Raw genomic sequence first — 144,179 nt, forward strand, 5'->3', positions numbered from 1 at the left:
ACACCCACTCAGGCCCAACATTCAGACACACACACACACACAAACTCACACACACTCTCACGCTGACAAACATGCTTCTTCACCTATCAGTATGGGGACCGGTCATTGACAGAGTTCCTTCCCAGGCCCCTTACCTTAACCTTAACCTCCACAACTAACTGCATAACCTCAACCCCTTGCTTAAAACTTTTTGTTCTCATAACCCTAAAACCAAGTCCTAACCCACAAGCAGCCCATTTAAACTCATGGCGTCCAGAAGTGTGGTTCCCACAAAGCTGTTAAACCCTCACGAGTATGGTACAACAAAACCACTCACCACACACACACTTGAATGAATGTGTTTATGTGCATTTCCAACGGACACACACACACACACACACACAACCACACATGTACGTACATATGCACATGATCGCTAACATGCATGTCCATACGTTCACACATGCACACAGACACGCACGTTGGCACATGCACACACTCTTTCAAAATAATGTCACCGCCTCGCCTGGCCTCCCTGTATGTGGGTCAGGCACAGGCAAAGCTATATTGATTTTTTGGCTGTGTGTCTGATTGTGTGCCCCCATTTTAACAAAGCTGACTACTAATAACAGCGAGGCAGCAAATCTAAACACACACATACACACACACACATGCACACACAAGCACACAGACATGCACACACTAATACGCAGACGAGTGGCTCCAGAGTTTGCGGGCCGCTTCTCGTCAGTGCCCATGAATTGGCAGACAATGGACTTGTTTGATAAAGAGAAGGCCTGACATTCGGATTGGGCCATTTGTGAGTGACGGAGCAAGAGAGAGGGGACGGGGATGGGGGTGGGAGGGTGGGAGTTGTCGTCAGGAACATGCTTCCTCTCTTTAAAGAATGTAGCGTCACCCATATGTCCGTCTGCCCCGGTGCATACTTGATGGAGTGGAAGGGCAGGGATGCGAGAGTGCTCTCTCTCCCTTTTTTCCCTTTCTCTCTCTCTCTCTCTCTCTCTTTCTGTTTCCAGTCTATTTTTCTGACAAGCCTTTCTTCCCACTCTGGCATAGAGGGAAAAGCTTAATGCCATTTTGTCTATTGCATTAAAACCATGCAGTGGCCATTTAGGACACAATGTGGGCAGGACGGCAGAACGAGAGGCAGAGACGGGGAGAGAGATGGCTTTAAAACCTGACATCCACAGCTGAGGTCAGAGGAGGGCACAGCTCAGTCACTGGGGGAAACATTCCGAACATTTTAGAAGCTGACACGTCACTCATCCTGAATGGCCAGTACCCATCTTCCATTCCAGTAAAACACGCTCTGTTTAAGAGCTTTAGAACAAGCCCTTATTAATCCCCTTAATTGCAGGTTTTGCAGCTCATATTTACCACAGCTGACCTTTTGACCCTCGCCACGGGCTAATGTCTAATGCCGAAAATTGACTCATTTATGAAATGGCAGGATTTGGGGGTAAAGACCACTTAGAGCTAATGGCTGGCTCATCTGAATATGAGCGGCGTACTGGAGAGGAGGGCAAGCACAGGGCAGCAGTGCTACCAGTGTTGGTGAGGTGTATTTGCAAGAATTGCAGGAAGCCCGATATTTCTCACCGCTCACATCAATCTGAGCACCTCAGACGTTCACTGCCTCCATTATCTTGCCATTTGTTATCCTTGTATGCTGTAGGCTTTTTCTCAATTACAGCCATTTATGGTTTCAGGAGTAATTACATCAAACTCGAGTCAGTTACCTGTGAGGTGTGTGCTACTGTAAATTAATTTGGAGGCTTTTCTGCCATGCTTCCTTTTCATTTTGCAGTAATGGGCTGAGCTTGTTCTTATGCAAGACAACCAGAGGGCTGAAAGGATTCTGAAGCAGGAAACTGACCTCGCGAGAAAGGGAGGCAGGATTTTCAAGAGTTCAGAGCAATTCCATTAAAGCTGAGAAACAGAACATGATATGTGCCAAAAGATGGAGGGCGTCTCACGTCAGGCATATTCACATACAAATTAATTAATAACTTATCTAATTTAACTAATAATTCAACATATTGTTTAAGTGATAATCATGTTTTATGCTGTTGGATATTTCATGTCATTCATTATTCTTCTGGTTCATTAAATTGCATTCATTGGAATTATGTTATTAGATAATAATAATCATGGGTGAAGGGGAGTTTAATTTTAAGTCAGGTGCCTTTTTTTCCAATAAACAGAGATTTATATTTGAAGTCTATTATTTATATCAGACTTGTTTGAGTTGTACACTTGGGATTTCCATCAAACATATTGAAAATAGATGTAAGGAATCACTCACGTGTAACATTACCAATATCATGTGCAGTATTTTATATTATTTACTCCTATTTTGATTACTACTAAAGGCCACTTTAGCTTGGTATTAGTTAAATGCGTTATTTTATTCTCATTTACATTGTTAATTTCTCTTGGCTCTGGTTCTGCATTTACTCTTTATACAATTTACATCTTCACTTACACCTACACTTTATACTTTTATTTTTATTTTCACTGAAATTGTGCAGCAAGCTGGCACAATAATTCCCTTCATTATAAATGAAGTCTTATCTAATAATTGACCTGACTTATCTTTTTTCTGGGAAGCCAAAACTTATAAAATAGCAATAAGCGAATTGTAAACAATCAAATTTAATTTTATATACATTTTTCATTTGATTGAATCCCAAACAAAATGTGTATGATTCCAGCATCTCCCCTGTCAACTTGCTGTAATTTGAGCACTGGATGTTTCGCTATCTCTCTTACCTTCAGCATATTTAGCCAGCCTTTCATTTGCACTCGTCGTTTAGGCTAACAGCTTATTTAGCCTGTTTATAGATGGCCGCTCAGAGCTAAATTAATAGAAGAGGCTTTGGGGACCAGAGAGGAAAGTCATAAGCAAGACTGTAATGCTCATTTGCAACGGAGGGGCTAATTACCAATTTGCCACTCTCCAATCTTGTTTGATAATACGTTCACGACTCAACTTCTTTCGTGTTTTGGTGCCTGCGAGCGATGTATGACTTTTATTCAACAGAGGATGCTTTGCTTCTGTCTTCTTTATAACTTCATGTGCTGGAGATATTGAGCTCTTAGACTTGCCCCACGCAGACTCACATCTAACACTCGCTCATGTGAAAATGGAGCCGCGATCGCCCTCGGCTTCGACGACATCCACTTTGGCTGCAATTTTTTTGTCCTGTGGAGAAGAAGAGAGGTAGATGTGACTAAAAAAAACAAAACACAAAGGGGGAAGTGCTCAACTGAGCGTCAGACATCACTCTGAAGTAACACTGCAATGCAAAGGAGCTGCATAGTTTTCATTATAAGTGGTGTTGGATTATGGGTATTCATATTTTTGTTCAGTGTTTGTGCTCTGAGACACTTGGATAACCTGCCTTTTGTATTCACCTAGTGTTTCTTAATCTTTAAAAGCTTGTTAATGACTAATAAAAGTGGAATATTGTGCAATACAATGTATTTTATATATATTTATACAATTTGTATCGAAGAAAATACTTGGATATAGGTGTAAATAGATGGATTTGCAGCTGGAATGTGGACTAAGACATAAGCAATTAAATAATAAGCACTGGCAAACAACCATTGACTCCTGCCTTTTGTGTACTTTGCATCTCTGGTTAAACAACTTCCACAGAGCAACGATAAATGCTCGTCATCTCACAGCAAACAAACAAAGTCTGTGGATTAGCAAGATTAACAATATAAAGGGTTCAAGTTCATCCAAGAATGAGTTTTGGGTGTCAGCTTAGAAAAACTTGTTCTTGTGGCACTTGGCTCGTGTCATAACACTAAACAGCCACATTGTGTGTCATGAATTTTGAAAAAAAAAACATGTCAGCAGGATTTACAGATAATAACCTGGCTTGCTTGAGAAAAGCTTGCGTAACAAAAGATGAATCCGAGTTAACTTTTAACACCAACCACGCAGGGCATCCAACAAAATAAATAAATGACTACAGAACTGTTATTAAATTACTTTTCCTTTGCAGTTCTTTGTTCATTGTAGCCTCTTGAACCAATAACTAACATGTGATTTAAGGACGACATGGAGCTTGAACTGCACTTTTTTGTTTTTTGAAATGTTTTACATTTTGCTAACACGCTTTTCATGTTGTTCCAAAAAGGACAGGGTGATATTTCTCAGAATATGCAGTGGGACGCAAATCTATAGTATAAGACGCTATCTAATGCTCTCATCAGGGCATAGTCAGGGGTGTAGCACAATACTTCAAACGCTAATCTTGTCTTTCAACTCTGGCTCTGAGTTTCATAATGTTAAAGGTCAAATGACATTGTAGCTATGATGTTTATACAACGCAATTAGCCTCCTACCTAGATTCCTGGTTGACGACCTTCAATCTTAACAACTACTTATATCAGTTTAAACCCATTTTTAAACTGTTTTAGTTGAGCTCATCTTTTTTTTTAAATAAATTCACCACAGCCACAGACATCAGGAGTGACGTGGCTAGGTTAGCGTTTAGCATAGCTGATCAGATTAAACCATTTGTCATCTTTTGCAAGGGTTGGGTAGAGCCTTAAAGTGTCTGCACTTTCTTAAAGTTCAGCATCGCAGTTCATTTATTCAGTCAATTTTATTTTTGGGTATAACAAAATCCTTAGAAATAAGAAACTGCAAATAAACAGGTTTTGTTTCAGGCTATTCATGGGGCCTCTTCCCTTGAGGCCTTGGAGAGTCAGTCGCACCTTTTCGCCGACTACGCTGCCCCTGTCTACTGTGGTAATGTTTATTGAAAATTACATTATTTTTTATGAAACTAATTTCAATAGAAAAAAAGTCCAATGGGTTCAAGAATGGGACAAACAGTAAGAAATAGTGCTCCGCCATTGAACTTTTACATCTAGCAGTGTCCTTGCTTCGCCTGGGCATTAATATGTCAGTGCACACACACAGTAGTAAACTTTGTGTTGAATCATTAACTGTAGGAAATAGATCATTAAAAGTTAAAAAGAGATCCAGGTTAAACTCACAGAGTGAACATTATACCCTTTAAAAAACTTGAAAGGCAGGAGGCAGAGGACACAGTCTATGAATAGTCCAATGAGCTAGCTAATGCCCTAAGGGTCAGTGATGCATGTCCATTGAAGACAAGCTGAGTGCAGTTGGTCACTGAAGGCATTTACATTTCAAACGCTCTCACAGATATTCAGACAGATGCGTGGCTTAGCTTAGTGACCTGGGAGCTCAGGGTCGACTCATTTCAGGTGAGCAGCTGCTGTTGCAGCAGGGGTTTGACAAACTAGTTCCTGTTATTTTATTCAAACAGGCTCACAACCTTATGAGCCACCAACAGAGGAACTGTTCGAGCTCACAAAGCTGTTCCATGAGGACTCAAGTTTGTTTTTCCTTTATTCTACATGAGCTGAAACTTTGAATCTTATTGAACAAACCAAAAGTAGAATTTACTGGAGTTTTAGCTGTTAACACTGTAGCTGAGACTCCACCCCTGCTGCAATGAACCAGAGTTTTACAGACAAGTAAACAAAAAAAAAGCTTATCAATAATTGACGTGAAGACATGTTCTTTGCTATTGGCAATGTCAAATGTTTTGTAGCCAGAGAATGAGTGACATGAAGTGCAAGGGCGAGATGTTTTAACACAAAGATAATTTTAACGTAGCAAATCACAACGTTAGCAGCTCGGTTGACAGTTTGGACCTTGAGAAGTCCAAGAGGAGTGGAGTTAGTTTACCAGTGGCTGTGCACTGACAAAAACACATAATTATTTTGGCAAGCAATAGCAGGTTAATGATTACTTTAAAATATATTCAGAAATGGTCAGATTGAAACAAGAGAGAGTGATAGAATAGTTCTGGATCTATGTGGTTCTATGACACAAGCTTGATTTTATAGAAATGTAAAATGAGAAGTTATTAACAACTTCCAATGTTAAATCCATATTGAGGCTTTATTGCTTCTGTTTTATTTTGGCGGTCCCAATAAGATAATAAGTATCTTTAGATATCATATGAACCAGATCTGCTTATTATCAATATCCTCAACAATATCACCCAGTTTTACATATTTCTCTTCATTAATGTGATTCATCAACATATGTCTTCAGCCAGATACATCTCAGATTGTATTTCCTGTCATATGCGTCTCTGGCACGGGGGCCACCACCGCCTGTGGCCTCTTGATCTTTAAAAAAGAGCTTAAGACCTCCGCCTTGCAATGACATCACCGCATCTTCGAACGAATGACAAAGAAAAGGAAACAATGTATCTGCGGCGCAAAAGTTTCATCCCGGCGCTCGTCTCATTCCCTCAAGTGTTTTTGTGCGTGAACTCACAGTGTGCTCATCAACGGGGAAGATTCACCGCCTGTCAAAAGTCGCATTATCCATCTTTGTCCGAGCGACATAAGTAGCATGCGAGATACCCATGTTGGTCAGCAAGACGTTTCTGAGACACTCCCCCCTTTTGCTCTCAATTTCTCTGAGATCATGCCCTAATGATGACCCTAGGCCAACTTTTAATCACTATTTGCATTGCCCTTTAAACAATTATTCCACTCCTCTGCACAATTTTAACTCCAGAAGCATGAGATGGATCCCTGCGATTGTTAACCGCCTTATAGACTCGGGCTTTCAGGGCCACGTCAGACATGAATCCGTTCAAAGGAAATGTTGAAAAATTTAGTGTAATTGTCGCCTATGACTTTTCCCTCTATGTACTGTATCACTTATACTGTATAATTTAAGGCGAGCTCACTTGCAAAGCATTTGTTCTCAAGTATCATTGAAGCGAAGTTGAGGATTCACAGAAAAAGACAAAATATGACAGGAATAACTAGATTTTCAGAACTATAGTCTCTGTAAATGACACTCTAACGAAAATACTCCTGTTTCTGAAAACAGACGAAACTCATTCAAAATTATCGCCAATAGTTTTAATGATGCGTAAATTGCTGATTGTGATTTCGGAAAGCAGCAAAAAAAAAAAAAAAAAGCGCAGACAAAGAATATTTGTTTAAATCTGACGACTTTTCACTGTCGGAACAGTTTGAACTTTGCCCTTTTCAAATTGAAATTAAAAAACACAAAGCATGAACTCTGCAATGGGATATTTCAGAGTTCAGATCTAAGAAAGAGCTTTCTCGTGCTGCCGCGCTACGTTCCTGTTTGAGTAATCTATATGTGAATAATAAAGCAGCCTTCAAGGTTTATGTATTTTCCCTTCACAGGCAGCGTTATTTATAACCTAATCTTTCTTGTTGCCTTAAATACAGAATGAAATATTTTGACGTGTTGATAACGGAGGGAGGGAGGTCCAGGCCAAATAAACATTTGTTTTAATTAATCATAATTTTGAATTAAAGATAGCTTTACAGCACACGGGGCCTCTAGCTGTAGCTCTGACATCATCTCAAGTCAAAAGGTGCACTGTTGCTCCCGTAAGTCACATCTGTATCTATTTAGGGAAAATCTTTACAGAGATGAATTATTTTTGAGCAGTGAAGGATGAATATGTTTTCTGTGACCTTGTGAGCAAAGTACAAAAAGGGGAGCAATTGATCGCAACCCTCTGAAGATGCTACCGCACTGTTTGGGAATAAACAGCGAAAAAAAAAGAAGAAAAACAGAAGTCAAGCCAGATGAACAGCTGTATTGAGATAAACCGTCACCCCATATGCTGAGGGAAAACAATCTCTGCACATTACGGAGACTGAAGACGGAAAAAAAATACACTTAATCAACTAACATTGATATTACTTCTGGCAATTAGGAGCATGCTGGTAATGATATGAGTTTTCAGCTGTAAATAATTATGCTGCCTGCGGGCCATACTTTAATTCTCGGCTGTATCTATAAACAATAATCAAACCAACAGCAGAAGGCTAAAAGTTAGAGATTTGTGGTTTGCAGAGCAGCGGTTGAGGAGCAGCTTATTGGAGCCCTGTGGTGATGCCAGTAGTCAGGGTCACCTTCAGGTGCTCTCTCATCTGTGCACGAGTGTGTTTATGCACAGCCATATTGATCAGGCTGTGCGTGTGAACACATGCACAGCCATGCATGCACACACACACACACATTGCAGGTGCAAAGAAGTCAGAAATTAGCTTATATCTTAAAGCTCATGCATTGACATGGGGTTACATGTATGTAGATTAAATGTAGGCCCTTAAACACACAGTTTGTTGTTTACATATACTTAACATCAGACGAGGATAATGAGACGCTTTGGCCAATGGCGCATTGTAAACATGGACATCAAAGGTAATTTGTATTTCAATATATGTCCGGATATTATACATTGTGTACTTATGCATTGACATTGAAATACACACATGTATATATATATATATACATAGCGTTATCTGTTTTGATATTAGTTTAAAAATGTAAGCATGTAATCTTTTTCTAACTACTCTAGTGGACATGTAATGGTTTTAGGCTACTGGTTTTCGTTATTGGCAGATTGCTATTGACGGATACATTAACATAAGGTGACTTAATGCTCATTTATGTACAAAAACAGATACGTCTTTTTCAACGATTTTACCATTACTGCCCACATCACGTCCGTGCGTCCTTTACGTTGGCGTGGATGTTAAGTAATGCATCCACTAGAGGGCAGCGCAAAGTTAGCTGCGTTGTAAGCGGTGGGGGGGTCCCACTTACCAACTTGTAAAGTCTCTAATGAAAAAGTTCCAACAGTGTTGAAATGTTTTCTTTGTCTCCTGTGGTCGTCTTGTTTGAGCTTTTGGCAACACTGCCCCCACGATTTCCAGTGGTACTGCTCCATTTTACTCGTGCTTAACCGTAAGCTTTCTGAAGACCTGCACGAATACGGATAGAGTATGGACAGAAGGCTCAGTATAGTCGAGCATAAATGAGCCTTTAAGGTGCTTAACATGCATGTTTGCCGCGCTGCTGCTGCTGGAAAACAAAGAGCCAAGAAAGGGGATAAAAAGGAATGAGACAAGACAGCTAACTTTTACTCACTGTCAAACAGGAAGTGGCAGCCTGCTGATGTGTAGGAACTAAGATGAAGTGCATAATTAAGGATACATATGAAAGCCGGCACTGGGCCTGAGATTAATTAGGTGCGTGTCAATACCCTCATCAATATCCGATTAACTAATGACACATGGCCCAATGAGGGCTATTGATCTGCTGCAAGTCTGCTGTGTTAATAGGTTGAAGCCATCACTCAATGGGGAAGCTGACAGAACACTGAGAGAATAGTTTCACAGCAGCCACTGAACGCAAAGGCCCTCGAATGCGGCACAATCTGAAATGTCCCCTCAGTCATAAGCAGTCAAATCACATCCGTGTAATGTGCTCTCATGGGATTCCGCTGATTGCTGTGACCACAACTGAACTTATTGGGCTTTGCTAGGATTCCCATCCTTTTAGTGATAATTAAAAATGACCCCAAGGATTCCCCTCCCCTAAAAGAAGAAAAAAAAGAGGACTCAATCTAGATTAATGGTGGTGGAATGGCCAACATCATAAGTTAGCCCCTTTATGATGATGATTGTAATGATAATAATGAACGCTCGGATGAGGGATGAACAATCCCCTGTCCTGGAGTTGAATCCCTATACAGGTTAATTAGGTAAGATAACATCATTAGCCACTCTCATGCCTGCACAGAGAATTAATTGGATAAGATGGAGATTTAGGTCTAAATTTAATCGCATAAATGATCAACGACAGCTTAGACAAGAAATAGGAGGTCCACATCGGTGGGCATCTTATTTGGATCAAATTTAACCAGCCTAATGAGCAAAAAGGACCCAGTGGTTTCCAACGTAGGTGCGGCAGAAATCCTGTTTGCATGAGCTGCATTGATTAAAATGAGCAATAACGATGTATTATTGTGCATAGTTAACTTCTGATTGTTTGCACTATTGCGGGATAATCATGGAGAGATTGCAACATGGGTGAACAGAGGAGAGTCCACTAGCAGCCAAGATATACTTTAGATAAAACACAACATTCACCGCTGCGTATTGACAAAACAAATGAGGACTATCCATTGTGGATACATATGAGCAATCTCTCTTCCTCAGTTGAAAAGGCCACCAATGGCCTGATGGCTTCGCAGTCATAAGTAAAGCACAGTGTGACTGTTGGTTCCGAGGGAATCATTAGCTGTAGTTCATGATCTGTTCTGAGGGGGACATTAGTGCTAATATGCCTTATTCCAAACGTGAGCAAACGTGTCCGTAGGGCGCTGTGTACCTATTCCTCACAGCAGCCGTAAAGGCTCTCTGGGTTGTCTTTGGCTTAGAAACACGTTCGTCTGGAGTCCCCTCTAAATAATGCATGGGGGGAACTTTGTAGGAATTGTCATATGCTACATAATGGATGTTTACAAAGCACTAGGAGCTCCTTGCTTTTTGTTTGAGGGAGTTTTATTGTTATTGGCAGTGAAAAGGGACAAAGCAGCCGGTTTTACCACTTATATCTCTGTTCTAGACTGTATGCCACGCTCAATATTAATAATGAAACATCATTTAAAACACAAACAGGAAGGCCATATGGTAAATAATGTCCCACAATTGAAACCTTCCCTTGACACAACTCAAGTTTACACCAAAATGTGAGATTAAAACACAGCCTGACACCCATGGGACTCTTTGGCCTTGGAATGATTCAGATGTTTTGGTGTTAAATAACACACAGTTCCTACTCCAATTCACGTGCAGTTTAACGTAATTAATAATGCACAGCACATGCAACAATTAGTGTAAACTATCTCTAGTGAGATTTAATTGGATACATCCAATAGAATTGAATCCACACTCCTTGTGAACCTATTGTTTCAGTGAGTGAAAGTGAACATGAGTAGGTTACCTGAGAATATGTGTGTGTGTGTGTGTTTTCAGGGCCTGCGTCATCATCGCCTTGACGACTGCGGTGTAGCTAACCACGGAGAGGAAGAATTCGGGCTGCACAAGGTAACATACCTCTTAATCCTAAACAATAACAATACCTTTATTCCCATAATGTGGCAGTTATTTGCATTAGATTTGCTGAATAATCCAGTGAGATCAAATAACATATTTTAGTTGAAAAAGTACTAACAAAGGTATTACCCGATTGAAATTTAACCGAGACGGAGCAGTTTTTTACGAAACACATGTAGCCGAAACTTGCATGAATTCACTCAAATATACGGGACAACAATATGCTGCTGTGGACTCTCGATACACTGCAGATGTATGCGCTGCTGCGAGCGGAGTTTAAAGTGCAAAGAGTAGATTTAGGGTAAATGTGCATGTAATATGTCTCCATCGCCCAGCGACGAAGAAAAACTGCCCTTTTTCTACCCCGACTGTCAGCTGTGCTAACTCTCTGTCTTGAGGGAGACAGGGTTGTTGTCAAACACTAAGAAGGCCTCTGTCCACAAGCAAATAAAATATTCTTTGCTGCACGGTGCCCGGTCCCTCGGTGACTATTGAATTACATCCCTTATCTGTGTTCAGGGGGGAAAAAGAATGTCAAACGAAGATTTCAGGTCGCATGCCATTGAAAAGGGAAGGTGCCCCTTTCTAGTTCAACACAGGCCGCACTGTCATAGTGGATTAGGAGTTGATTGAGGTTAGGTGAGTGGATGACAGAGGAGATGGTCATTCTCAGGGCAGGAGAGGGAGTTAGGGTAAAAACGGGTTGTACTTCGGATGTTGTACCATATCATGGCAGATGTCATACTTCCTTTAAGTATTATTGTGTGATATAAGCGGTATGGGCCAATGTGTGGTTCATTGCTGTGTGTTTGTACCTTTAGTCATTATATTTTGGGATAATAATACACAACCTCCTTATTCATCATTCAAATTATTCAAAAATATAAAATATATTTCAACAATCAAAAAATATTAGTAGGATTTTGGGTATGGGAGAAGGCCAGAAGAAAGGCATTATATATTAATTACATATCAGCAGCGTTACCGTTAGTTGCTGTTTAACTCCAATTTGGTAAGTCTAGACATTTTACTACAGTGGCGGATCTAGGATTTTTCTAAACCCGGGGCCAGCATCCCCTTGGCCCCACCCCTGGATTTACCCCTGTGTTGTTGTGATTAAACAAGGAAACAGTGCTGTGTCGCATGGATTTAAAACCTCTGTATATGGATAATTTGCTGTTAGGTGTTGGCAGTGCGTGTTCGAATGAATGTATTGTTTAGTTAGCACATGAGATAATTTGATATAGCAGTGAAGTCAAACATAGCTTTTTGGACATTTGCTAACTCCGGCGAGTGCTTTACACTGGTAGGACTTCAGGGGTTTTCATGCACATACTGTAATATATTCACATATGGCTTTCGACAGAGAGCTTGAACCCAAAGTGGAAAAGTAAATCAGTAATTTATGTGGTTAACAATAGGGCTGGCACTCTCATTGGTTAGGGAGCCAGCCTTTGGCAGGAGGCTTGCAGTTTTAACAACTAATGGATGTATTTTTCTCACAACATCACAATTTTTACAGCCTGTATAAAACATTTATACAGACACGCACACGCACACACACACCCATATCAGTAATTCACACAAGCAGCTCTTAAATTAAAAACAGCAATGTTGGGGTGTCTTTAAATCAATAAAATACAAATGTAGAGGAAATGCAGCAGAGCAAGTCTCTATCTGAACATATTGTCCTTCCGTTGTGTAGTTGCTGATAAGTGCCATTGGACACAAATAGACACAGCTGGAGCCCTAGCCCAAGAGTTTTATTCCCCTCACTTACACAATCAAGTTGTTTTTTTTGTTTGTTTTTTCGTGGGCCACGATAAGGTGCATGGATATCCTGTGGTCTTTGCCTAGTTAATGTGCACGGACTGCACACTGGCTCTACTTTCACTGAGTTATTACACCGGGTGTAATTTGAAACAATTACAAAAACATTGGCCCACTTGTTACAACACTCATTTTCCCTCACATAGACAAACCACAGATTCAATAGCTTTACATGTTTTTCAATCACACCCAGTGGAGCAGTGTTCAGTGTGAAAAAGTATAGCATTTCATCCTAGCTCGCATGGTATGGGATAATCTTTCACATTTTGCCTGGGGTTTGTTTTGCTATTTCAGCAGAAACTTGTGCAAGCCATGTGAATTACCATAGGAAAAGATGATAAAAACCCAAACGCTATTGTATCAGATATAAATGAATAAGCTATTTGAATAATCAGGGCAAATAATTTGTCAGTGATAATAAACAGTGTTTATTGTCCTTTATTCTCCGAGATGCATTGCAGAGATAACACTTTTAAACACACAAGCAGGGGAGAGATAGTGTAACACTGCTCGGAATGAGGGAATGAGGCTCAGGATCTCTTCTGCAAATTTAAGCTTGAATAACTCCAACAAAATTTCAATTTGTAGGCATATTTAAAACTGCACTTAAAATGTATATATATATCGCCTTCATGGGCAGTTCAGATTTTTGAAAGGTTTTACATTGTTCTTGTTTTCACAGATTTCTCCTCATATTTTCCTGCACTATGCTCTTCAGTCCTTCAGAGATCGCGGTTGCCCGGCGATGATCTTTTGCAGTTTATGGACATGGACACCTTTGGCACCGTGAGTACAATTTCACTCCTGGCCCCTCTAAGCAGCGTAGAGTCGAACACAAAGAGTCCAGGCCATGCAGGCTACACCTCCATCTCTCTCCCTCTGAAGGTGCTGGTGCAGTCTGACCATTGACATTTAGCATTCCTCAGCGCTGCCTCTGGGTTCTCAATGGGGGATTGAGGGGTGCAGAGGCCAGAGCTTGGTTCTCAAGGGTAAAAACAAAAAGGCTCTTGAAAATCCCAAAGAGTTCCCATGATCCCAGGAAAGACCTTGATCCGACCTGTGTTGGATTTCCATTCCTCGCATTAGGGCACACAGAAAGTACATATTTGGCGGATTTATTTTGTCTTGTGCACTGGATGTTTGGAGGGTGGATTGCAATGGTTTACTTGACAGGCCCTAAAATATTTGGCTTGGTGGTTTGGCAATAATGTCAATTTGTTAAAGTTTGGCAGTTTAGGCCAGGAAGTTGTTTTTTTCTTCATAATTATTCAGCATTTGTGGTCTTCACAGACATTTCTGAGTCGGTGCAGGAGCCTGTAGTGACATTTTATAGTGGAAAGTTTTCAAAGTCATTTTTCAAGGTTTTTTCCCCAGTAACATACATAATCTGTTAGCATCAAAGGAGCACACATGCATATATAATTGAGTAATTCACTTAAAGGGGGCCAGCGTAGATTAATTAAGCTTGAATACTAATTATGTTTTCTGTCTACACCAACTGACGCCGTTGTTGTTTAATAAGAAACCGTTTGGTGGGTCAGAATTACTCTGCATATATAAGGCTGCTCCACAAATTCGCATGGTTTCACATTTTAGTTTTTTTTTATGCCTTTGAAACAAAGCACTACCTTATCTTTAATTTTCTACATAAAAATTCTTTGTAGACGTTCATGAGACATTTTATCGAGACGGCCATTCTTAATTATGTTTCAAGATAAAAATGACACTTAAAAAATATTTTAAAAAACATATCTACTTTTACTTCTTTGTTGATTTGAAGACATTCAGTCCCTTTCTTTATCATGTCTGACATTATATCATTGCACCCCATGAAGATACACTGTATATTTACACATACAACATATTTATATTAAGAAATTATTTAATTCCACTATATGTACAATCGTTCACATTGCCATGATTAGGATCACAACCACGGAGTAACAGAATAACCTTTGGTGATTCTTTAAGTAAGACACAAGGCATATGCAGTTGTCTCTGTGTAAAGCTCTTAAGACCCTTGTCATTTCCAGAAGCACTCTTGCCCTTGAATCCTTTTGCCTTCGCTCGCACCGGGTGCTTTCCGGGAAATGGTAGCTCCAAGTAGCTCTGTGAAGACGCGTCTGTCTGCACTCCCCTGGCAAGCAGCGCGCACAGGGACAGAGGACGACAGCTCAAAGCCGGGCCCTTGTTTACAGCAGCGCGGGGAAGAAAACAGGCAGACGTAAATGAGGGTTGACGGTTTCATGAAGCACAATTGGTTGATGGCAGATTCAATGTGACTGGGCTGAACTGGGCGATGATCCGTACAGTATGCAAAATTCACTTTCTAGCTTGTCTGTGCCCACCAGCCCCTAGCAGCGAGCGGTCTTCCCCAAGCCCTTCTAGCGATGCCTGTGAATGCAGCAAGAAGTGAACAAGGGTCTGTTGTGTTCAATTCTTTTTGACAACACTCAAAAAAAAATGTCATGGATTTTTTTTTTTGTCACCAGCTATAAATGATTTTTTTTTTTTTTTCTCATGTTCGCTGCAAAGTAGGCATATTGTTTGCTACACAGTGGAATGAAGAAAAGCAGTGAGGAGGTTTACACTGAGAGATGACAGGAGAATAAACAGAGGCTATTGCATTGTGTTACTTTTATATGATTGTTATAGTGAACCCAAATTTCTAAGCATGTGACTTCGATGCAGCACCATGTGTTTAATGGATGCACGTGCAGTGGGACAGGCAGGGCGTAAGGAATCTAATCCTGCACCGAGTCCATTTACATTTCTGCTATATCATACTTCTTAGGTATTAAATTGCAATTTCTACATCAGAAGATCCACTTTATTTCAGAAAACCTCTATGATACCTTTTCCCCCCGGGATTGAATTGTTGTTTATCGTTTCAGAAATGCAACATCTGCTGTTCCATCCAGTTATGGCACATTAAACAACAGTCCTTTTATTACAAAGAGCATGCTGTCAATGTCAGTGGGGCCCAGGGAGCGAGATGAGAACCAGGCATTTTTCTTAGCTTTCTCCAGACAGAGACGCTTACATGGGGCCGTGTGTGGATTAGATTTTTTGTGACAATGACCTAAAGCATTAGGCCTGGGGAGTATGTACTGTACTCCTTCTGTGTACTTTCGCTGGTGTGTTTACTAAGTGTATTTTTTTTCCACGGAACTTAAGGGCGATAATACATTCACAGTAATCAGAGGATTTATTGACATTTACAGGACATGGAGCTAATTCACTTTGCATAACGCCAGAAATCGCCACTGTTAGACAAGAGAAAAACTACGGGGGGGGGGGAAATAAATAAAAAGAAAAATACTTTAGAATATTTCTAAGACAATAAATAACTCAAGTAGTAGTCTTAAAATGTTATGACAGTTGTATTATAGGAATATATGTCAGTGTCTGTATTATGTGTGTGCATTAAAGGCAGTTATATATAAAGAAGATGATATTCTGGATTATTCGACACAGCAATGTGGGTGATAAACAAAATAAATTTGTTTAGCCTCAGATAAAACTTAATGGAATTTCTTCATTGGTCTTTTGAAAAAGTCTTTAGCCCTAAAGGCAAACCGCAAATAAAGTAGTGTTATTTTCCATCGTTCTAATTTGATGATTAATTACATTAGCAAACAAACTATCAACCCCCGACAATAACTTTCATGGTGTCTGTTGTTAAATGACTGAGGAACAATTTTCAAGTGTCAAGTAAAAAAATAGGATTTACTGTCGAGGGACATTATTCCAAATAGGGTTTCAGAAATGACTTTAAGGATCTAATAACAATCAAAAATTCAATACCATATAATGGATGTAAATATCATGGAGCTAATTTAAATGACTGCTTTAGTTTACAACACAATTTTGTGTTAAGTGTCCTGCTACAACACAAAACTAATGGTGATTGTTTGCAATTATTTTTATTGAGCGAAATGACCTGATTAATTTTCCTGTAATTGTGTCAGGGAGATTCCCAATTTGCGCAACTGTACGCACCCAAACAATATATAACCTGCAGAAAGGTGTGTCAAGTGTGTGACAAAAATGAATATAGAAGAAAAAACACAGCACACAGCCACAGTCACCAGTGATGCAGCACTTGCCAGTCTCAAACGCCGCCCTATGTGAAATTCAGAAAAAAAACTGATTGGTACCCAGTCGAAAAGAAAATGGTTTTTAAATAAGTTACAATTAGATAAGCATTAATCTCAGTGGTATAAATGAATGTCTTGCTGTAGGGCTTGTTGAATGTAAAAACAGATTTACAAAAACTCCTCTTACCAGATTGGTCTGGAAGTAGTCCCCCTCCATTTTAATTGCTCTGTCATTTAGAGTCGAAATAAGCCCCCCCACCCTCTCTGTCCCTTGATTTTGTCTTTGAAATTAAATATTGTATACAAATACATGCTGTTCATGGGCATGAGCACAGTTCATCATTGAAATCTGCATAAAATAATGCTTAAAAAGCTCCATACGCTTTGAGCAATGGAGCCCTTTTATATGGTGCATTCTTATGTAAACATATCCTTAACGAAAACAACTACTTATGCCTTTTTCCTCAGCTTTCTTATTGTTGTGCTTGTCCGCAGAAATGAGAGAAATGTGGGAATGAGCAGTTTGTTCCACATGCAGTTGATTTCAAAGAAACCCACACTTGCTTTCATATATCATTTTTGTATTTTCTTTCTGGTGCAGACCACCTACAACACTATACAGCATTATATACAGTGGTAGGGTGGTATATATGTACAATTGAGCCTATTTTTCTCTCTCCTTCTCGACTTTGGTTTGAGGTCACGTGAATGAAAATAATGAGAACTGTGTCTGGATTTCCATATTTATTTACATGTACAACTCTATGCCGACTCATGCCGCCTGTGCAATAATGCATAATGTTCCAGGAGAGAGTGTTGGTGCCCATTCAGTTCAGAAACAAGAAGGAAGTATTTTAATGTGACCTTCATTACACATTCGTGTCAACTTTTCTTATCTATTTATGATTACATTTTTTTCCACTCCTGTTGTTCAATTAGTGCTTGACCCCTTTAGCGGCGATGTAAATTAAATGACATTTCAGTGTCATCCCATATTTAAAATACTGTGTTAGTTGCGGATCATAAATGATGATCTTCACTCTGCAGCTAATTTATTCATTTAACAATTTCCCTCCAGAAGTTAAAGCAGAAGGCTCTGAAGCAACCTAAGCAGAAGAAATCCAAGTCGGCTGAATTTCTGATGGGTGAGTCCTGCTTGATGAGTTATTGCTCATAATTTGTGTAAGGATTAATTAACTAATTACAGACAAATGGCTTTGGGCTAAATTTTGCTCTTGCTTGTCAGGGCGCAATTTGTAATTATTTTAATCATTTCTTCTTCTTCTCTTTTTTCTCCTCCTCCTGCAAGATTCTGATTTAATTTTAACCTAAATGTGTTTTAGTGTAATTTTGAGTGGGATGAACTTGAACATTTTAAGACAGAAATCACCAACAGAAAAATATTGCGGCTATTAAAAATGCATTTTTGAATAAGTCACTTTGACTTAACTATTGTATTGGCCTCTTATGTCCCTATTTGTGTTTTTTTAAATATGTTTCTACTTATGTGATCAGGGGAAGAAGAGAGGGATGTAGTAGTAGGCATAGAAAACCCAGCTTTTAATGGAGGAGGAAGTGCCAAGTCTTCTGTTCCTCTGGTTTGGTTGGGAAGAGAAATTCGAGGTGACAGGCCGGATAGCACCCTTGCAGCTCACCCAAAAAAAATGGAGCTGCAAGCCCCTGCCAAAGAAAGAGGTGAAGCTTCATTCTTCATTAGCCTCAAATTTGTTGACAGTAGATGTGTTCCTGATCTAACCTTTCTCTCTAACTCTCTCCATCTCTCTCTCTCTCTCTCTCTCTCTCTCTCTCCATTCGAGAGGGCTCTTGGTCCCTGCATTCCAAGGCTAGCGTGTCCTAACAAGCAACCCTCGTATAAGTTCTTCCTCTGCCGGAGAACGCAACAGTAGTGGGTGTTCTATCTCTATCTAGAAGTACCCTCGACACAATCAGCCTTAACTCCCACTCTCGGCTACATGCCTTGTGGTGGGCTACAGTCATAGGAGAGTGCATTTACATATGCTACTACGCTACCACGCCGATCCACTGTCTGTGGTGTACTCAGAACGCCCCCGAAACACGGCTTAAGGCCAATCAGGCATACGAATATGCCGCCTTATAATTCAGTATGTCAGGGAGAACTCTTGAGGAATGGGATGGTAAATTAGGATGTGTTCAAGGCTGCAAGCGTGCCAGTTTTCTCAGGGATGAGTCACGTTAGATTCTTGATTTAATGTGCTATATTCTGTTTTTGCTGTACATGGCAAGTAATTATTAGCAATTATTTGCATTATGTTTCATGCACAAAAGGTATGATCATACTTGGTGTATTGAATCAGCAGATGAACACAAATTAAAACAATGAACCAGCATGAATGAATAATGTTAAATCTAAACAAGGGAGCAGTTTTTCACCGTTATATTATCATTTATTTTGGTGTTGAGAACAATGATAACATGGTAACTGTCCTGTACATAATGAGGGTCAGATTGCAAATATAAGAGAGAGAGGACTTCTGTTATATCTGGCTGTTTGGTTTAACGAGTCTGAAGATTAACTTTCTTAACTATAACTGAGAATAATAGAAGAATTAGACAAAGAAATAATGTATGTGGAGCTGTCATTTATTGGAATCTCCACATAAATAGACAAAATGACCTAAAATCCCGGCAAACAACTATAAGCAAAAAGTGCTCAGGTGGCCAAAAAAAAATCTGTATTATTGTTGCTTGAAGATCCACTAAGCAAAGATTAAATGGTTGGTAGGAGCTTGTGTTAATCTGGTGAGACCCGAGGGTCCAGGACTGCAATCACCACATAGTGCCCAGAACTTCCAAGAGTTGCAAACTCAAGCAAAGAGGAGATGGATCAAATGGCCCAAGATATAATAACAGTCATTGTCAACAATGGCAGTTGAACAGTCAAGGTAGGAGGAGGGACATCATCCATCCAGTGAACCTGCATCTAGTTAGATAGATGGTTGAAATCCATCGACATGTTTGGTCTACCAGAGAAGTTTAAAGCCAGTGTGTATCAGGATTATTTGTCCAAACCCAGAGAGGAGGGGCACGATCAGGAGCTGAAGACCATCGCTGAGGCCATCAGCGCAGGAGTTAAATAACAAAACCTGCAAAAAAGAACATCTACAGACATCTTGACCTCAGCCAGGGATTAGCAGCTGTTGATGGACCCCAAACAGCAGCTGATGTTCACCAACCATATTGTAGCTACCACCCTGTGACAAGATGTTGTCATTATGTCCTGTTGGAACTTAAAGGCTCCACTGGAAAAAGTGGACAACACTGATTGACAAATGTCAGCCGGCCAGAGATGCAGTTAGGTGTCTCCCATTGGAGGTCAGATGAAGGGCATCGGCATCAGACAGGGACATCGAGGTTAAAAGGAAAAGGAGAGCCTTCTACTGTCTCACCAATGCAGCATATAAGACAATAAAAATATCTATTCTATATCTATATCTTTATATATATCTATTACTTATTTGCTCTTAACTGTGCTAATGTCCAGTTGCAGCAGCACATGTATGATCCACTGGGCATTATTTCTCTCTCACTATTTGTCTCAAATATTTTAACTTAATTTATTATTGGTTATTGCACCGAGTATAATATTTGCATAAACAAACAATAAATCCAAAGTAACCAAATTCGGCGCACAAAACAATCAACTCTTTTATTGGGTCGTGCGAATGTGCACTATAGTTCAGCGCCTTTATTGGAAGATCACAAAGATTGTTCCTCGCGTGTGACACTCCGGTTTGGCCTTTACCAAAGTCATCTCTCATTCTCTGCTAACTGTAACTCTGGCTGGCAAGAAGTGCCCAGTTATTGATATTACACATGTAGGAAGAGACAATGGATATTTTCATTAGAGAGATGAACTGGGGGACAGCCAGACTATTGAGGTAAATCACAGATATGATTCAAAAGGCGATCCAGGAAAGCGCGTACCATTATGCAAATTTGTGTTTGAAGAAAGGGTTTCATAACCTCTGAGCTATTTGCTTGGAAATTGTTCAAACTCCCTGTTAACGATGTAGAAGGGATTTAGCACGTGAATTTCAGTCAATTTATGATGCCACTGAGGAGTCATAAGGCTGCTCCTTGTTTAATAAGTATTTCAGTGGGACTGTTCAACTACGAGCTAGGACAGAGTGTAAAAAAAAAAATAACTCATTTCGTATGAGCACAAAGAAATCTGAGTGAGCTTTCTTTGGGCTGCGGCCTAGTGGGCCAGTGGTGCTCCAATGCAAACACACAGAGATTTCTGATGTGTCCAAGTACCAAATACCCTCAGCCTTCTGTAAAAGCAATCCTTGTGCGGAATATGTAACATGATTTAATACACCACGCATATTTTTGCCCCACAACCTGAGAAATACAAGTAAAGCAATTTAGATTTCGGTGAAATATTCAGGGTCTGTAATGAGAATGATTTGGGGTTAAGAAAGCTGCTTGGTGGCCCCGCAGCCATTTGGATTCCCATAAACTCTGTGGAGCAGCTTGATACCCATAGGTCAGTGATTGCTAATAAGAAGTCAATGAGACATGGGCTCGGGTTATTTTCCTTTGGATCTGCACCTCCAAACTTCCCCAGTCCTCTAGGCCACTGACCTTGGAGTATTTAGAAGGTATTGTCTTTGAAATTCCAGGTACTTTTGAGCTTGTAGACTTTCTCATTAGTTCCTTTTGAACATGGCAAACATATGGCGGTCGTATTTAAGAGATTGCCTGCCGTGACCTTTTGCAGCATGCTAATTAGGCCCCAGAGCACCGCAGGCCATGGAGAGGTGCACTGAGAAACCCGGCAGTCTCTCTCCCAGTCCCCTCTCCCTCCCTGCCTGTGTGCTCCTGTCTTATCTGGTAGCAGCCGCTGCCCCTGCCCTTCGACAGTGTGGGTTTCAAAATTAACATTTCACTTCATGTGCTTCTAATAACCACTAACCTGAACCTGTACAACTCCCCTCTTCCCTTCATCACAACACCGACCCCCCCTCCCCATCAACTCCCAACCTCTTTTCTCTCATTCTCTCCCCTCTTACACTTTACACAGGAGATGAACATGCCCAAAATTACTTTGACCCGTCGTCGGCAGCGCAGACGGACCCAAGACATTGCAGGATGGCTGGGGCCAGCACTGAAGATGAGCTGGAATTAAGTATGCCATTCTCAGTGATAATAGTTCTCCTCGGTTCATTAAAGTGAGGTGAGAGAGATCACTGGCAGCAGACTGCCGTTTGAGACGACAGGCCGGTCTATGTAAATACACCAAATGATGGCATCGCTAGATTGGATACCCAACTTGGTGTCATTGGGGAAGGTCACGTATCTTTGGTCAGTTTCCATTTCAGCGTGGCGCTTTCTCTCCCCCCCCCCTGTCAAGTGACACACGTAGAGCCATATCAATAGTTTGCAGCCCCCCTCCTAAAGTAGGCCTATTAAAAGCGAGCTCTTGGGAGCCAAGTAATATGCATGTTATAATGAAACATGGCTATTAATGGAGAAGCCATTTCACCTGTATCTTTTGGATATCATTGCCGTGTAATATCAAAGGATTCGCCAAACCAAATCTCATCACATGATGACAGGCTGGCTAACAGGCATGTTAATGCTCCTATTTCATTACTCCTCTGCATACACTTGATTTTCACCCCTCTGCAGCCACGGCTAATATCTCTAGATGTGGTCTAGATTGACTTGTATGATAAGCAGCATGTCATTTCGACACACACACAAATGCATGTGATTTTCTGGCACCATTGAGAGTATAGTCATTTTATAATTGTTTTAACTTGTACCATTATTAAATGCAGATGGAAACAGACTGTATCAGACGATGGCCGCACTGTTGGATGAGGACGACACCTTCATAGACATACCTGGTATGTATTCCCTTATTACTGTATCTTGATAAAGCAGCTGGTGTGTTGGCTGAAAATATACACTTTAAACAAGTAAATTTACTCCATTTTACATTATGTTAATTTAGCATTCTTGTAGTTATTCTAACAATATACAGTATAATCTTCTTTTAATAATTTGACTATACTTGATATGTCCTTAAATGTCTTTAGAGAAGTGTATTCATATGTTACAAATATATAATTGATTTGAACTAATATTTTTTTGCAATTCCAGTCACAGGAATAACTTTTGTTTCTCAGGTACATTTGATTTGTAAGAGGCTACTGTCTCCAGTCAAAAACAGATACATTAAAGTGTAAATATATTGAAAGATATAAGCAATCAAATAAAAACAGCAAACTTGTTATAGCATAAAAACAGTTATCACATCAACATAAATAACTATATACAGAGAATAAACAAGACATATTTATGGTATGCAGATGGTGGTGTATTGATAACAATTATAAAACTATCAAACTATCACCAAAATTGCTAAATCCAAAGCAGTTGCCACACTAGTGCCATTGAGTTTTTTAGGTACATTATCTGGAAGAAAAGCTCAGACAGTGAAATCATAAACCACCCAGACAAAAACAAGATGCTACATCTTCCTCGTAACACTGGGAGCAGCGCGAACGTGGAACAAAGACTGGGACTAGAAACGAACCCTCGCAGAAGTCGCTGCTTTCTAAGCACTGCCATTGTTTCGCAGTAGGCGTGTCTTTTCTCATTAGCTCAGTTTCATTTAAAATATGTTGCCAGCCAAGCAACATTGAGGTGGTTTAAGCTTCGCATTGTTCTGGGTGAAGACAGTCGCACCAGATCCTGTTGACATAACGTACATTTCCCTTGTAATTCCAGTGCACAAGTGATGGGTTTAGGCCCGCTTCGACGCAATGGAATTTAGCAGACTCGTATTATTTGCCATTGTCTCGGATTTAGCTGTACCACCGAGATTAGCAGCCCCATCCATTGTCCTGGAATGTTCATGAAATCCCACAGAAAAAGTAAAGAGGATCTTGGATTAGCGGTTCCTCCATGCAATAGGCTGAGCGACAGGGAAGGAAAGAGAGAGAGCTCTTACTTCTGTACTGTTGGATTCCAACTGCGGCGACTGCCAGTTAGCACTCCACCGAGCTACAACAGAACACAAGACAATCACCTTACGCTGTTGTATGGATGCCTCCCACTGGTGTAGGCTGCGAGTCTTTGCAAGTGTAGAACCAGCTCAGTGCATGTCAGTATTGATTCTGACATCTTGTGACTGCTTCTCAGGCTTTTGTCTTTGCTTTTACAGCCTGTCACAAAGCACCTTACACGTTTCACAAGAAAAGAGCATGAATAAGACAAAGTATTAATGAAATGGACAGTGGCCAGTGCTGTAGACGTGTTCTCAGAAAGAAAATCCTGGAGAAATCCCTTGTCTGTCTGTCTAAGATCTTCAGTTCCTCCTTTTTATCTCAATAAATTCTATTGCTTTGGCTTGGAGATGAAAGACCACAGAACTGGCATTCTGTTCATTCTAGTTCTCTGTAAGGCATTAGGCGCTGATATCATCTTCGCTGTGAAAAGCATTAGGCAGTGATAACAGATTTGGCTGTTACACATTTTGGACTGCACACGATGAATACGCAGATCCTCAAAGAATAGGCTACCTAAATACTTTCTACCGACAAGGCAGTGCGTAGTAACTGTTGAGACACGCAGCGAGCGCGTTAGCTCCAGCAGACGATGCTTCTCTGCCTTCAGTGAATGAATTCTAGGTTACTAAAGTAGAAACTAGTTCACACACCACGCAGAAGAAAACTTTCTTGTAGGCTGGTGTGTGGAGCTGGTGTTTGTGTACAAAATCCGAGGGGGAGGCTGATTAGTTTAAATAAAACATTTGTTCAAATAAAACGGAAAATAGTGGTCTAAATATATATATTTTTTTATATAACGTAAAAACAGCCTTAAGCCACAACCACTTCAAAGAAAGTTATAATATGGTCTTTTTGGCTGTCAGTCAATTTTCTATAATGAGTTGAGGATGATATCTTAATTATCTTTTTTATTTGTTTTTAGTAATGTTTCTTTATATAGTTTGGATCCAAAGTTTCTTTGTTTGTCTATAACTGACTAACTGTGTAACTACTATGTGTTTTTCTATATTCAACCCTGTCCCAAAAAAATTAACCTTTTGTTTAATTTATACGAGTATGTCCGATCTTACACTATCCACTTGGTGTCAACACCCAGAGCAAATGGTTACGTTTAGGGACATATAATGGGACGGTGTAATACAGAAAAAAGTTCACAGTTTATTTTAACATTTAACAAGGTTATGCTTGTGATAGGTTGTGCCTTTCCCAAGCATAACCTGCAGAAACCGGACCACAGATAGGACTCTGGATCCAAACTCCTTTAATAACTATAGTGGTTTCTTCATTCAAATACACTCCCTCTTAATATAATCTTTCCAGTAATAACAACTAAACATATCTTGTGTTTGAGTTATGTTGTACAGAAGCAAATATTTAGGAAATATTACATCTTCCTGTAATTCCTTGCATATCAGCGTTTCATCCTTAGTTGCTCATCCTTATTTTCTGCCATATCTTGTATCCAATGGTGTAATGTGTGTGTGGAGAGTTGGGGGCCATCAAAGGCCTCAAGTCTGTGTCTGTGTCCATTTGTGGATGTGGTAAATATACACATCCTTGTGCATGCGTCTTCCTAATGTTTATGTGTGCAGATTCGTGTGTGTGTGTCTCCGTCTCTCTCTGGTTGTGTGTTTGTGCTGCTTGCCCACTGATGCGTATCTCTCCAGGTACACTGCAAGCCTCCGGGGATGAGGAGGTGTTGGAGGTGAAGTCAGGTGATCCGGTGCTTCAGCGGCGACTGATGCTCCACAGTGGTGGTCGTGCCTCGGGGTCCGGGCCCTCCCAGCCCCACGCCACTGCCAGGACCCAGTTTGAGACTGGTGCTGGGCTGGAAGTGGAAGCTGGACCCGAAGCAGGGAGGATGGTAATGGGAAGCGAGAGCACTGTAAAAAGTAAGGCTATCTTTTATTTGTTTTTTTCATTTTCTTTCTTATGCGGAGAGGAATTGTGTTAGTATAGTATTACACTATTATACTACTATACTACAGTAGAGTAAAATGTATTTTCTTTGGGCAAACATGATATATGAAAATCAATCATTCCAGGACATTGCATACATTTTTTCTGTCTCTGTACAGTATTTTCTTCCGATAAAGGTAATTTGTGAATTGACTAAATGCTTGCAGTCATTGTTATTGTGTTTTATATTTAATATGTGACCATATCCACTGCTTCTTGCAGTGAGAATAGCTGAGGAGGTGATCCCCCACTACACCCAGCAGCTGAGGGAGCGTGTGCAGCCTGACATGATCACGCTTGGCAGCCTTTCACTGCAGCAGGTCAGGGCCACAAAGAGGAATATCTGTGTCATCATCCCATACTCACCAACACATCAGCCATGTCCATTATGCTGTGTATCACTGGCTCGGGCTAATGGACATGGAGCGTGTGCATGTGTGCACGTACATTTATCTGTTTCTTTTCGTCTGGTTATAGAAGCCTGTGTGTAGTGTACATGCACGTGTCACTTCATAATTTTCCTTCTCTTTTGTTCTATATTTGTCTATTTGCTCTACTTTTCTTTACCTTTATAAATGTCCCGCATTTCATTTTCAATTCACATCTCAGCTGAATAAACTGAAGCTGAATGAAATTATTTATTTTTGTGGAACATATATTTCAGAGGTTATATAACTCATTGATTCTCGGTTTAAAATCCATGCATGGATTTCAACTTCTTAATCTACGCTGTGATCTCCTCACATAATTAATTTGTTTGTGCAGACACTATTTTTTCCTGTCTTTGAACTTTGTTTTGCATCATTATGCATATTTGTTCCTGAATTACCTTATGGTCTTTTCAGGAAAAAATAGAGCGTGACTACTTTATTTTCCCAGCTGGGGAGACGGGATTTTGTGAACTAGCGTTTCGATATAAAGCTTCTTTCAAATCAAGTGTTTGTATTTCACGATACACAAGAAAAATGGGGTTTCCATTGTGCTGGCAAATCTAGATTGCAATGAAACCCAGACATTAACGCATATGTAAACAGAATATGGAACTTCTATCCACTGTATTTTTACTTCTAATCTCACTTGAAAGGAGAGTAGGAGTATCAAATTATATGAATAGAAAGTAAATGTAATTTGTGCAATAGAGAAAAAGGTTCAACAATGTCTTACCATCAGTTGGAAGCCACAGCAACAGTTGACTCATCCTCCCATACTGGATAATCAGTGGCATGGTGTACTGTATCAGTATTGGGATCAGCGTTATCTTATTCTGCCACAATATGTGTGCGCTCTCCTACTGTTTCCACACCCACCTCCCATTGAAAACACATTATCCACCAGAGATTTCACATCTATTTTAAAATAATAGTGTTTTTCTTCGCTCTCTATTCTGCCGCACAAAGCCTCTACAGAGCGAGACGCTGTCACTTAGCAGTGTCGATGCGTCTGAATGGGCGAGAGTGAATGTGCTGACTGAATGGAAAAAAAAAAAGTACTCATCAAACGCTCCATGTCTTTAGGGTCTGGCTCGGTTTAGATCGCCTGCAGATTGCAGTTGCTCCCTGCGCTTAATTCTGCCATTATGGTGCACTGCACTGTTTCGTAAAGCGGCAGCCAAAGGAAGTGTGCATGTGTGTTTACATGTGTTTCCAGCAAGTGGCTCAGAAGGGACCAGTGAAGAGTGGAGAGTGGGCAACGAGAAGGAAGAAACTAATAGCCTTCCTCACTGGGAATATGAAGGTAAACATCCATAAACTATATGAAGACGTATTGTTTTTAAAGTTATCGGTATAACATTAACATTTCATGAGCAAAAGTCATTAATCCCAATTCTTAATCGCCGCATTTGTCCGTAACGACAAATCTGGGATGCTTACAAACTTCGCTTGTAAATATGTGTTCACAGCCAGCCACAGGAATGAATAACCAACATTATAATTTAGAGTGATGCCATTTAAATTGAAACTGTCAATTAGCCGCTAATGTGAATCATAGTTAACGCATTAACTCTATCTGTTAATACATCCCCTTTAATATTTCAAAGGAGCCCCATTCACAAAGAGACGAAGCGGGAGGAGCAGCGCCACAACCCGGGCTGAACACGCTGCTCCGGTGGTACGTTCCGCCCATTTCATATTTCTCTCCATATGTACAATTTATGTCACATGACTGTAATCATTACTTGTGTGAAAGCCATTTGTATTCCCGCTGACACTCAGGAAGGAATGTAATTCATACACTATATCCTCTGCATGGTTTCTCCTGTCGGCGGGAATTGCATTGTGGGTAGTCTGGCTCCGGGGCACGGAAATCTGTCCATGTCATTGGGCTTGGAGGCGCATCAATTCTTGGTCCATCCACTTTAGAGATCACACATCACATCTCGCGAGCGCAAAGCCCCCACGGGCGACTCGCTTAGCATGTTTAAGTTTTTAGTAATTATGGACTACCATGCCGGCTGACATGATAAAATCAAGAAACTACTGTACACATCAGTATCTCCTCTTGTGTTTGGTTGCTTTATGGGTGGGTGGTTGTCAGACACCAGCCCTGTCAGATGAATGTGGTTCGGAGTTTGGCGAGATGACCTCCTCTCGACAGCCTTGAACCCTGCAAATTCCTTCTGATATCAATGGTGGGTGGCTATTAGACATGGGAGACTTTCTATGCATCACCTAGGGCTACATTTGCCTGAAATTGAATGAGAAATTATTTCACTTTTTCTCTCCACCAGCCTTGCGAAAGAGAAAGAGAAAGAGAGAGAGAGAGAGAGAGAGGAGAAATAAATAAAGACGAGACACGCGGAGCTGACTTGTAGTTTTGTAACAAATGTGTAATTCATTTGTTTCCACTGTTTCTGATTTAATGGAGGTCGAGTAATTGCATTAGGAAGCACACTGTGCCTTGTTGTGAACTGATGAAAGCACATGTAATATTTTTGATAGGCCAACACAGAGGAGGGAGAAAAAGGGAAAGAAAGAGCCGGCGCCTGCCTTTGATGCCGAGCACTTATTTGCTGAATTATCCTTCCTCTTACAAGCATCTTATCCCCAGTCACAGGCAGGCCGGGGCCCCTGTGATATTGCTTTATTTTGAGGAATTAAGAGAGGTGGCGAGGAGACAGAGCGAAGCAACCGCTTATTACATTACCGCTGATAAGATTGAAAGGCCGAGAAAGAGAGAGAGAGGTGGGGGTGGTGGTGTGAGGATGAGGGGGGTTGTTGTGGTGTTTATTAGATTGAGTTGATACAGATTGGAACAACAGAGGGGTCCACAATGCAGGTGGCTGTTAAAAGGGTTTCCTGTGTGTGTGCGTGTGTGTGTGTGTGTTTGTGTGTGTGCAGCGGCAGAATCACCGAAAGCCCGTCGCTCCGAGTGCTGGGGGAAGGCCAAGAGGAGGCGATGGCCAAATTTGAGCAGATGACGGAGCTCCCGGGATCCTCCTCCTCCTCGGCGTCACGGCCCATGTGGCAGGTAAGGTGGGACTGTGGACTGAGGAGCACACAAATAGGAAGTGACACGTTCCCTAATCTCCACACGGGAGGATTCGCGGGCGGAGACAGTCGGTTCTTAAGTGTTTACGAATCTTCCGAAGAAGGGTTGTTTGTACAAAAACAGCCCAATGATGAAATTATGTGAAATGCCGTGATGAATGGGACATGTTAGAAAATGAGAAATTATCTTCCCCACTATCTAGGATTTCTATTCCTTCATTCCTTTCATGACAGGAGCGGGTTCGACACAAAGGCACACACTCTCACGAGGAAGCACCGTTCAACACTGAGCAAAAAGGCTTGCTTATACCTATTCAATCCCATTATTTTTATACAGCATATAAAGATCTTTTTTGGTGTGTGCGTTTGTAGTTTTCTGCATCTAAGTAGGAGGAAAAAAGGGAGTTTTTTGGAGAGGAAAAAGGGGAAAAACTTGGAGAGACTGAGGAGAGAAAAGGGAATCAAGTGGGAAAGAGGGAAGCTGCAGCTTTAGCGGTAGCGTCTCCAGCTGTGGGAGGAGTGTGTTGTTGTGCTGCATCTGGGGATGAGGCTGCCATGCCACCGTGCTGGCTTAAAGATGTAATGAATCTTCAGTCGGGGGCTTTCCTTCCAGGGTGACAACTGGCTTTGAGGAAGGTTGTAAATGCAGGGGAGATTGTGGTATAATTCCTCAGACTGGCATTTGTGCCCCCCAGTCACCATTCGATTATCTCCCAAATTGCTGTGTTTCACTGAGATAAAGATTTTTTATGGCTTGCTGACTTGAAACAACCGGCGCAGGCAGAATAAGGGGCAAAGGAGGGAGAGGGAACGAGAGAAAGGGAGAGAGAGAGAGAGAAACCAATGGCCAAACCTGCCACGCATAGTAATTTCCTTTGGTAAATGACAAAATCTTTGTTTATATGACATTTCCCTAAAATTACTGCAGCGAGATGAATCTGAAATATAAAATGTCACATTTGGCATGCAAAACTATGAAAATATATTTCTGTGCAAAATTCATGAAGGCATTTAATTTAGAATGTGTTTAATAACTAAGGCAGCCTGCATCAGTAATCCTGCCTGGAGGTCCCAAAAAGATTGTCATATTTATTCTCTGCTTTCTTCACCCCCCCCCCCCTCCTTCATTCCGAAGCCAAAAAATTTTAAGGGTAAATGTTCATTGTTAATTAAGATTTACTAATTAAAATGAAAATAATTAACGAGAAAGCTTAATCTCTGAATATTAGCCCATACTTAGAAAGAAAGGAAGTTTTTGTATGTGGCATTTCCTGTCTCTATTAAGAGCACATTCTGTGTGATCAGTCAATGTGTGGAAAGCCCATGAAAAGACGTTTCAGCGAGAGGACGGCCGCTTGCCAGCAAAAACCACGGAGGATCCCTCGCTCGAGCCTTTGATCTCATCTGTAGGAGTGCTGTAATGTTATGGCACTTTAGGCGCAACTCAGGCTCGGGGCAAACAAATCACCTCTGATATGGAAAATTGGCTCGCTTCACCTTTTACCGTTGCCTTTGACGTCCTGCCTGTCTCTCACGATGCCTATATGCAAGCGCGCTGGCAAGATAATAACAATACCTCTTGAAATCACACAGTGAGTGCAAATTGTGATGTTATTTTTTATTTCTTTCGCTTCATTCTTCTCCTCCCCCTCCTCTTTTTTCCCCTCCCGTCTGCATGCACACATCTCTTTCCAGCGAGAGGGTTTCACGGCCTGCGTCACCTCCTTCCAAATGTGAGATGTGTGGGCTAAACTGCTTTGCCACCAGTTTCACTAATTTCACTTTTGCCTAAAATGTTGTGGTGGTTTTTGGCATGCGAGGATGCTCACAGTTGAGAGATTGAGGGCATTCCTGCAGGGCTTAGCACACACCTTCCCCCCCCCCTCACTGACTGCTGAAAGTACCGGGCACCGCAAGCTGCTGCTGGGCAAATGTGTATGTGTGAGGTGTGTCTACAACACGGGTAAGAAAACTCTAAGGATGCAAAACTCAACTGTACAACAAACATTAGACGTCGGTTCCTTTTGGTTCAGTTGAGACTTACGTCAACACACATCAACGCATCAGGACACATGTCATTGAAGCCTGACAGCCCAACTTAAATATTTATTATACACTATTAAACGTTATTAAACTTTTTATGGTTACTTTTGCATTTTCAGCACTTAAATCATTTGGTCTGACACAGATAAATACATTGGTTGGCTTGTTTGCCTGTAAGTCAGCAGCATTATGCAAAAACTACTACAGATTTCCATGAAACGTGGTGAAAGGATGAGAACATGTGCCAAGAAAGATCATAAAGTTTTGACGCCAATCTGCACAAAGTGGCAGATTTATTAATCTTTCATAAATAAGCGGCTTCCTTAACATCCCCTAGAGAACAATTTATGGAAAGTGATGACATTTATTTGGGGGACTGATATTTCCAACTGTATATCCAAATACAAAACTGGATCAAGTGAACCTATTTGTGGTTACATAAGGGGACTTTCAGGCCTTGGTTGTGGTATGTGCTCCACTGAGCACCATTCTAGCTGCTGTGGTTTAGATGTATATGAATTTAGGGAGACAGGGTTGAATTTGAAGGTCAGTGAGTTGCGTGCTTGAGCCAGACACTTAGCCCCTAAACGGCTGAATGGAGATCAGTGGATGGAGGCCCTGGAGCTGCACCGGTCATGTCTTATAAACAGTACATGACTGTGCAGCTGGACCAAGGAAACATACCTGAGGTTAAAGAAGATGACTACCAAAAAGTGACGGATTATGTCATCACATTTTTCTGGGTAAAAATGTATTATTTAGAGGTTGTGAGATGATGGAAGAGCCAAGTTACTCTTTATAAACTGTAGACTGAGCAACACAGGACAGACCTGACAAAACCTTACTCCCAATGTGCAATTCTTTTGTTTTTTGTTTTTCAATGTATGGCCAAGATACAATGTTTGAAAAGTGGGGGGAAATGATAAAGTAACTAGTGGTGTAAGTGTGTGTGTGTGTATGTGTGTGTGTGTGTGTGTAGTGGGAGTTGGGATTGTAGATGACATGACAGTTTTAAATACATCATCCTTACATTTGTTTGTCTTAGAGGCAGGTGAGCTTTACAGGTGTGTGATACAGTAGTTGGAACGATCTACTCACAGCTTCCGCTCAATTCATCTGATTTGCACTTGCACCATTTTCACCGTGTATTGACGTTATGGTCTTACTCTCGCTTAGAGGGTACCAAAAATAGTTAATAAGATATTACGATCAAATCTTATGTTTCAGATGAACCAGAGAACAACTCCCCAGCCTGTGGAGGTGTGTGTGTGCTGCCTAAGAGCCGCCAGAGACAAACTACCCAGGGGCCTCTACGCCGTCAGCGTGTCCCTGTACAGTCGTCTCGGGGGTTCAGCTCTGGCTTGGCACAGGGAGAAGGAGGAGCAACAGTGGGCTGTGACCACCGAGCCGGTCGAGCATCGGGGCCGCTTCCACGACACCGACCTGCACATCAACCAGAGCCTGTTCACGGTGAGGAGGGAGATAGTTGATTGGTTAACGATGTGGCCCTCACAGGGTTGTTGGTTCAAACCCCAGATCCGGGAGTAAGTGTGTTTCCACAAGTTTGGTTATTTTGTGATTCTGAACTGCCCGTAGGTATAAGTGTGAGTTTGAATGGTTGTTGGTGTCTATGTGTCTGTGCTGTGATAGAGTGGGGACCTGGGATTGGCTCCGGCCCACACACAACCTTAAAGCTAGGGTAGGTAATCCTAGAAAAGCTAGTGACAGACAGGTACGCCAGCCAATCATTTATTTTGGTCCGCATGTTGAATTGGTTGGAGTTTATTACAGTACAGTGAGAGCCGCCTGTGTTTTTCTTTTTCTCTTACATGACTTAATTTGTTGGTGGCTATCGGGAAGTGAAGAAGATTTCAACAAATAAGATCAAAAGTGTTTCAAGGAACATACCACCTTTAAAAGACAACAATATGTAGCTAATGGGTAAAGGTGGGACTGTAAGAGTCTCAAGTATTTTTCCACAATCATTTTTATTAGATACTTAACATTTTGAGATTGATGAAGGAGTAACAGCGTCAGTGTGACAAAGCGTAGGTAATTCAAGATTATTCACATAATTTAAAAATCTAATAATTCTGCGCTCACGTCCTCTATTAAGATTTTTGACAGACGATATGGTTTTAGTCAACAAGGGAAGAACAGAATCAGGTTGTGATTTGTGACTGAATAAAAAAACCCTTTATATGTTGCTTGGAGAAAGCTGCTTTGACTAGTGGGCTTTTTTTCTCTTTCAACCCCCGAAAAAAATTTGAATAAATATAAACATGTCATCTGAAAGCAATTTTACCATTTAGGGACGCCGAATTAAAACACACTGACTTACAATGACATGCTTGAAGCCTTTCATATCAAATTCAATGGAAAGTTTTTGAAAAATCGGAATAAAAAAAATTAAAAAAAAACAGTCCCTTCGGATAAAAGCGAACAATAAAACATACTGTGCTGATATGACAAAACCACAGTATTTCCAAACACCTCTTCCTCTTTCTGTTTCCCATGGTTTCATCAGTTGCGGCAGAGACGGAGCAGATTCTAGATTGAAAGGGTTATGAGAAGTTATATTGCCGTAAAAGACGGCATATGAAAATATGCCACACGCAGCCTCTAGGTTTTTGTGTCTTTTCTTTCTTTTTTTTTTCTCACCGGAAATCTCCATATGAATAAAAAACAACTTTTCAAACGTGACATTTAATCCATGCATGTAAATCAAACCCGGGATCAATTATTCATTTATATAAGAAAGTAGTGTTTTATTGGAATGAAAATGAAGTACAAATGCAGTGAAAAATTTAGTGTCGCCTCTACGTGTCTTTGAGCATCTGTAACTTAGCTGAGCTGGATTGTGACTGGAGGTATGGAGTTGTGGGGGGGGACAAAAAGAGAATACGTTATAGAAGAATTGTATGAAAGTAAAAGTAAAGTAAAAGTCCCAACCTTTTTTTCGAGGGCAAAAATAAATAAATAAATTACTTCAAGAAGCGACGTAATTGAAATATGAGCACATTTCCCCACCTCGTTCCTAAACCTCCTCATATGAAGGAAAAACATATTCTATGGAATCTCCAGAAGAAAGACAACCACATACAAATTCTGGATGGTTGAAATTGACCAGTGGATTAGAAATCTTTGTCTGGGTTCATTCATTCATGTGTGCCGCACGGTACAAAAGACCCATGAAACAGAAGCCACTTAATCCACTGTCCCTCCTGATCCCATAGAGTTTTGTTCAGGCTCAGCCAGGGCTGCCTCACTGTTCGGATGGCAACTCTAAAAGGCCTTAGCAGGAGCATTTGAGCACATATGGACAACTGTCAATGCGCTGGTGGGCGTATTCACCGAGCCAGAGCATCCAGATAATATTGTCTCCGGCTCCCATCAGACATAAAGGCTGGGGTAAAACCCTGGCATGAACTGAATGCGGACCTGGGATCTGATTCAGGGGTAAAAACAAAAAAAAAGAGGGTTTAAGTGCGGCGTGGTAAAAGCCTCATGTCACTCTTACTTTGCTCCTTCCCTTCCGCAGACGCTCAGGCGCACTCTACAGAACAAACCTGTTGTTGCCGTCCTCATTGACAGCAGTGGAGAGACGCTGATCAGATTTGTCTGAGACTATCGGGATTGGCCCGGATGCTTTCTCTCCCCCTTGCCCACACTGTGGCGTGTGATTTCAGGAGTGCTCGCAGTGCCTTTGAGGAGTAAATGAGGAATTATTGATGGTAGGAGGAAGCCAGGAGCTTATTTTCCTTTCCTCCCTCTCTTTCACTCTCTGTCGCTCTTTTTTTTATCTTTTTTTTCCCATTCACCCTTTGTTTGTCTGGGTTTTGGGATTTAGACAGAAAGAGTGCGGTTCAGTCGGAGATGTCTCGGATATGCCGGCAATGGGGTGGGGGTGGCAGCGAGGGGTGGGAGTCGGCTCAAGAATAGTTTTTCCCACCAAATGCAAAGATATGATTCCAAATGTAGATGTTATGGAAGGAACTAGAAGAAGGAGCAAGGGAGGGAGGGTACAAATTACGATCCAGGAGGAAGTGCGTTTGTCTCTTGTCTCTTGTATTTTCACATTCGACAAAGCATTTCGCCATCTTTCACAATGATTGCCATATTTTTCCTCCCTCCTTTTTTTCGGACAAATTCACTTTTAACCAAAAAATTGAAAACCCAGTCTGTTTTGCATTAAACGGGACATTTTCTAATGATTTAAGACTTTTCCTCCAGCAGCGAGAAAACCTTCTGATTCCCATGATCCAGTCCAACAAACCCTGCACCGTGCACATGCCAGCGTCTACATGCAGGCACTTCATACATATGCGCCCGTACACGCACACAAATCACTATTTATGCAGGTCATATTTCTCACAGTAAATGAATAATATGAAATATCCTCAATATCCATAATCCGTGATATTATGCCATAAATTTGTGTCCTGAGTCATATGCGACTACCCATCATTTCTCAGGTGCACACCAGCAGCAGATTAGCGTGGGGGCGGGTGGTGGGACACACATGATTTATGTGTTAAAACAAATCCTCTGCTTTCTTTTTTTTCCATTACAACTAATAAAGGGATAAAATATTTCCACCCGGTGATGAATGGAGTGGCAACCGCCTCACTGTCAGTTCATTTTTAAGCGAAGCCTCCGCTCTCTGGGTAAATAACAGTGTTTGCCATCCGGTGCTATAACCACTAACACTTTTTTGCTGCGTGCGAGATACTTTTAATATCATCAGTTTGATTGATGGCGTCCTTGCTCCATCACAAATCCAGTAAACGGTAAAACCCCGGCAGACTGCAACGGCACTCTCAGGTTCTCCTGCGCCCTGTGTTTGCCCGGGTGACAGTATTTATCACGCACAACATCTCCTTTTGAGGCAATTGGTTTTGTGGGACGGCTGACAATGGCGGTTATGAAAGCTCTTAAAAGGAAAACTGGAAAGAAGTTGAAAGAGGATTCAAGACTAGGATGTAATTAAGTGGCTCCCTGGGGGCTACCGTCCTGTTAGTTTACTGTTTGGCATTGGTTTCTTTGCATTGCGAGCAAGTCTTCACATGTTAACCTGCCTCAATGTCTCTGCGTATATGTGCGCATACGCTGAATGACTTCTCGCCCTTTTCTATGTTTGTGCAGATTTTACCTGCAGCCCGTGAGGTCGTCCCCTCCATGGTTCTGATATTCCAACTGATCGCTCTGCCGGGAGCCAGCAGCCACGTCAGCTCCGTGGTGGCGTGGGGGGCATTTCCTGTTTGCGGCCCGGGCCTCGGCCTGGTGCAGGGCAGGTGAGCTGTTGCACCTCGGGGGTATTTCAGTTCACTCAAGCACTATGATTTTTGACCATGAAATTCCATACGATTATCATTAATTATCGGATTAAATGCTTGAAAAAAAAAAGTCGCACAACTTGTCGGGCTAAATGTTTAAGTCATGCATCAGGTTGTGAAGTGACAACTGCTGGTTGTGTGTCATCGAACCAGGTTCAAGACGCCTCTTCTCAGGGGGGAGCCCAACGCACAACTGGACCAGTTTAAAAAAATTGAAGGCCTCCTCTCCTCTGATCTCGACCACTGGCTGTGCAACATGTACTTTCAGGTGTGTGTGTGTGTGTGTGTGTGTTTGTGTGTGTGTGTGTGTGTGTGCGTGTGTGTGTGTGTGTGCATGTTTCTTTTGAAGATTATAATCTGTTGTGTCTGCATTTTATGTATATGATTGTGTGCAGGTATACGTTACAGTTCTGACTAGCATATGTATGTATGTGTGTGTAGGTTTGTGTGTGTGTGTGTGTGTGTGTGTGTGTGTGTGTGTGTGTGTGTGTGTTTTCTACCCCAACTCTGACCCTAACTCCGTTTATTCAGGAGGCAGGGTGGTGGGTCTGGGGGGGCTTTTGGATTCCCTCTGATACAAAGCCTTCACGGAGAAATTGGAAATTGGTCCCAGAGAGCAAACGGCAAACAAAGAGCAAACAAGAACCACATCTTTTTTTGCGCCATGCAATCCTGGATGCATTTGACCGGATGCAATGATTAGATTAGTAAACATCTTAATCACATTAAAAGCCAGAACAAAGCTCTGTGTCTTGGGGTTTGTCTCTTTATTTGTCCCCCTGACTGTGACATGTTGTTTGTATTATCATCACTGTTGTGTACAGTTGCTTTGATTTCTGACGGATGTAAACAGCCGTACTCTTGAAACATTTTTCCCGAGCGAAGGGCATGTACGACATTCGTACTCGTCACAATTAGGGTCTTAATTGAATTCCTTTATGACATTATGACACACTACGACAGCCACTAATAGTTGGCAATGGCTGCAGGTTGATCACTAACACCTGCAGTGTAATTACGCACACATGCTGTTTCTCCCGCAAACGGCCGTGATGCAATGGAATATTATGAACATAACTACTGATGGCATTAACATGAAGAGGTTATATTAATCTTCACTGAACCCATATGTTGCCCTGTAACACGCAGAGACGCACAAACATACCCCCACCTCCTTGTTTGTTGTGTTCCAGGTCAAGAGGCTCCCGTCCAGGGGGCCGGAGCACGGCACCACTGCACCGCTCCCCCCTGCCAACCCCCCAGTGGTGCCACAACCCGACCCACTCCAGAGCCAGCTTCCACTGCAGCCCCAGCCCTCGTCCCAGCCCCAGCTTTGTACCCAGTCCCTTCATCCTCAGTCCCTCTTATACCCCCACCAGCAGCAGCCGCACGCGGGCCCCAGCAGCGGAGCAGGAGAGCCCGCTGCGGTGTATTCTCACCGGGGGTCTCCTCTCCACCTGTCAGCTGATTCCGCGTGCTCCTCCTCCTCCCTGCCAGGTAGGGAGCCTCCGCGTGAACCCCCAACTATGACACAGTGGGGAGAAAATGTCACCCGAATGTCACCAGCGTGGGGATGAGGAGAATGGCAGGTGTCACTTGGAGAGCGGCACTGAGCCGAGGTGCTGCAGGGTAGGGTTGGTTCGAGACAGTAGGTCAAGCTCGACAGGCGGAGGCTACATAAAACAAAGGTTGTTTTATCGATTAGACGATATGTAAAAATCCACAAGATACACTGAAGCATTAGTGCTGGATTAGGAAAATGTTTGAACAGCGAGCACAAACCCTGATAGATGCAGCTGATGGACCTGTGACCTGTTCAGATGAGGCTTCTTAGTAATACCAACAACCCGCTTCAGACAAACCCGCTGCAGTACAAAGACATGCAAACGCATTATGGAAGCTAATAAACTGGCAAACTATTGAATTTAAATGTCCTCATTATACTTTTAACAGACAGAGAGACAGCTCTGCTCCAAACAGTCTACTGTCCTCGAACTATTAAAAATAAAAGAATATATGAATAGGCAGTGGGTTCTCGAATTGACGGGTAATTTATTTAAGTGTGTCTTGCATCTTAAAATAATATATTTGAGAATTATTAGACCTCTTACATACTCATACAGGACAATACAGTTTACCAAATCTACTGAATAAGCAAAATCAAGTAAACATATTTTTTACTGCAAATTTTTATTATTTATCTGTTACGTTTAGTTTTAGGGGCATATTAAGAACATATTTTTTAGGAAACAACCAGCTAAAGCTAAATTTTGAGCTTAGCACAATGCTCAACTTTCCTCATTTTTACTCATGCGACCACTCATCCCTCCAAAATAGTCCCCACAAGTTTATTCAGGTATTATTATGAACATATTCACAAATCTCTGTTTATTTTTCCCAGGGCCCTAATACTCACTAATATCAAGCAGGTCAGTTTCAGTTTGGTTCTTCTAGTTGACTACGATCCCCTCTCTGCAGTTCAGTGAGTGATGCGCTGTAATCCATCATGTTATCATGATTACTGTCTTGAAGTTGTAATCTGTCCAATTATCCAGTGAGAACATTCAAGTTTCAAATGTAATCTGATTACCTTAATTTCTTATGCTGGAACAGATGATGAAATTACCTTAAATAGCAAAAACGGCAACTGCAGCAACGACAGAAATAAAAATAGTTAGGGGCTTTCCTGAATATATGTATGAAGTTGAAGCTCCAGAGGCTTTGACGTGGTGAACAGAGAGATGACAACATTATACTCAGGTTGCAGCATTGTAGCACTTGCAGGAACTCTAATTTTTTTGTTTAGATTTAGTTTCAGGTCATTTGCCAAACATGTTGTAATGTGTCAGTTTCTTTGGGCCGATCTGGCCTTAAACATTTCAGGGGTCATCTTCACAAGCTTTAAAATTATCCTGACATGTGACTTCTTCTTGCCAGCATTGTTCAATTTTGGGCTGTCACATAATGTTGTATAACTATCTATTATTTCATGAGCTGTTGGGATTTTAATTATATTAATATTAATATATAATCTATTATATTAATAATGAGAATAATAACTTTATTTGTATAGCTAAATTTGTATTTCAAAACAGCCATTACAAAGTGCTTCACAAAGAGGACAAAAACAAGAATACAGCAAAGGCAACAAGTTAAAAATTGCATCTAGATTAAAAGACAGTAAATTATAAGCTACAAAATCTAAAATCAATGACAATAATGTCACGGCTTTTTAAAATAATGGCAAAGGAAGACGGTATGAGGAGGAACCTTTTTGTGGTAATGCACAGAAACAAAAATGCTAAACTGATCATGGCAGAAGTTAACGTTTCGAAGCATTCGGCTCTAGAATGGTCTTTCTGTTTGGAGCTTGCGTGTTTCTCCTGTGTTTTTGAACTTTTCCTCAGAGTGCTCTGGTTTCATCTGCCGGTCCAAAGACGCGGAGGTCGGGTTGGTTTGAAACTCACATTTTCCAGGTGTGAATCTGATTAGACTATAATGTGCTAGTATTCTTATAGTCTTCTAATCTTGTGATGGACTTTTATCAGTGCTGGGTTAAGCGTGAGCGTGAACAGTCCATCAGTTGTGCAGAGGAATGATCCTGGTGCAGTTGTCCCTCTTATCTGGTGGTCCGCAGAAGGTCACACCACAATTGTAACCACATCTGGACGAGGCTAATGACTTCTGTTAATAGTAATTGTATCCACTTCCTTCTTTTGAAAACACACTTTTCTTGTTTCCCACCTAGTTCCAAGACGTCCAGCATCCTGGCCAGAAATCAGACCCAGTCTCATTTGGTATTGATCTACTACAAAGACCACTGGCTAGCTTCTTTGTTATTAATACATCTCCCCCTCTTTTTCCTTTTCCTTTCCTTTCTTTTTTTTTACCCCTGCATGCACAGCTCATCTTTATTTAACAGTCCTCAAAAGTTTCTGGGGTGCTCTGCTTTAAACATCACACAGGCTTTTTAATTACAAATGAGTTGTGACAGGTCTGCTGGGTAGCACCCTGGCCCATTTTAAACATGATGCCGGCTGACAGCTTGGCAGTGTTCTCCCAGCACTGAAACATGTGGAAGAAATTGGTCTTTTACATTTCACAGCTTGTCGCTTCCTCCGCCGGCTGACCTGTGACCCCCCACAGAGATCCTAACGCCCACAAGGGAAGTGTCCCCAACAAACCGACCGCCTTTCCAGAGAGGGAGAGAGAGAGCGAGGGAGGGAGCCGCTCACGATGGGAGATTTATGTTCTGCCACACAAGGCAAAAAAAAGGGCACCTCTTTAACACACACGGCCGCATACCCCGGCTCACACGCAGCCTCGGTCGTCATGGACACACATCATCGCTGCCAGGTGAGGAGGTTGCTTGGGAAGTGAACCCAATCCCTAAGTGAAATACTGGATCAAAAGGTGTCCCGCGCAACACCTCATCCACGCCGTTCCCCATAAGCCGACCTGACGTCTGCGTCCCATTTGCATACAGATCCGTTCGTGTTGCATTACTTCTGGAGTGAATTATGGCGTTCAGATGACGAGATGCCGAGGAGGTTGACGGGAAGCGATTGGACAGACAACTTCAACCCAGCCAAAAAATGGAAATCCAATTCAGCGAGGAAAAGAGGAGCAAATTATCCCCTGTTCCTCTGTCAAGTCTGAGGGTTTCAGGCATTTCCTTCCCATTTCATGGCCCTCTGTTTCTAATGTGCGCCGCGCCGCGATCGCTTTCTCCGTGCATGTGACGGCAGGGTTTTTTTCGTCACTACCCATTCGTCTCAGAACTCGGGACATGTAGACAGAGACCTCTTGTCAGTGCGCCCAGCAGATTTTGACAGTAACACTGGAAGTTTGTATTCCTGAGGCCTGAAGTTAATTAATCCCCATTGAAAAATCGCAGTGAATGGTGAGGTGTCTATTACAGAGCGAAACCTGACATCCCAATCCCGGATAATAAGTGGCAGCTTTTCATTTGGTTTGATGGCTGTTTTTTTTTGGTTTCATATTAACTTGCCATTGGACGATAATAATTCAGAATTACCTGAGTTGACTCGTCCGAGCATACTGGAGTGTATCTGGCTTCTTAACACTGAAATGAGCTAGAGGCCCACTGGGTTAAGTGACCTTTTACATTAACTGCATGATCCAGTTACATTGGGTTTGTATGAACCCAAATGACTAATTAGATTAGCATCTCGTTTCATGATCGCCTTTAGTGGATCCCTATGAGCACGCAGAGGATTTTGCCATGCTCGTATCGCTGCCTCATTTGTCTGCCTGTTTTTTTTTTTGGTTTCTTAAAAAATACTTGGTAACATCCATCCCTTTGGGCACAGATGGGTGATTTTGAGGATTCCTCCTCTAACGTCTGCTTTGGAACACTGCCCTGCACTTTCAGGATGTCAGCCCCTCTAGGCTGGTCCCAGTCATCAGGGTTTCAAACCACAGCGTGACATCATAGCCTCTCAATCAGTCGCACTCTGCATCCCGCCAATTAATTCAACAATGTCCGGATTCCGAGCCAATGGATTCAACCTTTGAAGCCGGTTTGCAGGGAAGCACATGTGATCCCTCGCAGTGGTTTGCAGTAAACAAGGCGGAAGGACAAATACATAACATGCAGGACTAGTACATGCAAAAGTGAGTCCAAAATGCAAGTGAGGCCAGGATTGTTGTTTTATGTCCGATTGTTGTTTTTTATCCAATGCACCAACCACACCAAAGCAATTTCCTGTCAGAATCAGAATCAGAATCAGAAAGGATTTATTGCCAAGTAGGTTTACACCTACCTGGAATTTTCTTTGGTAAAAAGTGCATACATTTGACATAAAGCATAAAAACAAGATAAGTACTTCACATAAGAAAGAAATAACTGTATATAAAACAAATATATATACAAGACATAAAAGTTAAATAAAGAGTAAAATGCAAAACAGATATATACAAGATATAAAAAGTTAGATAAAAAGTAAAATGCAAAGCAGGAGAGAAATGGGGATGTGCACTATGCAATATACTGTTATGTTATGTGTGTTAATGTAACACAGAATTGAGACGTGGGTGAGGAATAAGAGTCCAAGTCAGGTGGGGGTCCCGGGCTGTATGTGTAAATATACTTGGCAATTACAAGAATTCGGATTCTGATTCTGATTTTAAAGCGCGACAGACTTTTCCAGTGAGTGAAAATACAGCTGTCAAATATACATATCAGTTTGGGTTGCGTGTCTGTTAATGTCATTGAAATGCAAAGTCTCATAAGAAAAAAAAAAACGCTCTTGTGTTTAGCCAAACCAAGTCCTCGCTGGATCATAACAACCTTAACACAAGATCCAAACACCAGATTTGGACTCAGGGGATAATCCGTGAGTCACTGACCTCTGATTCCTCTGTAACTTTGGACCAGTCATCGAGCAATTAGGGGCCTAGGTGAGCGAGAACCGCCATCGCCGGCCTGGTTGCATCCATCCAGCAACACGGTGATGGGATCTCGACAGTGTTACAGCCCTCGGGCTTCTCTCCTTCCTCGGCCTGTGCCTGTGTGTGAAGCGGGAGGAAAAAAGAGGTGTGTTGGGCTGTTGAGTTATGCATTTGTGAGGTACACGCTACGCTCACTTTCTACCCTGGAAAATGTTTGTGCATGTATGCAATATTAATATTTCTGTTTGTACGCCTTTCTGTGTGTGTGGGTGCATGTGTACGCACTGGATGAGTTTGTGTGTGCCGGTTTTAACACAGCTCAGAGCGCAGGGGGATAACAAGGAGTTTGTTGTTGGCCTTGAGTGCCCGGAGAGGCTGGAGTTGTGGCAGCTCCAGCGCTCTTAGTTCATGGACGTAGCCCTTAGCTGTCGAAGCTGTCGATGCTCTGCCTCCGCGCTCATTCTGGTTCCACAGCGTTCTGCCCATTAGCAAGTGGGGCCTTGTGTAATGAATGTGTGTGTGAGTGTTTGTGTGTGTGTGTGTGTGTGTGTGTGTGTGTGTGTGTGTGTGTGCCGGTACAGTCTAAGAAAGCTTTCTAATCCATGGTGGTCCGAGTCTGTGAGTTGTTGTTGCTAATAGAAGCTGAGGTGTGTGTGTGTGTGTGTGTGTGTGTGTGTGTGTGTGTGTGTGTGTGTGTGTGTGTGTGTGTGTGTGTGTGTGTGTGTGTGTGTGTGTGTGTGCGTGTGCGTGTGCGTGTGCGTGCGTGTGTGTGTGTGTGTGTTGTGTGTGTGCAGCTGGCAAAGGGCTGTTTTGCTCTGACTGTCTGCAAAGAAGCACACGTCAACTTTGTAATGTAATATTCGCTCAAGTGCACTTTAACTCTACGAATTTAAGCAATAAACTAATAAAACAGTGCTCTTCAACTTGAATGAAAAAAGTGATTTTGTATTATTTTAAAAGTTCGGTGCTTAGAGTCCGATACATTTTATTTCAGGAGGAACTGAAAGGATCCTGTTTTGTTAAGCACTTTAAATTATTTATTAAACAGAAGCTATGTTTACAGTCCACTTGATACACAATAATTATTGGAATCTTAACAATGACATGCAAATTATTTCTGCCCTGAAATTACTATGAGAAAAAGAAGGAATAATAAAAAAAATTGTATATTGTAAATAGAAAAAAACACAATATTGTACATGTTTATGAGCAATGTGGTAGTAATTAAAAACTATATCAGTGTCAGAATAAAATCTGATTTAGTGAGCAGGCTTCTGTCATTCAAGAAGATTTCAGCTGTCAAAGAGATTTCTGCGTTGAGGATGTTGAAATTATTATTGCTAATAAATTAAATCCCAGAGCAAGGGGATGAATTATATCATCGCAGAGGTTTCCATATGTATTATATAGATGTGACTTGTTCCACAGGGGGAAACAAAGTTTCTCACAGTGAGATTTTCACATGTATCAAGCTAAGGTTTACTTAATTACAACCTCCAGGCGACGCAGGAACCCCTTTTTTAAATTCTGCGTATGTTAATATGCTAAATAATGCAGATCTCTGACTCGTCAAGCATGAGACACACATCTGGCCGCCTACCATTAAAATTACAGCAAAATAAGAAAAAAGTGAGACAGATAGAGGGGGGTGGGGGAAGAAAAATAGGGTGAGGATTAAACAAAAAAACACTTCAAAAGTAATTTTCCAAAGCAGAGAAGAATGGGTAAATGTATGACAACCAGATTTAATTTCTTTTGTATTTTATTCATTTCAAATTGCGTACATTAAAGGGATGAGGCTGGGAAGGTTCACCTCTGAGTGTACAGTGGGGGATCCATACGTTTACACTACTACCCCTTTTGGACAAAGTAAAACCAGATTTTTATTAAAATCCTTAATATTTTTTGCAAGTTTCCGGATTCATCGTCAATATCTGTTTCATAGAAGAACAGACACATGCAAGAATATTTGCTGTCTTAGTACACAACATGATTTGAAGATTTTATTCTGCTATTTTAAACCTTTATTTTTAGTTTTTTTATATTTTGCTAAATTAAGTGTAAGTATATTATTCAAACTAATTATGTTATGTTCATATTTTTCAAAATTTATTTCCATCAATGCATTTATGGTTATTTATAGGTATTTATGGTTATTGTGGTTTTATCCTTTATTTTATCGACTGCACACGAGCTCAGATGTTTGAATACAAATATTACTCAACCCCTCCTGATCCTCTTCATAATTACCAGATGTGGATTGTGAATGAAAACAAACACAAACCTTTCTGTCTTCGTGCACACTCGCTGTTTATCACTTCTCGTTTGTTTTGTAATTTTTGGGGGGGCGCAGGGAAGAATTCCTCATCCGGAGCCATTTCTGGGACCACAGGAGAGAAGGGGGATCCGTGCGGCAGGGCGAGAGCAGAGGGCGGAATCCACTACAAGGTAACACTGTGATTTAAGGGGAAGTGCTCCCGCCCCTCGAAAGATCGCTTTCACCCTTTTCCCTCTTCCCCTCTGGAGCCCCCCCACCGCCCTGCGCGCACACCTCCCTGGCTTATTATCTAAGATTTGTCAAAATACATTTCACACTAACAGGTACTTTTCAGGCCTTCAAAGCCCGTTTTGATGTGCTTGTCAAGCCAAAGCAGCTCAAATTCTATGAAATCCGCGATGCCAGCAGGCCCCTCTCTCTCTTAAGTCACTCTGAACACGCCTCTTCCTGTGCTACAGACGACTTAAGCTAAATTAATCAAAGCCTACATGTTACCTGCCGTACTTTGAAGTAGTTAGTGCAGAATGACTCGCTGTGCAGATCTGACATATCGCTGCCTCCTCGCCTGCCCCTGCCTTTGTCCTTTCCTCTCTGGCCTTTTGTTGTGGTGTGGTTACCAGCAGCAGCAAATCTTACACACACACACACACACAGACACACACACACACACTCCGTCCCTCCAAGTCTTTATTCTCACTAACCTCCTACTACTGATGTACGAGGCTCTTCAGACCGCCATTAATCAGCGATGTCCTGTTAAATAAATGAGTTTGTTGATATGAGCTTTTATTTCTCTGCAGCCCCTGTAGACCGTGGTTTTTTTTCTCTCCTCGTGGCCCTATCTTTTAAACCTTGCTAAATCTGTCAAATGTCGTGGCGTGGAACCCAGTTGTCTAATGATTAAGTGGTGTGATCTCCAACCTGCCCCAGCCTGGGAGTGCTAGGGATCAGATTTCAACCCTTCAACCTGCAGTGCAGGCCTAATTAAAATGAATTTTCTCCAGGCGACCACTTTGCCCACAGGGCAGGAATCCAGCTATATACAGAATCTGTTCTTAAGGTATTGCATTAAATTTATTGTGGGGAGACACCGGAGAACTTTGCGGTTTATATATCTCGGGCATTTTTTCTCTCCTGCCTTCTCTCCCCTTTCCTTTCCACCTTTTTATTGTGATCATCACTCTGGAATCCAAGCTTGCTTTGGCAAAGATTGCGCTATGAAAACTGATGGAGCCTTTATGGAGCCCTGCCCATTTACTACTTCTGAGGCCTAGTTTATCTCCGAGAGAGGAGAGAGAGAGAGAGAGGAGGAGGAGGAGGAGAGGAAAAGATGAAGAAGAAAAAAACTAAATGAGAGAATTAGAGTCAGAGTGAGACAGGGTTGGAAGAAAGAGAGAGGTTGCTTATTCCAACTGTGGATCTCATTAACATACATCAGTGAGTATTTCACAACTTCAAGCAGGAAGGCACTAAGCCCACCCAAGGGCAACACAGGCGGGACTGACAGGGCCAGGGAAAGCAAGCAGTTAACATGTTGGCGGCTTAACAAATAATATCTGCTCCCAAGTACCTTGGTGAAATATTTAAAACCCCACTTCCTAACTCCATTCGACTGTGTTTATAACGATGACAGTAAACGACTTGTGTGGGGGGGGGGAAAACAGTGCCAGCTGCTCAAATATCACATATTTAACGCCACCGTCACTGTACACACATTTCCCAAATGAACTCAGCTTGAATGATGGCGTGCCGTATGTGATTCCGCCGTCATCCTTGTCTCGTGTCAATTGAGGCGCGGCTGAGATATAGGAGCGGCTCCAAAGTGCCACGCACACTGTCACTGTCACCGTGTGCATCCCCCAAGATAAATTCCGAGGCCCGTTTCCTGCTTTGATTACAAATGACATCCGCATGTGTTTCCCCCCCCCGATTTTTCTGCCCTTCACAGAAGAAGCCAATCAAGAAGACAAATAGCTGCGGCCCCAGCGTGAGCAGCGGCAGCGCGCCGCCTCGGCAGGCAGGCAAACAGAGGATGCGGCATTCGGTGGAGAACCTCTCCACGGAGGAGATGGAGGAGTATACATTCTCCCTACAGTAAGTCTCACCACTCATTATCCCGCCTCAGCCTGGCAACCTCCGGAACACGAGGAAAAAAACAGAAACATGGGCGACAACTGGTTACTGTGCCTCTCAGACAGTGATGTGCATGGCATCAGCCAGACAGACGCTGACAACACAATGTGCGTAGAACACGTCACCAACAGATAGAGATGCACCCGTCGCACAGCGTCCAAGGGGAATCTGGATTGATTCAGCTCGAGGTTTAAACTTATAGAGTTTATATGTTAGCCTAAAAAGTCCCAGGCAAAGTCGGAAAAGCCTCTTGGCCTTGTCTAAAGTGAAAAGTTAAGTCAAACAAAGTCACAATTTGTAGGAAAGTCAATAAATTCTTTAGTCCATAATTCTTCGATAATTTAAAAAAGTTACTCTCCAGTTTAGCCACTTGATCTGCATTTGTATTAATATGGACTTAAATGTTTATAACACATTCATTAAAAGGGAATTTTAATTTCATTTTGTAGTTCTAAAAAGGACATTATTCTATTAAATCATATTCAAACGCATTTGTTTTGTCACAATATTGAATTTGACGCCAAACTAAACTCATGCTGTAACCTTATGTTTCAGTTGTTTCTTTCTCTGCACAACAAAACTCAAAAAGGAAGTGAGTTTGTTAATTTTTTCTTTTCCCCCCTTTTCATCGTGGCTCACAGCATTTTATTTTAATAAGAAAACAGGGACGTATGAAATATAAACAGAGAATTCTATACACGTTGGCTCAAATTTGTTAAAAGCTTAAAAAAAGCAACAGTATGTGTGTCTACCCCGTATGGAGCATGGAAATAAAATAGGCTGAGAGCAAAATTGCTTATTTCAACAAAAAAAAGAGAAGAAATTCACAGGTTTGTTTTTATTTGGAAGTCAACTAAATTAAGGAGGAGGGGACTGGCCACACACACACATACTACACAGGGAGAGGGTGGTGTGTGTGTGTGTGTGGGAGAGAGAGAGAGAGAGAGAGAGAGAGAGAGAGAGAGAGAGAGAGAGAGAGAGAGAGAGAGAGAGAGAGAGAGAGAGAGAGAGAGAGAGAGAGAGAAGGAGAGAGAGAGCGCTCCCCGGAGACTTGAAAAGAACCCATGTTTCCTCATTTCTGGGAGTTGGTAATTTATAGCTGCTGGTCACATATTAAACAAGATCAGAGACTACTCCCTGACATCTTCTGAACATACTTGGGGAATTCAAATGATTACCAGCGTATCCCGCCAATAACTGACGACAGAGGGACTATCTGGAGGGAAGGGGAAGAGGAATACAAAAAAAAAAAAGAGAATGAACACAGAGCCCCATGCAGGCTGCGCACAAAAGGGACACAATTAAATGGTTTTCACGATTATTCATACTGCTGCTTTTTATTTTTTTATTTTTTTTTTACTTCTGAGCAGTCACCGGGTTCAGTGAGACGAGTAATTTCTGTCAGTTTTAGGTTGTGAGGATACCTCGGAGTCAGAGCCTCTGCTACTGACTTCATCCGTATAAGCACACACGTTACAGCATCTCCGAGCTGAAGGCTAAATGCTTTTATGCCCTCACCTAATCGGAGAGAGGAATCATTAGAGAGATAAGGTGCCGGGGTTTGGCTTCAACAATTAAGACCCTCACCCATCTCGCCCACTGTTGTGTGTGTGTGACTTCCTTCTGGGCTCTTGTGGTATTTTTAGAGCTCTCTTTGTGCTTGTGTTGCATCTGTGCACGTGCTTCACTGTATGTGTGTGTGTCTGTGGGATGACTATTCATACTGCAGCGATTGGGGGATATTACTGCCATCTATTGAGCCACCGGAGACTGAGCTCATTGAGGTTTTTCCCGGGCGCTCCGACACAAACGTGCAAATCAGATGCTCGTGCATTATTGAGCAAGCGCTCAGGAGCAGGGAGAATTTGTTGGGGATTGTGAGAGACTCGTGCAAAAGCTTCATCTCCTGCACGTTCACCTTCGAGGGCACTTTACTCACCCTGTCAAATAAATGCACAGGAATGTATTGGAGAGGTGTTGCGGAGGTTATGAGATGTATAAATGTCAGGTTGAGTACAGAACACACATGTAATATTTACATTTCAGGCTGTGGCAGCAGGTGGGATTTGACAACTATATATAGATGATGGTATTGTTTGAGGCAGGGCCAATATCAATAGACCCTCTGCATGAATGCATCTAATGAAGATATCACTCAACAGTTTGCACAATGCAAAGTCATGTAAAACCTTCCATTTTACAACAGTTGGTAAATAAAAGTCCATCTTTCTGAAAATACTACAGCGTGTTCAGGGTTATATTTTGATTATAACTGCATTTTTATTTATAAAGTGTTTTTTTATAAATTATTTTTGAAAGGGCCAAAGATAACCTCCGTTCATGACCGTGATTTTTTGTAATTTGTATGTTTACTTATATGTTTCCTTTTGAACTTTTTCATCCACAACCTCAGAAGATCTAAAAGAACGTAGCACCTGGTATGTATGGTGTCATAATAACTGCAAACCATATTAAAATTTAAAACCTAACATACCTTTAACTGCAAGTATTGACAACTGCGAGTACATTTTCTGTAAATTAAAAAAGATCATGAAAACACACGCCAGGAATGATTCTTCTCCTTCTTCTTGTTTTTCTCTCGCTCTGTTTTTTTTTTTTCTCACAGAGGTCCAATGCTGCTGCCGTCTGTTTGAACACGCATGAAAGTCTCTCGCCGACCTTCCAGCTTATTTGATGTCTATGTAATCTTAACCACCTTTTTATTTTTTTTTCTCACAGAGCAGCGCCGAGCTAAAATCAAAGCACCTGATTCAATACGGCTGTTGTAATTCGGTAGGGCCAATTAAATGCTTTCGGAATCGCGTGGCAACTTCGAGCAAAGGTAAACACGCTCAAACTGAATTAATTTTACACTAAAGACGGGACTTTAACCGCGCTCCGCACTGAACGCGGCGATAAGTTACTGTTACTAACTTGCATTTACGCATTTATCACAGAGAGAATTATTTTTTCCAAAGATCAGCTCGTCACGTGCGCTGTGCCACATACTTCCTGTGATTTCCGTGCATCCTCGATCCTCGTCAATCAGCCTCGGCGCGTCGTCCCATCAATGTCACCTAAGTATCTTCTCCTCGTCTGATTTTGAAGAGAGAAAAACTGTTTTAATCAAAGTCATTCTCACACGGCAATTAGACCTAATTAGTGCAATTATCAAGATTCTAATTACATCGAAATATACCCCCTAAATCTCATATCAATTATACTATGTTTGACTTGTCCTGGTCGGGAGACATGACTGGAGCGGGAGAGGGAGAGACAGAGTTAAGACAAAGCCTTGTAGGGGGGGGGGGGAGAATAAGAAGAAGAGTGTATCCTGATCGTCCTCAGGAGGCCGAGTCGACTCCATCGGTCCCTGAAGCTTTTACTCCTGAAGACTGGTCGGGCCATGTGGGGATTCACGTCAGTTAACCTTTTACTCATTTGTTTCACATGCAGAGCGACTTTGTTATTGATTATGATGTGATATAGGATTAGTTACATCCTAGTGATGAGGCGAGTGATGTGTCAAAACAAACAGCACGACTCCTGAGTCCGGTTTAAAGCTGTAGGTGGAAAGTATTATCACCTCTATTGAAATCAGGCCCGAACATGGACATGGAAGCATTGTAGACAAACACAAACAAGCACAGACACGCACAGTATGTTGATGTAGTGGTGCAGTGTGGCAGTGGAGATGCACCGGCAAAACACACATACACACACAGACACACACAAACACACAGACACGCGCACAGCCTGTTCTTGCTGCGGAGTCAGTGGGAACACACTGACCTAATTTCCCCCAGTTAGCTCGCCTCGTTGGGGACCAACGTTCCTCTGCACCCATTTCCCCCAGCCAAGCCTATCAGAGCATTCACCCACTGTGTGCCTCTGTGTCTCTCCTCTCTCTCTCTGTGCCCTCCATCTGTTTCTGTCTGTGTACATGCTCAAGTGAGATTAGCAGGAGAATGTACAGTTGTAGCGTTCAAGGCTGCTCATCTGCACCGGTCTATACGCTGCTAATTGCACAGGATCATCTGGATAATGCATTGATACCGCGCACCCCCCGCAGTGTCGTTCCTCTGCTAAAGAGGAACCATTAACTGTCGGGGAGAGAAAGAGAGATCGGCCCTGCAGAAAAGAAAAGACAGAGAGAGAGAGAGAGGGAGAGAGAGAGAGAGAGAGAGAGAGAGAGAGAGAGAGAGAGAGAGAGAGAGAGGGAGAGAAAAGCACCTGAAATAACAGCTAGTTCCAGGCTGTCAATCCCCTGCACGCTGCGGCTCCGAATCACAACTCAGAGCAAGGGTCAATCAATTCTGATGTAATGCTGGTAGGAGAGGTGGGTGGAGATGGCAGCGCTGGTCACCCCGTGGTCTCCAGCGCCTTCCAGGGCTCTCTTCCTGTTTGGAGGGAGAAGGAATGTGTCTACATGCGTGCATGCGTCAGTGCGTGCATGTGTGAAAGAGAGGCCCCTGGCTACCGCAACCGAGTGCACATGTTAGGGTTTTGTGCGGCCAGACGCAGGTCACTTTGGATCTCACACACACACACACACACACACACACACACACACAGACACACACACATGCACAATCAACGTGTTGCTTCCTTTATGGAAATCAGAGCTGTCAGCTCCCTGACATGCTAACGTTGCAATATGACTGGTTAATCTGCGGTGATGTGGGTGTCAGTCAGAGCTGACTGCGGTCCCATTGGTGGTCCGGGTCAAATTAATGTCTTTCCCACCCCAATGTGTCGTTAGAGAGGGGAGGTTCAGATCCAGGAGGGGGAAAAAAAAACGAACAGGAACTATGTGTGAGAACATATAACGTATCCGTGCACGAGAGATTGTGTGTGTGTGTGTGTGTGTGTGTGTGTGTGTGTGTGTGTGTGTGTGTGTGTGTGTGTGTGTGTGTGTGTGTGTGTGTGTGTGTGTGTGTGTGTGTGTGTGTGTGTGTGTGTGTGTGTGTGTGTGTGTGTGTGTGAGGCCAGAGGTGCCGCTTCCCTCTCGCTCCTCTTTTTTCATCCGTAATCACTGTGACATAAACATCTGAAAAAAGACGACAAAAGTCAACAAACAACTGCCTGAGAATTCAAAAGTCGCTCTTTACATGCAGATCCATATTAGCTAATGCACTGTAGTACAAACATCCACTAATGCACCGTGCCCTGTGCAAATAAATAGGAACTTTTAGGAAAACATCCCTGACAGACGGCTCTAATAATACTACCGACGAGATGTAGATGTCGATGTAATCACGATCTGATGCGCGGTGTAGTGTTTGTGTGTACATGACTTTGATGTGATCCCCAGTGCATTTTTATGACTGTAGCCATGACAACGAAGGTAACCCAAAGGATGTGCTTATTTCAACAGGAAGGAGTTGTAAACATATCCAAACTGTGACAGGCTGCAGTGTCTGTTCTCTTGTCCTGTGTTAATGCTCTGGAGCGAATTTAGAATTATTCCTTGTGATTTATGATATTCCTCCTCAAACAATTCTGCAATATACTGTCACTTTTTTATTGTTTGTGTGCTGGACGCTGTGTGAAGAGCTCTTTGTAAACACTCTTTGGTGCAGAGTGAAGTTTGAGGATTTTATAGTCAATGTTTTTCCCAAAATGAAACTGAATTTGCGTCATTACTGTTAGTGTCTGTGGTTTATATATACCTTTGAATGATTTACTGCTGATAAGTTTACAACACTTCAAAATAACGGCTCTGTAATTTAGTGTGATATGAAACATTGCAGTCACAAAAGAAACATGCTGTTACTTTGAAGAGTAATTGCTAAAGAGGAAGTGATTAAATGACTGTTACCATATAGACTGACAGCTCTCGTAAATGTCTGTGTCCGTCCGATAAATAATCAAAATAATTTGGTGGCGATTTAGACCTGCAGTTTGACAGCTAGGCACACTTTACTCTAACAATATATGATATTAAATGATATCGAACATATTGTGGGTCCATTGTTATTATGACAACAATCATCTAATATTCCTGCCTCTTATAATATCCAGGACAAGTGACTTACATGGTTATTTAGGTTGTTGTGATACAACTTCCAGGGCCTCAAACACTGTTGTTGATGAAAGTTTAAATCGGTAACGGGAGTTGTTATACACTAGGAATACAGGAAAGCAATGTCATGGAAGAATTTGAACTGACTGCAGCATTCAGAATATGTTATTGCTTGTCAGAGGATGGTTCTTCCTGTTTCAGGCCCATTTTATTCTGCACTGACTGGCAGTAGAGAAAAAGAGAAAGATTCCAGTTGTTCTCTGCACAGAAAAAAGTTTTTGTACCTTGCTGCTTTTATTTTATGTCCAGCACTCTCTTAATTGCTCTCTATAGCTCGTCTCTTTGGCTCATAATTACTCCCTCTCCTCCCTCCTGTTAATTCTGTCTTATCGCACTTTCTCTGCGTTTAATTTCCCTCCATCTTTCTCTTTCCATCCCCGCCTCATTCTCCCTGCGTCTCTATCTCTCTGGTGACAATGTCCTGCAGTAATGAGGCAAGGTCAGAGAAGTGAAATCCATTTAAATACTGATGCAACTCTCGGGAGGCCCATGCTCAGCCTCTGCAGCTCTCCTCCCTCTACGCCTCACCCAAATTGATGAATTGATACATTTCAAGTTACATTACAAGTTTACTTGCACCATATTGTGTGTGTGTTTTCCTTAATTCCCTGAAAATAAACTTTATAGAGTAGAAAAACAACCTGTTCTCTTCTGTAAAGACCTATGGTGGTTGGAGAAACGAGTGCCTGGGAAGTCCCTGTGTGTTTGCTGATCCCAGGTGCATGTGCATTTGAAATGTTTCCACCCTGGTTTATGGTGCACCAAGGGACCTGCCATTTCCATGTTTTAATCCCCTCTTGTGCTCAGTCAGGCTCTCCATAAAAAACACCACATGTTGCACGGCAGTGAAACGGCTACCTCATATATGCAGGCAAACTATTCCAAGGTGTGCGAGGAGGCCAAAACTTGTATTTATTTATCTATTTATATTTTATTGCAGGAGGGATTTGTTTGGCCGGTGCAATGCTGGACTGTTGCTCATCGAATTATTGTTCTGGAATGGTGCTTTGGCCGGTAGCTTCAGAGGCCTGCCAGTGAAACAAGGATATAAATTGGAGAAATAGCCACATCACTATGAAAATGATCTTGTCATAGTGTAGTAATGCAGTTAAGTGATAACCTTTTCTGCTTGTTAAAATAGACAGGGGCAGGGCTTGTTGCACCACACTTGGAATTGTTCATGTGTTTATAGTGTGTTAAAGGGATAAGTCGACTTTGTCACTTGCTGAGGATCTGATTAGAAAATCTATAACATTCTCACCTTGGTGCAGTCAATGTAAAGTCCCCATCAGCAGGTGATTAGTTGAACTTGGAAACAGAAAGAAAAACAAGGAATGGCACATTATAGTTTGTACACAGCAGGGGGGCATGTATTATTTTTAGTCTATGGTAGCGGTGTTAAAGAAATGGTAACTGATCAGTTTGATGGTCCAGCCTCCATTCATCTTATCTAATCTGTCTAATAACTCCACAAACATCTGTCTGTGTGTCTGTCTGTCTGTGGCCTGCTTATCTTGAGAACCGTTCAACTTTTCACATTTGGCATGTGTATTGTTAAGGGCCTAAAGAAGTGCAGTTTAGAATTTGATGCGATTTGGACACAGGATCGTTTCAAATCTGAATAAACAGGTGACCAGCTATGAGGTAGGACTCATCAACATTTAGATCCTGTGGTCTATCATGGCAAGAACATGTTGAGATGTTGTTCTCCAGTTCTGCAGACTGAGATTATCTTCACAGATCTTTGAATAAAGAGGTGAACAACTCTTTCTGCAGCAGCAGGTTAAGAACAGGCTCTGCATTAGCCCCATGTCCGACTCTCATGTACCATTTGTCATGATTCATGTTTCTTGCCAATCTGCACCTTCCTCTTTCCTTAAATCTTTTATGTATTGACATTAATCCACTTCTCTCAGTTTGAGACTCTACGCAACCATTGTATACAGGCACTGCGAGCTGATCAACAACAGAGAGCACTTGTGGCCTTTTCCGCCCTGTGCTTGCCTGTACGTGAGAACCTCTCTCGCATTGTAAAAACCAGCAGCCAACTATTAGTCAAGCATGGATTCCTAATTAAGTGGAACATAGTTTTTTTTCCCCACCGCCTCTGATTCTGCTCTCCTCCACGTCCCTGTCAGCAAATAATTCTGATAATTTGGCCGTGCATCGTTATACTATTTTAATTACATGGTGATGGACTCTCGCTTTTTGTAGCTGAGTCACACTTCCATAATTCTCTTTTAACTACACCCCAAATACCTGCCACCGTACTCCCATACTGTCAATGAAACTCAAGTTTATGTGTATTCTTGCTTTGCCAGGGTCTCTCCGTAAACAACGGGGCCTATAAAGCCCTCCAACGGTGAAGTAATTGCTCTTGGAACAACTAAGATTTAGAAAAGAAACAAGAGTGAGAGTAAAAGTTAGCGCACAATGATGACATTTTGGAGAAAAGATTTCAGTTGGATTTAGAACATTTTCTAAAAGCAGGCCACAAGCACTGCTCTGTTCAACCTGTTGACCAGCGGGATGATCAATGATTATCATTTCATACTTTTTGTGGAGCAGGTTTCTCTGAATTTTCCACTATGAGATGTTTTCCTGCCTTATTTCTCTCTCACCTGTGCAAAGTCATTTCAGAGGTGCTGCTGCATGAATGCAAATAATAGGCAGTTAAAGCTAAACGTTTGTATCATGGGAATGGAAACCATCGGTACTTGTATATCTGGATTGGTGTTCACTCTGCAACCTAGAGTTATGACTTGTAGAAAACTTGTATTCTGTGTCTGTAATGTATGGAAATGCATACACACAAGCAATCACAGCACTGGACGTTATCTAAGCACACAAATATTCATAGCAACGACTCTACACAATGGTAATGGTAGAATGCTGGATTCGGTAATTGTGAGCAGGTCTGTAAAGGTCATTGGCTCTGTGCACGTGAACATGTGTGTGTTCATGCGTCAGTGCACTGGATTCATGTGGAGCATCTCATTGCTTCCTCACAAAGTGCTTTACAGGACCAAATATAACTTGCTTTAGACTGACCCTTGAGGTCAAGTGCATATGTCATTATAATTGTGGTATTCTTCCTTTTATATCAACATAAACCTCCATGGTCATATTCAATTAATCTCAAATCTCATGCAGAATCTCATCTGTGATTAAATTACTTTAATGAATGTATGAATCATGAATGGCATCATCCAAGACATCCTGCACACTACAGAAACAGAAAAGCTTTGGTTTGAGAGCTAGCTGTTTTTCTCCTGATGTTTGTTATTGGGTTTGGTTTGATGGACAATACAAGGGAGAACAACATGACAGCTCCCTTGATGCATGGATGCAGTACAGGTCATAAATCCGGCCTCCTCCATGTTAATGGATGGGCCAAACTAAGACCACAAACTTTGGACTTAAGGATGGTTTCTGTCAGTGTAGGTATTTCATATCACACTAAAACTTCTAATCTTTTTCTTTCTTTTTTTAAAATTAGCATTACAATTCCTAAGTTGTTCTTAGATCATGAGTAATAGTTTTAAGTGTTCACGTGCATATTTCTTTACAAGTTACAATGTTTCACCAAAAGTGCCTCGACTTGACTTAATAACACCTCAGACAGGAAATGGCTGCACAACCTGCAGAAGATAGATGACAAATCCAAAACAAACACACTATCAGCACTCCTTCCAAAAAAATGACGTGTAAACAAAGCTGCAGTATCTTCACCTCCATCTCTCGACACCTGAGATAATCAAAACTTGCGTAATCACTACAACGCTCGTGCATCTGGGCCACGAAAGAAACAATCATGTTATCTGTCAATCTTTTAAGTCTATTTTCACACTGTAGGTTTTTTTCTTCTAGTCTATTCTTTCTCTATTTCCCCAACAGCAAACCATTCTTCGACTATGTGAGGGAAACGATGTGTGGTTTTTCGTTACATTTATAAACAATGCCGGTGGCCCAAATAAGAAAGTGACAGAAAATAATCCCCTAAATAAAAAGGGATAAGTCCAATACTTAAAGTGGCCTCAGACTGGAGGGTTTAAGCCATTAGGGCTGTGTGGAGGGATTCAAAGAGTTACCTTCACTCTCCTCGGCCCCGGAGCCTTCTCACACTAAATCTGCTATTTAAAATGTAACACCCCACAGTACCCGTCCCCCCCCCTCCCCCGGCCCCCCTGCATCTCTCATTACCCATGCCATCTTAAAGGTTTAATACTGATCTGTACTTGCTGTTCACTTGGTGCTATTTTTAACGGCGCAGTATTTGTTTGTCATGGCGTAAGACACACAGGGAAACAGTAAGGGGGAAACCAGTCCAGGATGATGGTTCTTGCTCCAATGGCTGACAGATACACGCAAGTTAAATCTGATTTATAGGCCTTGGCACGGTCGGGAAAGGTTTAGAGAGGATGATGAGTCCTTTTGCAATGTGCTTTGATGACATGGGAATGAGCAACAAACATATCACAACTGGGATAATGAGGAAGCGGCTTCTGGCCTGGATTTTCACAAAAATCACATAAACTCCAGTTAAAATACAGCATTATGTGCCAATGCATGCCCGTTGAAATGGTTGGTTTAATCTCCAGGCCGCTATGCCACATGCTATCAGTCGAGGCTGAGACGAGCTGTGATATTGGAATGAAATATCCTCCTTTCCTGCAAGATAAAGAGCCCACACCTCCACCCCCTGCCTTCCCCTCTCCTTTCCTGCGCTGTACCTTTTTAATCGGAGGTGCCATAATGAAATCAAATCAGTGGCGATAACAGATTTCACATCATGTTACTTCGGAAGAGGCCACCAACATGAAGAAATCTAAAAATATTCCTCTTTCATGCATCATCAATATCTTCATTACATGAGAGATGGGCATCAGGTTGCATTTGCTGTTTTCTCTTAATGCCACTTGACAGGGCAGCATCTTGCCTGCGTCTGCGACACACTGCAAGCTTTCTGCCTACTCTGTAATTCCACTTTTGCAGACATGTGGGCAGCAGTTTTTTATCACACAATGAATCAAGTCGTGATGAAGCTTGGAACAGAACGGACGTACCTTGGTCACAATCATAACAGAGAAGCAGAAGGACGTTTGTACATGATCATCGCTCAAACACACTTGACACTGGAACTATATCCTTTTTCAAAAAACGCATTAAAAGGTTTTTTTGTAAAGTAACTAAAGTGCTATCTGGCAGGTTTCCCCCCAAAAAAGCAGTGCAAGACAGTCAGGACACAACAACATGTTGTGATATATTCTATGGTCCGATTAATTAACCTTCTGGAACTGGTGATATATGAAGCAGTACAAAGAAGTGTAAATAAATAGTAAATACACATATATACAGGAGCAGTAGATCCAAAGATCACGCTGCCAAAACCAATCCGGCTTGGATTAACCAAAAGGCATGTGGAGACTGAAAGACATAAATAAATAAAAGCTTAGTTTAGTTGACTACTTTAGTTCATTCATTTCACTATTACCCAAAACTATTCTGTGAAACAAACCAATGCACCTGATGAACCATTACATATTCCATTCCATAGTACAAATCTATAAATTAATGAATGAATGTAGAAATAGATAAATAAATGTAGGAATACAGACATAAAATGTTCACTGAAAAACTATTTAATCATGTATTTGATTATTTATTTCTGCATTATTTATATCTATTGTACACTCATTAATATATTTATGATATATTAAAAAATGTCGTCCTCATAATGCTTTGACTAAACAGTGATATTAACCTCAGGGGTCATGTAGGGACAAAGAAAACTAGGTTGATATTAATATTTATTTATCTTTTTTAATGTTGTAATTGCTAAAATATGCTATCTGTAATTTTAGTTTTAAAATAGTATTGATCCATAGAAATATAAAGAGATCATCAATCCCTAGTTTAGGAACCATTGTCATATATGGCAGATATAATATACCTTTATTAGCAGTGCTGTTGATTAACAGTGTTGTTATCACATTCTGCTGTTTTATGAAATTTATTGAATAGTAGGTTTAAATATGATAAATAAGACAATTTAATGTGAGATTAAGAATCAACAGATGCAAAGTTACTCTTATTATTAGATTACTGACCTCATGCAGAATATATTGAGAACATATGCAGTGAAAAACAAGCTTCGCTATTAAAATCTCAACCACACAACTGACCAGTAAGACTTCTCATCACAGATCTTGATCTCCCTCTGCCTGAGTGTATTTCAGCCAAGCTATGAATGTGTATCAGTCCGAGTTGACTGTCTGAACTCAGGATGAATCCTTCGAGTTCTCCCACATGCTACACTCGCTACACCCTACAGTGCCATGTGCACGCAATAAAACAACTTGACAACTTCAAATAATTGAACACTTCAGAGATTTTGCCCACCTCACAGGGAGAGCAAAGATTATCTCTTTTTGTTTTGTTTTAAATGCAACTGTGGGACTGTTTGTATTTCAGCAGCCATACAAGCAGTACAGGAGAAAAAAACACAAAAAAAACACAACGCTGCATTTTGATGTAAGTCTAGCCCTAATTATTTGTAGAGAGGAGGAGAAAGCAATACAACTGATTTTTTTCTCTCTTCTGTTTCTGTCTTTAGGCAGTGTGTGATTTTCCCTAGATACACACTACAAAGTGAATTCCAACTTTGTTCTGGGACACAGTGGTAAGACACAGGGATGTCCACAGGCAAAGGCCTGAAGTCCCACTCTGTGATTCGCACCATATCTCTACTGTACACACCTATTTTAGCCTTGGTCTAATTACTGTCAGCCAGAGGATAGGGGTCAGCGGTGTCAGCCTTTGTTGACATGTGTAAACTATATCATGCATCTATGTCGGGCCATGCACATTGCAAGTGTACACATGCATTTACTTCACACGTTTCACTGCACAATACAGTCATGTGTGTGGTATGAGAATTTTTGGATATTGTAATTTCTTTCCTTTTACTCTCCTCTCCTCCTCTGCTCCATCTGTACCCTCCATATGAAAGGGAATAGTTGAGCAGGCCTGACAAAGGGCGGCACAGAGGAGGCAGAGGTGCTGGGGGAAGCCGAGCACTGCTGGAAGGGATTCCTATCTGTGTGTGTGTGTGTGTGTGTGTGTGTGTGTAGTACATTTGTGTGCATGTGTGCCAGTTTTAATGCTAGATTTCCCTACCTTTAATGTGGCTCTGATGATGGTAAAAATTCATTTGAATATTTTACGCGATGCAAAGATTTGCTCTGTAAATCCCCCAAAATTTATGTCCGGGAGATCAAGGGCAGCAATTCAATGCAAATGTTTTTTATTCAAATAATCATTTCTGATGCTGTCGCCCATGAACAGGAGCTATTTAATCATCCTGTGTGATGGTTTGATGTGTCAGGTATTCCATTTGAGTTATATTGTTAATATTATAAGGAAGCAAAACATTAAGTTAAGCTTCAGGTTGTCAATCACGATGCGTCCCCAAAACAGATCACCAGTGACGGGACCTGTCTCCCGCCCCCCCCGCCTGTCCGAACGAGCCCGCCTGGCCCTGCACATGCTGTCGTCTGACCTGGGCCTGCCGTTGCCGGGGCAACAGCAGCCGCGTACGAGCTGGCGCGGCTCTGTTCGGAAGCTCAGCCTCATTATGCTGCTGATGGCTTTGATGTGGTTTGTGAGGCTCTACCTGCATTACTGCAGCCAGTGGCTCTACCTCCAGGCCATAGCAGTTCCTGTCAACAAGTGAGTTTGCTTCCTTTGATATCGCCCTGCACGCACACACACACACACACACACACACACACAAACACGTACACACGCACAAATGCATGTGGACAGGGGGAGCATATGAATGCATGCACAAACATGGAGCAGAACGACTTGTGCATACAGACACCTCTGGAGCATCGCCACATCGCCACTAACATAAATCCTTGCACGTGGAGGACTCATCCATAGATTACAGAGGCCTATAGGCAAATCGCAGAGACACACACACTGACAAACGCACAGAGACACACACACACACACACACACACACACACACACACACACACACACACATGCCACGTACGGTAGTGGTGAAATGGGATGTGAAGAGGGCCGGAGCGGCGGAGAGAACGAGGATGTGCAGTGTGTCTGAGTGTGCGATAGCAAACACACACAACGCACACAACACACACACACTGGATACATCCAAATCATCGGTTTGGAATCCCCCCATTAACAGTTTAACAAGACTCTCTCGATATTAACAGACCATTGTTGGAGGAGTTTGTTGATTTCGCCACCCGGCCTTAAGCCCCAACAGGCTACACTATTTGGAAGGAATTTATTGTTATTATTTGGTACACAGCATTGATAATAAATAGCAATAAAATACCACAGATCTGTTAAATCACATTGCAGCACAGCATATGGTGCTGATTTAATTCATCACTATAAAAAGAGCTGGCTGCAAACATGCATGCGGGCAGGATTTTATTACAATAACATGTGGGGTGCAAACATCACACATTAAATCATGGAAAGTGATAGAGGAAGGCAGAGAGAGAGAGAGAGAGACAAAAGAAACTCTGCGGCCAAATGGAAGAAAAAAAAAAGGATGGACCGAGGGGGCGGATGGGAAGGTGGAAAAAAAATGAAAACGCGAAAACAGAGGGGGTCAACGTCGGATGACAAGTTCCACATGTCCGAAGCTGCCGCTCTCCCTCCGAGCATTTCTCTCTCCATGCAGTGGCCGGAGCTGGTGGTGCCTAGTGACAGAGAGAGGGAGAGAGAGAGGGAGAGACAGAAGGAGAGAGGGAAAGAAAGAGAGAAAGAGAGACCAAGTGACCTTAAGAGTAGCTGGTGTGTTGTCAGCCTCCCTCACCTCTTGTTCCTATTTCACCCTCTTTTTTTCTCCTCAGTCTCTCTTAGCCTCCTTCTTCCCTATAATCCAACCTCTGACCCCACTGAAACCTGCTCTTTTTTTTATCTATGAAAAAAAATACAAATAATAATTCAACAGTTTAGTCTTCGATTTTAAACGTATTGCTTCCAATTGAGTACTCAGAACAAGTAGATCCGTTAGGCGGACGAGTTTGGGCCAGCATTCAAGAAAATGTCGCAGGTTGCAAGTGGGTCCGGGTTATTAATAGACTATGTTATAAAAGCTGAACTTGCTAAAACATTGCGAGAAAAAAGGTTTTGCATTAGGCTGAAATACACGCAATACATGGCTGTGATTGGCTGTAGTTCTCTGGAGGGCCCAGGCTGTCAATAATCTGCATTCATGAAATATAAAGCAACCTGCAGTAGCCTACATCTATCACACATCTCTGCACTCAAACCATAATTATATACACAAAATGAGGACACACAATATTTGACTCTCTGTGCCGCTGACACAATGGAGATAGGCATTTTTTGTTCTGTGTTGAAGTCTGTGCGGTGCTGGGAACTGGCCACTGGTGCTACTGTGGGTAAGAGAGACATTCAGACAATGCACTCAGGAGTAAGCATTAACGTCACATCTCGTGGAAAATCAATCTCAAGTCCTTTGCACATCAGTCCACAGGCCGTTACAGGCAACCGAGGACGTGAGGTCTGATTTTGTAAGTTACGCTACAGTCTATTGGCTGTAAAAAGAAAGAAGTGATTAATGCATGTAAATCACCTCCTGTTCTTACATATAGTACCTTTAAGAGATTTGCCTGAGATAAAAAAAAAACAATGGACCTCTACTGTCAGATTAATGGACAGAATCTGAGGAATGCTCGACTCTTGGAGCAAATCAGATGGAAATTAATGAGCAAAAACTGGACCTTTCCTCTCCCACCACTGGCTTTACCTCCTCGTGACTGATGGCAAGATTAAGAAATTCATGAGGCTTGCTGTGAATGGGGAGCCTAACTTACAATAGCAGGTCTGCAGAAGCAAAGGTGTTAATACAATTACTTGTAGCGTCTGTCAGTTGGATTCTGTTCCTTTATTTATGTTTTTTACTTGAATTAATATGTCTACAGATTATAAAGCTAATGAAATGAGCTTTTAATACATATTACATGTAACCATGTAATCAATAAGGCAGCAGAGACTAGTAAAACAGCCAGTTTTAATGTTCATTGTCATCAGACTAATTAAATATGATTGAATCAAGCACAAACAATGTAACATTGTGTGGGAATTACTGGAACCAGTTGCCCTTGAGCTGCAAAGCATCACAAACGCAAATATACAACACTGGTGCACACAGGCTACGCATATGCACATCACCCGCCTCCATTTCCTCTCCCGCCAGGTTCCAGTTCCACGCACACACCGTGCAGCTTGTATACCAGAGTTCCTTGCTCCACATCTGGGAGGAGATGGCGATGCTGGTGGTGGGTCCCCTGACCTTGAACGCATTAACGTTCCTGCTGGTTCTGATCAGATGGGGCTGTCAACAGATATTTGGCTCACTCCCTTCCTTCACGTCAAAGTTTATCATGGCTCAGGGAGTGTGGACAGTCCTCGACCCTCTGGCGGTCTTCGCAGTGGACGCCGTCCTTGGGGTAAGTCACTTTAAAAATAGCTCGGACACTTGTGCACTTTAAATAGGAGTTCACTTTATCTTGGCAAAGTGACTTTAAATACAAAAAAAGGGGTGAGGCTGAGACAAAAACTATGGACGGAGAGATGGGTGTGTGTTTTTTGTCTATGAGGAAGACATGAAGGGATTTAGCCTGCTCACGGTGGTGAATCATTTGACAATAATAACACATTTTTCTACTAATTAATAAGAGATTAAATAATTTCTTATATTATTATTTTTAATAGAAGATTGAGATTGAGAGGAGCACCAGCTGAACTGTGTTTCAAAAGCTGCGTTCACAAGAAACGTGAAGCAAATTATTTGCGCATTAAGATTACATACAAAATCAATGTAAAAATATGAATAGAAGCAAATATCATGAAGGCCACATGAATGGTGAGAATGATGGGATGTGACTGACGCAAAATTCACGTCATGCGCTTCACTAAAATAGCAGATTTGTTGAGTGTTGAGATGAAACTCAGCGGAGACAGTTCCGAGCAACGAGGGAATTTGCGGGTCGGGTTTATTCATGTTGTTAGTGGGAGTACTGGGAGTAAACATTAATGACACAGTAACGTGACATGGGATCAACTTCACGTTTGGTGTGAATGCAGCTTAAAACGCCATTATGTGATATTTTTTATTTTTCCAATATTGTGAATGTCCTTCCTTGTACATATTTAAATTGTGTGTCTTTTCATTCAATGTCTGTCTCCGCAGCGTCTCACCTACAGTCCGGACACACCAGTGGGGGACGCGGCAAAGCTCTACTGGCACTTTTATCGAGCTGACCAATCGGGTGCAGCCGGGCTGGTTATCACTCTCTTCCTCTACGCGGTCCTGTTCCTGCTCTCCATCACCATCCTCTCCATTTACCTGCTCAGGTGAGACAAACAGGAAGATGATGGCTGACGACCTAACAGACACTCTGTGGGTCAGTCTCTGGTGTCTCAAATTATTGTTATTTATTCCGATCCCAGGAAATAGACTGCAGAGATGAATATATAGTGCAGAGTCTTCTTAACCATTCCTTCCCCCAACAGCCGACTACATAAAACTGCAATGAGGCCAAGGTCATAGTCAGTCTCTTCTCTGAATAACAAATTCCAGTAAGAACGCTTCACAATAAGGATCTCTCAAGACACTGCAGACGCTCCAGTCTTCTGGGGTCAAAGGTTACACTGACCCTATGTGAGGTATTACAAAAGGTTAACAGTGATGCAGCAGTTTCACATACAGCATGTTGCAGTAAATTCTACACCACACTTCTTCCCTTTTTGATCATAAGAACAACAACCACAACCCAACCGGGTACACCAGTGGCCTATGAATCCCATCCTGCATAATCTAACAGTGGCCATGTACAGAGGCGTATTTCAGAGTAAAGATCCGTGATAGGGGTCAAAGGTCAAACAGCAGGCACACTTTAGAGCAAACTTCCCAATCGCAGTGAAGAGGAATATACCCAACATGTCGCTAGTCTGCCTTCAGTGCAAGAATGGAGAAGAAAACCCAACGTCTAAGTCACATAACATTTAAATCAATTTATCAAAAACAATGAGCATGGATAAATCAAGTATGGCTAATACGATTACTTCTTATTTAACGACATCACAATTAATTAATGGGCTGATTCCAAGACGTAATCTTAAGATAATCACAATATTTTCAGCCCAACTACAAAACAACTTGATCTCTGGAAAGGAAATAACATCTTTTTTTAGTTCTCTTATTTTTCTTTACCTACGAAATGATTGTTGCTTTCATTTCTACCAGACATTTTGTTGTGATATCGTGTTAATGTTTACTGGAACACCTAGAACCTCGCCATGGGCCAATAATTTCTTCAAGTCCGATCAAGCTGCGCCACATTTCACACACTCATAGTCATCATAATGTTGAAAAAGCATCTAGCAATGTTAAATAACGTTGAAAGAAATTCCTGGATCTGCACCAAAATGGGTTCTTCCCCAACTTGTCTTCACAAACGTAGTAACCAACCAAAAGTAAACCAACAAAGGATATATCCGAATATATGACTTTATACTTGTATATACAGTTGTATGGCCAAACATAGTTGTAAACATCTTGGTTCCGGTTTTTACACGTACACTGGGTAGACTGGGTTTCTTTATCATGTACCATTGCCCTTTGACCTCTGACCTTGAGCTGGGTCGGACCTTCCTGGTGACTCAAAATCGAAAACATCGCTTTAGCTGCCCATGTGTGGAATCATCACCCGGGTGATTTTGAATTGACACAATCCGTAGGGACAGTCTGTCAATGCAGAGGAAGACCATTTCTCAAACACTCTGGGACTCAGCAGCCAACTATTCTCCAGCACCCGTTCAGAAATCAGTCCCTGCGCCCCCGCAGCCTCGTGCCCATTCCACAGCATCCGCCATGTCGTTCCCTTATCTGTCCACAGAGAAGCACAAAACAACAGAAAAACGGAAATGAATGTTAATCCCATTTGATTATGTAGTGGCATGGAATTACTTTTGAGGGTTCGACATCAGCCTCACACATCTACACACAGACACACACTGAGTTATTAAACACAAAAAAGCAGAAAAGCGGAAATGCACAAATGTACCACACAGTTCTTCTTTGGGAACATAGCATTCTCTGCAACTGGTTGGGAAATTGAAAGCGTTTCGAATTCAAAAGTTATATGTGTTTTGATGTAGCGTGAACATGTAACCCCCTTACATTATCCGATTAGGCTGAATGTTTTGCATGGTTGGTGTCACTGCAGGTTTCATACATAGTGAAATGGACTGCATATACATGGTGGTGAATGCACATACTCTATCTTAATGCGCTGTGTGTTCCACTCATGTCTTGCAGATTAAGGTCAGCTATGCTGAAGCATTTTACTTGCTGGGTCTGTATTGTGATTTAACACCTCAGACAGCAGATTTCGGCAAACGTCTCTACTGAGACATCTGGGGAAAAAACGGAACATCAATGTGTGAATCTCTTAATTTAAAAAAACGCTTTTCACATACAGTTGAGTCAAACACTGCTATTTTCACAATTTCACAAAAGCCCAAGAGAATGACACTGCAGTGCAATGAGAGGGCAGATTTCTACAAGCACTGTTCTCTACGAAATCAGAATTTGAAGCTAAAGCTAATTAGTACTTTCCTGGTGTTTCTGGTTTTAATATCCATTAAAATATATTTTTGCTTGACTGTAAAGCCATCTCAGTGTAGTTTTACATTTCTCTTGCACTCATAGGGCGTTTTGGTTGGTTAACGATGCAGATGGTGATAGTCAGTGAAGACTGAATTAAACCAAACTGTCAAATTCAGACTAAAATGCTGGAATCAGTGTGGAGCTATAGACCAGAGAATTAGATGCAAACCCCTAGATCATGTGATAGTGTTGAGGTGATGTTATTACAACATCCAGGTCATATGCAGGTGGTGGAGCCCACTACTCCTGCCTCAGCCATACTCTCCTGGGCTGCTAGACCCTCTGGCATGCCGATAAGGTGCCAGTGTGCATCAAGGGCCAACCAGGGGTCAGACATTATGTGTTGCCAGAATCCAACACCACTGGGGACATCGGGATTTGGGTAATCAAGCAGTGGTGGGGAAAGCAAAGACTGCAAACTATATGTGAAATAGTCTCTACCTGGTAAGAAACTACTCAGACAAACCATCAAGCAGCTTGTCTGTGTTTAAGAGCTCGGAGTCCGATATCATCCCTCAACCCTGAATAATCAAGTTTCCAGTCCAAATACACAGTCGGCCATAAGAATTACTGATTTTGTGTACAAATTGTAAAATGGGAAACTAAAAAGTCTTATGGATGCACGATACAAATAATTCAATGGTCAGAAGAAGAATAGTCATAAGAGAAATAAAAAAGAATGAACTAATTCTGTAGAGATCATTGTGGAGGCCAAACTAAATACATTGGTAGTGTTTGTATTTGATTATAAATAAAAAAAAAAATTCAGATACAATATATCAATTGAAACGGCAATTTTAAGCTTTTTAAATAATCAGACAGCAGGTTTTGCATATGATAGTAAAATGTTGAGGGGTCGGTGATAAATTACTAAATAATGTAACTCTGCATTCATCCAAGGTGTTTCCCCCCCCCCACCCTCATATGAGACACAACTCCATTAAAGGCTCAAACTGTAAGAAAACCCTTATTGAATTAATCAGTTGGAGATTGGCGGCCGAGGAGAGGGTGCCATCTAATTTCCGTAAGCGGGACGCTTATCGGGCTCCCGCTAAATGGACAATATTAAAACAGCAGCTAGTAATAATGACTTCTGCCACTCAACCGCCACTCGGGTTGGTATTGAATGTAGGCCACGAGGCTGAAGCAAGGATGATAATTTTATGGGTTACAGTTTCCTATTGGCTGCAAGGAAGGGGCTCTGACACAGAGCGTGACCTATTTCTAAAAAAATGCCTCGGGCTATATGTATAGATAGAATGTACTGTTATCCTTTTTTAATTACATTTTAGGAAGTCTTTATTCATTGGCTGCAGAAATACATATCAGTGATGTGTTTATCACCTCTATCCTCTTTGAAACTTAATAAACAGCAACACTACATTGATAATGGCTCGGTTCACATCCAAACAATTACAAGGTTAAAAAAATAAAAAAAACTTAGGTTGCATTCACTTACTACAGTGATTCTGTATGGAAAGATATTCAGTCTATCCTGTGTCTATACAACTAAATGGCAACAGAAAATATGTTTTGTAAGAAACATAATGCTGCCTGCAACATATAATTGAATGCATTAAACATTTATTGATGACAGCACAGTCTCCACAGAGTGGATGGGGAGTCCCATTACAGGCCTGTGATAGGCAGGGAAAACCCCTGAAGGTTACAGAGAGTTTGTCGTTCAGGTTAAATGTAAATAAGAATATATATATCTTTCCCTAATCTTAACCAAGTTCTTTAAGTGCCTTAATATACATAAAACTGTTAAATAATTCAGTGGTTACTGTTGTTTTTAACGTTATGATATTTTCGGTAGCAGTAAACATGTAATATAATAAGCCTATATTATGTTTATCATCAATACTGCTGATGCTCTGGGGGTCGTGATGGGTCTGGAGCCAATCCCAGCTGACATGGGGCTACAGGCGGGGGTGCACCCTAGTCAGTTTGCCAGTGTATTGCAGGACCGACAAACAGAGACAAACAACCATCCACACTGAGATTCACACCTACGCTCACTTTAGAGTCTCCAGTTAATCTGAGCTGCCTCTGAGGTTGAAGGTTCGAACCCAAAACCTTGTTGCTGGGAGGCCACGGCACCAACCACTGCAATCGCATCTCACACAAAACATATTTGCAGTTAAGATGTCTGAAAACATAATTATTAGTAGACATTGTTGTTTCAGTTAGAAAAGGTTGCATCTGTATAGAGGTCCATTCAGTACAATAAACATTTTACACAGAAAGTAATAGTTTGATAATAATAGTTCAGTTACTCAATAACCATCTCTTATTACAGGAACATTACACTGATATGTTGTTGTGTAATTAAATTTGTTAGTATGGGATTGATAACTATTGCATTTGGAACATTATTTATACTCAAGTCACTTTGTAGTACTTAGTAATTAACAAGAAACTAAATAAAAAAGATGAATTCACAAATACCAACGGCTTAAATATTAACGTTGTATGCTGAATAAATACACAGTTTTTAGCAACATGTATTCAATGTAGGTTTCCAGCTCACAAATAGCCTCTCATGTTTGTCTTTTTGGAACTCGTGGTCATATTCTGTTTGAATGGAATCCATAGGTTTGTACATGTTGTCATAGCGACCACCTATGCTTTAAGAGAAGCGATATATAGGTCTTATCATCCAGGTATCATCTCACATCTTTAAGCACGTCCTACACAGAGGAAATGAGCCTGCTTTGAAGCGCCCGAGATGCAACAATGGTGAATCTCTCCAAGAGCAAAGCCGCATAAATGAATGAGAAGCACAATTCAAGTGTAGGATGAAAATGAATGCAGTGCTATTCCTGTGTCTGAGGTCAAGATTCTACAAACATCCCTCTCCCAGGAGCGATGGGGAATGATGCTGAGTTCAAAGCTCCGTGCCAGCGTCTTCTGTAAATCCCTGTCTCCTTGATGTTGGTTTTATTTGAGAGTTGATTACCCTCTGACAGGCTAGAATCTCTGTGGAAGGGCACAAGGTCTGCAGGATTTGATGGTCAGCCAAGGCATTTGTTTACAGACATGGTGATTTCTTTTGAGGGGTTGGCTGCGTGCACCCTTGTGTGGCGAAAGAAAAAATAAGACTTTGGTGCTGCGCGCTCATCTGGAGGTAGGAATCGATACGCTCCTCTGCCATGCTGAACGTTTCCCTGTGACTCAGGGTGGTCTCTCCTGACACATCTGCATCCAGCGCGTCTGTTGCAGCTGCCATCTTTGAAGCGCGGGATTAACAGTGAAGAACATCCGAGGATCTGACTCCCACACATTAACACTTGTACGACCACGCAGCTGCAGCAGCCATACACAGACACGTCTGCAGTCGGCATGTGTTGCCAAAGTGCTTCCCCCTCACAGGCCAATTTGTTTGATTCCTTTCTCTCTTTGAATTGCTGCATTAGACTTTTATCATGATACCTGTTCCAAAAAATCACCAACCAATTGTTAACAAAACATCATCTTTGACCTAGGGCAAAGATGTATGTTTTTCCTTGCTTTGGCATTTAACCCTATCTGATTGTTACATGGCAGGGACAGTGAATCAATATACAACCCTCCTCCTTGCTTCTTTTATTTTCCAAACCCTGCCCCTTCCAGATTCCACAACGATGGCCACATGCTGGACATCTTTCAGCGGCTTACAGCCAAAGAGGGGATGTACTTCCTGCCTCAAGATCTGGAGCTGTCCAATCAGGAGCTGAGCTACATTGTCAAGAAGGCGGAGCAGTGGCGAGGCTTCAATGGGGAGAGGCGCAAGGTGAGCGTCTCATTGCATGGAAAAAAACAATGTGCCAAAAGGTCACTATCAAACTGATAAGAGGTAAAAGACTCAAGGCAGAAAGCATCAGGCAGGTCAGAGGTCGTAGGAACGATATTTAAGCTGCTGGAAACGCTGAACTCTAAGTTTTCAAAACTGGCAAAAGAAAAGGGAAACTCAGAGACAACAAGACACATGTGACACATTTGTGTGGAAAATAAAAAGAGTAGGAGAGGATCAGGAAGCGAAAATGACATAATGCGAAACAAAATCTGAGTTTAAAAAAAAAACAGAAAAAATAAAAAATGCAGATTAAAAACTAAAGTGGCGATGCGACAGATTTCTGTCATAGAGTGATGCTAAATTAAATTCTTGCTGTGGTCACTTTAACAAACATATTAAGTTTGACAGAATGCACCGAATAGGCACATTTGATTTAGTTACATTTTCGTGAACTGGGAATTTAGTCCCCTTATTTACCACATTTTACTTCGCTAGATCTGGATTTAGTTACATTTTCGTGAACTGGGAATTTAGTCCCCTTATTTACCACATTTTACTTCGCTAGATCTGGATTTTAATTTGGATGTGCATTAAATTGCTTCCACTTTTTAAAATCAAGATCTATTGATTATTATCAGAAAAAATTAGATAAAAAGTTAAAAAATCTTCTTGCAACATTCAAGAAAGTATCCACCCCCTCACCCGGATCTGTTGTAAAAAATGGAATGAATCTTGTATCTTGACCCATATTACATCCTTCCATTGGGTTTCATGATAATCTGTCCTGTAGTGTTTGCATAATCCTGCTACTTAATAGTTAGTAAAAGATAATTACCAAACAAAAGCTAGGTTCACAGGTTGTCTGATAAATCTGTTGAAAACTATTTCAGATTTTTTATTTTTAAAGCGATTCAATCATAGCGGGATGTAAATGCACATGTTGTACTGGGAATCATCTTAATGTGGACGAGTTGGTGTGGCAGGATTCCACTTTGCATAAATGAATGTCCCCATGAAATTACTATTGCTTGGGAGAGGCTGTCACATGTCTGACAGCCCAGTGTAGGTCAATTGTGATGACACAGGGCAGGGCAGTGCATTAGCACGGAGCCTACGCCCGATGTAACATCTTTGCATAGTGATTGAAAATGTGACTTGTTGAGATAAGGGATGTGGCATGCGGCGATCAAACTGCAGCTCCCTTTAATTTAATCTGGGGGATTTGTTAGTGGCACCCATCGCTCGGTGTTCACCACGTCCATTAACTCGCTCACTCTGAGTTTGCAGGAGTTCATGTGGCGGCAGAGGATTAAAAATAGAACCCGGAACCACATTAACTTCTGTTACTGGTGAAAGATGGACTCGAAAGGAAGGAACTGAGGTTGTCTTACAAGGCTGTGAAAACACAACACATGTCTTTTAAGTAAAAGGTCTACGCTCAACAGTGTCGCTAAAAGCAATCGTTACAAAGAGGATTCGACGTTTACAGAAAAATGTTATTAGTAATGATTGACAGTGTTTCAGCCAACAGATACAGTATGACAGTATTAACAAATACATACAAGATCTGATTTCAATAAGGAGAAGTCATATTGTCCCCAACCAGAGCAGTTTTCTAGTAGTTGCAAGATTCCTGGTTCGATTCCCAGCTTCTCCAGAGAGCGAGACACTGTGTCATTAGTGTATGAATGTGTGTTCTGTAATGGGAAATTAATACATATCATGAGACAACAAGCAATTATCAATTCTGGATGTTTAATTCAAACCGTCTGCGGACGGTTTACAAAGGTCAAGTCACGACAACAGACTTGACCTCAATGGCACAAAGCTCAACATCACGGTGACAGATGTGAGGGCAATGGCAATGAGCTCTCAAAAGTACACTCCATTTATACAATCAGATCCCTCCTTTCCACAGTAAAATACATTTGTCCAATCAGCTTCTCTCCATGTCGTGACAGGAAGACCAGACATTGGTCTCTGGCGGTCTCTTTGAAGTATGCTAAACGCATCTTGTTCCAGACCCTTTGGGTCACCCCTGGTCTCGGAGATCTCTCTCAGAGATCTCCTGTCTCTGAAGGTCACACCTATTAGCCTTTGAAGCTCCCTGCTGCAGAAGACTTAATTGGCCCCTGTTGAGAAACCTTTTGTTCACACTAGACTGAGAAGGCCACGTCTAAAGGCCGGCGCATGCTTCTGCGACGTCAGGGGCACGCAGCTGTAACGCAGGACTCGTTGTCATTCATGGTTCTCCAACCGTTGCGCGTGTTGCCATGCAATTCCCCGCCAGAACACTAGGCGCAGTAATGTTTTTTGTCGAAGTCGGCTCTTCTTCGTGTGTTGCACGAAGAAGAGCGATTTATTTACATCGCCACGGCGGCTCCGCAGAGCCTTTTTCTGGCGGAAAAATCCGCCGGTTAGTGACGGGTTATACTAGTGGACATAGTGTCGGATCTCTTCTGCCAAGTGCTCTTCTATCTGGTCCATATTCGTTCTTCTATATCGTCCGTGGTTTCCGGGCATGAACCGGAAATGCGACTCCAGAAATGATGTAGTCAGCAGACCAATCACAGCCCTCGCGGCCGGGTGACGCTTGCGGGGCTTTGCCGTCTAGTTAGAAAAATTGGCCGACGCACGTAAGGACGTAGGAAGGGCCGTGAGGGGCCCGGAAGGGCTCTTGCGTCTCCGTTCCCGTGAAAACGCAGAAGCATGCGCCGGCCTTAAGACTTTCAAGAGCATTATGCATAGTGTTAACTTGAGCTAAACTCTTGACCTACAGTCTTAAACCACCAAAATACATCTTTCAGTAAACTTCTTTCTATATAAATGTAATCTGTTCCATTTGAACATGTCTAAATACAAAATTCCCATCACAGTTCCAATGGGTGGATGAGACAAACTGATGGAACAGTGCTGTCTTAACACAGTCCATTTACCATTCGCACAACTGGAAATAATGATCAGTTCAGATCTCTTTACAAGTTGGTTTTGTTTAAGGGTTGACCTGCTTTTATTTCATACATGTGCCATCACATCAAATATCAATATTGCTCGGATAAAAAACATTATTTCATCTAATCATAGTATCCAAAAGGGAAAACTGAGGTTGTACAGAAGAAGGATTTTAGTTGCATTATTGCTCCTGGAAAAGCCAAATTTGTCTTGGTTGAAATTGTCATTCTGGTATCATACTTACCAGATATGATCATTTTTGTCATGCAGAACTCACTCAAGACATAAAACATTGATTCTGTCAGCTATTTTTATTATTATTCGTCCTGTTTCAAATGTCATCTAAGTTTTATTGCATTTAGTAAATCTAATCCATTTTAGTAGACGAAAACTGTAACTTTGTGAATCTAGTTTTAGTCAACGAAAACAGACATTTTAGTTATTATTAATTTGATTATAGTGAATAAGTCAGGCATTCTAGTCGAGGCAATGCTTGATAGTTTTAGATTGAAGCTCCTACTGCTCATTTTAATAAACAATTTAACAGCCATGATGATATCAAAGTGGTTCAGCCGAGGATCTGGGGATGAGTACAACAGAGAAGCTGTAAATATACTGGATCAAATTCTCTGTTATTTACTGGTAAGAAGGAGCTACTCACTGGCCGGACTGTAGGAGGCTTTTATATCGTCATGTCAAGCCTCTATAATGCTCCCATTTGATCCCATCTTATGATTGACGCTTTATTATCATGCTGTTGCATTGTTTCTTGTACTGGGAGCAAAAACTCTAACACTCACCCTTATGTGTTCCTACCTTTCACCATCATCGCTAAATGCCTCAACCCAGCGAAACCCTCGTCCTGAACCTGATTCTACACATGACCCTCAATCCAAATGTTTGAATCTGCCGTCATATAGATTTTGTGAACAGAATTAAGACTAGCAAGCTAAAACATAAACTTCTAAACTTCTCTACACCCGTTTTGTAATCTTTTGTAATCTTTAATGAACTGCCACCCTTGGCTCCGAGTGGTGACTACACTACCACATAATAAGATGGTGATGGGCCTGTTTATTGGGAGAAAATTGAATCTCCCAATGTTTGGAGACTTTGAAAGAAGTTAAACAGCAAAGTTTGTGATTCATTTAGCTGCTGCTGCTAAATCACCCGTGCCTTATCTCATAACTGCCTCCACAGCAACAATTACAGCATCTAATTTTGCATTATTAAACTAACGGATTAACACGCATGATGAAAATTTAGGGTTATTGCATTTTGTGATTTCTATTTTATTAAAGCGGGACATTTTTCATCTAACTAAGATGAGTCTTGCCATTATTTCATAATCATTGTAACAATTTCTCCTGTAAAAAGGGTCACTTTCCTAACTTAGCAAAGACATATCCCGATTAGACTAATTTGCCTACATGCAAATTTTTGTCATTTTTCCCTCATTAACTATTTATCATAGACAGGAAAAAAATATATTCATGAAGGAGAGCAAAGTAGCAGCCTGACAGAGCTGAAGCTAATATTTTGCAAATCTAATGATTTTTTGCATCGTTAATTAGATAGAATAAGGTTGATATGATTAGGTCAGGATGTAGTGTTTTTCATTAAAAATACATTTCAGAAGCTGTATTCGAAATGTGCCCTTGCAATTAAATAATGAATCCGACGCATTCCTTATTACGGACCCAATTAATATCAGAGGCAAGGGCGTAATTTTAATAACAGTAGGCCACAAGGCCTTCATTAGCAGAGGGAGAGAAAGGCAGGATGAGGAGGAAGAAAACAAGGCAGTCGCGGGAACAGCAGCAGCAATTTGATATTGAGCCGATTTTAGAAAGTTATTGAACAGTACACTCTTAAAAGGATAAAGAATGACATTTTCAACAAATCACATCTGGGGTAAACAGGAACTCCATATTCTCCCTGGTGTGTTTTAACCTAATTTGCTACCAGCTGTATGTCAGGTGGCAGACAGGGCCACTGAAAATGGAAAATCATTTGAAGAATCACAAGTGAAAGGTTAATATAGCACTTAGGGTAGGCTACAACATGCAGAAGTCATTCAAGAACCCTCTCTATAGCGCACTATAGAGGTGTCTCAGCCACAAGGAATCTGTTGGTTCAGTGTGTTTCATCCAGGAAACCTTCAACAGATACAACTTAGACATTTCTAAGACTTTGCTTGATTAGGAATCCTTTGTTTGTTAGTACTCCAACAACCAGACTCTTCATTAAATTTACACAGAAACACGAACAGATTTCAATAACCTAATAATATGAGAACGCGGGTTATAAAACGTAGCTTTAATGGAGGGAATGTATTGGCAGGGGGCAGAGCATCAGAAATCATGGCTATTATTTTGCCTTCACTAAAGTTCAGACAAGTGACACAAAATAGCAGATGATCATTAGATGACCAATTCGATTACCACTAGTTTTGTGGATGTGCTGTGTTGTACCACTGCAAAATCCCTCTGATCCTGTGTCTCCCTCCAGCAGTGAAACAATCTAAAAAAAAATATCCACTGTGGCCTATGATTATCAAACTTCAAATTTTCACAAGGTGGTCATAAAACATGATCTAATTTGTACTTTCTCACCAATTAACTTTATATTAGAGATTCCTCCATCCTCCATTTGATTATTCCTCTCTGGTTAAGATGTCAGCAGCAGAGATTAGTGGCTATGAGCAAAGAGGGTGAAACAGTCAGAGATCAACCTGTTTGCTCTTTAATTTGATCTCAGGAAGGAAGGAAAAGGAATATGTTCCCATCATAGAACAACAGCCTCAGGGGTTGTTGATGAACAGGAGAGAAGGGGCATCAGTTCACCCATCAATTAAGGTGGTTTTTATAAATGAAATGTTTCTGAGGTTTCATCACACCTTTCGTTGCTGCGAGGCTTTGTAGCAGGTTAGCCTGTTGTTCCATGCTCTACGCCCTCAGAGCTTGTCACTTGGCACCTATCCTAAAATACAAGCATGCCACTTCATTTTCTCAATATGCTGGATTGTTTTTCATCAAGAACAATGTATTGTTCTCTGGTAAAGCAATGAAAATGTAAAATAACGCTCCCTATCTTTCAATGGTCAACAAATTTCCCTTTGTCTAAATCTATACCAAAATTCAATAATTTCTTCTTTGGCCTATATCCCACCCTTCCACAGAAGTTCAGTTGAGTCGTTTTTGCCTAAAAGACTGGCAAACAGAGCAAACTGCAATAAACAATATAAGCTCCTTGGTGACGGTAATCACTAAAGTATGTTTTTGAGACATAGTAATGAGAACAACAGATCATTGGGGCAGTTCAAAGTCCAGAACATAAAAGTGAGAGGTTGCCTGTACATTCATATGGATCTTTTCTGAGGGTAGGGACGAGCGACTTATAAGAATTGTTTGAGTTGGAGGATTTGTTGACTTTTACCGGTGACCCAGCTGTGTTTTGCTCATGTGTAGCCAATAGCCAGGGTCATTTATTTTAACCATGACCTTGCCAAAAATATGAGCAAGTGTTTAACTCTTTAGAGTGATTGATCACGCCGGCATGATCAAATCATGACTAGTTCAAGTCAAGTCTTGTGCTGAGAAAAAATATACCAAACCTTGCTATGGAAAACCTTTTCTTTAATGTGGCATAGGCAAAAAGAAAACAGCCAAAGTAGCCCAGTACTACTCGGGGTTAGGGTTACTATGGCAACCTGGCATTGGTATGCTCCAGTGGTTCATATTAAAGGGAAAGGACCAGCAAACTGTGAAGTTGTTTAAGTTTTCACAGTTTTAAACATTAATCGTAAAGGCTTAACCTGTAAAAAAGCTCATCAAAACCTGACAGCTTTTCATAGGAGACTGCAATCAACACGGCAAATTACCCAGTTCGAGGCTAACATGTGCAAAATAAAACAAATAATCAAAAACCTCCATTTTACTACTGCTTATGGTGCTGTGATGCTCTGAGCTAGTGCTAGCATGCTCCACATCATACTAGGGGTTCAGTAATGAGCCCCATTAATTATGTAAAGGCAGTGGTGCAGATAGACCTAATTAATTGTCTCCTGTCACCCTCTTGATTACTGTACCTGGAAGGGAGGTGTTAATTTCTGTAATACTTAAGCAGGTACGCAAACTGTTTTGTCAGAGCCACCACTATGACAATGACAGAGTGCCGGCTTACCCTCTGCAAAGCTCTTTGGCTGTTAATTCAACAAATGGAAACTTTCCCAGTGGTGGTGGTGACATTGGGATAATTGAAAGAGAGAGGGAGCGATTAAAAGAAGTGGGGAAGGAAGGAGAAAGGAGCGAGGGGGTTTTGTATGGTGGCCCTGGAGATGTTTTCGCAACCTGAACATTTGCGTACCGTCGTGCAGTTTGTCTCCATATGTCTAGGTAATGGGTTACCAGCGGCGAGTTTGGGAACACCCAGGGTGCTTTGCAACAGCAGCCTGGTTGGTGGGGAGTAAACCTGTTGAGAGTCAAACAGCACAGATTGGAGAGTTAATGATAACCTGAGTCTGGGAGGCTGGCTGTTAATCATATAAAACGTGTTCTAATTTTAGTCTGAAAACGACTGCGGGATGGTAATACCTGACCACACAGAGAAATCAGGGTCATCCTTTTCCAACTAATTATCTAAGGACAAAATAAAGCACAGTTTTAATCTCATTACAAAAGTTAATTTTGAAATGTTATATTTTACCCAGCTTTTCACACACACTATTGGGATGTAGATATATTTGGGAAAAGAACATTAACTAGTGGAGACGGAACTCTTAATCCAACTACTGAAAATGATACTTCTATGCAACTACTTTGCAGCAAACAAGCACAAAAACAATTTTCTTTTAGTTAATGAGAATACATTGTTAATTTATGTATTTGTAACTTGCAAAATATGTTTGTGTTCATGCACAACACTTGATTAAAGTCATTAAAGTAAAACCTTAATAGCGGTTTCAGATAAAATCCTAATCCTTAAAGTCTTTGCACACAAAGTGTGTATTTCTTGTATGCAAATGTTTTGTTAATATCATTACTATCATTATTCTTTTCAGTGTGTAACCGGGATTGACACAATGTGAGGTTGAATTTATTTTCAAACGCGACAATTTCAGACAAATAATTTGGACATTGTGCACAAAGACCTTAGCCTTGACCCAAACCTCTATCTTTCCCAAATATTAAATAAAATACTCAAAATAAATTACTACTGTGCCACAGAAGGAAATATCCCTGGAATTAACAAAGCGACAATTAACACTATAACATGTTGTTTCATCTGGTTAATCTATCTGCCTTTTCTATCGGTCTAGCTGTGCAAATCTTACAGTAAAGTGAGTATCAGGCCACCCGAGACGTAAATCTAATGTCAAGTGAAGGAAGACGGAGCGCTGAGAGGGAGGGAGACACAGGGAGCAGCAGGCCGTAGCGGAATACACAGGAACCGCTGTCACCTAACAATAGAGCCCTCAGCTCCGGAGCAGGAACCCATAACAGTAACACAGGAACAGCAGAAGAGGAGAGGAGGAGCTGAGTGCTCCTGTGGCACAGGAGGGGTCATCTGGAATCAGAGGGCATCTATGGGTTTATGGTGTGTGTGTGTGTGTGAGCGTGTGAGCGTGTGTGTGTGTGTGTGTGTGTATGTGTGTGTGTGTGTATGTGAGAGCGTGTGCATAAGTGTCGGGTCACCGGAGTCCTCCCAACCCCCCAGTCACCTCTACCAAAGAGCAATGTGGTCAGTGTGCGGGCATGCGTGCATGTGTATTCATGTGCCGAGCTGAATGTCTCTGAATGCAGGGCTGTTAACCTACATACAGAGTTCATTTACACAGTATGCCCGTGCATGTGGACGCGTATCGCCATGCACATCTGTGGGTACGTGCATGCAAACCTTTGCCGCGCGCCTCCATGTGCATGTCACATTAGAGTGGCTTCTTCAATTACAGCGGATGGTTTTGTTTTTAGTGGACATCGCTGAGGGCCCCAACGGCCCCGGGGCAACAGCAAGCTGGCAGGCAGGGACAGGGGTGACGTAAGAGCACACACACACACAGCATCCGCAGCCTGAGCATTAGGGAGCTCAATATGAGATATGATTGCAAACGCTACATGCCCGTGTTCCCTTAAAAGGACACAGACTTCGCTGGGCAGTCATGGGTGAAAGTGGTGCATAGTGGTTGAAAAGGAAAAGACAGAGAAAAACAGATGAAGATCATACAAATGTACAATCCCTCCAAATTATATTTCTTAGAATATCCCAAATACAGCTGTATCCTGAAAAGCACTTTTGGGGTTTTGAACGTTCCATCTTATACTTTTGTGTCAGTGTTTGGTAACGTTGGATAAATGCAGTGTATCAACTGTCTTTAAGGAAGGACACACCGGACTGCTCCACAAAGTAGCAGCCAAAGTGTGTTGATTGTCCCCTGGTGGCTGGGTGCGGTATAGGTCATAAATACTGCCTCCTCCATGTTAGTAAATTGGACACGGATGTAAAAAGTCAAAGTACAGGTCAAATTATTTGTTCAAGTGTTTATCTTTCCAGAAAAAATTTGGTTTTGATTAATTATTTGATTCAATAGAAACAGGTTTGATTGACAGCTGAGACTGACTTGCGATTTGGTCGAGCGCGGACTCTGGTTTCTCTCCCTCCAGACGCTGGCAGGGTGATTATTTAATGAATAATTAATGTTTATGCATAATGGAGAATTTCCGATTACTGTTTCAATATAAAATATACATAAAATACTTGGACGTCGGTTACCGTGGCAACGGGAGACACATTTACATGCTCATGTCTTCGCCAGCTCTGGTCGGTTCAAGCCCCGACAAGGAACATTTTCATTGCTTTTGGCGCCCCTGTGGACAAAAGCGGAAGTGTTTCCACTGCCTCCTGTTGTAACAAAACCTGGCCAGCCAATGCATTTGTTTTGGAAAGAGTGAAAAAAAGACACATAGCTGTTTGCAGGAGGCATAGCAGTGAGATGATGTATCTTTTTTGGTTGCTGTATGATTTTTAACTGTAGTTTGACATCATTATCATTTTGTTTTAATACTGTTCATACACTCATCCTAACTCTGCCTTTGCTAAAGAGAAGTGGCTTGTCCTCAGAGCTGTTTGTGCAACATCTGCCAGGGATTCTCTCAAACCATGTCACAAGGGAGCGTATGTGTGCGACGACATAATGAGTTATTTTGCATTAGTCGGACTCTCCCTCCCTTTCTTAGCAGGCGCCACCGTGATATATGTGCCTCCTCTTTGACCTCTGTTTAGCACCTGCTGGCAGGAGCAGAGGGCCACACACAATATCCGTATCCTGTCCCACTAATCAGTTTCTCAAGATACCCGGGCGTGTAGAGGCATGGACACAGAGTTCTAGTACGTCTGCACACTCATTTAAAAGATCACTTTGATTGTGTGGTCATGTTGCATAAGGTTAAAATCAATGCCAGGACTAAATGTTATGTTGACTCTTCTTAGGGAGCATTTGACTGGGTGTGCACCTGTTTAGCTGCCATAGAGGTATTAAAATGCCCATTAGAGGAGAATGTATTCGCTCTTATAAATCAAAGCTTTCTTCATCCATCTTTTATTAGATTGGATGATTAGATTATTAGATTAGATTATTTGTATCAATTATTAATGATTAATTTCTGGTAGGTTACTTTGAAACCACACCATCTTTCCACCTTACTTTTACTGAACTCTTTTATCTGAATGTATTTGATTGAGATCTATGAACACAGGCCAAGACCTCAAACCGCCCCCTTCTTCTCGATTTCAAGGTGATCGACTCCACTATCATATCCCTATCCTGATATTACAACATATCAACACCAACCCTCAGTTCCAGCAGGAGATAGAGCATGAAAGGAGAAAGTGTTCCAGTAGGAACTCGTCGGTGTGAACAGTTTAATTACAGGGAGTGTCAGCCCCATTGCTTAATGTGTCCCTCACAATTAATCCAGGGAGAGGATGTCATTATCTACGAAAGCATGGGTCTGGGCAGGCTTTTCTGTCGGAGGGAAAAAGAGGGAGGGGATGAGAGAATAAAGAAAGAGATAGCAAGTCAAAACAAGGAAGTGCGTTTTGGTTCGCGGCCAATAATATGGTCAACCTCTGTGTCACATAAAAGGATCAAGCTAATACGCTTCGAGATCCTCTCACAATATTTTGCTCTTCGAAAGCTCTCATGAATCCGTCACTGAGGACGAGCGTGTTCCTTTAACTTCCCCTAAAAATATTGAGCTTCGCCCATCAGCTGTCAAAACAAGTCCAGATGGAGGAGGTTAAAATGGACGCCAGGTTTTGGGCACTTTCAGGCGTTTCTCCGCCCTTTCCATCCTCATCCTCCATAACCCGGCTGAGGAGGGAGTCGTGCCCTGTTCCCCTGCCATCCCATAATGTGACACAGAAGGAAACAAATTGGACTGTTGAAGAATTTGGAAAATATATTACCCGATGATGGAATGAATATTAAGACGGCTTAACTTGAGCCACTCTTAGAGGTTTTACAAAAAGGAAATAAAATAAAATAATTGTGTGATCCAGTACGTAACACAGACTCGGACACACATACAAAACAGGCATATGCAGCCTTTGACTCACAAAGGTTTTACAGCTTGAACTTGACAGATCTGATTCTTTGTGACTGTCCGCCGTTAGTCACTTCTTTCCCCGTCCCTCCCTTCCTTTTCCTTTAAAGGGTTTGACCTTGGCCGCTTCCTGTGGCCTGGAGGGGTGGAGGAAGGTCTGGTGATTGTGACAGGTGTCGTGTCTTAACAGCCCCACATGACATCCCAAGGAGAGATAGACATTTGGATTTTTTTTTTTTTGTCATAAGGGTTTCAGTCATAACCTTAAAGAGACAGCGCAGTGTGTGTGTGTGTGTGCGTGTGTGTTAGAGAGAGAGAGAGAGAGAGAGAGAGAGAGAGAGAGAGTTTCCCAGCATCATTTCAGTTATTGGCTTGGATACTTATCACCTTCAGCCTCCGAGGCCTGATTAGATTTGAGCTAATCCAAAGTCAAATTTCGAGATATCAAAGGCAATGCTCAACTTTGGCATGTCTCTGCGGCATCGTAACACAAAGCTCGGTCTCCTGAAATTTTTAGATCTAAGCATGGCATCTTCAAATTTCCCGTGCACCTGGAGTGAGTGCTTTTCCCAACACAAAAGAACGAGAAATGTCGGGTGTGATAATACAAAGGTTCAGGACTTGTTTATGTCAGATTTTTTTTTTTTAAAAAACTGTAATGAATTATTCGTAAAATAACCTTTCATTCATATATAGACAAGTGTTTTCATGGCAGTGGATGCACGTTTGATGTTACATGTTTGCACGTCCAGTAATGAAACGAATGTGTTCATGGCTTTTATCAGCTCCTGCATATGATGCCTTGACTTTATCACTTAACAGACACTATTAGTATTTAAAATTAAAATATGCAAAGGACCTATTTTCCCTTGAGCTGCAGGTAAACCGAAATATACTCCAGAACAAACCTGGAAAAGTGATCTCCTTGGGGCCCGTGGGCGAGTCAGACTTTGCTTGGAAGTAAAAGATGGGCTGCTATCTATCCGAGTTGTTTACTGTAGGCTGCGACTAGGCTTTATTTTCTGCAAAGGAGATTAGTTACAGCGAATTATGCATATCTTATTTTCTGGATTATCTGAGGCACTCAGAGATGCTATCGCGCTGGATAATCTCTTTTAAAGTTGTTCGGTTTATTCTGACTGTAAATATAGTCATTGTTGCTTGTTTATCTTCCCCTTGACGTCCAATTTGGTCTGTGCTACTTTAGGATAGAGGGTATTATTGCATTTTAACTATGGTTATTCAAGTTGAAATATTTATAGACAGTGATCTTTGCTTTACAGGCACGGTAATAAGGGGAGGGTGGATGGGAGCCACCGTAGCATACAAGCTATTTTGTCACTATGCGATGCGTACACTATGTTTGTGTCCCTGCATGCAAATATGAATGGGTTGCTTGTCTTGTCCAGTGGTGCGTTAACCAGACACAGACCTTTGCTTCAGCCAAATCAGGCCCAACGCAGACAGTGTGCATCCATGCCAGTTTCAAGCTGCTCCAATTATATCTGCCGACCGACCACATATTGGCCAAATTTACAATAATAGCATATCTATTTCCATTCTAATGGCTGACATTGCTTGGCTTATCCATGCATGTATGTCTGTGGTCTTTTATGCTCTGTGGTTTGGTCCTTTCCCAGCCATGTGCAATGTGCTGTAGCCCGGCTTGGCCTCGCATGTGTATGCGTTGCATGAAGTCAGTGTGTGGCTGTGTAACTGTGATCACGTTATATGTCCATACGTCAACATCGCTGTGGATGAACATGTGCACTTATGCGGTGTGACCCATGATGTATAAAGATTTGTGCATCTGCACCATATATACAGGCCCATTCCTTACAAATTTGTATGTGAGTGAGCAGTCTCAGTGCATATGTTCTGGTTCATGTGTCGATGTACCCTCGTTGTTGGCACATTTGTTTGTGTGCCGACACACAGTCTGTGATACGCGCACGGCGAACAGGCCTTGAACCCGGGCCAGCTCTGATACACGGGGTGGTGACGGTGGTGGAGTGGAGGGATTGACCTTCTATAGCTCAGAGAGCCTCTGCACAGTGCACCCCCCCCTCCCTCCCCCCCATCTCCCCACAACCCTCACCTCCCCCTTCTCCCTGCTGCCTAGCCCCGAGCGCCTGCAGGCGTTGGAGACGCATGCATGCGTTGCCTCACTGTGTGAGGCTTTGTCTGTTCGTGAGCGCGGATGTGTGTGTGTGTGTGTAGCATGTAGATGAGTGTTACTGTGTGTGTGTGTGTGTGTGTGTGAGTGGATGAGGATCTGTGGACAAAAGAAGTAGCCATGTCTACCCTATTGCACAGTAATGTTTTCTTTCCTCTACCTGGTTGTGCCCGTGACATTTTAACATTGTGATTACTTTTGTTTTTGAATATCCACGTAAAACTATTCCAGTGACAATGTGGCTAACATATTTGTACAAAAAACGAAAGGATATTGTCACTGAAATCAATGTTTCTTCGTCCTTATTTTCAATAAGGAAACACAAAATTTCCGCGAGGCCTGTGTCAGAAAGCTGATAAGTTCGAGTCAAGGAATGATGTTCATGTATGAAACTTCCAGGACAACATCACAAAGCAGTTCTAATTTTCCCATTATTATATTTTCTTTGTACATAAGAATCTTCCTTTCCATCTAAATCTGTTATTAATAGCGAAGCTAAGTGTGAGTACCAACAATAATTTGATAACAATGAAAGAAATGTGACAGAGGTGGGTCTGGTCATTTGAGAATAGTACATGGTAATTATGCATTTTTATATCATTTTGGAGCATTATCTTTACAATATTTGTAAAATCACAACAGAGGTTCTTGTTTTTCAAATAATTAATAAATTAAAACAAACTAGCAAGAGGAACAGGGAAAAGAATCAGCCCACTGATGAATTGAGTGGTATTTCATGAACCTCGGCATACAAAATAAATTTGGTAAAACAAGACTCATAGTGAAGATTTGAACTGAAATGTTCTCATCCTCCCACAGCTGACAGCGTTTGGCGGATTACCAAAATCTCTGTTTGGTTGAACCTCTGTGGACCGCTCACTCTCCCAGTGGCCACTAGTCAGCTGATTTAGTTTAGGTCGAGTCGGGTTAGCGAGTCGAGTCCTCTCTCACTATAATTCTCCTCGTATAATCATTTTCTCTGACATTTCAAATTTTGTAGATGTTTTTGGGCTCATCTGGGACGGACGTAATTCTTGGCTTTTTGACAGATTTTCTCCCGGTTCATGGTCGGACTCGCCATCTGGACTGCCGGGACAATGCGGCAAGTCAAGTGGGTTGCTGCATCGGTGAACCGGTGGACCATGAAAGATTCTGTGAAGCCCTGCGAGTCTCTCTGTCTGCCTGTCATTCAGGGTGTGCAGGAGAGGGCCAGCCACTCACAAACAGGTTTCACTTGGCAGAAATTGATGTAGTCTTAAAAAATCGGCCTTCAGAAAGTCGTTCAGGTTCGAGTGGACAAAGAAAACACTGAGATGGACTCAAAAACATCCAATAGCCTGGCAATATAATAAGAGCGGAAATAACCATAAAGCAACACTCTGCAAAGGACCATAGTTACAATGGTACTTGCTCCAATAAAAAGAACATCTGTTGCAATAAATGAAAACATAAACGTCTATTCCTAAAATACATCCACTTTTAAAAACAAAGTTTCTGAGACCAAATCAAACATCATATGTTAGGGCCACGGTTTCCTTGCTCTTCAGTAGATAATTCATATTGTTTTTTTAATTTATATTTATACTGTCTGTGCAAAAAATGCTTAGACACTATGCCTAAGTCATAAACGAGTAGAGAAAACTGGGTTTGAGCAGCAGAACGCCTCTCACTAGTGACTAACAGTGCAGTTTTCATCTCAGCTATGATTCACAATACGTTACTTCCTCATTAATGGCTTATTAAAAGACCATGAAAGCCACCAAAACACTCATAATATGATAACTCTGCCATAAATAATGCCTTGCTGGGCTATCAACCTCATGTGACGAGCACGTAAAGGTCACTTTAGTTCCGAGATGAACGAAACAGCTTGGACCACTAACACACGGAACACTCGACTGAACTTGGAGACGCCGGGCTGCATGAGCGGTGGTGCATTCATTTACATTATCGTGCATCCTGAAGTGCCTTTGAACTGTCATATACGTTCACCTACTCAAGGGCAAGTTAATCCAGTCATAGGCCTCTGGGCTCGACTAAGCCTGTCAACCGGCAGCCACATACAACCACTGCGCGTAGTGATACTGCTAAGCCTCACCACATCCAATGTACTGTATATGCATTCACTTCATATACTTTATTACATCTTTCGAATAACACAAACACCTCTCGACAACGGTATGTTGCTTAACATTGAGGATATATAGGAGACATGTCAACATCTCCATTTTGACAAGTCCCTGTAGTGTATGGATCCGTCCAGCCCCTCATAGTCATCTATGGTGGTCTCTCCTGTTTGCTCATGTGGCTGCCTCTCTGTGTCTTGTTGGACAGAAGCAGACTAGAGATAGCCTTCCTGTTTTAGTTGATAAGAATTCAGTGTCCAGGCTGGATTGTGCCGGAATGCCATCCTCTTTATAGTGCCACTCTCTTCAGGCATCATACCAACATTGGCATTACCAGTGCAGACTTGGTAGGTTTACCACAGGACCCGTTTGTGCAGTTTCATGTTTTAAAACATCTTATAAAATCCTTTTATAAGACTTTAAGACTTGTCTTGCTTTCTTTTTCATTTCAAGCCTTTTACTATTGAGAAATCAATTCCAACATGGTCATTCTTGCATTAAAAACGGTGCCAGGACATTCAGAGGCCATTTGTAATCCCAGGTCCTTGACTTTGCTTGAACTACCAAAGTAAATTGTGATTTTAATGTTTCCTCCTTTATGAAAAGCATCATGGACACAATTAGGCCCAATCCATTGCCATAACTATACCTGGATTTAACACGTTTCTGCAAAACAACCAGTTTACATTTCAGAACACAGGTTTAGTTAGATAACAAAATGAAACCTAGTGTTAAACTTTTTGTTAGGTGTTGACAAATGTCTCCATTTAACAATACTTTAAATTTTCAAACACATAGAGCATTGATAACTTAAAACTCTTATATAACACATCCCTGCCAGGCTGCATTGGCCCTCACGTGGTATCCCACAAACAACAGTGACAACCACACAAGTAATTATGATTCATCCATTAAATATCATCAGAACGTAACTTAATTAGAAAAGAGTTGATAACCAGGTGACTTGGCATCTTATCAGACACTTCAGATGATCTGAGAGATTAAAATAATCCTTTAACAATAAAAGCTCTCTTTGATATTATTACATGCTGGTACCAGCCCATACATAGTTACATACTCGAGCACCATCCACATCCAAAGTCCCACGCCCAGGTGTATATCTCACTCCCCTGATCTAAATCTTTGGCTAAAAATCTGTGCTCAACCACAACACAAGATCCACATGATCCGCGATTCCCAATCTGGCCTTGAACACCAGGTCCAGAACCGGATTCATCCACAGTTCTCTCCAAAATCAAAACTCTTATTCATACGTATCGCTCCACTCTCTTTCCTATAGTCTCAGTCCCAACTACAGTCCCAGCCACAGCCGGGGCTTCCATGTGCGACTGACACATAAATAACCAAGCCTGTCCGCCACCCAGGCAAATTCAAATGCACCTGTCAAAGTGATGAAGCACTCGCCCGCAGGGAAGCATTGTTTACATTTTCACTCCACTCTTTGCAAAAGTGAGATTCTAATTATTTTCCCACTGTAAATTAAAGCCAAGTGGGACAGAATCACAAACCAAAAGGATCATGGTAGCGGCAGGAGAGAACCCCCGGCCCGTGGACTGTGTGAGGGGCGGGTAAGAAAGTGGATGGGTGGTAGACAGAGGGGAGGTCAGTAGCTTTTGTCTGTGAGACTGGAGAGAGTGGGCGACGGAGAGGGGAGAGAAAAGGTGGTATAACATGCCGAGGCTGTGTAATGAGCCTACTTGTGTTGTGCTCATTACAGACAGGGTCTAGAGAACTTCAACCAACTGGAATACATTATGCCCCCACATTTCATACATAATAATGTGCCAAAAAATGTGCTGCCTTATTTTTCATACCAATGGCCGCGGAGAGAGAGAGAGAGAGGGAGAGAAAGACAGGGAGAGCGAGGTAGAGAGACAAGGAGAGAGAGAAGAGAAAGATTTAATTAGTCCGTGGGAACATGCAAATGGAAGGTAAAATTAGACAGAGGAAAAGGATACCTGGGGAAGAGAGGGTGCATAATTTGTAATGATGGCTATCTAGTTTGGATCAATCATTTAAGGATCAGGGGGACTGACAGGCCCGCACGTGCCCACGCCTTAGGCTCCTGTCCCGGACAGTCGCCAGCCCGGCTCAGCCCGAGTGCCCATGGATACGGCTCCATCTCTCTTCCCTCCAGTCACAGACACACACACACCAACACACACACAACACAACACATATAAACATACCATATATCAAACTAATGCAAAGAAATGCTTTCAAATACAAACCTATGTGGACACGTGTGCATAACAGGCGTTTGGTAATAAAAGCTTAATATTAAATACCGGTGGTTAACTCACTCTGGGGCCTTGTTGGTTTGTGTGTATTAACCAGTGATGCATCCCCCCTGATGGCAGTGTTTTTAAAAAGCTGGATTTAGGGACACGTTATTTGGCTGTGGGTGAGATCTAATTTGTCTAGACCCTGCGATTAGTTTTCACTTTGCATTTGGCATCGTTTGCTGCAAGGTCAGAGGGTGAAGTGAGCAAACTGTTTTGGTCGTCAGCAGAGACATGGCTGATGGGGTCACAATGGTTTGAGGTTAATTTTAGACGCTGTGTTTATATCCGACATGGGACAAAATGCAGGAAAACATCAAAAACATCAGGCATTGATATTTGTGACAGTCAAGGACATGGGAGACGAAAATATAAAAATGCAATGCACCTCTTCCAGACAAAGCTATTACCAGACCAGTCTATCACCCAGTGGAAAATTACTATTTAATTCCCAGATACTGTCTGCCCTCTTTTTAGCTGTTAGTTGGAAGTTTAGATCTTAATTTAGGTATGAATATGGGTCAGTTTTTAAATATAACACAAAAGAATATCCTACTGCATTTATCCTTCTATCAGAGGCAGTGAGGCCTTTTTTTCTTTAGCCTCAAACTAGGATTTCAGCGACAGGAATTCCAAAATTCATCACATGATATATTTGCACACTAGGGATTCAGCAATTTAACGCTGATGGCAGATATCCTTCAAATACAGACTGAACAAGCTGGATCAGGTATCTCTAACAAAAGGGGGCAATATATTAAATTCAATTCCATGTTGTTCCAGGTTTAAATCTATGTGTGCATTGTACTATGTCATTCAGAAAAGGACATACATCCAAACTTGATAAATATGAGGTGCTGGACTTGACAAAAAACGAGAAATGTCTGCACATCACAAAAAACACCAATATATCTCAGAGGTCAACTAAAGAAAAGATTTGTGGGAACAACTGTTGTGCGGACATTTCTCCATTACATGCAGCACCAGTGATGATGGTAGACATTTTGCTAGAGCTAATACACAAATAGTTAACTCCAAGACTCAGCAGTTTGGAAGTATTGCAACACAAACCGTTCTATGGTCTTTTCCACAGTGAAGCATACATTTGATAAATTACACTGATGTTGGATCAGTAATTAGTATTGGTTGTTAGCAAAAGCCCTCTCTGGAAAAGTCTGATTGGTCCATCCCCTATTGCACAGACTTGAATCCAAATGATTGACAGGTCAGTCTAATTTTATTACTAGTCGTGGCGGATTTTAAAAGACAAAACCTTTCCACAGGCTCCTGTATTTAAGAACCGATCGCTTTTCTTCTGCATTCATGTGTGGTATGGTGTGATTCTGCAGGTGTGAAATCAAATCTTCTCCCAGAGAGACAGACAGACTCTATTTGTGAACCATGGAGCCATGTCTGCAGCTGTGCCATCCCCACTTCCTGTGTCCCCGGCCCTCCCTCCCATTTGCCATGTGCATTTGCAGTAATGTCTACAAATCCTGAAATTTATGTCCCTGCTGGAAAACATGGTTTGCCATTTATAGTCATCCGCTAAAAGAAATAAGGCCTGTCTCTCCTGATGAAAGTCAAGGGACTGATGCAGACTCTATCAGATTTCTAAATACAGACCCCGACAATAAATCCCAGCTTGATTGGGTTTGAATTGGGTTAGCTCACTTGAATGCTATCTGCTTAACCCACAGCTGGCCTGTCTGCTCCGTGCAGGCATTGGACCTAAATCAGTCACTTAGTGCTATCACATGGAACAATGGTGGAGTGGAGAGAGCACTCAGGCTAAGACTAGAAGCCAGGCGACTACCATAACCCAACACAACAGACCAGAACAGAGTAGTGCAGAGCAGACGGGCCCTCTAATGCTCTTTGCTTTTTGTGTCTCAGCGGTGATGCGTCCTGAGAGCCATGGTGCGTTACACGAAATGGCGTCACCCAAAACCGAACGCACAAACACCTTTTCAGGCTTTTGTCTGGCGTTGTCAACCAGATTTCACATGCTAATTAGCGTAGGACGCTGGCATGGTTAACACGGGAAAAAAAATCTATTTTTATGCAAGCCAAAATACATACACATCACAAAGGGGACAGGTGTACACGGGCTGAGTCCATGATGTTTCTATCACCACTGTACGGTTGGGTGTCGGGTCATAAGCTGTTTTCAGACTTGAACTCCGGAGAATGTCCGCACAATGGAGTCTGGGCTTAAGAAGATTCAGCAGGAGATTCTCCGCTCACACGTGTTTACAACAACACACAAATCTGTGGAGCATTCAGGCCACGGGTTGGCGTGAAGGAAGAAGGACATAATGTTTGAATTCAGCTCTGGCGATCACGTGTTTATTTGTATACAACAGATTGAAAGCGCAGCCGGCCCTTAGCACCAAAAGCTCTCAAATCTCATGTGCTTCCAAGTTGACTTCTTCTTTTTCATACTGACATATTTGTATTCTTTTCTTTTTGACTGCTTTGTATCCGTAACATTAGAAATGTCATCAACTCTCTCGCAGGTCAACCCTCCGGATAATCTCCTGCTGTATTCTCATGTGGGTTCGGTTCAGATTTATCCAGAGTTTTTTTCAGGCTTCTGCCAGGAGAAACTTTGGAGAATGTCTGCAGCAACCGACTTGGACATTGACTGACTTAATAACTAATAACCAATAACTTCAGTGCAGGTCTGAAAGCAGCTGTATGAGCACACTTCCTGTGGCCAGGAGAGCATGAAACTGTGTTTTCTCACTTTTTCCCGACTTCAAAATATTTGCGTTTTTCTTGACCATGTCATAAGCGAGCCGAGAACCACAATACAGGAAGAGATCCTAGATTTTCTGTCCACTCCCACTTGAGCAAATTAAAATACACACCTTATCCAAACAGACTGATTGCCGACTTGCCAAGGTGCTGATTACTGACGGAATTCAGGTAATCACTTTCCCCCAGTGTGGACCAAGGCCAAGCTAGAGGCAAGGCGCAGTTGAGGCGATTCCACTAATGAGCGGCTGAATTAGCATTGAAGAGATGCACCCCCCCCCCCCCCACTCTCTTACACAAATGAACACACACACAGTCACAGTCACACACAGTCACACACACACACACACACACACACACCCTCTTCAGATGTTCATAGCTAGTCTCCCTTCTCCTCGATGCACTCGTGACTTTTTGACATTTTGACAATGAGGCCTCTCCTACTCATGGGGGCTGTCTCGTTTGCAGTTCATGCAATGCCTCTAATTACAAGTGTGATAATGGCTCCCACTGTTTTCACAGCGAAGTGCCTAGAGTTGTGTTTGGCTAAGTGTTTATAAGCGCAGGGTGACATCCATACGCCACTAAATTAAACCTCTCCTTCAGCCTGACCCTGCCACTCACGGCCCGCTGAATGAGTCGGCCGTTTTTCCTTTTCCTGTATTTTTAGACGAATCATAATTACTCAGCCAATTAGGGGGTCACCTTGAGTTTTACAAACTACTTTAAAAACTCCTCTTTGTGACTCGAACTGTGTGTGTGTGTGTGTAGTGTGAGAGTTTGTAATAGAGTTTGCAGTAGGGCCTATCTTAAAGGTCTCACATACACACACACACATGAAAACACACACACACACTGTTTCCATGATATCGCTTGTGTGTGCACATCAGTAGAGCAATGGAGGATGTTCCCATGTGGGCAGAGTGTGTGTGTGTGTGTGTGTGTGTGTGTGTGTGTGTGTGTGTGTGTGTGTGTGTGTGTGTGTGTAAAATTTAAAATTAAAGTTCAAATGGAAGAGATTATAGATGTGCATTTTGCTGTGTAGATGAGGTCTAGCGACTAATTAACACGTCCTAAAACAAGACATGTGGACCTACATTTCGCCCGACAGTCTGGAATATGAATTTGGGATTAATTTAGGACGAACCAGTTTTATAATTATATTTACTCAGTACGTGGATTTCGCTGCTCTATCTCCGTGATGCATGTGGACAAATAGACGTTGGAGCCTTTACCAGCTGACACTATGGGAGAGGGAGAGAGCTTCCATGATCTTCACACATGGATGACTTCGAGTTACATGACCTATATAACACGTTATACGGTCCGCTTGCTACCTGTGTCTCATCCTAATGGAGAAGGGCAGCACATTACAGGTGTGTGCGGCCCCAACGCGCGCACACACACACACACACACATACAAAGACTCACAAACAAGCCTGCCACCAGGATTACACACACGTATGCATGATTACAAAAAACAACAAGTCTCTTTATCTGCCACAGATCAGGCCCCATAGGACTCATGCACTAGTAGGAATTAGCGTGCTGATGTACTGCACACCAGTGGCGCTGGTCTGGTGGCTGCGGTTAGATGTAATTAAAATGAACAGCAAGGCTAACTTTTGGATTTTGGATACATGGTCTCAATCGAATAAAGTAACTGTGTTTTCTCCACACAAACCCATTTTATATCCTCACTCCCTCAGTTGCTGTAAACTAAAAAAGTAGTTTTTTGGTTTGACAGGTACCTTTTTCTCCCTTTAAGATCAAATACCATCTTGAAAACCTATATCTGTGAATATCTGTGTGTTTTGATGATTGATTTAAAAAGGAAAAATGTGTATTTTTAGGTGGCAGTTAATGACTATGTCTGGACAGCAGAAGACCCCCTCCCTGAATCTGCAGCATCTAGCAATGACGCTCTGAGGGAGGGCGCCCCCCATCCAGAGGGCGAGACCAGCACACATGTGGTCGTCCACACCCTGTACCTGAGTGGGCAGAAACAAAGACACAGACACTTCCTCCGACAATCTAACGGAGCTATCATTGAGGTATGATATCAACATATTTTTAAAAGGAAATATATCCTCTTAATATTTTTATTTTATAATTTTGTTTTCTAGAAATCACCCATGAAATTTCGGGTGTCTGAGAAGTCTGAATTGAACAGTATCAAATAAAGTGTGAACATCTGAATTTGAGGACAGAATTTACTTCAGCCTCATCAGTAAAATGTAATTGTTTCAGTTTGTGAGAGTGGATAACTAAACAAAGATTTTGGGAGGGGTCAAAATCATATTTGAAATTATTATTTCTTTCAACAATACAACAAAACAAGACTTCATGCGTATGTAACTACTAAAAGTTCCTCCCCAGCTGCTAGTAACCAGTCTAAAGTTGTGATACGTTATATAAACCCCTGCACATAATCCACCAACACTGTGTTGTGACTTAGGAGGAATGGAATTCAAAACTGGAAAAAAAAAAGCTGCTTTCCTTTCTTCGATCATTTTGTCAGTCCCCCAAGAGCGACCTGGATCATCCCGAGAAAATTAATATTTTGAAGTCTGAATGTCAGAGGAGTAACAAACAATTAGCTCTGAGGCACTGTAGTGTTCTAATGGTTCTCCATCACCATTTGAGCGATGGTGAGCCCGTGTGAGTGAACGTATAGCGTGGCACATTTATTACTGTCACTGTGTCACCGTGTGTGTGTGTTTGTGTGTGTGTGTGTGTGTGTGTGTGCATGTGCGCGTGTGTGTGTGTGTGTGTGTGTGTGTGTGTGTGTGTGTGCGTAGCCTCCAGACCTGTGCATAGCAGATAAGACATCTGGGGAAAGTTTAATGTAGCCAAACAGAGCATGCACACATTGACACAAGCACACACACAGCTCTTCACCTCCTACAGAAAGAAAAAAACAAGCGCACTTACACACACATACACATGTAAATTCTGAAAATTTTGTTTATATATACTACACTTAATAACCTCGAAACACACACACCCTCAGTTTACTAGAGAAACATAAAATCCTCCTATTTCTGCCGTGAGAAATCATTTCTACCCTCACACACTATTCTTGAAGCTGTGAAGGGAGTTTCATAGAGGCCACCTTAAGTGAAAGATAGGTGTTACTGTCCTTGGAAAACACACACTCACACACACACACACACTCACACACACACACACACACACACACATGCTCCCTCTTTCTATTGCTCTCTGTTGCTCTCTTTTCTCACACCCACTGTGTCCCCTGGGTGCTGCTGTCTGTCCCTCGCAACATAACAGGCAGGGGCCTCCAGTAGCAGAAGATGCCGATGGCGTCCTCTTTCACTCGCTGGTAGTGGGGAGCGATAACACCCGTGCTCTGCGCCGCCGCCGAGAGAGCACTATACGCCAATCCCCCTTCGCCTCACAGCGCAGACCCCCACTTTACATATTCAAAACTAATCCTCCCCTGAATATGTAGACTGGTTTTATGTATAGAGCAAGATCCAGGGATCACCAAAGGGCATCCCCAGCACTCGGAAGAACACTTGAGCTGATTTTATTAGCGCTTTATATAATTCTGGCAGCGATACACACACACTGCGACGGCGTGCTGTGTACAAACTGCCTTCAGATGTAAGGTGACAGCTCCTCAGAGAGAAATAACATCCAGGCAGGCCACTTATACAAAAATTAAATAGCTGCAAAAAAAAAAAAAAAATGCTGTCGAGTGCTCTGCTATAGGACGCGGTGATCACACTAAAGAAGAAGTTCATCTCTGTTCCCCTCAGTTGTTATGACATTCTAAAGCAATTTTTTTCCCCGTAAAGGCATGTCACTTTTACACATAATAGCAAGTTTTATGGTGATGTGATTTCATTGCTGTGTTACAGGACAAAGTATGATATATGTAAATACGTCTGGGCGATAAAAAACAATATAGTTTGTTTTTCTTTTATCCACATATGCTGAGATACTGTCTGTTCACAAATAACATGTTAACATTTGAGCTATGTACCATACATTATACATTATACATGATACGTATTTTTTTGTTATTATAAGAAGTCTAGAGTGCGTTCTTTGTTATTCCATCTTGAAATCTTGATCATCAGTGACGCTGGTTCTCAAAGCTGCAGGATGACTGTGACAAAATATATTTAACTTAATTTGACTGTGTAATAAATGTAACCTAATTCTCCATCCCCAGTTAGTTAAAAGGCTAATCCTGCTACTCTTAGAAGTCTGGTTCCATTTACTGAGGAAATATTGACGGATGACTTATTTCCTTAAAAGAGCCCTGTTTTCTCAGGCGGTGTCCTGGACGCCCATGCCCCCGAGGACTCGCTCCTCCCTTAGACTAACATGACCACAGCCCCGGGGTCCGGCAGCTTTGCATAATACCCACAAATTTACACCCGAAATTTGTCTAAACGAACACCTTTTAAAAAGCAAGTCCTGGAAGAAGTGCCCTGAGCTGTAGACACTGTTAGACAATGTTTGGAAGGAGCAGAACGGCGAGGTGTGTCCTGTTTGATTTGCCGGAGTGTGAGAGGCTGAGCAAGAGTCATGAGAAACCTAATATTTCTGCTGTTTATTCAGCCAGTATTGACTAGCTATGTTGACTGAAAGTTTTTTTTTTTTCTGTGTTGCGCAAAGGGTACATATTTGGAATTGGAAGGAGTGAATTTTAAGATGTGGGTCTGCAGTAAAAAAAAATATAACAATAATGAAGCCTTTATTGACTTGCATATTGAATTCTGTTTAAAGAAAGTTAATATTAATGACCCATCATATGCTCTCGTTCAGTCTGGCGCCCCGAGGCGAGCATCTGTAATATTGACCACATTGAAGGAATCTTCTGGCTGAATCACAACCATACAAAAAAAAAAGAAAAATGTAAAAAAGCTGCAGTTCCCATCAGCGTGCTCCAATAAAAGACATTACAGGTAAAGCGAGGTGTAGCTTTTGGAAAACACTCATTACCTATAAACAGATGTTCCCCAGCTGCCGACTCACAAACTGCACTGCTGACAACAACTGTTAAGGCCGAGATTATGCGGGGGGGGAATGCATCTATATAACCTAGGACCTTCAGAGAGGGCCTCGTAACCACTCCGTCTGAAGAAACAAGATGGCTGATGAAGAAATTAATGCAGGCAAAGTCATTATCTTGCCTCCTAAAACCACAGTGGGTTTATGTCCCCCTGTGTCGTTTTTTCTCCGGGGCTAGCATTTAAGTGTAGATGGACTTTATGAAAAGATAGGACAAGCCAACTGTGCTCCTTTTGTCTCCTTCCCTCCATATGGGCGGCAGCAGCATATGCAAGAACTGGCTCGGCTTCTGTAAAACTTCCATTAAAGATGCACAACTAAGACTCTGCCAGCTTGAATATTACCTCTCTCCACAAATTATTTATGGCTCGGAAAAAACGCTGATGATGAGCATCTCCAGCGACTTCTATAAATAAAAACACTTTTCGCTGCAATTTCGGCTGAGCTGCTTTTTCGCCGCTTTTCCTTTTTTTTGGGGGTGGATGTGCTTAACCGTTCGTAGAAACAAAAGGTATGCAGTTTGTTCACAGAGCGACTTCTCAGCTAGCACTTCATTTGCTTATTTAAATATCAGCAGGAAAATGGCTGTGGTGTTGTATTATGCATGGTTTGTGTAATTACGAGTGGATATTCCTCTTGTAGTTTGTGGATTTGTTTAACGTCAAACTGTAAAATGGAATGATGATGGGGAGAAATTGGCAGCGGGGGAAATGGAAAGTTGTGAGGCGGCGCGGAGACTCGCTCCTTGACATGGGGGACACCTCATCATCATGATATGCTCTCAAATCTCCCGTTTAACAAGGACTCTTTGTCTCGGCTCCCCGTGACTCAGCCCGCCGTCCGCGCCAACGCACAAGACGGCGGCGGCGGCGACTCTTCGACGGACCAATATTGACCTAATTCAGCGCGCAGAGAATATGAAGAAGTTAACCTTTCGAAGGAACACCTTGCAGCAACATTAATTGACAAACCACATCAATTCTCCCTCCTACCCCTCTTTTGTAATTACTCCGCCGCACGTTTGATTGCCGCTGCGGAGCTGAGGACCCACGCTTCATTTGCCGTGAGGTCATCGGCAGCCCTCAGAAATATGAATATGATTTATACAGGAAGTGAGTTTGCTCTGTCTGCTCCATGCGTGTGCGTGTGTGTGTGTGTGCGCGCTGTCTTCACTGCATGTGGTGTGTGTGGCTATGAGACACACACAGAAGCAGAGAGAGAGAGAGAGAGAGAGAGCGAGAGAGAGAGAGAGAGAGAGAGAGAGAGAGAGAGAGAGAGAGAGAGAGAGAGAGGGGAATGTCCTTGGCTACGCACTGTATGTTGCATGAGCAGATTAATGCCTCCCTGGCAGCCATATCTGCTCAGGAGGAGGACTTCTCCGAAATACCGCATGTCATTATCTGGCCTGTTTATACTAGTTTCAGACCAAGAAACACTCTGTGGCACATTTTTTTAAGTTTGCTGAATTGTTGCTCTATCTAGTGTAATTTGCAGCTTTTTGACTTGATGCCTGTCAGAAGTCATTTTGACGAAAACTCTCATTCGGTTACTATTTTTGTTGCATGTTTTATCCCTCCATCGCTCATGCTTTTGAGGGTCACAGGGGGCACTGGAGCCAATTCCAGCTGACATAGGTGCAAGAGGGGGGGTGCACGCCATCATGGGGCAGAGACAAACAACCATTCGCTCTCATACAAACACCTATGGTCAGTTAAGAGGCTCTCATGACACACAACCACGTGGAGAACATGCAATCTCCACCCAGAAAGAGCCCGGACCGCCCGGGACTTTCACTGGGAAGTAATGTATTTTAATTAAATTTGTTTTAATTGCAGTTGACACGTTTTGTTTGTGGCCAGATTTTTCCCCCTTTTTATTGGTCAAAAAACCCACTAATACTCTCCCTAATATTTTGTCTGCCATGGTTTATCGTCAGTGATGCACACGTGACACCAGGGTGACTATGCTACTTGGGCAAAGTGAGGTTAGAGAGCTCCTCAGTTTTTGGTGCGTTCGTGACGTCAAACATGATGCACCGGGAAAAAAGCAGAGAAAGGCAAACTCTACCGACAATGGGATGTTGAATAACCAGTGCTCATTTCGTTGTATACCAGCGAGATTTAAGTCATAAACCGCCGGTCAGTGCACAGAAGTAGGTCCATTCAGAGTCGTAAGAGCCGGTTTCCCCTCTGGGACCAGTTGTAGAGTTTCATGGAGTCTCCATTTCTGCTTCTCCTCCAAGTTGACTCTAAACACCAGGACGGAGGTAGAGACTATTGCTTGACAACACCACTCGTGAGCCTTGAGGAAAATAGGTTTTCTGCTGCCAATCTCAAAAGTTGGTTTTAACAACAGTATCAGCAGTTTTTTTATTGTTAAGCTTCTATTCATGCTTGGTTGAGCGTCGCTAACATGCAGGTTTCTTCTGAAGGTGATAGGTGACACCGAGGGGGTGCACGGGGATCCCAGGATGGCTTCCTGTCCAGGTCAGGGCTCCACCAATCAGAGGGCAGACCAGGGAGGCAGGAGCGTCCCACAGCAGCTACGCCAACGGAAGAAACTGTTTTGCCGTGAGTGTCAACGTTATTGGCCCAATCACTTTATTTGTGAACTTCCCCTCACTTCCCCTATCTCAACCCCCCCCCCCTAACTTCTGTTTGCTTAGCAGATCTACATCTTCTTATCTTGTGTTTGGTTCCCTCAGGGTCCCATCGTGTCGAGCCAGTAGGAGGAAGCGGGTGTGGCTCGAGCTTTGCACTGCACGACCTCAACCAATGACATCAGAGCAAAGACATAGAAAGTTGGAGCCTGAACTGATGTAAGTTCGCTTATCAACCGTCTGTTTGACTTAAAGACGCTGCGGTCTCCTGTAAAGTGGCAGTTTAGTTTATTTAACACTTGAATATTCTCTTGATGTGTTACTTTATGACACCTTTACTGATTAACGACTGAAAACAAATGCCTTAAGCCGCTTTTCCACTGGTAAAGTAAAAACCACGTGCACCCACTAATATCTGGCTTGTGTCAGCTATGGGAATGGATTCAATGGACATTCTCTCCCCGTGTAACAGGCCATATTATACCCCCCGGCCGGACTATACCCGGGGTTAAAGGGGCCTAGGCTAGATTATACCCCGGGTATACAGCTGAATTCCAATTAATGCAGTGTAAATTATCATTAAAATATAAGAGAATATCAAGCCTAGATTTTGAAGATTCAAATTCTTTGATAGCACAATACAACTACTATGCCTACCTGACCTTAGAGCTAAATGAACCACATATCCACCATGTATTGTTTTGCCTTGGACAGTGTATCCCGTGGGGTATACTCTGGCCTGGAGGGGTATAGTATGGCCTAGGCTGTTTTACACCCCGGGGTATAGTTTGGCCTAGGCCAGTTTATCCCCCGGGGTATACTCTGGCCCGGGCCAAAGTATACCCGGGTTTAATTTGGGCGGGGGTTAATTTGGCCTGTTACACCTGTACAAATGACTTGGTACGTTCGAGACATCGGACATGGGGTCAAAAACCGAAAGGCAATAAAGAAGTCAATCCCCTTTTTGTTCACCCACTCATCAGAACAACAGCAAACCGAATACGACACACCAAATTCTTGTCTTAAAGGCTCTGTGTAATTTAATAAACAATGTTCAGTTACACTTCTAATTAAGGCCCCGGTGTCGAGTGCAGCCGCAAGACAGTGAGAAACGAAGATTCTAAAAGTCACTAATCAGAGGAACGAGTGATAAAATATCAATATTGGCCTCACATTAAGCAGGATAATATTCCGGCCAGCTTGATTTGTATTGAATATGTGTCTGCTAGCCAGTGCTCAGTGTAATGAAGTGGCTCACAAATCAGGCAGTAATGACCACCAACTTACACATATTGCTTAATTAAAGGTTGTGAGCTTATTAGCATGTGTCTCTGGCACACGGCGCGGCGAGACAGGGGACCGGGGCTGATGGCGTCCAGGGCCAGGCTGTAAAGGTTTTATAGATAGCTAACCTATCATACTAAAGCCCCCCCCACATTAAAATTGGATCTTAATAACCTGTCATTTTCATTGATGATGATTCTCCTTTATGGGCAGCCATTACGGATCAAGTCCTGGGCCTTGTTGGACGGTGATAGCGGTCATTTGTGCTCGTCGTTATCATGAGCACACCTTACTTTGGCCTTGAAGTTGCTCCTCACCTCCACGTCTAAACCATGGCGGCCGCAGCCCCCGGGGGTGTGGCGCACACAGTGCACATGGACACACACACACACACACACACACACACACACACACACACACACACACGTAACACATTCTCCCCTCACGCATCCAACACTTAAGTTTCTGAGGGTCTGATAGAGCCATCGGCCTTGTCCTCATAAAAAATGGGCGTAAAGGTAAAAGAAGTTACTTGACATTTGTAGTCCATCTACGATGCAGGATGGGGGAATAAGCACACATTGTCGTAATTCTACCCGCGATGCATTAATGTTTAATTTCAGTGTACGCAAATGTTTATTAGATGATGACATTTGGTTTATTTTGGTGTATTTTTAGCAGGGCCAGGATGTCTTGCTGCAACCTTCCCCTCTGTCTGCCTTCGACACTAGCCAGATCCTATAGAGCTAATGCGCCCCAATTAGAGATCATTCCATTAACAGTGACAGTGCTACACCCCCCAATTCAATCAGGCCCCTAATGAACATTAAGCAGAGACGCTGTCTTTCAGAGATGACAGGAGCCTCTTCTCTCCCTCCATTTCCCCTACCTTCCTCGGCTGCACCATTTAAACCAACTCCGGTTTGTTTTTCGCTTACTCTGCTTTCTTTCTTTAATTATCTAGATGCAACATGATGTATATCGTCCACGTCTTTTATTTGTTTCGACATTTTTTTGATTTATAAAATCTACAAATAGTGATGAGTGGCTTTTGCGAAGTTGTCCAACACCTTTTTAGTTGTATTCATCCTCATCAAAACGATGCCTAAGAGGGCAAAAGGTTTCAACTTTTCATCGGTTCAAATATTTGATTGTTAACGACAAACACCGTTTCACTGCGATTTAAATTTCAAATTGATCCCTGCGAGCAAGTTTTTCTGGGGGAGAGGAACATACCCCAAGGTCTGCACTCCACAATTTGCTGATTTAAGTTGAAAGAAAACCTTCTTTCTTTTTTTTTTGCAGAACTATCATAAGGGAACTGCAGCGCCTGCATCTGCTTAGAGCCAGCCCGACCTGGGGATGTTGCTGGAGAGTGAGAAAAAAGAAGAGAGGGGGGGGGAAAAATAAAACATAAAAAGAAAAAAATAACACTTTTGTCTAATTCTATATTTATATAGCCCTCAGCTTGAGGTGTTCACATAAAACAGTTTGTATTGAGAAGTGCTGCGGTGATCGTTATGCTGCGCGTGGAGATCGGCGACTCTTCGGGCGCGGTTGGCGGGAGCAGCTCAGCCTGATTCATTTGAATTAAAGTTGCCCAACTAAATAAAATGGATTCAAATCCCCACTTTTGCTGCTTTCATTCGTTTCAACCCTTTTCCTGGCTGTTATTTATTTTTTCCATAAAGGAACCACGAGCATTTCTTTTGATGAAGAAGTTTGTACACTTACCGTCTTTGCATACATGTCTGTGTTTCCTATTTTGCCCAACTTCACTTATATGGCACCTTTTTTCTGTTTGATGTTGAAATGTAATTATGTCTCGTGGAGGGTGGAGGAGCTTCTGATGCTTTTTTGATGTGTCTACCTGGAGCCTTTTCACAAGACAAATAAAATCTTTAATATTGAAATCTCAACGCTGCTGCCTTTTTATTCCAGCGCGTGTTGTGGAACACACTTCATAAAACGTCAAAGCTTCTTTTCATATTTTGTGTTTTCGAATGTAAATAAGTGTACTTAAGGTTTTTTGTTTTGGGTGCTTTTTGAAGAAAGCTCTCCTCCCTATTGATCCTCTCCCGCGTGACATGAATCATAGTCGGCCCAGACTGTGCGTAACCTGCAATACCAGCGTTGTGGCAGAACAACAATATGCAAAGCAGATATACATTCCGGACCTCTGTCGCTTCTTTCCGCCCAAGCTGTATTCTTCTCCGTTGACCCCGAACGTGATTTCCTGGTGCTTAAGCCGCGGAAAACACACACACACGGTCCTGGGTGCGCGCGGTGATGTCAACATCGTGCCATATTTCTGTGGCATCTGGACGGATCATGTGCCTCCCTGCACACATATTTATTTATTTCCCCTCTTCCAGAGCGATGTCAGGGAGGCAGATGTCCTGCTCACAGGGAAAAAAAATAATTTGCGGCGAAAAAGAGGGAAGGGGGGGTTGGTGGTGGTGGTAGTCGAGAGAGAGGGGTGGGGGGGGGAATATATGAATATGCAAATTTTTGTCACAGTGTGGAACCTTGTAATGAGCGGGGGGAAATGTTGTCGCCATCTTTCATTATGCAGAGGTCATTGTTTAATGCCAGTCATCTGGGCCCAGCTTCTTCTTCTCTCTGCTGCAACGTGCCCACCGCCGCCCCCCCAAACCTCCCCAACCTCCCCCAGTCATCTCACAGCAACTTGAACCAAACTACAGCCTGGCATGAGGCAGCGCCGTGGTCACGGACACACAACACACACACACACAGACACACACACACGGCCTTTTAGATTCAGCTCGGGTGATTCTTTTTGTCACTGCACTTAAAAAGATTAAGATGATTCTTGAAACTCTTCATCTTTTAAGACCCAATTACACCATACATAGCAAATGCATGGTGTGTCTACTTTGCGGTAATGACACTGTACAATATGCAGTATCATAGGCAATATTTCTTCCATATTACTTACTCCTTCATTGTCATTACTACTTTCTATTGCCACTTCAGTTCAGTATTACTTCACTGTTCTATTGTTTTTTTCCATCTCTGGTTCTTTAAATCCGTGTGCGTTTTATCTTTTTATTTTCACAATACTTTTTTTACACTTAATACTTCTGTTGTACTGTATTCTTTATTGTACTGTGCTGGAGCAAGCTAGCACAAGAATTTCCCTTAACTTAATTAAGTCTATCTTATCCTATAAAATCACGCAACTACTCACGGACTACCTATGTTTGTCGCTGCATTTTTGCACGTTTCCTCTGTGCAGAACTTTGAACCCTGGTGCTCTGAAAACGTAAGTGTAGTGTATGATTATTATTATTAGACACGAGTATTTGACCCACATCAATCCAACACCTGACACAACTTGTACGGATGGCTGCTGGTTGTAAAAGTCTTTGGTTCTCTCTCTCTCCGGAGTTTAAAGTTCAGACGTGGGCTCGGCTCGCAGCTCCTTGTTGTTTCTCGCTTCCCCCTTTTGATCAAGCCCTTCCGTGTTTTCCTAGATTGCTGAGACAGCTTGCTGCCGCCGCTCCGTCTCCTCTCTCAACAGCTTTTTCCTGAAATTTCCGCTGGCGTCTGCCTGACATTGAGCTATGGGGCTAATCATTAGGTAAACCAGTCTCCCTCTCCCGCACGCACTCTTCAAATAATCCCGGGTTTGAATGCTAAAAATGTAATGAACTTCACGGTTCATTGTGTCTGACATTGCTTAATTAATGGGTGCATTTAAAGTACATAGGGCCCCAGTAATTGATTTATATGCATGATTTGCACATACAGCTGTTGGTTCCTGTAGGAGACTCATCACTCAAACAGTGGCTGGGCTGATGAGAGGCTGGCAAGGTAATGTCAGGTTGCTCTGTGCGACAAACCACTTTACATAGGATTATTAAAGAACTTCTTTAAAAAATTGAACGGCATTTTAAATATCATAATTTCTAAGAGATTCTTAAAAAAAGAATTGCCTTGGTCTGCAAACCTTAGGCCTCCTGCGACATATTCTGATAAAAGGACAAAATATACCATAAGAATTTGTTTTTGTTAGGCTGAGCCCGATGATGAGTGTTGGAACAGGTTAGTTTCATGCCACACAGAGGAATTAAATCTTCTCACGCCAGCACACTGCTTCGGCTTGGCTCTCCCTCTTTCCCTCTCCCTCTCTCTCTCTCTGTGTCTATGTTCCTGGTCGCTCTCCAAACAGACAGTTTACATTACTGCACCTGCCACAAACAGAGCTGGACACATGCATTGCCTCCGATGATGCCAAGGCAGAGTATCGATCAGTGAGCAAAGGCAGGCTTGATCAGGGTTTTAGTATGGATACGTTTTAATGGAGTAAAATCAGATGCGTTGTCCACTGAATGAGTGCAGAAAAAAAACATTACATTTGGGTGCGGGTCCAGATCTGGATTGTTTTTTATCACTTTCTGTAACTTTATTGAGACACAGCATTTTTCAGGATTTGTATTGAAGTTTAAGGGTCAGATATTTATACATTTGCAATTTGGTGTATATGTTTTAAAACCTGGGCTAATATACTGACTAAATAAGAGGCTTTAAAATAGACGCTTTAAAACACATCTTGAACCTTTCATTGTGGAAGTAAATATTGTGAAATGCTCCAGTTGTACAACCATTGCATTGTTAGCATTTCACCTTCATTGACCACGGCCTTTATGCTTAGTCCTCACATACAACAGTGTGGTTATAATTATTGTTTTCTGTGGAGGGGTCTGGAGGTCGCTGGCCCCTAACCATTATTTGGTTTTGGACAGATCCTCTATGGAGCTCAGATCAATCTCTCACCTAGAGAACATTCTCGCATATTTCTACCACCAGCATATTGATTTTTCCATGAGCAGGCCCCTGTTGTGCGTGTGAGGTGTTTTCATGCACGGCACATAGGGGATGCAGCCTGCAGTGCACACACACACACACACACACACACACACACACACACACTCCCATGCACTGTACAAGGTCTGTTACAAACAAAAAAGACACATACACAGGTGCACGCACTTGAACACACACACACACATACATCATTTATTCATTTCTGTAGACACCCATAGGCATTTCTGTGTGTAAAATGCACGCATCGGCATATTTAGTGACTTTAGATCTCAAACACACACACACACACACACACACACACACACACACACACACACACACACACACACACACACACACACCATACTCCTTGTTAAAGCAGACACCAAGTGAGCCATGTCTTCTTTGGGGCCAAGTGTATTCCTCTCTTTATTACTCACTCACTATTCAATTCAGACGGGCCCGATGTTGAGGCCTCCCACCTGCCCAATCTTTTCTTCTACTGTGCCATCATCCGTTTTTACCCCTTACCACCTTCCCTCCTTCCTTTCCTCTCCTGTCTCTCTATACCTGTATTCCATCTTTCCATCGGTCCGTGCATCCTTCATCCCCTGTACAATCTGCTAATGCTCCATCCATCACTCCATCCATACTGTTTGTTCGTTCAAGGCCTTTGCATCCTTATAGAAATAGGAATAAAAAAGAGTGAGCAGACAGGATGAGGAGCAGGACTACTATCCACATACACAATTAGATAGTAACTTAAAGGTAAGCACGTGTGTGTATTAAGGTAAAACACACACATACATTTGAATATTGTACGGAGTGTATCAAATTCCATGTCTTTCAAATGCAAATTCAGTTGCTGGTAAAACCATTTGATGCAGACTTATCGCTTTTGTTTTCCTGCGTTTTTTTGCAGCTATAAAGAAAAGTCTTTTACAGTCCAAGTGTGTTACAAACACAAAGTCAGGCTGCAGAGTTGAACTGGAGTTGATGGCTATGGCACCGGAGCTCTGAGACAAAAGAGGGCGCTGGGCGCCGCTGAGGAGGAGGGGGGGGGGCGTTGAAGATTGTGCTGGAATTTGTCAAAAGCCAATAATCATTCTGGTGCGGGGAAGGAGTACTAAATCAGAGCGCCGAATCAATATCACATTACTTTGAGTATGGGAGTATATACAAGACTCATCAAATTGATTATTTTTGATGCTACAATGGCAGTTTCATTTGCCGAGGCCCTCGACAACAACTACTGTTCAATTACCTGGGCTGTGTGCGAATTTTAAAAAAAGAGGAACAAAAAAAAATTAAAATAAATACAACAAGACAAATGGATATTTATTTGACTAAAATAAAAGCCTCGCCTGGAATAGTAATAAATGGTATGTCACAGTCAAGCTCTGGTTAAAAGATGGCTTTTTTCATCGGACATTGAAATTTCATGAATATATTTTCCAAGGGGGCCCAGGAAAAACAGAATTCATCATGACTTTCGTACAGGCCATAATGTCACAGCGCAGATTAGTCAACTCCTTGTAATGTATTGTGCATGTAACTGTGGCATTGTTTAAACATGTGCCTCCGACCTGACTGGGTTACAGAGTGTGACGGCTGCAGACGGATTTAATATGACTTAGTTTGTTTCACAAAGTCTTTGAGCCTCTTTTACGCCATTTAGAGCTGTAATCAAGTACACAATTAACAATGTTACAGCAATATGTTGTATTGATAATGATGTATTTAATCTAAATTTTTGTTTTTTTTACAATCTCGCTCAGGTTTAGCTCATATATGTGCAATTCTGTTACATTGTATATCACATGTCTATATTGTACATATTGTTTTCTTTATATATATTTCCCTTTGTTTACATTATATATATATATATTTTAGTTCTATCTATTATTTGCTGTCATCTTTCCTGCTGTAACACATCAAATTCCCCCATAGTTGGACTAATTCAAGATTATCTTATCCTAACTTGTCTTATCTTAACATTTAAACAAAAAATTAAATAAAAAATACTGATCATAACAAACCTGCATCCCTGTTTCCCCCCTGGTTCAAACTCTCCCGATATATTTTTGGACTAAAAAGTTGCTCAGAATGGCCTCAACCATACGAACTCCCCCCCTAATGGCTCAAAGTCTTCAATATGGGGCTATCAGGAGAGACAAGGCGCAGCGGCTCCTTGGATGATTAAAAAGTCATTTCCTTAACTGTCCTCCCAGGATTTGCGTTTTTTTTTTTTTTTTTTTTAGTAAGAAAACATTAAATTGCTCCAATCAAGCATAAACGTATCCTGCTTGTGGTGTAATTTGTACTGCTGTTCGCATGGTGGGCGCTTATTTGTCATCCTTTTCCTTTGGCGCTTTTCCCAACTGCCTTGATCAACAATTAATGGTTGAAATTGCTTCTGTGTTACTTATGGCTGTGGAGACAGATGCAGCAATGCAAAAAAACAAAACAAAAAAAGGGAAAGAGGGTTTAATTGAACAACAGAAATGAGTTACGATTGGTTCGACTTTATTCATACGGCACGGGAATTATTTAGTTTTTTTCTAATAGTTTTGTGGTGATACATTGTGTTATTACAGAAATACAGTAGCACAGCAGCAGTGGTCCTTTCTCTCCTGTCCACCCCATTCTGTTCCTCTCTCCCGCTCTCTGCTCTGCTGTCTCTCCCCCTCTCTCTTCTTTCGCACAATGACCTTTAGTGCTCTTTTCTTCATTGCGGGGACAGGCTGGGGCCTGGCATCTGATAGAATCAATATTCTATTATGATAGTGTGTGGAGCGTGTGGGGTTTTACAACTCCACTGTAATAGTCTCTCTATTTCATCCCATGGCAGCCATGGCCTGAGGGATCATCCAGGCTTCTCCAGGCTCTATGCTCCCAGCATTGCCCCATTTCCATTAACGTCGCAGGCCTCTGCCTACCGGGGGACAATCTGTGTGACCGATGGATGGGGTTGAGAAAGGGTCCAGCCCAGGTGCAATATGTGTCAATAGACTGTGTAATAGCCAGAGCTGGGTGAAATGTTAGTTAAATAGCTTTCCAGTTTTAAAAGAAACAAGAGGGATACTCGCGCTATTTCTCTTATTTTATCCCGGTGCTTTTTGCAACATTAAATCTGCCCAGAGATGAAATCATATTAAATCAAGCGATATTTCAGAACAACGTCTGACGGTGAGGTGGGAAATATCTGGTCCTCGTGATGATGTTACCTTAGTGAAAATTTGGAGTAAAATTGCCATTCATCAATTGTTTCGCCAAAACAATTTATTTTGCGATGACAGACAGATTCCCTGCAGCGTCTGGGATTTAAAGTCGAAACGTGACGTGCTGCCCGATGCACCGGAGTCCAGCATGTGAAACAGTTGTTGATGAGAAGAGTCCAGGTTTGCACTATAGAATGGAAGAAGTGCTAAAGTGAAATGTTAGGCACCAGGCAGGCCCCCATAAAAGATTCATGCCATTACATCTGCCTTTTTTTTTCTCGAATAATTAACTAATGTGAGTATTTAACTCAGCCAAACGCAGTTACGGTTTAAAAATCCTTGCATTTAAATGTCATTGGGGCGTTGAGTTTTGATGTGAATTTTTAATCCCGGGCAATAAACACCGCGAGGGGTTAACAAGGGAAACAGGCACGTGGACGAGGAACTCCGCTCCCGTACTGAAAGGCTTCCCATCAAACCTGCGCGGGAATCCGCTCGGCTCGGAAATGTCAGCGATGGTTGTAAAATTCGTCCGATTTTGGTCATTGTTGAAATGCATAATATTTGTTAAAGTCGCAGGAGTCAAGGGTAGGACGTTTAAAGCTAATGGTGAGTGCAGGAGTTAGCCTTTGGAGCCCTCTTGGACAATACCTGCCATTTTTATCCTCGTGCTCCATGTGCATCTTTCTCTCCTGCAGAAGACTTGTCCCTGACAGCTTTCACGTCCCTCAATCCCCCCCCCCCCCCGTCCCTCCATTTGATTGAGAGTTGGGCGACTGGAGGTGCGTGATGAGGCCCCGCTCGTCTCATATTCATCATGATGTAACCGTGAGCAACCCGGATCTAAATTACCTTCGTCTGGCATCATTCCAGCACACGCTATAAATGAGGTAATCGTCCTTGACTATAAAATTTGCATTTTCAAGACTTAATTGCTATCATTACATTTTTTGTGTAATTCTATTAATTTAACAGAATGGGTGATCAGAGTCTTTTTTATGGTTATAATTTGCAGTAAAACAATGCATCTGCAAAGTAGAGGAGAGAGAGAGAGAGAGAGAAAAAAAAAAAAGAGTAGAAAAAGGGTGAGTGCAGCATCAGGACCACTCCAGCCTCTCGTCGTGAATTTCCATTATCCCCTCTCCATTTAAAAAAAAGGAGGGGGAAAAAATAGCCAACAAAATAGTTACAAACAAAATTGCACTAAGATGCAGTGAGAAACAAAGATGTGCGTTTGTGTGCGCCTGCATGAAAAGCTCTCTTGGGTTCCAGGGACGGGAAATGCATCAATTATATCCCATCATCACATTGTGTGGGCTAACTGAAGCTTGTGCTCGGCCGGCCTCTTTTATTTTATGCCTCGCTTTCTTTTTTTCTTTCTTTTTTTTTTTTTACATGGCCTGCCTCCTTGATCGTACATGATGTCAGCTGCACTCACCAGCGCCGTCTCCGCAGAGTGGTGGCGAGCACGGCCGGTGACGCGGAACAACAGAGCCATCAACTTCCATTTACGCTTCCCGCGGTGACCTTGCCACAAACATCTTGCGAGGTCCAGAAGCGCGCCGAGAGAAGTGCCAGCGAGATTCTGCAACCCGCTGCACTTCTCCCAAAGCCCTGTTGACCTTTCGATTTGGGGGAAGGAGGAAAACTCACACTGGATTTCTGCTCTTCCTCTCTCACTTTTCTTTTGTTTACCTCCACCAACGAGGTTATATTTTTCACTGAATCGGTTGGTTTGTCTGTCTGTTAATTAGCAGGATGTGGCAAAAACTAGAGGACAGATACCATGAGAGTTGCTGGAGCGAGGCAGCGCGGGTCAAGAAAGAACCAATATCATCTAGTTGTGGATGTAGATCAGCGGGAGGTTTCAGGAATTATCTTTTTCACTTTCTTTAACATTGCTAAATAAGTTAATTTTCAACATTTTCATTGATTTCTTAGAGACCAACTAATGGATCTTGATGAAAAAAGCTGACATTTTAAGGGGACTGATATTCATGAGTGTGTGCAATTTGGTGTGTATCCAAATAAACGTTTCTTTTTCTGCACCGGTGTGGAAAATAACAGAAGGCAAACTTTCCTGATAATGGGAAAGGAGCTAACCGCTCTAAGCTCTTTAAGAATTTAAGCTAAAAAACATACTATATAATGTTTCACTTACTTTAAAAAAACACCACTTTTTCACTTTTTATTTATTCAACTGTAATTTCAATCAAGTTAAAGTTTAGATTTAAGTCCATAGTCACACTGTGATACATCCCCCTCCTATCTCAGTCCTGAACTATTAATATTATTCCTCAAGCTTGACCAAAATGCAAACATATGGCACAACTTTAGTGATCAATAAACAGTGGGCTGACACGAATACTACATTTTAAGTATGGAACTTCTTAAAATGCACCGAAATCCCCTGAAGCCCTTGTGTACTCTCTCTCTCGCCACAATGTGCAACTGTACAACAGCACAAGAACAAGCCGTGGACTCAGGGGATGAATGGATCTCTGCAGAGCTGCACCTCTCGTGTGCACATGTCCTGTACTCCTACTACATGGTAATACGGCAAAATAATCAGGCAATTTAAGCATTTATTCAACAATTTAGAGTTAAATAATGTCCAAAAAAAAGAGAAAAGGTCAGAGTATTGCATGTTGCTGCTCCGGTACAGTGTCCATGAGCGATACAGGCGGAGTAAAAGGAGGACACGGTGTTGCTTTCTTCCACATCTTCCTCCCCCCATCTCTGTTTCTTCTCCCCGGCGCTCGTCCTGACGTCTGCTGACACTGACCAGGTGGCGTCGTCACTATGGGTTTCCACGGGGCCTTCAAACAGGAAGCAGGTAAGGCCTGGTGCACCAGCCTCGATGCCTAACGTGGCGGCGAGCGAGGAAACGCCGAGCTCTGTTTTGACGGTGTCAGGCGGCATCAGCTCAAGCCCGGGCGCCAGACGCAGAAGTTTCCTTCTGCCGGGTCTCCGTTTCAGCGAGTGGGGTGTGGGTGCGTGATGTTGTCGTCTCCAGCAGACGTGCAGAAGCTGTCAGGTAGGTGCGTGTTGGAGGTCGTCAGAGCACTAATGACAGGGCCACTTTAGTGTGTGTGTCTGTGTGTGGGCACGTGAAAGAGAGGAGGGTTGACTCACCTCGAGACAATGCCTCATGGCCGAGCTCCAGGCAAAAGGCCCAGAGAGCAAAGTAAACTCGGATATAAATATATTATGATTTAATCTAGTATTTAAATGATCAGATTACATCAGATTATTAATTTGCGTAGATAGTGCTACACCTGAAAGTACATAAGGTAAATTTATGTAGCACTACTTTAGTCTAACAACAGTTTGGCAATCCACCCATTACCACACACATTCATACAGTTCATCTCTGTTACTGTATATATTTTTAGTCTATTTTATTCTATTTTGTTATATATTGTTGTTTTTATATTGTTGTTTTATGTTAAGTGCACCAATGACACCAAGGCAATTTCCTGTATGTGCAAATTTACTTGGCAAATAAAATAATTCTGATTCTATGCACCACACTTTATCTTCAGCACGCAGAATGGTAGATTCAGGGATCGAACCGCCTACCCTCTGCTTAGTGGACGACCCCCTCTACCTCCTGAGCCACACAGGCTTTTATGAATATCACTTTGAATTTGAATACGAGATCCTCCGTCATGTGTTGAGAGGTACAAGTCTTCCTGATCCCTTCCTGATCTCAATCCATCAACACACTAAGTCGGCTCTTTTTTGAAAGAGTTACAGCTTCCTTGGTTTGTGTATTTAGTTCTCTGACACTTCTCGTGTGATACATGCTGAACAACCACATGAGTCACTTCTAGTCTGTGGCCATTTTGAGCTGTTTGTTTGCTTGAGATCTATCTCTTAACATGAGGTTGTACAGTAGAAATTGAACAAGTTTGAGTTGTGGCTCAACTGTTGAACTCCACCTGCAGCCCCCAGGTTAGAATTTGTGTACCTCTTCAAATCCTATTTAAATGTGAAGCTATAGCGGAGCTGAAAAAGAACGAGCTTAAAACAATGTTTGCCTCCCCCGAGGAGGTTGTGTTTGAGTTTTGTACATCTCTCCGTTAGTTAGCAGGATTACACCAAAACTACTGGAATGATTAACAGGGAACTTGGTGGAAGGATATAGGTCAGGGAAGAATCCATTAGAGTACTTTTCACTTTCTTTAAGTTGCGAGGGCATTTTGCAACATTTTTGTTTCTTTTCTCAGAGAGTAAGTCATGGATCTGTGTGGAGTTTGGTGCTGATGCAAATACAAATGTAGATCTAAATTAAAGTCTGGTTTCATAAAGGGACTGTTGAGTTTAGGTATGCATGCTCTGAGGGACCTTCTACTGGATTTACGTGTTTTAAGGCCAAAAATGCAATAAAGTCTTTGTTGACGAAACACTAATCTCAACTTTCCTCCATCAACGCGAATCAACTTTTAATCGCCAAACATTTCTGAATATTTTCTTTCGTGACACATTATGGTACAGAGCCTTGACTACGTCCACAAGCAGAGGAGGCAGAGAGATGAGTAACAGCCAAGAGCAGATTTGCCCAAAACAGGCAACAATAAATATTTTGTGATCATCATATTCGTGTTTTTTTTCTCGTTCTCCTGTAAACAAATCTCTCCTCACTTGTTCATCATCCTGCGTTGCAGAGACATGCCCCTGAGTAAGAACCTTGTACAACAGCCTGGTAAAAAGACCAGTTGCAGGATGATTAAGGCAGAATATGGTTGTGCATTCGTAACATTTATGAATTAAAGATGTGCCTGTTGAGCTATCGTTGCACAGCTGACTAACAGCGACTGCCAACACGTGTCTCTTACTGTTTAAAACTTAAAATGATCAATAAAAGGTCAAATGATTCAAAGCCTTGACATCTCATGTATTCTATTATCGTAAGGTTAAAGTGTGGGGTATTCTTATTCATATCATCTCTTATTCATAATTAATAGCCCATAGGTTGCATGGACTGCATTAAATATACAGGTCTCAAAGTGCCGCCTTAAAAGTAGGAACACGTGTGACTGCTACAACTAAAGTCAGTTAACCCCTGATCCCTGTGACACATTTTTGGACTCCTGAGATTTTCATAATTAAGGCTAATTGAATGAACAAGCTTTTACAACAATTAATACCAGCACACCACAGCTTTCTTGTGTTGTGTCTAAATACTAAACACTACTAAAGTACTGAATACTGAACGGTACTGAGGTGTGAAAGGTGACTCTGACCATGGTCCTGACCCAGGGACCGACATTTAGCCTGGACAGTAGAGACGGCCTCTGTCCGGATCAATCTCACCCATGGCCTTTATTGTTTGCTGTGTGGACATATCTTTTTTGATAGTACAGAACTTGGACATTTGGCACAAGTTTGAGACTGAATTAAACAATAGAAGGATGCAGGGCCGGGTCTAGGCAGGGGCAAGAGGGGGCCTGGCCCCCTCAAATAAATGTTGTGCCCCCTCAAACTAAATCCCAATTTATAATAATAATAATATAATAAAGCACAATGCCCCCTCAAGATTTGTGGCTGCCCCCTCATACATGCCTGTCTAGACCCGGCCCTGGAAGGATGTCATTTTGCTATCAGTAAACCCATATTGATTTTATAGTGGTAACAAAATTGACAAAGTGAACCCGTTCATTCATTTTCTATGCACAACACAGGTTAAGCGAATACAACAGCCAAATTGACTACATGACTTACTACCTTAGATGTACACCCAAATTTACAAAAATTACAAATCAAGGGTTTTGTGACTTTTGCTGCAACTGATTGTTTAGTTTATACATTTATTATTGTTAAATCAGTCAAACTTTGATGTTTTTCATGTTAACTTACTTTATTCTTATTAGGTTTTGGCTATTTAAAATGGTCAGGATTTGTAATAACGTATTAATAAACAGAATGCACTCTGTTCAGCCAAATATGTATGCATAGTGAATCACACATGCGAACATGAGACTCATAACTATTAACAACCCTAACACGTGCTCACACACTGACCTACACACTTTCTGTGGAGGTGGTTGTACAGTAACTGCTCAGCTTCAGCTCAGCACCGTGACACCATCTGTCCACTGGGCGCTGTTTGTTTCCTGCAGCCTGACTTCAGCGTGAACGGAATCCGCCCTGCTGCTCCACAGGTGGTGCAGCAGCGTGTTTTAGAGGAGTCGTCCAAAGCCGGCTGAAGGTGACAATAAGTCAAGGTGATGTCATCAAGAGTTTCAGTTTTAGAGGGAAGAGAGGAGGCCCTGAGCGTTGTTTCTCCAGAGAGATATCTCCTGCTCCCTCAGGTGTGACAACCGTGTCAAGTCGGTATTTAGCACCTGGAGGTCAGGTGAAGTGAGAACCAGAAAAGCCGTCCTTCAGGTCAGGATCAGGTGCTCACCTTGGGGATGAGCGATGTGATAGCAGCCCCCCCGACCCTGTATTAAGCAGCGTGTTTGTTTGCGTGAGAGTGCGGGCGCCAGAGAGGGGGCATCTCCCCCCTGATTGAGACTGATGTTTGCTGATTGGTTGCCATGGCCGTACGCTGCAGCCGCTCAGCACTGTCAGGTGAAATTAGCAGCCATCGATGAAAGACCCTCGGACCTGGCGGATTCATTAAGGGACGCCATCCCCCATCTGGGCGCACTGACAGTCCTTCACTCTCACACCCCGGACACGCACACGTGCAAAGCAAACACACAGCAGACGCACGTCACTCCTGTCTGAACGCACAGCCCCGAAACAATGACTCGCAGCTAAGAGTCTCACCAAGTCCGAAGAAGTGTATATTTATGCGAAGGAATGTGTTTGTTTATCAGTGCATGCGTGTGTCCCGGCCTTCTCTGTGTCGTCTACTGTGCAGATGTGTGACGCTCCGGGGCCACTTTAGCAAACACCAGGCTGACCACAAACCATCAGTCACCACTATCGTCTCCCACAGTCCAGCAAGCTCCGCTGTCTCTTCCAGTAAAACGTCAGGGCAGCATCTTTTCTGAAGGTGATCGTGAGCTACACACCCTGAGAACTTCACAAAGGAACACCTGCTCGCCTGCTTATTCGGGCAATTATCAAATCGGCCCATCACATGGCAGCAGCACAATGCACACAGCTATGTAGATACAGGTCACTTTCAAACATGTACAGTTTTTTAACGAAGAAACAGGAAGTTCTGTGGATAGACCCACCTATTTAAAATGCTTATTCTTGCATAATGGTAGATATGCATGTGGAAAAATAAGGAGCCTTCAGTCCTTACACTTCTGAAACCTACAGACCCGGATGAAACACACTGTTGGAGAAGCTGTGACTCCACAAACAGCTGTGGCTGTGCAGAGCAAAGCGAGGCCTTAACAACTGATCGTTTAATGTTCCTAATAAAGTTCTTTAAAGACTGTGTATGTCTTTTACTACTGTGCCTCCCATTTATTTGACATTGTAAGGGTCAGTCCACCCTATTTACATGAAACCATAGTTTTTATTTTGTATCTAGCAAAAGGCTGCCCAAGTTTGGAAATTTGGACTTTACCAATACGACAGAGCAGAGTAAATAACTCTGATGCAGGATACCTGTTAATATTATTTTAATGATTGTTTTTATTAGGTTTTTATTAATTATATTAGGTGACTTTACATGATTTTTTGAAAGGTATTCCTTTTCGATTCGCATTCGTTTTCCGTTTCCTTCCTCGTGTCAACATCTGCACATAAATACATAGCTCGAAGCAGCAAGTGGTTTACTTAGCTTAAAGCAAATATTGGAAGTAGTTGGTTAAAACAAAAACTGTTGGCAAATAGACTATCATTGGTTGGCCGTGTGTGCTTAGTCCTACACGAGCACGTAAACAAAACAAACAGATTTAAAACAAGTCGAGATGGAAAAACACACAACACGACCAATTATATAAGCAAACACAAAAAACAACTTTCAGCCAACACAACCAAAAACAAACACTGTGTCGTTGACTACTGCATATTCACGCACACAATTCAGATTTTTCAATGGACCTAGCCAAATGGAACCCTGGGCCAAATTTTCCACATTTAAAGGCAATACAATTTTTGCAAAGATATTATATATCTATATATTGCCAATTCCAATCCTTATTCGCCCTTTGTGCTGACTCAACACAACTTAGAAGCTTTTGAGTCTTTATATATGTACAAACTGGCTAATGTGTACAACTTCCAGCAGGGTTGTGTCTTTACTTTGTCGTCCCTACAGGCAAGATGCCCTACAGGTGTATTGCCACCCTGCTGGAAACAAATGCAAACACAAACGCAGGCCCGTTCAGTGAAGATAGTCTAATGATAAATAAACAGTCTTACATGAAAATGAGTGGACAGACTGGCGGGCAGGTACACAGGCAGGTAAACATCCAGGCAGTTACAAAATACAGCAGCAAATAGACACAAAAGGTTCGTAAACAGACAAACCGACGAGGAGCTGCTGACATAGGCAGCTGTAAATATTGGTTTGGCTGATGAGGGAGGTGGGATCAGGTGAGTGAGCGAGAACGCAAGCTGCGGAACAAGTGGAATTTGGAAAAGAAATATTACAAATTAAAGAAAAGTGTGGGTACATCAGATGGAGACTTGGAGAAGGGCAGGTCTGGAGAGGTGATGGAGAACACATGTCCAGGGCTGGAGACCGGGGGGGCGAGGGGAAGTGCCATCAGACTTTGACATGGAGTCAGTCGTGACACGTTTCATTATATAGTCAGGCCCAGTAATATGCTCACGTATGGCATTTCCCAGATTTGCTCTGGCCAGTAAGAAACTGGCGAGTTCGCCTACCTCCTTTTCTCCTTCTTTGAAAATAAATGTATATTTCCCTTTCCATTCATTAGCCTCACATGCATCCTTTCCTTCCCTCCTTCCTCCTTTTCTTTTAATATGTCTCTTTTTCCATTCAGTACAACATCCTCACTTGTTTTGCTCCATGTCTCCCTGTCTTCTCCTTTTTTTCTTTCATTAAAAGCTTTCCAAACACTTGTGAATCAGTAGAGGACACAACCTGAAGATGACTCACTTTGTGTTTGCTGCCAAATCTCTTTGGGAGAACACATGAATAAATGGCACCCTTATTGGAAATGTGTCATATACTCAAATGAGCTTAAAAATGCTGATAAAAAATTCGTAACATTTCGAGTTCATCGTCATTATTTTGGGTCCGATGAAAGTAAGCGTGTAGGTTCAGCCACAAATATAAAGTCACATCAGTGGAATCATTCGACACAAGCTTTTCTGCCAGTGCATCTCCGTGCCTGATCAAAGCCAGTGACTTTGAACTTGGGTCCATTTGCCCTCACGAGAACTCTCTTAATCCAGTGCTTCCCAGTTTAGGAGCGCTCCCCTACAACACAGAAGCTCCGCTCATTAGAATTAGAGACATTAGTTACGACCAAAGGAACGCTATTTCACGCACATCTCCCCGACTGACTAAATGAAGCTTTGCAAATCCTCCGCAGCTTTTAATAGCTGCCACTAATATCGCAGGTCACAAGCGATTGCACCCTCCGACTACGATTTGGCTGATGAAACACAGGCTGAGATTATCAGTGTTATTTACGCTTGTGTATCACTCTGGCGTAAAGACGCACTTATGGAAATGCAGCCCCTCTGCAGTAATTCACTTTATAATGATTTATGTTCCGAGAGTTTGTGGGGAAATGTGGTGACACGAGCGGCGACAACCCACAATTCAACGGGGTTCTTTCAACCAGCGTTTTTTTTCCCCTCTGTTGTGTTGACTGAGAAATAATGCATATCAATATACATCAAGTCACAAAGGCTCAGTGTGTTGTAGGAACACAAGAGTGGCCTGCACTACAGTACGATGGTTCCACCTTCACAAATCAATTATTAAGTCGGGAGTAAATAATAGGATGCATGTCTAATTACCCAACAATCCAGAAGCTTTTGGGGGCCCTGCCAGTGGAGCCAACACACGCATTACCACTCAAACACACGTGTCCGCCAATGCAAACACGCAACTTGAATTAACGTATAGTCACAGGTACTCCATCCATCGACCAATTAAAATAGCAGATTACTATGTTGACTGCGTGTGTGTAAATGCGCGTGTGTGTGTGTGTGGGCACTGTTGCCACGCACACAGGGAGGCAGGCAGGCAGGCAGACCTCACATTGCCCAGAGCTACTCGGTAAGGATTCCCGATAAGGAGAATTAGTCAAAACTTGGGAGCTGCCAGTCAGTGCCAATTAAACTTTAATCTTGGGCTGAAACAGGCACAAATAAATTAAACCCTTGTGAGCGGCAATGTGCGCGCTCCTGATAATAGGGGATTGAAGTCGTCTCGGAGCGAGGCTGCATGTTCCCCCAGCTCCGGCGTGGCAGGCGGCGGTGCAGGGGGAAAACAGGGGTGAGGCGCTGGTGACGGAGTGAACTGGAAGGAACTGTGAAAGTTGAAGGAATCATAAGCAGGCGCACGTTTATTACCAGGATCGGTGATGCTGGAGAGCAGACGTAAAGAAATCATGGCACAAGTTTGTAAAAGAAAAAAAAAGAAAAAAAGGTTTGGGCTGTTTACATGCCTGATAATTGTTTTAATTGCCCAATTATAATTCTAGAGCAGTTGAAAAAGTGTAAGTACATTTTAAAATTGTACTGTAAACAGATCACACTTTTTCTTCCATGTACAGTACACAAACACTTTCCTTACACACTGTAGACGTATGCAAATATCAATTCTGACACCTCTCCATGGCCCATGCCTAAATACATTATGCTTATTAGAATTGCCACCGAGGCATGCAATTGACCTCCATAGGTCCAGCTCTTTTTTTTTCTTCTCCTCATAGAAAACTCGGCAGAAGCCCCGTGTATATATTTTTTTTTTGTAAATGTCTTTGGACAATATTGGGGTGGAATCATATTGGACCTTGCAGTGGATGTGTTGGAATTTGATAACCAAACCATGCATGAAGCTCCCAGTGCCAAATGGAAATTATATTTTCAATCATGCTCAGGCATGGAAAACAGAGCGCGAGTATCAACCAATATAATATGAATAATAGAGCGAGATCTACCCTTTAAATCAGCCAGAAGAAATATTATTTTTTATGTTGCAATATTCAAAAGTGTGGTTGTCTCCATGAACACTGTATAGAGGGGGATATTTCATTAATATTTTTTAATGAATTAGCACGCTTATCTCTATTTCCTGTGCCCGACCTGTGCTAGCCCTGTGTTTAATTTCAAAGTAATTTTCTTGGTATATGAGCGTGTGGCTTAGGTATTAATGTCATCGGCTTCGTCAGCCAATGCCATGATTTATTCCAGAGCAGCGGTCACATACATCCTAATATCTTAAAAAATAAGCCCCAGAGAAATGCTGTAATGAGAAAACAATAACATTAACAATATTAGCAACAATAATGGAAATAATTGCCGGTGAAGCAACACTGGTAATCACACATAGAGAAATACCTCTGTTGTTTTTTTTTGACCGAATCGTACACAATTATCTTGCATGTGTATATAATATAATTAATTCTATGTCTGAGCCTGTTAGCCCGGGGCGATCAGCATAGAATCAGTTTTGTATGTATAATAGATCAGAGCGCAGTTCATGAATAAAACAAACGTGGGGAGTATGCAGCAGTGACTGTGAATGTTTGTCTTTGGACAGCGGAATCAAAGTGAACATGTAATATTGTGATAATCCATACTTGATGAATTCAAGGGGCTGACTTGCCTTAGCTAAGTTCAGCTAATTTCCAGACATGGCTTGCCTCCATAATTGAGTTTCCAATAACATTATGATTATTCCAGCCCACATGATAATTGAATTCAAGGTATTTTTTTTTTTTCTTAACACTGCAATATTGTAGATGTGTGATTATTATGCATTTGCATGTAGATTTCAGTGCCTTCCTGAAACTCATCACTTTTCTCCTAACTGGATTTCCTATATTGTAGCATACATTTGGCTCATAACAAATGACGGGATCCCCTCTCGTTATGAGCATAGAGTCAATTATTCCAAAAAGTTCATTTTTATATCAATTTTACCGCGCAAAATGATATTGCAATGAAGAACCCCCCCTCTCCCCTCTTTCCGAAAAACTCCAAAAATCAACCCTGCACCGGGCGGGTTTGCCGTTCTCATTATACGTGGAAAGTGAATATTTTTACTGTTGAACTCATCAAATTCACATCACTGCCAATACTCCTCCTGACTGCTTCCAGTTTGATCCTGCTTAAGAAATGCTATCAAACTTAGACACCCTGGCCCCCAATGCTCATCTGTTGCATAATGTAGGCTTTATAGGCAGGAGTGGCGCGGGCGTGAATGTAATTTTCATTAGGCTGATAGAGCCCCCAACAGATTCAGCCTGTGAGCGGGGGGGGGGGGGTACAGTAGGGGCACAAAGCAGAGCAGGGAGCCGGCTGCTGAATACGTGAGTGCCGCGGCGTTTCTTTTCAGAGGCACAATGCGCCAAATCCCCTCTCGTCAGAGCTCTAGGTGAACTAGTTGGCATCTTCAGTACCCCTGCATGAAATTAATTTTTGACAACGCAAGACTGAGAGGTTGATGCATTCATACAGAGCTGCATCAACTAAACAGAATCCCATGGTGTGAATCTTTCTCCACCATCTACCCTGCATCTGCCTCACACTCACCCCGAGGAGGCAAAAGCGCTTTTTTAAAATTTGATCGGCACGGGCTCTGCGAGTTTATGGGTGCAGTAGATAGTGTTTCAGCGTCAGTGTAACACAAGCTGCTTGCTCCGAGTTGTGCTAACTGTCACATCGGGGGATGACTGGGCAACTAGTCAATGCTCTGAGCTACCGGGCACACATGGGTGGCCGTGAATGGAAGCTCTATCCGTTCTCATCACTCGCAGGTTGCCATGGGGCTCGGCAGTGCAGAATGGCACCAGCCAAGACATTATGCCACAGTTTAGCTGTTGTTTTGCATAAATGTTGAATCACGCCAGTGTCCTTTCGGTGTGTAACCACAGCCTGCGTTGTTATTGATTTAATGCTCACTAATATTTAAACTGCCCTGAGGGATCGATGTTGTTGAACATGATTTAATATGGCCGACCATCGCGGATACAAATGCGGCCACATTACACGGAAAAAACAGAGTTGTTTGGTGTGTGATTTAACTTCTTTTGAATGTTAGTAAAGCAAACATCAGATCACACGGGTGTTATTTCAAACTGAGATATCCATGAATTAAAAAAAATATGCTGGTGCAAAATAAATAACAGCATTATTTATTAATAAATGAGTTGTGTTTCAGGGAAAATCACTGACTGAAAAATCGGCATTGCAGTGTATCCTTTGTGCTTTTAGTGATATAAATGATCAGTGTCGAGCAAAATGTATATATTTCCCTGCTCTTTCTTGGTATTTTGATATATATTATTTTGGAAATGAGCTGAATTCCCCGTGATGGGAAGACATCGGGGGGTGGAAAGGAAAAGCCAGAAATAAGTAGGAAAGAAAGGTTGCAACAACTTTTAACAAAACATGACATGCGAATGAGGGCTGAGTCCTCATTTACATATGTTGACATTTCGCGGAGAATATTTCAACGTTAGGCTGAGCTGTAATGAACTCCTGCCAGGGAGCAGTCAAGGAATAATGTTTCCATAAAGGTAACCTGTCCACATCTCCTCCAGGAGAAAGATGTGGAGGAGAAAAGAGACATTTTTTCTCTCCCGCTCTCTCTCTCTCTCTCTCCTTCTCTCTTCCTCCGTGTCGGCTGTTTGGTAACAAAGGGGTATTTTTCTTTCGGCACACTCCATCCATCTTGGCCGATACTGATTTAGTGTATTTTTCCAGCCTTTTTACAGGCTAATTGCGCACAGCAACGGGGAATTTGTTAGTGGTGACACCTTGCCTACCCATTGGGAATGCATCTCATTACCAGGCGCAATGTCCAGGAACATCAGATATTATTAGCTGTCATTAATCTGCCATATATGGTGAAGGGGGAGAACGGGGGACAGAAGGGCAACAAAGGACACAAAGAGACAAATTTGACGGGCTGGCAAGGGCTGTGTGGTAAGGCCAAAGTTCACAGAGGTTAGCAGGAACCCAGGTGGACAAATTGAGAGGGAGATTATGAAAGATGATGTCTGGATAGAGTCTTAAACGGGGTAAAAAGAATGTTGCAACCTTTAAAGACTTGACATGCAAATAACACCTAATTTTACTGACATATGCTCACTTCTTTATACTGAACAATTTGAACAAAGATTGAATGGAAGGTCGGCTGAAATTCCTTTTTGGAGTCTGATGGATAATTCTTACTACTTGGACAGGCCAGGGGGTGCATCAAAAATCATGTTCTCTGATTTCTATAGCACCTTTACCTTGTCTTACTAAAGGACAACGACTGGCATCTAGGTTGACGCCCCTCTGGTGTCTTGGTGTTCTACCTCACCGAGAGAAGTTCTCCAAGGACTCTAAGTGCATCATGAGTGATGGCGTTAACTTGTGTGACCTGGTGGTGAACTTCAGGAGATCCAGGACTCCTGCTACTCAACCTCCAACAGGGCAGACATGGAGCAAAAGGTTCTTGAGTACAAATACCTGGGTGTCCACTTAGAAATTAAACTGGACTGGACCATAAACTCTGTGGTTCTCTCCTAGAAGTTCCAGAGTCTGCCCTTTCTCCTGCAGGGTGCTCCGTTCCTTCAACGTCTTTGGCACCATGCTGCAGATGTTTTTCTGAGGCCTGAGAGTAGCCGACACCAACAGACTCAACAGAGTGAATCAGAGATCTGGCTCAGTCTTGGGGGTGGAGCTGGACGGGAGTGGAGGATGTTGTCAAACCTTCTCTCCGTCATGGACAATGTCTCCCACCCTCCACACAGTGTTGTGGTTAGTCAGAGGAGCAGGTTCAGCCAGAGACTCAGAGAATGACTAAGTGCCTCACTGACCGCTACAGGAGGTCATTCCTTCCTGTGACCATCCAGAAATACAATTCATCCCCTTTCTGCTCATCTCCATCAGTCCAATCAACTGTTAATTTACTGCTGACCCACATTAGCCTTTTCATCCTGTTTATCTTTGCACATTAGGATTAATTTACTGTTAAATTGCAGCTAATGTTTTTGTCCCTGTTAATTTCCCTGTGATCCTACTTTGCACATAACTTGTTTACCTATTGCCTATTGTTCATTTATTGTTTCTATAATTTTACTATATTTTTAACATTTTCCATTTATTGACTTATTCTTTAAGTGAGTGGTGAGCAATTACAATAAAGCTAATTCCCTGCAAGGGATTCTACTCTTCATTCATTATTTTTTATTGGAAAGGAAGAAGAAACGCACAATTTTATAAATAGGTAATTATTAAATATGGACAACAAACAAAGAACAAAGTATGTATTACATAAAGATAATTTTCAGTTAATTTCACAATTTTTATTCTATTTCTTGCTCACATCAATGATATAGGCAGCCTCGATTACACTGGTAAATATGTATGGTGTTTTATAATATAAGTAATTAATGGGGGCAAATGGGTCCCTCTCTGTTAATGTTTAGAATCCTTCAATAATTAAATAATCACACTGTGTAATTTTATTTTGGGATTGGTCATAAATATACTCGACTCAAACACCAATAACGTTCCTATCACAAATTGATAATTTATTTATTTTTATGGCATACATTTAAATAATGCTAAATGAATCCATATAATATATGTATTTAAAATTAAACATTTCATCATATTTCAGATGAGCAGTTGTGGGACCTGCTTTGATGAAAGTACAGTACGCCGAGTGAATCATGTTTTTGTCAACAGATCAACTCTTGGGTCTGTTTTTGTCATGTTTCAAACTGCGTTTTGTTCTCAAATCCCATTTGACTCAAATGAAAATGACAACCTTAAACTAGATTTTCAGAATAAATTCATTCTCTTTCAATGCCGCCCGATTGTTGCCCAAGAGAGTGTGCTTTCTTCAACACATATGTTTAATTTGAAACAGCATCTTTGGCTGTTTTTCCAGCACAGCCCTGCCTGAAGACTGCTACATGCATACTAGATAGGATTACACCTTCTAAGCAGATTTTGTTGTGGAAGGGTTAACACAGATCCCCCTGCTCTGCTGAACAAACAGGACATCATCTGAAGACACAGGAACTTACTGGGCTCTCATTAACAGACGTTTTACTTCTCTGTTGTGTGTGTGTGTGTGTGTCGGGGGGGGGGTGGGGTCCTGCTTTTTTGTACAAAAAGCACGTTGTGGCCTCCTGCCGCGTTGCCTGGCTCTTTGAGCGAGATGGAGTATATGGCCTAATGACTAAAAGTTCCTCTATAAAAAGTATACAGCGCAGTTCCCTGCAAATTGAGTTTCCTCTTTGTGCCAATTGAGGGTGGTTTATGTAGGCTGCGGGGAGTTGCTTTGAACTCTAATTCCCCCAAAACTCCAGATTCCTGGGTCAACCCCCCCCAAAAACCCCCAACTCCTTTACTTGTCCTCTCTCCCACCAGTGATTGAGATGGAGGCAGAGGAGGCTGCTGTCTCAGGACCCCCAAATGCACGCCACATTGCTAATGATTTTCCCAAACAGAGCCAAAAGAAAACACGCCACAAAATGACATTCAGGTGGCGTGAAGCAGGTGATTCTTCTTTATTGGTAATAAATGAGTTTGTAAATTGGTCTTTATTGGATTAAACGTTCAAATGGTGTTTACATAAGGCCAAGGCAGAAAGACCTTAGCTGTGGTAGCACTTGATTTAAAGTGGTAACTTTAGAAAGAGGAAATCCGGATGTTGTAGTTTCTTTAGGAGATAATTCAACTTAAAATATGTGTGGCTTACACAGGTCAGAAACTGTAAAGGTTTAGATTTAATGGATGTGAAAGGGAACAAAAGCAAATCTAGACAATGTAGGAAAATTATTATTTTTTATTTTAAGTTTTATGTCACAACAAAACAAAGCGACTAAACTAAATTAAGTGCACGATAACCATGACACCTCACTATTTTTTAATCTACCAATGTGTAGGCTAGTTTATGATGTAGAAATTCCTTTCTTCACTAATGAAACTCTGTGTAAGAATTTCACACACCCTACTCCCCCCTTGTTAAACTTGTTTTTAAGGTGAAAGTCAACTATAACCTAAGAAGGCCTGCGTGCAAATAAGAATTTGCCAAGAGGTACTTGCTGCCTGTCTTTTGTCCTCAGCTATCTTTATTGCCAAAAGCAAATGTTGGCGGCTTCCCATGTGGAAGCAATGGGGGCCTGGATGCCCAGGACTCAGCCAAGTGGCAGCGATTGTTTTTCATGTCTGGGGCATGAAAGCCGAGCTCGTTCTACACTAATCAAAAAAACCCCAATAAGGTCTCAGTATAAACCCTGAGACTTCTTCTTCCTTCGTCTTCCTCTTCGTCTTCCTCCTCTTTACCCCCCTCCCCTCCCCACCCCAGCATCTTCACAATTATGCACACACATTGCCATAAATCTAATGCGCTTTCATGATCTGTGGGAGCGGAGTACATAAAACGTGTTTGCCGGATTTGCATACAAACATACTTATTCTAAATCCCCCTCAGAAGTTGTAAATGATTGTCTTTTCCTGAAATACATCTCAGCAAATTGTATTTGGGCATGTTTATGAATCCTATTATGGCATGGGTTTTATCATATTTCGTGGACAGTGATGGCTTCTCAGCGAAGCTGTTAAGAAGAGGGAGAGAGGGGCCTTGGGCAATAGACTTTGTCATTTGTTTCAGATGGGTTCTGGATTCCCCTTCATTGCTCCATGACAGGTTCACAGTACCAAGATGGAGCTGTGCTAAGTCCTTGCAAGAGTAATTCAGTAACTGCTGTCTGCCGAGCGAGCGAAGCGCCATTCTGTGTTCATTTTGGTCTTTGATGCACCGCTGTTGAATGCATTACTTAGCTCTTAACGTGATGCAGTAACGGCGGCCCGATCTGACTTTGATTGCGGCCTTTTCAATTCTTCATTTCTTTTGTGTTTCGCACCCTGTAAATAAATAGTGACATAACGGAGTAGAATGTTGCATAATCGGCCCACAATGGAGCAGAGTTTATAAAGAGCTGGAGAGATACTGGGCAGGGAGGAGAGGCAGGAGTTTGTTAGCAGTGCCTGCAGAGGTCTGAGATTCTAATATGTCTCTGTGCTGCTGTGCTTCCCTGTAGCAGCCGAGCAGCCAAGGTAAAGTACTGTGGTGGATCCTGGTGGCAGCTGATGGTGGAAAAAATGATTAAAACTAGATTGCTTCGATATACAATCTGCCTACTCACATATATTACCATTATTGGGAATACTTCTAGCATTTCAATTGTCCCTGAGGGTCCCTTCACCTCCGTCAGACTTTCCCTTTTGTATAAACACTTCACATTTATACGCCGCTCCATTCATGCTAGACACTGTCTTTTCTCAGGAATGTTGTAAATACTGGGATTTTGTTGACGTGCTCAGTTACATGTGACATCTATTGCACTTCTGTTCGTCCTGGGAGAGAAATCCTTCACTTGCATCTCTCTCTGAGGTTTCTACCCTTTTTTTCCTCTGTTTTTTTTTTGGGGTTGTTTTCCTTTATTCTTGTCAAAGGTTAAGAACAGAGGATGTTGCACCCTGTTAAGCCCTATGAGACAAATTGTGATTTGTGCATATTAGCTATATAAATAAAATTTGATTGATTTATTGATCGTATATATATATGTGGGAGTAAATAACAGTCCCGCCTTTTCAAGAACAAATTAACTGCATTTCGACAATGTCAAGTATCTGTAATGTTTACTCTACTTTATTATTCCCCTCTGTCTGAAATAGCAGCCGGGCTCTTTCGACTCCCGTCAGAATTAGCCATTAATTGGTGGGACAAGCTGCTGAGTGGGGAGGTCATAAACATTTCAAGAGTTATAAAACTTTCATTAAGTTCTCACGATATCACACCAGCGAGTGACCCTGCTGCTCCCTGCCTCCCTTTTTTTGTCCGGGTGGTGTTGAAGAGGGGAATGATTGCGAACAAGAGGCCTCTTTGTGGCGGAGGGAGCCTTTTTCAAACTGTCTTGGCCTTTTGACTCGTCCTAAGCCAGAGATCAGAGCTTGGAAAGTGGCAAAACAAAGGGCCGATTTAATGAGATTGTAAAACAGGCTGAGGAAAAGGAGGGGGTTACCGAATAGCCAGACTGCCAGCTCTGGTCCGTTTCAAAAGGTCTTTTCAGGATCTCCTCTAAGCCGTCTCAATATGAGCTGGAGAAAAAAAAAAAGAAAAATCAAAGGACTCGGAATGCTTCGACAGATTCTGACATGAGGAAGATGTGGATGTTTGTCTGCTGTTTTCCACACAAACGGGTTGCATGCCCGAAAAAAATAAAGCGCTGATCCACATTTGACGAATCGAAAAAAGTATTTTATTATCTCTTTGAAAGTTTTTTTTTATCCAAATCATCAAATAAAAAATATCAGTTACATTTGATAACTGCAAATTTTACTCTTGTTAATAAACACTCAGTAAATACTAAATAGTTTAAACAATGGGGTCTATAAGTAGAACAAATGCATGAGTAACTTGGGTGATCTTCAAAAAGTAGATAAATAATCAGACCAATTATGATAGTTGTACGACAGAACTTCCCGCTCACACACGCGCACACACACACACACACACACACACACACACACACACACACAGTAAGTGGTTCTGGCACACACCACAAAGGAGGAAACAACAATCCCATTCATGTCCCTGGGTCTGAGTTGCTCTTTCTAAGCAACGCCAGCGCCGAGTTTATCACGATACATCTGTCACGTATCTGCTCCATCGAAATATCACTGTGGCTGAACCCCTCCTCAGTTGTCATTAGAAGGAAGGGGAGAGAAGGATGGAGGGATTGAAGGAAGGGGGGGGTGGGGAAGGAGAGGAATGAAAACAAGCCAGAGTCGAGGAGATAACCATCAGGGTCCTAAACCCATTATCTGGCCCCTGTCCACCGATGAGTGTCAGGAGTCACACCCAGGTCCAACTTAGCCTGGAGCTGTTGACCTGATGGTCTCCGCTGACATTTCCATTCAGATGAATGGCTCCTCGCTGCATGCTAGGAAGTGTCCGGTTTGACCCTTACCTGCCCCAAGATTCTCTCCCTTATTAACTGGTCTGTGGCACCGTGTCTAACCTGTGTCCCATTGCCCGCCGCCGCCCTCCTCCCCACCGCCGCGGCTCTGACGGCGAAGCTGTCTCCAGTAATAATGGAGGACAAATGAAGCCAGCCAGGCCCTGATGGTGGCGGTTTTAATGACACCGTGCTTTTGTGCTTTTTCATTTAGACAAGGGGCTGGAGAGGATGAGAGGATGAGAGGATGAGGAGGAGAAACCTCCGCAGCGCTGCGACAGTAAAAAGCGCGGCGAGTGGCGCACCCTCATTTTGAGGTTATAGGACACAGTTAAGTTCCTTCCGCGGTTCAGGCAAACGTGTCGGTAATGGGCTCGTCGGGGCGCCGTGCCATACACAGCTGTTTTTTTTATGTTCTTTAATTTGCTTGAAGGAGATGGGAGGGGGGGGGGAAAGCGTGCGAGTGTGTCTTTAAGGAGGCCCGTGGACTTAAGAGACCAAATACCAAAAGGACCTTCATAGGTGCACTGTAGTTAACCAATGTAATTAGCAAGAACACAAGTAATCAGTCCAGGGAAGTGTGTCATTAAATGGCATCCCCCCCATGATTAATTTGCCACTCGTAACAGCGAAATGAACCTTCTCCGTGTCCTTAATGACCCTGGTTAATCTTTTAAAGTAGCAGGGAGGAGAGAAGACAGCAAGGGGGGGGAGATAGGGAGAGGGAGAAGACAGGAAGCGAGAGAGGAAGTAGATAGCAGCCGCTCACAAGTGTTTCCAGTCATGTAAAGTCCCTTTTCCAGTGGTGAAAAAACCCAGATAACACCAGGATTTAATAAGGTGAGACTGAAAAACTCCTTTGTGCACCAGTCAATCCTAAAAAATAAAATATGGAAATTAATCCCAGGTCAAATGTACGTGAACAGGCCTTGAGCATCATCTTCTTTGTTTCATACTGTTAAAGGTGTGTAGTGATTTCTTTTGTGTAACCTTTTTGTGACTTTTGTCAAATGTATGTATTTTTGCTTCCTGTCTCCATTTTTGTTAAAAATTTTCTGACACTAGAAATGACATCATCATCATCATCATCATCATCATCATCATCATCATCATCATCATCATCATCATCATCATCATCATCATCATCATCATCATCATCATCATCATCATCATCATCATCATCATCATCATCATCATCATCATCATCATCACTAACATCTGTTGGTGACTGCAATGCAAATTAATGTAATTGTCATTCAGTAAACACAGAGATGGAAACGTGACAAACAGGTGAACGCACTAACTTGAAAAGACGGCGAGCATACAGAGGAACATGGTGCACCGGGGGGAAAAAAAAAATTGAAAAAGAAATTCCTCTTCTGCCACAATTGCCCTTTTAGTGTATTTACCCTCATTTACAAAACTTGTGCCTATCCGTGAATAATGTGGGTGTAAAAAAAGGGAAGGTTACAGTTTGCAGTGGACTTCTGAAATGCCACTCGAGAGGCTTCTGGGAGAGATTAAGGAGCAACAGACACTTAAACAGACACAGGACACAACAATCTGTTCTCTGGGACAAATCCCCTTTTAGAGATATTAAAGAACAGAGGCAGCACATGGCGCCCAGCATCTGACACCGCGCTCTCTGAAGTGGAGGTGGTGAGGAGATTAGCGCGAGGAAAAGAGCCCCTATTATACGCCCTGTTGCATTATTAAACACGTCTCTGTGTAATTCATTCTTCGCTGGAGTACATATTTGTCTTGGTAATTTTTCTTGAGCCACGATAAAGCAGAATTAACCATTTGAATTAATCATGGGAATTAATTCTTTGATACTGGGTCGGGGGGCCGTTGCGTCCGACCAGCTGCACACGGCCGGGGCCCGGGCCTGCTTAACACCAGAAGTGCCAAGCATATGCTAGTTGGGAGGAGGAGGACGGATAGGGAGGCCTGGGTGGGCAGGGAGGAGGTCCCCGTGGAGCCCTTCACAATGAAACACAATATCCTCCTCCTCAGACGCGTGCAGTGACTTAAACACTCCATTGTATCAAATATGAATGAGGTTCCCCATTGTCTGGGTGCGGGCGAGCGGGGAGACAGTGTTGTCGATTAGCCACATGATTAAGCAGACGACACGGTAGGGGCCACAGAGGTAAATAAAGGCCGCCCTCTGTCATTTCCTCGTCCCCAAGGGGACCCTGCTGATGGCTCCTCACAAAACTTAGCACGGTTAAAGCCAATTGACGGAAAAAGTGATAATGTATGAGTGTGAAAACAGCTGAGTGATAGAAGGGAGGTGGACGGGGGGGGGATTACGAGGCAAGGAAGTGGATGTGAAGGGAGTAGCGAGGAGGAAAAGGAAAGAGGAAGAAAGAAAAATGGGGTATGGAGAGAGATATGAGTAAAAATGGACGGAATAGGAGAAGAGATATGAGGAAAGAGGAGAAGGTGAATAATAGAGGAGGGCAACAAAGGATCGGGGAGCGGCAATAAGCGGCGCCATTGATTAAACACGCAGGGTAATTCAGTCATGCTCCATGTCAGGTGTTTATTATCACATTGTAGAATTAGCATGTGAAAAAGACACTCGCGCTCGCCTCGCCCGGCCCTCTGTGATTGGCTGACAGCGCATCTGCGCTACAGTGCTGTAAAGGCCCCCTGTGAGGAGTGCATGAACCCAGTCACGGTTATTCACAGTGGGCCCAGAGTGTCAAACGGTTATTATTGGCAGCGTTAGCCGAGAAAACAAATAGAGGCAGAAAGGCCCATAATGAAAGGGAATAAATTGTCTTAATCGATGCTGCTCGTTAATCAATTTGGAGCAATACGTCAAAGACACAAGCCCAGCTGATGTAACTAATGAGTCACAAACAACGTCGGTCTGTAAGGATTAATGCAGTTTTAGTCATTTTCCCAATTTGTATTTACGTATTCACGGGGTTAGGGTTAGTTTAGTTATTAGTTTGATTATTTGGTGATTTACTTCCTACTATTTTTGGCATTTAGTGCACACTGGACATATAATACATATATGTAAACATAAATATTACATTTATTTATTTTTATAATATTACCAAAAAGGGAAATAGAAAATGCCATAATCTAGATTTTCCCTCTGATTTCTGTTGCAATATATCTTCATTCTCTTGATTCCCTTGAATCCCTGTATTGTTAAAAACCTTGTCTTCTGTGGGGCTCTATCAAATTGCTGTAACTGTTATCTCTTTATTGATATCCAGCAGCTGACCTTAGTCGAAACCCCCCCCCCCTGTCCACACACACATGCACATCCACACACACATACGTACGCGCACACCCCTCCACCCCCCCCCCCCCCCCCCCATCCCGTTGCGGGACATTCAGGTAACTAATCTGCCTTTAAGTATGTCTCAAAGGAAGCGCGGCTAATTAGTATCGAAATTTACTGCCTTCACTTTTATTGACTTGTCCTACTTCTCCGATAATTAACTAATGAGTAAAGTAATGAGCTATGTCGTTCAGTCATGCTGTTCAATTACAGTGCGGAATCAATTATTGAAAATAGTTTCTGATGCCACTGCCGGAGAGTGCAGGCAGAGAGGGGACAACACGGCTTCGACCGAGAGGCAGAAACTTTCACATTTCTTTTCAGGCGATGAAAAAAAAAACCTGTGGTGGTGAATTCGGGGTTTAACATCGTTGCAAACAGGAAGTGATCATTTAATCAAGCTCTTTTTTAAATCTTGATATCCGGCGACACGATGTCAGACGTCTAAATGTTATTACTAATTTGTACTTTAACCACTGCTGGTGGAACATGCCAGTGCACCAGATTACTGTAATTCATTACCCAACACAAGCTTCCCTGTCAAACCCAGTGGAGCTGGGATGAGGTCTCGCAGTCAGCAATGTGTCACTGAGGTATTTGGGATCTTAACAAAAACATTGGGTTCATTATAGAAAATTAATTAGAGTAACACACTCCCAAGTGTTTCGGCTGATAATGAACTCTCTATCTTTTCAGGCCAATTTAGTCTGACGCTCGTTGATAATTATGTTTACATCAAAATCAATGCCCCTTGTGATGAAGTATGTAAGTTTGTCATGTGGGATAAATCCTATATGGATGGAATACAGGGAAGTTGTACGCTGCATAATAGCCTTGTTTTCAAAGTTTGGGTTTGATATTTACTGCAACCAAATAACATGTGAGGGCCAAGAAAACCTATTTTCTTCTTATGAGCTATGGGTTCCTATCACACATTTTCTTCTGTTAAAGTTAGATTTTTTTTTGTTATTTCAAGACATACATTCTATGTAACTATTTTTCAGATACGTAGGATCAATAATACATTGAGCTAGTTCACAAATCATTTTGCACACACGTTTTAAACATGAATGTGTAAATTTGTGCTCTTGTGATTCGCATTTGTGAATGCGTCGTTACTATTTGCAGCAATGGAAATATTGTACACATTTTTTGCATAGAGATATACATTAAAATTGCACTTGTACAAAAGGATCAAGCATATCTCTTTCTAATAAAATCAGACTTTGGACAGATCTAATTAACATTCAAAATATGAATAAAAATTATTTAAAAAAAATTGGTGGTGCAATCTCATCAACAGTTTTAGTATTTATTGAGCTTGAGTTTGATTTTGCTTAATAATTTCAGACCGAAGCAGGTCCTAGCTTGTAGCTAGGGTTAGGATAATGGCTAAACCAGGAAAGGAAAGGATTAGCCAATCAGAGGCAGGATAGGGTCTTACTCTGTCCAGATTGGGTAGTTGTATCAGATGTTTTGATCTGATTGGATGTTAAGTTGGCAATGTGCTGATTAGCTGCTCAGCTCAAACGTAAATATAGTGTCTAAAATTTGTGTTTGGGAATGGCAGCGTGTGACTTATAGCATTAGAATTAAATATTGTTAAATCTCACAAGCTGTGAAACCTACTGTACATTACATACCCTAACCCCACATTCAAAATGTAATAAAATTAGTTGATTTGGTTGAATATGTTTATACTTCAGGAACTGTATCTTTAAATGTTTTTCAAGAAATGACATATGAAAGTGACATTTCATGTTCTCTACAAATTAACTGTGTATTGCTTCATTGCCCCATCATATGGTCATAACAAAATATTTCTACACTTTGCAATCAGGTTGTTGGATGCAAACGGAGCCTGGGAAAGAAGAGCAGCATCAGTTAAATAATATTACGAGAAGATTTAAAGCACTTGTGGGGTCATGCCAGAACTTGCTGGTGTAAGAGCAAAGGCAGAAACATGAATAAAAAGAGTTGGACGAGCTCCCAGTTTCCTCATGGCTGAGTCATTAGTTTTAAGAAATGTCCACAAGAAGGTACATGTCTAGTGTGGCTTATATCTATGTGTGTGTGTGTGTGTGCGTGTGTGTGTGTGTGTGTGTGTGTGTGTGTGTGTGTGTGTGTGTGTGTGTGTGTGTGTGTGTGTGTAAATAGCCAGATCTCAACAGTCTATCCTCTCAATGTTCTTCCACAGACAATAGAAACCTCTCCGGATTATTGCAAAACACACTAAACACATATGTATTTTTATTTTGCTAAAGTAATAATTAATTAAATGAAAAGCAGAGGTAGTAAAATAGTAATTAATTGGTTTTGCATAATATTACATGACAGAAAAAAACTGAAAAAATAGACACATGAAGGAAACAGGGTGTTTTTTGTCCTACAAAGAGACATGGGGGGGGGTGGACATGAGAATTCTACCACAGTATTTTTGGTGGTATCAATATTCTATTAATATTAACAATGCCAGAGGTCCCGGCTGGTGTGCCAGTCAGGGCTGAGCCGATGTGACAGGCTCTCAGAAAGACGCTAAAGCCAAGGACATTAAATTCCCCCTGACAGCAACCTTGGAGACTGTCCCAGGCGCGCGTCACTTTGACTGCGGTAAATCAGAGAAATAAACTCAAAAGAACATAATGGAGTCGGCTCCCGTCATTATTACGACAAGCAGGTTTATTTAGTGTACAGTTGGCTCCCCTTCTGCTCCAGAGTGTGAATGTGCCTGTGTTTGCGCTTGGCTTGCTGAGCCCTAACAAGACACGACTGTCAACTGTCAAGAATTCCTGTAAGCCAAAGCTGCCGTTGGACTGTACACGGTGTAAATCCAGAAGATTAGAACAAAATCCAGCCTAACTCTCGGAGAAACCACACTCACCAGCAGCAAATACATACAAGATCCCTTTATTGGGAACACCATGCTCTTGCTGGATAGGACCTTCTTTTGGCTCTGAGAACAACCTCGACTCCTCGTGGCACTGAGACAGCTTCCTCTTTGTGACTTGGTGCATATCGTGCTGGAAGGAGCTGTTTGGACATGGGCAGATTATGGCGATAAAGGGATGCACAGCATTAGCAACTCCGATGGCACTCAAACGATGATTGATTGGTGTTAAAGAGCGCAGAGTGTGCTAAGAAAACATTCTCTACACCATTACACAGTTTCTCCCCCACCACTCACATACACTGTTTGCACAGGGATTGCTCAAATAATAGCTCGTTTCCGACACATGTAAACAGTTGTATTGATGTGAAATGCAGAATTTAACTTTAACAACAGCTGTTAGCAAAGACAACAGGGTCAGCAACGCTTGTAATTCATTACCCATGTTGCGTTCTACACTGGTAGCCGAGGCTAATGCCAGTTGTAGCCTTCGTTGTTTTGCCAGCGAAGGCTACGCCATGATTATTTGCGTCATAACTTCCAAAGATCTCTATCTGTGCCCATCCAGATTAAAACGCAACCCTGGAGTTTTAAGGAGTTTTAAAACCTGTTTCCAAAAAGAAACGTAGTTGTGTGGATATAGCATTACACAATACTGAAATTTTTACAACAGATTTTAACAGTGCAATACCTTGAACACACCCTAAAGTGTAAGAATTCATGATGTCTTCATCTTTTCATTGATAGGATAAATATATCTATCTATCATGGATTTGTTGTTACCACTCAGTGTATTTCTTTCTTGCAAATATACAGCAGTTTTATTTCGTATTAAAACAATTGGACAACAATATATAAAAAATACAGCAAAAACTGATTGTGATGTTATGTTATGTCACAGGGAAACAATCTGTTAAACATATAGTGTACTCACTGAACAGCTAGCACTGCTAACACACAGGTTTAATCTCCATGTTCCCGTGTACAGATACAAGATGACACATTTGCTATAAGTCATTGTGTGGGGATACAGTACGCTGATTGCGTGCTGCATGGTTTCAGAGGCGGGGGTGGTGGGCTGGGGGGGGATGGGGGGGTGGTGGGGTAACCCTCAGACCTCCCTGCCAACTACGAGCTGCATTTGCTCTTCTGATTCCCCTCCACGGAAAATGACAAATAAAACAACAGCTTATGGTGCAGCAGACGGCCTGAAGCCAGCTATCTGGGGGCCCTTCCATCATCCTCGTCTTCCTCCCTCCCTCGCTGCGCCCCCCCCCCCCACCCAACCCCACCCCCCCTCTTCACAGATGCCTTGGCCAAACCTTATCATCCTTGCTCCCATTTGAATAGTATTATATAGACACGCCGGGCCAAGGGAGATATGTCATAAAACATTTTATTGATTTTTTTTTTTTTTTTTTCCCCCCTCTTGTCGCCATACATTAATATCACCAAATAACTCTACGGCTCCTGTTCTTTGAGCGTGGCTTTTGTGGAAAGTGTCACACAACCAACCCCAGCCCCCCCACCCCGCCCCCCCGATGTGTCTTAACAGATTCTGGTGACGTTATCTTTCTGGTACAGCATGACTGATCCTTCTGCATCTTGTCAGGCTTTCTCAGAGACAGGCCTCTTTGACGTGCACAGACACGGCGCGGCAGGATTTGACGTGGCGTGATGAAGAGTCGACTTTTACTGTGGGTGACCTGCGAGTCCGAACCGGGGACTGCAGTGTAGTGAGTGGGCTGGAGTGTGTGCACGTGTAAAGGCCTTTATTTTTATACATGTTTTCCCAAGTAGGGTCTCTTGTTTCTCTGTTTGTGCAGGCAAATATCATGCCAGTGTATGTCCTGTTGCGCCTGTGTGTGTGTGTGTGTGCCGGTGTGTGTGTGTGAGCTGTGATGTTCCACAATGACACATTCACACCTTCACAAGACAGCACCAATGTCCACACGGTCAGGCTGTTGTCCCCACTCCCCCGTCTCCCTCCCTGTCCCAGCCTCTCCCCTGTGAGCAGGTGACAGGCTCTGCGGAGGTGTGTGTGTTTACCTTCAACCCGGCTCACACGTTCTGTCAGGTGTCGCTCACATGGACTGTGGAGAGATTGACCTGTGAGTGAAAACAAATACAGTGTGTTGTGTGTGAAACAGCGTTAGCTTTAACACACAGTGATCCGCTTTGAATTCTGATGTTAATGTTAGTTTTCAGTTTACTCACTTCACTTTGTCACAGATACCAAACAATCCTGCTGCACACGCACAAAGACACACACACCAACAAATGTACTCATTAGTCTTGACCAGACGGTTTCCATTCAAATTCAGAGAGGTCAAGATTAACATTTCCTCAACAGAAAGTCGAGAACATCATAATGTCTTGCTAGCATCAAGATTAAGTCAAATGAATGTTAAAATATTAGATTTATCATCAACATCTGTGTGTTGTCAGTAACTGGCTGCCAAGTATGGTAATAAAAGTACAACATAATACTTATTGTCAGTTTTCACATTGAACTGAAGGAATTATAAATAGGTATTCCATTCAAATAAATCATCTATTGTCATATGAGGAAATAAAATACAGAAAATATGTTTCACTTCACTCTCAATGAATGTTCTGACGATTTCAACTTAACAGCTTTGCTTTTCCTATTTTTCCTCAATTCACTTCTTCCTGCCTATTCTTCTTTCTCTCGTCTCTCCCACACTCACCGACTCCAATCAGAATGTTTATTGGAATTCACAGATTTGTTTGGATGAATTGCACCGTGTGAAATTATTAAAAAACTGTGGGTTTTCTGGGCCATTAGTTCTGTAAGGCTAGAAAAGCTACTCTGCCATATAGGTCCAGGTCGGGTCAGGATGATGTCTGGGTCTGGATCCGGACTGTGAACTGCCTATAAGTGACCACTGGATTAAACAAAGGAAAATTCTCTCATATCTTACACACCAACCATCCTCCCTGTCTTTGCATCCCGTAAACAAAACTAGGCACAAAGTCATGACACAAAGAGGCACCAACAAGAAAGTCAGCACTAAAAAAATGGAAGGGGTCAGCATATGTCCAGTCAGCGCACAACACCTCGTAAGACAACTGTCCCAACCAAGCAAATTGGGTCTCTCCTACAGCTTCAGCCCAGTGTGGCACGCAGCTGGGTGTGTGTGTGCATGTGGCGCACTGTACTGTCCAGTGTGTGCGCTCTCCTCCGTGTCACGTACGATACCACACAAGTGAAGATGGGGCAGAATAGCAGGAGAGCTGCATGAGCAGATTTGGGTGTTTCCCCCCAGGGCGTGTGCTGTAGCCTCCATAAGCAGTGACATGTCAGGCTTTTGGACCTGGGTTTTTTTGGGTAAGGGGGGGGGACTTCATTATACTGCAGGTTCAGGTAATGAGGCTGGAGGGGTCGCAGTGACTCAATCTGTAAGGCTGTAAAGAGAGACAAAGAAAGAAGTGTTAGCGACTGTGGCACAATGAACGCAGGCTGGATTCTGTGTGAGAAAGCATGCTGCAAAATTCCAACAGTTTTCTGTGACATACTTATGAATCTTATAGTGGGAGCAGAGGGCATTTGCATTGTATTAACAGCATTATAGTGCTGTTAATAATCAAATCTTTACTGTGAGCCCCAAAATACTGTGTGCACAAGCACAAGGTAATTCATGTACGCCTAACATGAAAAAATAAGAATAATAACATTCTTAATTTCCAACCTGACAAGTATTGCTACCTTTAATACAATATTTCTGTACACAATTTCCATATACTGTATGTAGTGTTTTACTTAATAGTTCCAGAGTAGCGCAAATTTAAGCTGCGCCGAAATACAGAAAAAGACAAAAGTGGTTTCCGTTCTAAATTATTATCATCATTGTTATTATAGTAGTAGTATTCATAGTCCTAATGCTGTTTCATTGTGGTGTTATCATTGCTGCTGATTATTAATGACATCATCATAGCATCATCATGTGGCTTTAAAAAGCTTTTTAACTGAAAGAACAATCTTCTACATTGTTAAGTGCTTCATTTATTTGGAGCTGCTACTCCAATACAAATACCAGGACCAAGTGAAAGCAGATAAATGCATTAAAAAATGTATTAGGAGAAATAGAAGGATCCATACTGGTGATCTCGTAGGACCGACTTTTACAAAGCATCGTCTTTGTCTTGCTAATAAAATCTGAGTCATTATTTCTGTCGGCGGCTCAGTGAAAACACAATAACAGCGACTGGCGTCATGGAAGTGGCTGTTTGTTGTTTGTGTTCTGCCTTCCACCACAGCCACTGATCCATCCAAAGTTAATCACTCCGAGCGGCATTACAGTTTAGTGCAGTTTGGAGTCAAACATCCATCTCCCGGTCTATCTATCACTTGTTTTGTTTTTTTCCCTATGTGGTAATATTCCCCAATTAGAGCATTACTGTAGCCTACTTCATCAAGGGCTAAAGTAATCAAGATTAATCTCAGTGAGCTGACACGGGCTGTTTGCTAAGGAACACACAGAACAATTGCTCTGGGCGAGCATCATTAGGAAATGCAATAAAATTAGGTAAACTGATTATATTTCAGAACTGGGGAGCAAAATAAAAACACAATTTGGGGAGGGCTTCAATTATGACGGCTGCGCTCGCTTGTTTGAACATCAGCCATTAAACTACTTTGCAGTTGTAATGCTCCGGCACAAGTTTTTTTTGCGCGGGTACGCATACGTTCGTTTTTTGTTTTTTTTTATATCTCTGGATTCCCGTGGATGAAATGCATGTGTTTTTTTTTAATTCATGCGTTTTGATTTCACTGATGGTGGGAGGAAGGGTGGTGTTATGCTGTTAGTGGTGGAGGTAGCCTGTAGCCACATGCTCAGGCTCCCAGCCAGCAATTGACACCAACTCGGTCTTAGCCAATGGCTGCAGCAACCATCTCAGCCTTGGTAGTCAATTGGTATCTAATAGGGGTTAAGTGTTTTGAATTCTGTCTTTTGAGGGAGAAGAAAAAAAAAAACACTGGAAGGCAAGATTTCTTTTAATTATAGCTCAGATGGTAGATGGATTATACTGTATGTGTTATATACTTTGTTGGGTGTGCATTTTCTGTTTATGTGTATGTGGCTGCCACACTGCGTTTGCAATGTGTGCACGCGACAGAGCATCCATAGGCAAATCATGTGTGCTTTTGTTTATTTATTTGGCCCTGCCTTCAATAGCTTCCTGGTGAGGTATACCAGGGCAATCTATTTATGTCATTCATGGCCACTCAGTAGTGAACAATACTCTGAAACACACACTGTGATTTGCCGGTTAGCAGTAAAACCGTTTTAAATGCTTATTAATCTTGCCTGGGGCCAAATGCTTCCTCCTCCTCCTTCCCCAAAATGGGAAAAAGAATGAAAACACGTGGAAATATGAAAAATACCTTATCTTATCACCATGTGGAGGTAATATTTTGTGATCCTCGCTGAAATAGCTCTGAACATTCCATGAATATATTTTGAATATTCCCTTCGCCTGCGTTTGAATTGATGTACAGCAGGGCATATATGTATTCATGTCATCTATCCCGTGTCACGCATCAGCCGTATTACAGCGTCTTCCCAAACAATTTTGACAAGGAGGGCCGCGCTTCTCTTTCATTTAGACTAGATGAAGGTATACGGAGCTATATGATGAAATAACCTTATTGTTTTTTCCCCCTCCTCGGTAGAAATGTGCTGGCCTCCCTCCCGTACCTCAGATTACTGTTTGCGGGTAGAGATAGAAGCTAAGCTGAGCCGACTGCCATAAGTGATAGCAGCTTCCTTCAGGTGTGGCCCCTATCACACCTGCTCTGTTATGCACGTGTGTGAGGGAGAGCGTAACCAATAAATGGAGGTTTACACATCCAATGATTCTATGTTCTTTGATTAAAAGGAATAAATGGAAACAAAAATCCCAAGAAAGAATGATGGTGGAGGCATTAACATATCAGTATCTCATGTAAGTACAACAATTGACCTCACCAGTTTGTATTCTATCTTTTAGTGTTTTTTTTTTTATTTATCTAAGCTGCTGAATTTTCAAATATGAATGCTTTCTTAACCTCCTGTAGTCCCATCGGTGAGATTCTGACCCGCTGAATGGCTTTCTTGCTCATTGTAATAGCCCATTGATTGGGGTCAATTTTCATTTGCAGGCCACATGCGGATGAGATCTCGCAGAATCAATACCAAAACACACATATGCCTATGTGATATTCGTTGTAGTGAAAACATAATCAATAGGCTCATAAAAAAATCAGCACAACCTTTTGGCGCTCCGTGACCGGCTAGCTTCTGATTAACCCTCCACACATTGCACCGGTGGCCTGTGCCTATGGACCTCATGAATTAAAAATGCACTTCATTATTCCGGTCCAGTCTTTAAAGGATAACTTGTCCTGCATGGCAGAGTTTTCGTTTTGTTAACTTACACTATTTTCTACCTTGTCGTTATTTTTCCAGGATTATCATGATCGATTTTATCCCGTCTTCCTCTTTTTCTCTCTCCCTCCTCTGTCTTCTTCCTTTTTTGCATACTGCCAGATTTCTGAGGATGGGGGCAAAGGAGGAGAAAAAAAGGAGGAGGGATAGGAGAGGAATAGTTAACAAACTCTGCAAATGATTGATGGGCTAATTTCAAGCCCTGAATAAAACAGTTTCCTAAGTCTGTTGATTCTCCATTTATTAGGTAATAGAAACATTTATCAAAAAAGTCACATTTTTTTCTTAAGCAATAATTGCATTTTTAAGCCCTCATTAGGCCTTCCATGCATGCATAATCCAATTGAATAAATACAGTGCCGGGGTGAGGAATTAATAGTCCTCCTATGGTAAACTGAAAGTTGGAGAATCTGCACCTTGACTCCTGTTTGCATGGAATAGAGTGAACAAGGCTTGGAGGTGTACAGAGGCAATAATAATAATAAAAAGAAGAAGAAAAAGAAGAAGAAGAAGAAGTGAAAGAAGAAGAATGATAATAATAATAATAATAATAATAATAATAATAATAATAATAATAATAATAATAATAATAATAATAATAATAATAATAATAATAATAATAATAATAATAATAATAATGTTAAAGCTACTTCAACGTCATTTATAAAAAATGCTCAAACATTTAGATTAAGTATCAAGAAGCATCTATGCATCTGTATTCCTTTGTATGAGCCATGCCCCACAAAGGAATACAGATGTCAGAATCACAGATTGTTGGTTTGCATAAACCTGCAATTGGCTCCAAAGTAACTTCATAGAGATTTAGATATTGATCTGTCCACAGTTGAGACAACTTGTCTCTACTTGTTGACAAATTAGCGTTGTGGCTCTCCCTGGTTTTGGGAATTGGCAGTTGAAATGACTCCAAAAGCACAAAGCACACGTGTCTAGTCTGGTAAAAGAGAACAGGGGAAGGCTTAAAAAAATTATTGGAGATACTTGAGAATATTAATTCAACAGGCATGTGTCCAGGGCAGGACAACAAAGACCAAACCACTGTTATTAAGTTAATTAACTTTGCCAGAACCAACCTAATACACCACAATGCTATTAGTAAAATCTGTAGAGGACTGATTCATTGTGCAGGAAGAACATTGTGTTCTCCCAAAGGGCTTAAAAAGAACAACGCATGCCAACATGAAGACATCATGCCAATGGTTAAGTTCGAAGGAGGGTGTTCTTATCTTAGAGGATAATGTCAGAGTCTCTTTCCACCAGTGAGTGATAGGAAAGGACAATACACATCAGAACACATCTATTACAGAATATCATGCAATCAAAGCAAAAACAAAGCAAATCCACCTTTACTAGTGGGCCAGTTGCAACTGGAGTGTGGAGATTCTGTGGAACATCAAACCACTAAGATGACACAATTCTGCAGCTGTCACATTAATTTAAGATCATCTCTGCTACAAGAGGTTAAGTAAGGTCAGTAATAAAATCAAAGGGTTTATTTATTTGTTTCGGCAACGTGAGTTTTTATAGGGTGTGTTCAGTAAAGACACAAAAGAAGAATTTGCATCTTACCTTAAGCACATTGCGTTTGTCTATACTTGTGACTTAGATAAAGATCAAATCACATATGATCTGATCCAAAGGGTTTATTACTTATTTTTCTTGCCACTGCAGTGATTCAATAATAATAACACTAATTATTTGTTATACAGATAAGATAATACGTAAATAACATAACCCAGCAAACATTGTCTACCAGGTGAGATGTTGACAAAGATCTTTACAGCACAGTTTTGCGATCAGGGGAAAACTTGGGGTTTCAGTATCTCGCCTAAGGCAACTTAGCTGGGATCGAACCTGGTTAGTGGATGACCCGCTCTACCTCCTGAGCCACAACTGCCTTTGTGGACAAAGATACATTTGTGATCTTTACCCGAACACTGTTAATGAAACTTGTATTGAAAGCTGAGTATTTGTCCATCTACATTTGAACATAAATCGCAGTAGTGTTTTCTGACGGTTAGTTTTTGTCCTCGTTCTCCGTCTACTGGTGACGACAGACTAGAGCTTCAGCCTCTCCACCTCTGTACGTCATGAGAAATAAGGTTAAAGCTCTTTATCTTCTAGCCAGGGACGGAGGTTTCCCACTTCATCTCCTACTGTACACTGTAGCGTTTTGCGTACGAGGCCACATCAAAACAGCAGTCATGTCTTGTTACCTGGCAACGGTCCCACTAGTCGACCAAGGCTCCTGTTCCAGCGGAGAAAGCCAGTTTTAATCACCTAGCAAATTTCC

General features: G+C 42.0%; 1 protein-coding gene across 1 annotated transcript; it reads left to right on the plus strand.

The window, feature by feature from the left end:
- Positions 1-13,569: 13,569 nt before the first annotated feature.
- On the plus strand, positions 13,570-99,973 carry ofcc1 (orofacial cleft 1 candidate 1). Its single transcript, XM_061094311.1, has 23 exons — positions 13,570-13,587; positions 17,980-18,046; positions 18,417-18,596; positions 21,970-22,074; positions 22,715-22,798; positions 25,633-25,857; positions 26,147-26,244; positions 27,572-27,658; positions 27,963-28,033; positions 29,263-29,392; positions 32,683-32,925; positions 36,601-36,749; positions 36,945-37,059; positions 37,985-38,288; positions 45,559-45,653; positions 47,432-47,577; positions 61,181-61,432; positions 63,972-64,224; positions 64,968-65,131; positions 71,064-71,223; positions 94,000-94,200; positions 99,627-99,765; positions 99,900-99,973. Exons 1-23 carry the CDS (start codon positions 13,570-13,572, stop codon positions 99,971-99,973), a joined length of 3,360 nt encoding a protein of 1,119 aa, XP_060950294.1.
- Positions 99,974-144,179: the final 44,206 nt, after the last annotated feature.

This window comes from Limanda limanda, chromosome 20 (assembly GCF_963576545.1).
Source record: "Limanda limanda chromosome 20, fLimLim1.1, whole genome shotgun sequence".
NCBI lineage: Eukaryota > Metazoa > Chordata > Actinopteri > Pleuronectiformes > Pleuronectidae > Limanda > Limanda limanda.

Bases quoted from the DNA above. Each gene is read 5' to 3' on its own strand.
- ofcc1 (XM_061094311.1), top strand. The intron at 32,926-36,600 runs GTGAGGAGGGAG...ATGTTTGTGCAG, and splicing joins TCAACCAGAGCCTGTTCACG to ATTTTACCTGCAGCCCGTGA. The intron at 64,225-64,967 runs GTAAGTCACTTT...CTGTCTCCGCAG, and splicing joins CAGTGGACGCCGTCCTTGGG to CGTCTCACCTACAGTCCGGA.